The sequence below is a fragment of the Bos indicus genome, chromosome 14 (genome assembly GCF_029378745.1).
Source record: "Bos indicus isolate NIAB-ARS_2022 breed Sahiwal x Tharparkar chromosome 14, NIAB-ARS_B.indTharparkar_mat_pri_1.0, whole genome shotgun sequence".
Lineage (NCBI taxonomy): Eukaryota > Metazoa > Chordata > Mammalia > Artiodactyla > Bovidae > Bos > Bos indicus.
Genome location: NC_091773.1, coordinates 22,258,582 through 22,384,623, shown reverse-complemented (window position 1 = coordinate 22,384,623; position 126,042 = coordinate 22,258,582). Strand labels below are relative to the sequence as shown.

General features: G+C 44.7%; 4 protein-coding genes across 11 annotated transcripts; 2 read left to right on the top strand and 2 right to left on the bottom strand.

The window, feature by feature from the left end:
- Nucleotides 1-13,777: 13,777 nt before the first annotated feature.
- On the bottom strand, nt 13,778-19,342 carry MRPL15 (mitochondrial ribosomal protein L15). The gene is made up of 5 exons (XM_019973947.2): nt 19,164-19,342; nt 18,469-18,623; nt 17,776-17,941; nt 15,486-15,609; nt 13,778-15,052 (listed from the first exon to the last, which is right to left on the bottom strand). The coding sequence occupies exons 1-5, from the start codon at nt 19,272-19,274 to the stop codon at nt 14,715-14,717; spliced, it is 894 nt and encodes a 297-aa protein (XP_019829506.1). The 5' UTR covers nt 19,275-19,342; the 3' UTR covers nt 13,778-14,714.
- A 6,434-nt stretch (nt 19,343-25,776) lies between these two features.
- LYPLA1 (lysophospholipase 1) lies at nt 25,777-43,455 on the top strand. Of its 3 annotated transcripts, XM_070802535.1 has the most exons (10): nt 25,777-25,953; nt 26,949-26,980; nt 32,036-32,101; nt 33,619-33,666; nt 35,419-35,489; nt 36,459-36,532; nt 38,442-38,543; nt 38,935-38,991; nt 39,647-39,823; nt 41,696-43,455. In XM_070802535.1, exons 1-10 carry the CDS (start codon nt 25,885-25,887, stop codon nt 41,747-41,749), a joined length of 750 nt encoding a protein of 249 aa, XP_070658636.1. In that variant the 5' UTR covers nt 25,777-25,884; the 3' UTR covers nt 41,750-43,455. The 3 variants fall into 3 exon arrangements, with proteins under 3 accessions (XP_070658636.1, XP_070658638.1, XP_070658637.1); XM_070802536.1 differs by lacking the exon at nt 38,935-38,991 and having other exon boundaries at nt 25,782-25,953; XM_070802537.1 differs by lacking the exons at nt 38,442-38,543; nt 38,935-38,991 and having other exon boundaries at nt 25,778-25,953.
- Nucleotides 43,456-46,869: 3,414 nt separating this feature from the next.
- On the top strand, nt 46,870-75,826 carry TCEA1 (transcription elongation factor A1). 4 transcript variants are annotated; one of them, XM_070802539.1, is made up of 10 exons: nt 46,870-47,106; nt 56,740-56,802; nt 58,273-58,378; nt 65,903-66,020; nt 66,910-67,052; nt 68,160-68,216; nt 69,189-69,343; nt 71,468-71,614; nt 72,641-72,712; nt 74,310-75,826. In XM_070802539.1, exons 1-10 carry the CDS (start codon nt 47,044-47,046, stop codon nt 74,316-74,318), a joined length of 933 nt encoding a protein of 310 aa, XP_070658640.1. In that variant the 5' UTR covers nt 46,870-47,043; the 3' UTR covers nt 74,319-75,826. The 4 variants fall into 4 exon arrangements, with proteins under 4 accessions (XP_070658640.1, XP_070658642.1, XP_070658639.1 ...); XM_070802541.1 differs by having other exon boundaries at nt 46,871-47,106; nt 65,933-66,020; XM_070802538.1 differs by having other exon boundaries at nt 46,871-47,106; nt 66,907-67,052.
- Nucleotides 75,827-81,362: 5,536 nt separating this feature from the next.
- Nucleotides 81,363-111,754, bottom strand: RGS20 (regulator of G protein signaling 20). 3 transcript variants are annotated; one of them, XM_070802542.1, is made up of 5 exons: nt 111,656-111,754; nt 87,314-87,462; nt 84,590-84,676; nt 83,121-83,355; nt 81,363-82,242 (listed from the first exon to the last, which is right to left on the bottom strand). In XM_070802542.1, the coding sequence occupies exons 2-5, from the start codon at nt 87,457-87,459 to the stop codon at nt 82,054-82,056; spliced, it is 657 nt and encodes a 218-aa protein (XP_070658643.1). In that variant the 5' UTR covers nt 87,460-87,462; nt 111,656-111,754; the 3' UTR covers nt 81,363-82,053. The 3 variants fall into 3 exon arrangements, with proteins under 3 accessions (XP_070658643.1, XP_019829692.2, XP_070658644.1); XM_019974133.2 differs by lacking the exon at nt 111,656-111,754 and adding an exon at nt 110,298-110,473; XM_070802543.1 differs by lacking the exon at nt 111,656-111,754 and adding an exon at nt 110,065-110,173.
- Between the last annotated feature and the right edge of the window lie 14,288 nt (nt 111,755-126,042).

The window sequence follows — 126,042 nt, the reverse complement described above, 5'->3', positions numbered from 1 at the left end:
CAGATGTCAGGTTTCAAGTGTTCCAACGCCGGTGATAGCTTAGGATGTGGCTTTGAGCCCAAAACATGAGTATTTGGCGTTTCAGTAAATACCACCCAGCTGTGCCCAGATGCAGTCCCCAGCACGGAGTCAGAGAGAGCCAGCTCCACACTTGCCCACAGCCCCCAGGTTCTTTGGTTTTTATTGCATCGTTGGTGAGTGCTGCAGGCGTCATGCAGTCATGAACAACTCTGAATTTCTCCTTTCTCTATCAGGTTGGGGGATAAGGCTTCATTTGTATCTTACCCCAGCAGCAAAGAGGTGAATATCTGCTCGGACTGAAAGAGGACCAGTTGCTGATTGAAATTGTTGTTCAGTCACTGATTGTGTCCAACTCTTTGCGACCCCATGGAGTGCAGCATGCCAGGCCTGCACTCAGGTTCATGTCCGTTGAGTCAGTGATGCTGATAGAAGAGAGCCTCTCAACTCTCCAGGGCAGTGGGGCCCACAGGGTTGGGAACCTCTCTCCAAGGAACCCGCTCCTGAAACCTTGAGGTGGAGAAGAAAAGTGCTCCCGGGAGCTCCCGGGAGCTCCCAGGGGGCCTAACTCTGCCCAGAGGGCTGGGCTCCCATCACAGGGTGGCCCAGGAGTGCAGGGCAAGCGGCTGCTCCACGCTTCCTCTCTGTCACTTAGCCCAGCCACAGAGTCCCCGGAGCTGGTAAGCCTGGAATCTCAATTTATAAATTTCTTTGTTTATTCTGAAGGAAAGAAGCGGGAAGTTCATTTTTACCGGTGACCTTGACTAGAAGTCTTTGATGAGGAGGTTCCACGGGTTAAAGGTTCATCGTGGTTTATTTATGTCTTGATAAAATGACGCCATCCTTCTTCTTACATTTTTTTTCACATTTCTCTGATGGATGTACTCCTTGAAATAAACTAGACACACACACACACACACACACACACACACACACACACACAGACACCTGTAGTTAAAAGCCGAAGTTCTTCAATTTACTATAACTATTTTTATTGTAGCACCATCCCAACATATCATACAAACAATGTCATGTCATTTTCAGATATTTGCCTGGGCTTTTAGAGCAAACATTGTGCCAGTCTTTCTAAAATGTTTTAGACTTTAAAATATTCCTTCTCCACAGTTATTCCTCAAATACAACTGTATATGTTGCACATAAAAGTTTTTGCTATTATATTTGTTTTCTCTTCATTTAAAGAGCAAAACGTTATTTCAGTAGAGGAAAAGAACATTATTACAAAAAAAAAAAAAAAAAAAAACCACGAAAGAAACGACTTACGCTATGGGTCTAAAGTCGCCCTTAAGTATAAAAAACTCGAGGAAATGGCTCCTCCTAGTGGTCCAGACGAGATACTGCAACATGCAAGCTCCATATCTGGTACCAGAGCGTCTCAAACTTGAAGGTGTACAGAAATTATCTGGGATCTTGTTAAAAGGAAGACTCTTACTCAGCTGAAAGGTGAGGATTGGATATTCTAAACTGCTAAAGAGCTCCATGGAGATTCCAATGCTGCTGGTTCATGGAATTTCCATGAATTTGATGATTAGACACTAGTAAAGTGATGCTCAAAATTCTCCAAGCCAGGCTTCAGCAATACGTGAACCGTGAACTTCCAGATGTTCAAGCTGGTTTTAGAAAAGGCAGAGGAACCAGAGATCAAATTGCCAACAACCACTGGATCATGGAAAAAGCAAGAGAGTTCCAGAAAAACATCTATTTCTGCTTTATTGACTATGCCAAACGCTTTGACTGTGTGGATCACAATAAACTGTGGGAAATTCTCAAAGAGATGGGAACACCAGACCACCTGACCTGCCTCTTGAGAAACCTATATGCAGGTCGGGAAGCAACAGTTAGAACTGGACGTGGAACAACGGACTGGTTCCAAATAGGAAAAGGAGTACGTCAAGGCTGTATATTGTCACCCTGCTTATTTAACTTATATGCAGAGTACATCATGAGAAACGCTGGGCTGGAAGAAGCACAAGCTGGAATCAAGATTGCCAGGAGAAATATCAATAACCTCAGACATGTAGATGGCACCACCCTTATGGCAGAGAGTGAAGAGGAACTAAAAAGCCTCTTAATGAAAGTGAAAGAGGAGAGTGAAAAAGTTGGCTTAAAGCTCAACATTCAGAAAACAAAGATCATGGCATCTGGTCCCATCTCTTCATGGGAAATAGATGGGGAAACAGTGGAAACAGTGTCAGACTATTTTTTTGGGCTCCAAAATCACTGCAGATGGTGATTGCGGCCATGAAATTAAAAGATGCTTACTCCTTGGAAGGAAAGTTATGACCAACCTAGATAGCATATTAAAAAGCAGAGACATTACTTTGCCAACAAAGGTCTGTCTAGTTAAGGCTATGGTTTTTCCAGTAGTCATGTATGGATGTGAGAGTTGGATTTTGAAGAAAGCTGAGCACCGAAGAATTGATGCTTTTGAACTGTGGTGTTGGAGAAGACTCTTGAGAGTCCCTTGGACTGCAAGGAGATCCAACCAGTCCTGGGTGTTCTACACCCAGGATTCTACAGGAGATCAGTCCTGGGTGTTCATTGGAAGGACTGATGCTAAAGCTGAAACTCCAGTACTTTGGCCACCTCATTCGAAGAGTTGACTGATTGGAAAAGACCCTGATGCTGGGAGGGATTGGGGGCAGGAGGAGAAGGGGACGACAGAGGATGAGATGGTTGGATGGCATCACTGACTGGATGGACATGAGTTTGAGTGAACTCCAGGAGTTGGTGATGGACAGGGAGGCCTGGCGTGCTGCGATTCATGGGGTTGCAAAGAGTCGGACACGACTGAGCAACTGAACTGAACTGAATTGAGTCATCTAAAAAGAATTAAAAGGTTGTAATTATATGTAAGGATTTCCCTGGTGGCTCAGACGGTAAAGAATTTGCCTGCAATGTGGGAGACACGGGTTCAATCCCTGGGTAGGGAAAGATCCCCTGTAGAAGGGAATGGCAACCCACTCCAGTATTCTTGCCTGGAGAATTCCATGGATAGATGAGCCTAGTGGGCAACAGTCCATGGGGTCACAAAGAGTCAGACATGACCAAGAGACTAACATTTCACAAAGACCTTTTCATGGTAAAAATTCTAAAAAAGCCACTCATTTCCTCCATTTTCTACAAAGGGCACTGTATAGTTGAACTGGTGATGTTGATTACTAACTGCAGAAAAGCTAATTGCCCTAAGTGAATTCCCATTAATGCTCAACCCTTATTTTGTTAATACCATATGTCCCCTACATACGAACAAGTTCTATTCTGAGAGGATATTCTTAAGTCCGACAATGTTAACCCAGTACAACCAGCACAATTGGCTATATAGTACTGTACTGTAACAGGTTTATAAGATTTTTCCACACAAATAATACTCAAAAACAAAAATAAAAAATAAACATTTCAAGGCCCTTTACAGTACAAAGGCCCTTGAAAAGTACAGTAGTACAGTACAACAGCTGGCACACAGGGGCACGTATGCATCCTTGAAAGTTTGAAACTTGAAGGTTCGTGTGCAGGGGACTTACTGTACAACATTTAGAATGTGTTCACTTGCTCCTGCGCCCACTGCCTAACTGTGAGCAGCTCTGAGAGCAATCTTCCTGTGTTCTATTTCACCTCCCTGGCAGGTGTCATCGGCTGAATTATAGCAGGTGCCCAGCCCACTGGTCTTGGGAGATGAATTTTCCAGATGAGGGAACTAAAACAGGTGGGCATACAATGAACCCCTTCTGGCAGGCGTGGACCCAGCGAGTGTGCACCCGAGGTTCTGCTGTGTCACTGGGTCCATCCTCCCTGGAGCTGTCCACCCGATGTCTTCTCAGGGATAACGAGCTCCCCTGCTTCCTGGACCTCTGCTCTGCCCACCACCTGCCAAGGACGCACATCCTCTCTTTCACCAGCACCACAGCCATCTGAGGAAGGGATCATGCTCTTGCTGTCTTGCAGGGGAGGCCGCTGAGGTTTGAGTTTTAAAGCCCCCTGGGGAAGCAGCCCCCATGGGACCACCTCATCCAAAACCTGTGGCTTTAAACCACTTTGCCACCACGTGTAACCCCAGCTCGTGAGCACACAATTCCTGGGACATCTCTTTTAGGTAGTCTGCAGCCAGCTTTCAAATGTGTGTGAGGATATACAGTCCCAGAAATTAAGAGTTTGTCTATTCCGTACCCTTAAAATGTTAGGAGGTGCTGTGAACATCAGTGTTGGAAATGGGCAACTGGACACCTCAAGCTTTACAGGATCTTAGGGAGAGCTGAGTGAGAATCAGAGTGGATCCTTTGCTGCTACTTTGGTTCCCCCTTCCCTTCTCCCTCCTCCTCCATCACCAACTGCAGCCAAGGAAGAACTTGGGTTTGCTGTGCCCACATGCCGGTCTCAATTCCTTTAAAACGGAGGATGAACCAGAGTGTTGGGAGCAGGCTACGTGCGGCACTTCGGGCTCTGTGATTTCATTACTCCTTCCCTTGGCTCCTCGTTCCCTTCTACTGGTCTGTGTAGGCCAGTCACTCCACCTTTCTCACTGTAGCAGCCCCCGTGCCTAGCACTGTGCCTGCTGTGCGAATGCTTCAGGTGTGCTGAATGTACAGAGCATGAGTACCTCCTAACTAAGGAGGACCACACCCCACTCCAGTGCTCTTGCCTGGAAAATCCATGGGCGGAGGAGCCTGGTGGGCTGCAGTCCATGGGGTCGCAAAGAGTCAGACACGACTGAGCAACTTCACTTTCACTTTTCACTTTCATGCATTGGAGAAAGAAATGGCAACCCACTCCAGTGTTCTTGCCTGGAGAATCCCAGGGACGGGGGAGCCTGGTGGGCTGCCATCTATGGGGTCTCACAGAGTCAGACATGACTGAAGCGACTTAGCAGCAGCAGCAGCAGCAAGGAGGACCAAGGTCACACCTGGAAATGCCTGCAGTCTCATATGTGGTCACTAGGTGGCAGCCTAGCTTCATTTCTGAAGGCTAAGATATGTGTGTGTCGGGGGGGGTGTATGTGTGGTGTGTGTGTGTATGTGTGGTGTGTGTGTGTTTGTGTGGTGTGTGTGTATATATGTGTGGTGTGTATGTGTGTGGTGCATGTGTGCATATAGGTGGGGGTGTATGTATGTGGGTGGTGTGTGTGTATTTGTATGGTATGTGTGGGACATGTGTGGTGTGTATGTGTGTGTGGTATGTTTGTGTGTGTGGTGTGTGTATGTGTGGTGTGTGTGTATATGTGGGGGGGTATGTATATGTGGGTGGTGGGTATATGTGAGGGGGGTGTATATGTGTGGTGTGTGTGTGTGGGGGGTATGTGTATGTGGTGTGTATTTGTGTGTGTGTGGTGTGTGGTGTGTGTGGTGTGTGTGGTGTGTGTGTATATGTAGGGGGGTATGTATATGTGGGGGTGTATATGTAGGGGGTATATATGTGTGTGGTACATGTGTGGTGTGTATGTGTATATGTGTGGTGTGTATGTGCGGGTGTATATGTGGTGTGTGTGGTGTGTGTGCGTGTATATGTGGGGGGGTATGTATATGTCGGGGGTGTGTATATGTGGGGGGGGTATGTGTATATGTGTGGGTGTATATGTGTGGTGTGTGTATGTGTGGTGTGTGTGTGTATATGTGGAGGGGTATGTATATGTGGAGGGGGTGTAGATGTATGTGGTACATGTGTGGTGTGTATATATGTGGTGTGTGTGTGTATATGTGTGGTATGTATGTGTGGGTGTATATGTGTGGTGTGTATGTGTATATGCATGGTGTGTGTGGGGTGTGTGTGTGTGTATGTGTGGTGTGTATGTGTATATGTGTGGTGTGGGTGTGTGGGTGTGTTTGTGTGTGTGGTATATATGTGTGCATGTGTATGTGTGGTGTGTGTGTATATGTGTGGTGTGTGTGTGGCGTGTGTGTATATATGTGGGGGAGTGTATATGTGTGGTGTGTGTGTGTGGTGTGTGTATATGTGGGGGGTGTATATTTGTGTGGTACATGTGTGGTGTGTATGTGTATATGTGTGGTGTGTATATGTGTGGGGTGTGTGTGTGTGTGTGGTGTGTGTGTGGTGTGTGTGTATATGTGGGGGGGTGTATATGTTGGGGGGTGTATATGTGTGGTGTGTATGTGTGGTGTGTGTATGTGTGGCATGTGTGTATATGTGGGGGGTATGTATATGTGGGAGGTGTATATGTGTGTGGTACATGTGTGGTGTGTATGTGTATATGTGATGTGTGTGTGTGTGGCATGTGTGTATATGTGGGGGGGTGTATATGTGTGTGGTACATGTGTGGTGTGCGTGGTATGTGTGTGAGGTCTGCAGTGACCTCTCCCAGGTCTGGACACGTACCCTGTCTTGGAGACCACAGCCACGGGTGCACACCAGGGGCCCACGTGGAAGTGAGGCAGGGGCTCTGACAACAGCTTCTCCAACTTCAAACAATACCCGGCAGCGCCTGGGCTTTCTCTGGAAATCTTCCCTCCATTACCGGAGATGCAAGCATTTCGGATGCGTTAGGACAGCTCCCTTTCTGATACTAGGGGGTGTGTTTAGTTCCAGTCAATGTGACTCCACAGAGGGACTGGGCTCAGGACCAGCATCCCCAGGGGGTTGGGCTGGGGCTCAATTCCTCATAGATTCTTAAAAAAAGACAAGGAGGAAATACTTTCAAATCATTCTATTTGCCCAGTATTATATTGATACCAAGCCAGACCAAGACATCACAAAAATCATGAACAAAATACTAGCAAACCAAATCCAAGAACAAAAAAAAAGCAAGTGGGGTTTATCAATGATCTGCAAGTCTTGTTCAATATATCTGAAAATCAATGTAATACCCCCAAAATAGAATAAAATACAAAAACCACATGATCATCTCGAAGACACAGAAAAAGAAATGGACAAAATTCAACATCAACTGATGATGAAAACACTCAAGAAAACAGCTGAGGTTTCTTTAATTAATTCCATAAGACCTATTACAAGAGTCAGAACTGAACAAGCTGGCCCTGCAAGTGCTGGTGAGAACGAGGCGTACATGGGATCTTGCTCAGGGGTGGGAGGGGGATAAAAAATGGTTAAATGACTTCAGACAACAGCCTGGTATGTGATTGTAGGCGTTTATCCATGAGCAAAGGAAGCACACACCCAGAGACTGGTACACAAATGTTTGTGGCAGCTTGATTTGTGATAGACAAAAACTATAAGCCAGGCAATTACCCTTCTCCAGGTGGATGAGTAAGCAGATTGTGTAATGGAACACGTGTGCTGCCGTGGCAAAGAACACACTACTTATACACACGTCAGCGTGCAGAGGTCTGAAGCTTATCATGATGTGGCAGGCTGTGGCAAAGCCACGAAATGGAGAGGCACTCAGCAATCAAAGGGCAGGAGCGGCACTCAGGAATCAAAGGGCAGAACCACCTGAAGAAACAGCGGCACGGCTAAGCCCTCCACAGGCCTTGTGCCAAGTGAAGAAAGCCACACTCAGGATGCTCCAAAGCCCAGGAGGGAAATTCTGGAAAAGGCAAAATCATGGGGACAGAAGTCAGATTGTTGCAGGAAGGTGGACCCCTTCCAGGGCCCGAAACTGGGCTCTTGTCTAACACTCGGAAATGAATTGTCCGAGGAGATGCATGCGCTGACAAAGCAAGAGATTTTTTTGGGAAAGGGCACCCAGGTGGAGAGTAGCAGGGTAAGGGAACCCAGGAGAACTGCTCTGCTGCGCGGCTCACAGTCTTGGGTTTTATGGTGATGGGATTAGTTTCCGGGTGGTCTTTGGCCAATCATTCTAATTCAGGGTCTTTCCTGGTGGTGCATGCATCGTTCAGCCAAGATGGATGCTAGTGAGAGGGATTCTGGGAAGTGGATGGACACACGGTGTCTCCTTTCAACCTTTCCTGAACTTGTCTGGTTGGTGGTGGGCTTATTAGTTTCCTATTCCTTATCAGAATCTCCTGTCACAAAACAACTCATGCAAATGGTTACCATGGTGCCTGGCCAGGGTGGGCGGTTTCAATCAGTGTGCTTCCCCTAACAAGATCACTGGGTGCCAGCTGTTAGGATATGAGGAAAGGAACTGACTAGAAATGGACAAGAGGTAACCATGGAGAGGGTAGTTGAGTGTATAAATGTGTCACAACTCAGTTGGACACCTGAACACCTTTCCTGGACATAACTCATGTCTCGATAAGCCGGAGTTCTTAGGGAAAGACTTCGGCAGTATTTATTGGAGAGACACAGGCATCAGCCAGGCCACAGAGGAGGAGGACTGAGTTGACTCTACAGTGGAAAGGGTCCCGTGGAAAGTTTTGCCAGCAAGTCCACAGCTGTGGACTTTGGCCACCTGATGCGAAGAGCCAACTCATTAGAAAAGACCCTGATGCTGAGAAAGATTGAAGGCAGGAGAAGGGGGCGACAGAGGACGAGATGGTTGGATGGCATCACCGACTCAATGGACATGAGTTTGAGCAAGCTCCGGGAGATGGTGAAGGACAGGGAAGTCTGGTGTGCTGCAGTCCATGGAGCCACAAACAGTTGGACACAACTGGGTGACTGAACAACCACAGCTGTGGGAAGAAGGCAGATGGTATACACAAAACTGTGAGGGCATCAAAGGAGAGACCTGAACACTGACACAACACACAAACCGCTCCCGACTGGCCTCTCCCACTGGAGACAAGAATTCCTTTGCTGCAGAGGGACTGTACCATGCTTTGAGCCTGGATTTACAAGGATTAGCAAGATCATGGCTACTTCTGTGATTGATTCAGAGCAGTGAGCGCTGCCAGGCTCTCTGACGAAAGCATGCATTGGGGCTTAGGCTTAGTGGATGACAGACGTCTTATCCCAACCCACTTAACCCACCAGGTTTTGCCTTTTGGTCTTTAAAGGATTTATTCTTTGAAAGATGCAAGTGTCTAGAGCTCACTAAAACAAACAGAAAAACTTCCTCTTTAAAAACCTTTTCATTTTACTTTCAATGTGAAAGTAATTATTTTAAAAATGCAACCTCTTAAAACCTAGACTAGTAGCATTCAAATTTATTTATGAGATAAGAGACCAGAAGGCAAAACCTAGTATTTCTTGATTTCTTCCAACAGTACCCAGGTTATTCTGTAATTCACAAGGAACTTAAATCCTGAGCCAGAAATGCTGACAACTGCTCTGCGCAGTAAATGTGTTTCTCATTTCACATCTGGGGAAACTCAAGTGTCAATACATCCTCTGTGGTGAACAGCACGGAGCAGCATTTGTTAGAAGGTCAAGTGCAGTCTGATCTCTGGCCTTTGGCCAAGTGAGCGGGTCAGGAAGATCCCCTGGAGAAGTGAATGACTAAGTAATATATTTATATGAAAGAAATTAAAATTACTTTGATGATTATAAAACTATAAGATAGATATACACAGGGCTTCCCCGGAAGCTCAGAGGTAAAGAATCCATCTGCAATTCAGGAGATGAAGGTTCGTTCCCTGGGTCAGGAAGATCCCCTGGAGAAGGAAATGGCAACCCACTCCAGTATTCTTGCCTGGAAAATCCCACGGACAGAGGAGCCTCGTGGGCTACAGTACAAGGCATCGCAAAAGAGTTGGACCTGACTGAGTGACTGAACAATAAACAATCACATAAGAGGTGGGCCACGTAAGATGCTTAATTCATGAGCGCTTAGAGGCACTTCTGTGCCAGGCGCAGTGGTAAGTGCTTCACACACTGATTTCTCTCAGTCCCCATCATCACCGGATATGTTAGGATCTGTCATTATCCAGCATTTCTCAGATGGTCAAGTGGAGGCTCAGAGAGGTTAAGCAGCGGTCACATAACTAGTACTAGATTCTGAGCCCAGGGAAATTCTCCTGACCAGTCTGCACACTGGCCTCCACGCCTGGAGCCTCTGCCCAGGTAACCGGGTGAGTCTCCTGCCCAGGTAACCCAGTGAGTCCCTAGCCACAGAAGGAGACAGAAGGAGTGGGTGTTGCAGTTAGACGATGCGCCCCGGGTAAGCCGGCTTCCGTGAAAGCCTAGATCATCACCGAGGTTTACAGATGCAAGGCTATGCCATGCACGCCATAGCCAATCCTCCTGACACAGCACAGGGTCTACACTCACTGACGCCAGGGAGTGTGCTTTGTTCTGACACATGCTCAGCAGACCTGCTGCTGCTGTCGGACACTAGCTCTGCCACTGCAGAGTCTACCCGCAACCCAAAGAACAAAGGGACATTAAAAGAGGAAAAGAGGGGAAATCCCTGAGGGTCCAATGGTTAGGACTCCATGCTCTCACTGCCAAGGGGTGTGGGTTTGATCTCTGGTCGGGGAACTAAGAACCCCCATGCCAAGAGGCACGGCCAAAGAAAAGGAAAATAAGCCAAAGCAATCCACAGTAATTACTTTCAGGCACTAAAAGATCTTTTCTAACCCATATCAACTGAAGACTTCTCTGCAGACACGCACAGGCCATGTCCGGTGAGAACAGGCTTAAGTCACACCAGGCAGGACTGGGATGTAGATGGAGGGCGTGTGGCTTTCCTACTTAGACCTGCTGTCTTGGAAATGACCTGGCACAGGGCACTGTTATATAACGCGGCTCCAGTCTCTCTGCTGACCCCGATGAGAGCCGAGTGGACAGACTATGTGGAACGTGCCTGCGCTGAGAATGAGCTGCAGGACTACGAGATTAAGGCCAGGATACAGCTGTTTGTGACTAAGCCCCGAGCCCCGAGCAAGTGCTCCCTGGCGTGACGCATCACCAGGCACCTGTTTCCTGTTTTCATTCTTCCCTTTATCGTTCTCTCCTGACTTCCCCTCCACCTGGAGGGCCCGAGACCACCAACTTCAGCAAGTCTGGTGTCTGCCCGCCTCCTTCTCCACTCTCACTGCGGCTCCGGGTAGCTGAGTCATTTACTGGGCGCGGGGGACACTCCTAAGGGCCTCTTGAGTACTTTCTGGGGCTGGAAGCTGAGGTCCCATCATCCACTTGCCCGTGATTACCTCCCCCCTTCACGTCTCCTGAAGAACTGCCTGTCGGGGCCCCCCAACACGGCTGTGAACTGAATCACGAGACGAGCTCCAGCAGCACAGCCGGGGGGTGGGGGTGGGCGGTGGTAGTAGCCCACCCACAGCGAGGCCCACACTCTGCAGAGACAAGTGGTCCACTCCAGATGGACACAGGACAGGATGTGCTTAAATGTAAGGAAGTTCATTTCTGCACAAAAGGTTGAGGTCATAGAAGCCTTCCTCAGCCCAAGACAACTCAATCATCACGGTATTTGAGCCTGTGCTACAAACAGTACCGGTCACCACGCTTCAGCCAGGAGGGTGAAGGGACTTATCTAACGGACCCTGTGTGAACGGCTTGCTAGTCACTCAGTCCTGTCCGACTCTGTGCGACCCCATGAACTGTAGCCAGCCAGGCTCCTCTGTCCATGGGATTCTCCAGGCAAGAGCACTGGAGCAGGTTGCCATTTCCTTCTCCAGATCTTCCTGACCCAGGGATCGAACCCAGGTCTCCACCTTACAGGTGAACTCTTCACCATCTGAGCCACCAGCGAGGCCTATGTGAATAGCTTAGTTAAGAATAAGAGTCGACATCATTTAGAAGTGGACATTTAATTTCCAAATACATGGGGTTTTATAAGTTTGATATTAATTTCTCATTTAAATGCTTTCTTCTCTGCAATCGCCCTGTGTTTTTTTCAGTCTAACTTCACTAAGGCTTTCAACGGCTAAGTATCTCTCTCAGTAAAGGTCACATTGCACTTGAAAATATGTGGGTTATTTTCAATTAACTTTTGATATTGATTTCTAACACAATTCCACAATGACGAGAACAGACTGTAACGTTTCAATACTTTTAGACTATGACACTTATGCACCTTCGTTTATGCCCCTGGATATGTTCCAGTGTCTCCTAGCTTATAGTCTATGGAAACTTCAAATTTGTATCCTACTGTTGCATGAAAACTGTACAAATCTTAATTATGTTGAATTAGTTCGTAGTGCTTTTCAGGTCTACTATACCCACTTTTCTGTATATCTCGTCTATTAATTTTTTTTTCTCTTCTATTAATTTTTGAGAGTTTGACATCAAAACTAAAAATCTACTAAAAAAAATAATCGTAATTATGTAGTGGAATTACAAGTAACTTTGGTCTGTATTTTCCAAGTCTCCCATAAATGTGTTATCATATTTTCATAATTTAAAAAAAAAAGGGAAAGAAAAAAGGTGCTGTTTACTCTAATGGAAAGCGTTTTTGAAACGGTATTAGATGTAACAAGGTAACTGCCTTTATTTGCCGTCTATGCCGTTTTGATTAAATAAAAAAAAAGGACTCCAAACCAACCAGTGGTTTTCTCACCTCTGGGAAGTAGGTCAGGAACCAGTTAACAGTAAGACAATATGGACTTTCACTTTTTAGACTTCAGTATTACATAATTTCAAAACAGGCATTGGCTACTTTCATGATAGAAAGTTTTTGAGGACCTTTCCCAGTGACTTTAAAAAATGAAAGTGTATTCTCTTAATGAACCACTGTAATCATCAAAAACATGTTTTCTGTGTACCTTGCTGTTTTTCTTTGCAATCTCTCTTCTTCCACATACAGTATTCCATATAACTTTCTAGAATCTAACACAGGCAGCCTAAGACAGCTTGATGGTCAAAATGTTTAGAAAAAGGAGGCACGGAAAAAAAGCAGATGGTGTCTGGTTCTTTATCATCCCTCTCCTTCAAAAACATCATTCTTACCCAGATTGATGAATTATTCACTTAGTTTTATAACTTACTGAACAGAACAGTGAACATACCATTAAGCACATGCTCAGTTGTGCCGACTCTCTTGTGACTTCACGGACTGCAGCCAACCAGGGTCCTGTGTCCATGGAATTCTCCAGGCAAGAATACTGGAATGGGTTGCCCTTTCTCCCTCCGAAGGATCTTCCTGACCCAGGACTCAAACCCACCTCCTTGCGTTAGCAGGTGGGTTCTTTACCACTGAGCCACCTCAGAAACCCCTACTATTAAGCACAGAAATAATGAATTCTGCACTTTTTTTTGATGTTTGTCTAATTTAAGTCAACTAACCTCAGGGTTGAAGTTTGGTCAATACCAAAGAGGCATCAACCCCCACTGCTGGTTGTCAACATTCCCACTCGTGATTCACCCATCAGGGTTTTTCAGCTGAGAACACAAGCTGCCAAAGAAAAGACTTCAGCCCCTTGTGTTAGAAAAGGGCTGTAGCCAAGCTTTGGCCAGTGGGATGGGTGTAGTGCACGTTTTGTGTGGCAGCTTCCAGACTCGTCTTGGGGAAAGCGGCTCTGTGTGGGTTGTATTTGGGTCCTAAAGATGCACCTCTCTCTAGGACTGGGGGAAGCCAGGGACTGAGAGACCAGTCGACCCTACAGTGATTGCTACACTCCACTTCAGAGAACGAGAAACCTGATCTCATTCAAGCCACTGAGACCCGGGGCTCCAATGAGTGGAGCCAAATCTAATCCCAGCACTGCCAACTCTTGTCACCGGGTGTCCTGGAAATAAAAGCGTGTTTTAAAATTGTTGCCTATCCTCTGAAATTCACAGGTGACTATCAGAAAAGGTAACCCTAGTATTGATTCTTATGAGTTCTGGATACTATGAAATGGCTTAATAACAAACCAAACTAAATAATCCTGCATAAACTGAAATATCCTCTTGGCACATAAATTACTTCATCAATTAAATATTATACCAGCAATATCTGAGGTAGATAAATTGACAAAATAATGCACTGTTTAGGTTTTTAAGAAAAATTTTAATAAAATAAACAGCAATCATTTTAATTCTACTGTAGAAGAATTACCAGGAATTATTCAAGATTTAATTACATCAGGATAAATTAAGCTTCCACGTGGTTTAGATACAACAGATCTTTGCAAAGCTAAAAAAGCTTACTGACTGCTAAACCTTTTACATTAACAGTTTAATTTTCACGTTACCAACTGTTCTTATAGCTTATATAACCACTGACCATTTTCTTCAAAAGCATTTAAAACGACTGCAAAACAAAGGTTTCCAAAGTCTAGGAAATAAATAAAATTATATCAATTGGAATATTTACCTTCTTCAAAGAAAAAAAATGTTAATGGTTTGATTATTTTCGACAGCTTTGCCAGAGTTGAGAAAAATGAATTCACTTGGAATTTTCATTTCAATCTTGCCAGAAAACACTGCAATACTTAGAAACTATTCACCAGCCTTACACTCCCATCCAACATCTTCATCAGTCTGGGTTAAAGGCTTGCTGTCTTGACTCTGGGTAAGAGGATCCTCAGGGCTAACCAAGAGGCACACCAGCTCATCAGCAGCCCTCGGACCCCCACCGAGAGGACAACAAAGCAAGCCCAGCCCATCTGCATTCATTCTGATTTGCAACAATAAGACAAGACCTGAATGGGAAGATGATGGAAAACTCAAGGGGAAATGGTCTAAGAGCTGCCTACTCCCTCGGGCAGCGTGCCAGCGAGCTCATGTTGCTGAGACACACACAGATCCACATCTTCCACGCAGTCATTGCTTACTGTATTTTTAATTTTGATTAAAAAAAAAAAAAAAGGTGTGATTACACAGAAAACATCATCCTCTGCAGAAACACAAACTGAGCCAATGCAGTGGGAAACATGTGTCAGCACCCCTTCCAGTGCCCTACCACTGGCTCCCCTGGACGGAGCTCAGGAGCTGTAGTACTCAAGCAGCTTCTCATCCGTAGGTTTCAGAATCTTCTTGTCTGCCATGTTCACCACCCATCCGGGAGCCAGACCAAAGAAAATCTGCCGTGGATCCTTCCGAGAACTGAGCATTTTGAAGAGTTCGTCTTTAGTGATGTCAGGTAAAATATAGCCATACTTCTTGGCGAGCTCCAGTCTTGCTTCGGGAAATCTGGCAGGATCTGCCAGATAGCCTCGATTTCTCGCGTCAGTGTAGTAGGGGACTAGGGCCTCGGGGGGGAGCATCCGCTTGGGAATGGGTTGTCCACGGAGAAAGAATGGGATGGGTTTGCACAGAATTTCTAAAAAACATTTTTAATAAAAAGAGAGATGCAAATACTGGTGATATATATACTGGTTTTCTCTTTATGATATTCTTTTAATTTATTAAAGTATTTCCAAGATGAGAGCTTAATTCCAAAAACTTTTTATTTTTTTCTTAACTTAGTAGACTTAAGTAAACAAATGGAAACACTTGATCTTCAAAAGTTTGCATCTTGAAGGTCAAAGTCACTCCTGGGTTACCAACAATTAGTGAATTTCTAAACATAGGGTATTTAAGCTCCAGATTTTTTTTTTCTAAAAAATTTTATGACATACTAGCTGAGGTGTATCAGAAGACGGAGCCCCACCAGCCACACCACTAGCAGAAACTCCCAAAACAGGAACCGAGGTGTCTGAATAAGTCAAGCCCTGGTGAGGCAGTTGACTCAAGCCCCGAGAGGACAAGCTTACCCAGGCTTCGCGGGTCGTAGAAGGCGGTCGTGACGACACCCCCGTTCTTCTCGATGGCGGCGATGGCCAGCTCAGAAGCCAGCTGAACTTCGATGTTAACTTTTGCCTTAAAGGTGTCAGCGCCCTGTCATCCATCAAAACAAAGTGTGTGAGGAGATGGCTGGGCTGCCAGCAAACTAATCACGAGGGCCTCCTCCCTGCCCTGTTTTCTCCTCCGGAGTGCCTCCAGCCCAGCAGCTGCTCCTACTTTAACACCTCTGCTTAGAGGTCCTATCAAACACCACCAAATCGTTCCTCATTTCTTTAGGCCACTCTATTTTCTTAGTTTTCATTCCCTAAGAGCAGGGATAATAAGACTTCCATTTTACATATTCAGCAGGCACCATCATAAGCACCCATTCCCAACACCTCCTTAACAGGAGATTGTTTAGCCCTCAAAACAACTCTAAACCAATAGAATTACTGCGACACCAATGCCATAGATGGTGGCACAGAGAGCCTGGGCAACTTGCCCAAGAACATAAAGCAAGGGAGCCTAGTCCCAGTGGCTGTGTTCCTAACCACAACATTATGTCATGTGATACAGACAGAAGCTTACCTTCCTGACCCACAAGTAAGCAAGAGGCCAAGAGATGGTTAAACAGGGGAACAAGCATGCTGGAGCCAACGGAAGAACAAAATAGCTGAGGTCTGGAGGGGACCAGCCCTCTTGAGCGAAAGAGGCAGAGACCACAGAAGTAAAAATAATTCTGAACTTTTTCAAGTCCTGTCTTTGGTCACTTTCATTAGGCCTGATTTCAAAACAGATTCTGACAAAAATAAAAAGATGGTGGCACTACCATTCTTTTTGCAGTGGTAAAATTTTTTCTGCTATTTTCGTGTGGTTGAAACAAGGTGGTTCCCAGTTTCAAAATATTCCATCAATTCTAAGACACATTTCTCCCTTCCCTGATACTGGTAGGCATTTTTACAATCAATGAGACCTTTGACTCAATAAAACAAGGTCTTGCCATGTTACCTGACATTTCTCATTACTATTCCATAGACTGCTTAACCATTTCCCTGTCTCTGGGCACTAGTGTTACTTCCAGCATTTTCAGTGCTGTAAGATGCCTATTTAGTATTTCTTTATATCAATTAAGTTTCTTTTATCTTGTTTTACCTTAGGACACATGTTCCTAAATTGGTCATTTTATGCTGAAAAGATCAAAACCATCTTATTACCCAATATTGACTGCAAATCTGAAATCCAGAAAAGGGCAACTGGTTTACAAAGCTGTAAATGATGAATAACTGTACATACTCAACCAATAGATTTCAGAATGATTTCTGCTAGTTTAATAGACATATGTCCACAACTGTTAGGATGTGCAGTTTAAGGTCTCATGAGGTCATGGGTTTTTCCGTATGTTACTTTATAACCATGTTCCTTGATATGCCTAAAGTAGAATACCGAGGCTTAATCCTGTATTTGGTATTCTCTCTTCAAATCATTTATTTGGAAAACTTTTATCGCCAAGTTTACTTTTTCAAAGATCTGAAAGGTTTTCCCATAAACTATGCTTCCCTCTAGTGGACGCTAAGTTAGTCACTTACACAGCGATCAACTGTATTACTGACACAGAAGAAAAAGGGGGTGGGGGGGCATTAATTGATTAGCAGTGTACAAGTTCATTTGCCTATAAAACTCCTGGCCAACTCCTCTAAATAGAAAACCTCTTCCCTACAATCAGAACTGGATTTCATTCATCCCTTTCTTCCATAAATACTGAGTGACTATCACAAGCCAGTTGAAAATACAGCAATGAGTCAAAGCACCTGTACTCAAAAAAAACTGACATTACAGTGAGGAAGACAATGAAAAATGCCTGCACTGCTTGGTAATAAATATCAGGTGTTCATATATTCAAAGAAAAACCCTTTTGGGCACAATAAGGCAGACCGTCAGATACGAGAGTGTTCCTTTATAAAGAACATCTCCACAATAAAAATAATTTAAGCCTCAAATAATTTGGAAGGAAAAAAAAAAGTTAAAAAGATCCTCCTACTAGGATGACATCTGAACAGAGAACCAAACAGAGTGAGGCAGCAAGCTGAATGGATACACAGGAACAAAACCCAGGACAAGGGAACAGTGGCTTTCTAAAACCACAACTGAATATAACACAATCAACCACTACATAATGGTTACAAATAAAAAGAGATAAAAATAAAGGAGGCATAGTGTTGATTATATGGAAATCAGAAACAGTCATCTACAAACTCCCCAAAAAATTTAATTCAGACTTACCTCCTCTACCAACTGGACTCCATAGTCCCTTTTAGATGGCTGGATGGTAACACCTCGCCCGTTGACCAGCTGGGTTAAGTCAATAGGTTGTGTGGGATCGACACGGCCCAGGTCAATCAGGTACTGCAGCCTGTTGAGACTCAAAGGCTGATACTGGCGTCTGAAGCTACAAAAAAACCAACAACAGATGGAAAACTCAGCCAGACTTATCCTCCTATAAGACCTCCAGATGAACGCAGAGCTCTGTCCTGTGCTCTCCTGTATCAATTTAGTTGGTTTAAAATAAAACTCCTACATTTACTTCGCTCATTTATACAAATAAATATGTGAAAAATTTAACATACTATCTGAATTATGCATTACTGGATCTCAAAGTAAGAGCAGTTACCATTTGCTGGGTGATGACAGTGGGCCAGAGTTCTAAACATAAAATCATTCTAAACCTCCAGAGCATGCATCATTACCTCCATTCTGCAGGTCTGAGTGTAACCTCTGGCTTTTTTCCTCTACTAAGTCAGGCTAAACTTCATTACCAAAAATGGTTCAAAGGAAGGGTAGCAAAAGTTTGCTAATTTAAAGAAGTGGATTTAAATTTCTACCAAGCTATCATTTGGTGATTCTCAGAATTACAAATTTTTACACTAAGAAGCAAAGCAAAGCAAAAAAATAAAACCACAAACAAAGCAAACTTACCTGTGTCCTTCATTAAAGCCATATTTTGGGATTCGAAGGTAAAATGGAGTCTGGCCTCCTTCAAAGCCCAGCCGGGGCCGGGTTCCTCTCTGCCGTTCTCCTTTGTGGCCCCTGCCACACTTCCTACCTCTTCTCTGACCTCTTCGTCGTCTTTCCTGGAAGGAGGGAAGACTGTTTTATGAGCTGCAGATGCACTTTTTAAAGTATATTTCACCTCTGCGCTGTCTGTTGGTAAGGCCCTCATTCATCCTTCCAGCCAGCAAAGGGCCAAACCCACTACGTGCCAGGCACTATTCGAACTGCTCTGAGGTCAACACACCAAATTATAAAGAAAACTTTTTTCTTACTTGGCGAAAGCAACGAGTTGATTTTTAAGGTGACAGTATACCCATAACAGCTTTTCTAGCTGTGTTCAGTGACTTGCAGAACGTAAAATATCTTTCCCCTTAAGATACAGGTATAATGGAAAAGCACTTCATGCTAACCCAATATTGAATGAAACAATCATCTGCACCTCCTGCGACCTCGCTCCCCGCCCAGGTTAACCCGATTACTCCTCTAAACCCGAACCTGAGAGCTGGGACTACCGGGGCAGGCTTCCCGCATCACTCAAGTGCAGGGGCTCAAAGGCCCCTCGTTCCCACAGCGTCTCTAGACCCGCGACCCCAGGACTCCCGCGCCATCCCCAGCCTTACCGGTTTCCTGGAGCCCGGGTTCGGCCTCAGGTTAGCCAGGCTCACACGAGGCAGGGCCCGAAGCAAGTCCAAGGCCCAAGGCCCTGCTGCGCCCCGCACCGGGCCGGCCATGACCCGCTTGCATGAGACGCAGCAAGGGCGCCTGGCATCCACACCCACGTGATCTCGGGCGCTGCTTTACGGCCGCGGCCCCGCCCCCGTCGTGCAGCAGGCGCGCAGCGCCGCAGGCCTCGGGGCACGCCGGGAGCCGGTCTTCATCCAGGCAGCGGCGGGTACGCTAGGCTACCTTCTCCGAGCTGAGCTGGCTTTGTGTTTAGTTCACTGGAGATGGGACCGTATTTTGAGAGATCGTGCCTTGCTCTTGGCTTGGAATGTGCTGCGTTTTCTTTCGCCGCACAAACACGCGTTGAAACGCTGCGCGTTGTAGGACTTGGTGTCACTGTGTGTTCTGAGCTGTCTCACAGTCTGGTGCTTAGAGAGGCAGGGTCTTCTCCGAGCGCCACGTGGAGCCCCGAATAGCATACTCGGAGCTGAAGTTCCGGTTTGGAGCTGGGAGCTGGGCTGATTATACGCCCTGTCAACTGAAAAATTGCACAACACAGAGCTGTGAGTTATTTGGGGCAAAATGAGAGCTATAGCCTAGAAGACAGCCACTGAGCTCTGGGAAACAGTTCCGAAGAGGTAGGGGGGAAGGTCGGCTTATATATTATTTTAGTGGAGTCAAGAGTCACTGGAAAAGACCCTGATGCTGGGGAAGATTGACGGCAGGACAAGGGGACGACAGAGGATGAGATGGTTGGATGGCATCACCGACTGGATGGACATGAGTTTGAGCAAGCCCCAGGAGTTGGTGATGGACAGAGAAGCCTGGCGTGCAAAGTTGGACACGTCTGAGCAATTGAAATGAGTGGAGTCAAGCACATTTTGCAGAAGCTCCTGCTAGTAAGGAGGAGCAGGTGTCCCCTTTAATGATTTCACTGCTTTTCTAGACACAAGGAAAGTCAAGAATTTGGGCTTGTAAAGTCTGAAAATATCTGAATATATGAAGGCCTGTTCTGTCAGTTTTTCCCAGAACATAGATGCCTCACTCCTGATCTCAGACCTGAACTCTGAGGTGAGGGGGTTGTTGAAAGACAGGGGCTGCAGTGGCTCCTGACTTCATCCTTGTAGAGGCAGATAGTGAGTGCCTTTCAGTTGGCAACCCTGAGATACAAGAATAATACCCAGAGTCGAGCTATTACCAATGGCTGGCTGGTACCAACCTGTGCTTGCTGACTTCACTTGCTGTTAATGAAGGAGCCACCCTGGCTTGATTCACTAACTAAACAACCCCTTGTTGGTTAGATGTTATTTCCTTTGACAGACTTGGCAAGGCTGGTAGCTTAACCAAATTCTAATAAGCTACCAGCCTAACCAAATTCTAATAGTAAGCAGCCAGGATTCATACACTGCCTCTTATACTATGTAAGTAGTATTTTTTTAATAGTATAAAGTTGAATATCTGCAGTCCAAAGTACATTATTTTCACTCAGAAATATCAGCTTCCTTATTTTTGTCTTAAGTGAGTGTGATACAGACCATGCCCTGTTCCTGTACTGTTTCTTTTATGTTTCACCGTCTTGCTGGGGATTTGTTCCTACTGGTGATCACAAGTAGTGAAGGTGGAAATAAAATTTTGGAGGGCAGCTATTTCTATGTTTAGCTAAACCTTTTTGAAGTTATTTTAAATCAAGTGTAAAAAACAAAAGCGGATCCCCTGGTAGTTCAGTGGTTAAGATTCTGAGCTTTCACTGCTGGGCCTGGGGTTCCAGCTTTGGTCAGGGAACTCGGATCCCACAAGTTGCTTGTGTCGGGGTGAAAAAGAAAAAAACTACAGAAAACATTGCATTCATTCCTTTATTTGAGCAATATTTGAGCAAGCTACTGAACTTGTTACAAAAATATGGACGAAGTCAAAGTTTTGTTCCCATATTATTTGAAGGTAAGGTAAGGGAGATCTTCCAAAAATGAGTACTTTTGAAAAGTTAAAAAAAAAGCCTTTTGTAAAGCTAATAGCACAAATACTTTCAAGAGGGAGCTGCTGCTGCTGCTAAGTCGCTTCAGTCGTGTCGGACTCTGTGCAACCCCATAGATGGCAGACCACCAGGCTCCCCAGTCCCTGGGATTCTCCAGGCAAGAACACTGGAGTGGGTTGCCATTGCCTTCTCCAATGCATGAAAGTGAAAAGTGAAAGTGAAGTCGATCAGTGTCCGACTCTTAGCGACCTCATGGACTGCAGCCCACCAGGTTCCTCTGTCCATGGGATTTTCCAGGCAAGAGTACTGGAGTGAGGTGCCATTGCCTTCTCCGTCAAGAGGGAGCGGACATATGTATACCTGTAGCTGATTCATGTTGATATGTGGCAGAAGAAAACAAAATTCTGTAAAGCAATTATCCTTCAATTGAAAAAAAAAATACAAATATGTGAGTTCCGTAAAACAGTGTGACGATACAAGACCAGACTCTATTTAGAAATATAGAAAGAAATACAGTGAAAAAATAAAAGCTAGTTTCTGACCTTAAGGCTTCTCAGTTCAATATATTTCATCATCTTTCTGTTATAAATTTCATAATTCTGGGAAGAAAATTGCAAAATATGTTGCAAAATATGTCCTAATCTTCAGAAAGAAACACAATTTTCCCCCTTATCTAGAAAAATCATAGTTTTCACTAAGTTACGAGCTTCTGGGTGAGTGTTCATTCCAATATTGTTTTTTATCATCAAAAAAATTTCTATTGAATAAATGAGACACAGGAAACATAAAACAGTGTGCTGCACTTCTGGGAAGTAGATGCTTTTTGTTGTATAGGCTATGTAATGTTATTGGTGGACATCGGTTAATAATAGTACAAGTAATAATTGTTTGTGGTTAGCTGTAGACTCCAATTTATCCCATAGCAACATGTTGACCAAGCATATAAAAGTGAAAATTTGATGAGTCTCACCTATGTTTTAAGAATGTAAAATTAAGGGTGTGTGGTGAATAAGTCATTAAGTCATTGATCTTTATGTCTATAGAAGTTTTACATCATCATCATCATTGCAGGATAATGTTTATTAACCACCCACATGCTTGGGGTGTTGTGCTAGCCCCTGTTTAAATCACATTAAGGAGACCCTGTAATAAGAAAACACCTCAGCAACTATTTAAGTTCATCCTGACTCCAGCCCTGGTTAATAGTGACCACTGAGTCATATAAAAGAATGAAGTGGGACTTCCCTGACAGTCTGGTGGTTAAGACTCCATGCTCCCACTTCAGGGAGTACAGGTTTAATTCATGGTGGGAGAAATAACATCCCACATGACGATCATTAAAAATTAAAACAGCATTAAATATGGATTTGGGGGGGATAAATTTGACAAAATATTAGGCCAATGGGGCTTCCCTGGTAGCTCAGTTGGTAAAGAATCTGTCTGCAATGCAGGATACCCCAGTTTGATTCCTGGGTCAGGATGATCCCCTGGAGAAGGCAGTAGGCTACACACTCCAGTACTCTTCTGCTTTCATTGTGGCTCAGCTGGTAAAGAATCCACCTGCAATGCGGGAGACCTAGGGTTCGATCCTAGGTCTAGGGTTGGGAAGATCCCCTAGAGAAGGAAATGGCTGCCCACTCCAGTATTCTGGCCTGGAGAATTCCATGGACTGTATAGTCTATGGGGTCGCAAAGAGTTGGACACAACTGAGCAACTTTCACGCTATTCAGGTCTATGTGATGAAAAGTATAAAACGTTACTGACAGAAATCCAACATTACCAAAATTAATATCTATCAGTTCTTAGAAGTTTCAGTTGTCAGATTTCCTCAAATTGGTCTGTAGATTCATGAGCCTCTCAATGAAAATCCCCAAAGCCACACCCCCCCCTTTTTTTTAATCAGCATCAATTTAAGGGTTTTGAGAACCCACAAAATTTTCAGCACTCAGATTCAGGACAAGAATGATTGAAAAAACAACAACAAAAAAAACATGTATAAGACCTTCAACTTTCAGCATTCTGGCTATCATGTGAGTAATGTGAAGTTTTTTGTTTTTTGTTTTTTTTTTAAAGATCTTTGCTCACTATCTTCTTTACCCTGGACTCCCTAAGGACTGTTAAAAACAAAACTGGGGCTCCGTAACAACCTAGAAGGCTGGGATGTGGGGGGAAGGTGGGAGGGATGTTCAAGTGGGAAGGGACATGGGTAAACCTATGGTTGATTCATGTTGATCTTTGGTAGAAACCAATGCAATACTGTAAAGCAATTGTCCTTCAGTTTAAAAAAAAAAAACAACAACATAACTTCAACTGAGTAAATTAAAAACTAATGGCTTTATGCAACCATTCATGAATTGGGCAGCATCCCATATGGCAAGCAGAAAGGTCTGAGGAGCTGCACAGACAGAGGACTTTTAGAGGTAGAAAGAAGATGAGAACAAGAGTTCAGTTCAGTCGCTCAGTCGTGTCCTACTCTTTGTGACCCCATGGACTGCAGCATGCCAGGCTTCCCTGTCCATCACCAACTCCCAGAGGTTGCTCAAAGTCATGTCCATCCAGTCAGTGCTTCCTCCAACCATCTCATTCTCTATCGTCCCCTTCTCCTGCCTTCAATCTTGCCCAGCATCAGGGTCTTTTCCAATGAGTCGGCCCTTCGCATCAGATGGCCAAAGTATTGGAGTTTCAGCTTCACCATCAGTCCTTCCAATGAATATTCAGGACGGATTTCCTTTAGCATTGCCTGGTTGGATCTCCTTGCAGTTCAAGGGACTCTTAAGAGTCTTCTCCAACACCACAGTTCAAAAGCATCAGTTCTTCAGCGCTCAGCTTTCACATCCATACATGACTATTGGAAAAACCATAGCTTTGACTAGACAGACCTTTGTCAGCAAAGTAATGTCTCTGCTTTTTAATATGCTATCTAGGTTGGTCATAGTTTTTCTTCCAAGGAGCAAGTGTCTTTTAATTTCATGGCTGCAGTTACCATCTGCTGTGATTTTTGGAGCCCCCCAAAATAAAGTCTGCCACTGTTTCCGTTGTTTCCCCATCTATTTGCCATGGAGTGATGGGACTGGATGCCATATTAGTATTTTGAATGTTGTTTTAAGCCAGCCTTTTCACTCTCCTCTTTCACTTTCATCAAGAGGGAGCAGATTAACTCATTTTGGGGGGGAGATGGAAGGGATCCTATCAGGCTCTCTAACACCCTCATACCCACCAGGAAATTCCAGACTGATTCTGACATCTTTCCAGAGACTGAAACAGACAAGTTCAGGTAGTGAGTTTCAGTTTGGTGATGATGCAGACTTGGCACAAAGGGCTTGGCTCCATTTGGGGCTGGTTGTTACTCTTTTGACAGGTTGTATATATCCTTTAGGGCTTCCCAGATGGCTCCGTTAAAGAATCTGCCTGCAATGCAGGACACACGACTTCGCTCTCTGGGTCAGGAAGACCCAGACCTCCTTAGAGAAGGAAACGAGCAACCCACTCCAGTATTCTTCCCTGGAGAATCCCACCGACAGAGGTGCCCGGCGGGCCTCTGTCCATGGGGCCAACTTAGCATCTAGGCAACAACAATATAGCTTTAAATCTCTCCACTAGATTAAGACAATGTCATTTGCCGTCTGGTTCTACAAGAATGAAGTCAACAGTCCCTGACCTTCAATACCCCCTGAAAGGAGTTCAGGGTGGAGATCAAGAATGAGGCATCCAGGGACTTACCTGGTGGCTCAGACAGTAAAGAAGGAGGCATCTGTGTTCCAGGAGAAAACTCGAAGAATAGGCCTTCAGATAGTAGATACTTCCAGGTGAAAATTTTTATGAACCCAAACTGGTATCTTCCCACCTTCAGAAAAGCACCAAAACCGTATTTTCTCCTGACTACCAGCAACCTACAGAAATGCTGCTTGACCATCTGAACACTTGGACCAAAATCATACAGATGCTGACCTCGCCCACGCCCCCCATTCCAGAGATGCTCCTCAGCGTTCAGAGGCTGTGTCCCAGGGTACAGTCCTCAGTGAGCTCCCAAACAAAACGAGACCATAGCTCACAAGTTGTGGCTTTTCACCAGTGGTCAGTCGTAACCTTCCGAAGGTCAGGGCATTCTAACTTTTAAGTGTGACCATCTCTGCTCCTCCCAGACCCCACCAACTAGTACATAGGCATTGGGCCCCCTCCCGTGGTCGGGTGCCTAAATCAGTATTAACTCCACATCCGCCCACCGGTGAACCGTGGAAACCCAGTGACAACCGTTTCCCTCTCCAGCTGCAGTTTAGAGGAGGAGGGGAGCGGACCCCCGAAGTAAACAGTGGAGCGGCCCCTAAAAGAAACGCCGCCAAAGCTGCCCCAAGTCCCCACCTTCGCAGGGCAGAGACCGAATGCCCGGGGTCGTCAGTGACCGCGCGCCCCGGCCCGCCAGCCCTCCGCCCGCAAGGAGCATGCGCGGCCCGCACGCGGAGGTCAGCTCAGGCAGCCCTCGGCCGCAGCCAACCGGGCGCCACTCGGCGGGACATTGTGACGCGCGGGCAGCGGCGCGGAGGGCGGCAGGGACGCGCGGGGCCGGAGGGCGGCGCGGGGACGGAGGGCGCGCACGCGCCGGAGCGCGCGCCCGTGGGCGGGCCCGACTCGCCGCTCGCACGCCCTTGGGCCCGGCCGGGCGCCCGCTCCGCCTTCCGCTTCCGACGCGCGGCCGCGGGAGCCGGTGTATGTGCGGCAATAACATGTCGGCTCCGCTGCCCGCCATCGTGCCTGCCGCCCGTAAGGCCACCGCCGCGGTGAGTGCGGGCGCGGGCGCGCGCCGGGGCGCCCGCGGGCCGGGGGGAGGGGGCGGGACGCCCGGCCGGTGGGTCGGGTGCGGTCGGGCGGGGGTGATAGGCGCCGCCTGGCCCGGCTATGTGCGGAGGGCGCGGGGTCACGGCGAACTGGAGGCTGTTTTCCCACCCTCGAGCTCCCATCCCCTTCCTGAGCCTCCGGCCCCGTGTACCCATTCTGAGCTCCTAGCCCAGATCCCCGTGTCCCCATCCTGAGCCCGTGCCCCGATCCCCTTGTACCCAATCCTGAGTCCCTAGTCCCGATCCACTTGTCCCCATCCTGAACCTCCAGCCCGAACCCCCATCCCATCCTGAGTCCCCCGCCCACATCCAGAGTCCCCTACCCGCGCCCCGGCCCCGGGACCTCCCTCCCCGCCCCCTCCCCGCCAGGCACCCCACTCCTAGGCCCCTATGTGAGCCGACGGCGCCCCAGCCCCAGGCAGCTCTGGAGCAGGTTTCTGCCTGTCTGTGGATGGGAAAGGCCTTAGCCCCCAGGAACAGGACTTTATATTCGCACCTCACACCCCTCATCTCAGAGTTTGAAGGTTTAGTGTCGTTTTCGGTCAGGGGTGCTACTCCTTAGGAAACTTGTGCGTGAGGATCTCAAACTTTTACCCCGGGAAGCTCCTTTTTTGTGATGGAAAAATTCTACCGTGTAGGTGAGACTCTCATGGTCTGACCTGAAAGAGACAACTGTGTTCTGTAGAATGTGATCGTTTACCCAGAAGCATGTCTAACTGGAACCTCAAGAAGTGCTAAAACCCCACGTAAGTTATCTGAGGAGCTGCAAAGAGAGAAGTTAAGTATTTTTGCCGCTTCAGCGAGGTCTGTGGAGATAATTAACTTGCTGAAGGCGGTGTTCTGTGACTCCTGGTATCCAGCTTAACCAGAGCCCGGGGCTGTGACATTCTGGTGGTTTCTTGGGGGTATTAATCAGTCATTGCTCTCTTCTCTTCTAGGTGATCTTCCTTCATGGATTGGGAGACACAGGGTAGGTACCATCCTTAGTACCCTGATGAACGAGGTCATGCACCCCTACACAAGCAAGAATTCACTGTTGAAGAACTCTAGGATTGTATAAAAAAGACTGCTAGTCATATTTCTTACACTTGGGTCATGAGATAGAATCCTTTCTTTTTTGATTCCCAGCCCCACCCCCTGCAGTTTCCCCCATCCTCTTAATTTGTCATGCATCAACTCGTGTTTCTGGAACATATTAAAACTGCAAACTCCTCCTTGAGTTGCCATGGGTACTGGATGCCAGAGTTGGGAGGTATGTTTGTAGAGCCTGCACTTGAGAACTTTGCAGAGGTGAAATTTCAGGGCAGCTTGAGAAGAACTGGTGGATTTTGTTTAGTGAGATACTAGCAATGTGAGTGTTCTGAGTGAAATCTTAGATGTTCTGTTCAAAAATCAGTTGAAGGGCAGAGGATGCAGTTTAAAGATTTGTTTGGAGGCTTATCAGACACGTGGCTTTAGCCCTGTGGTTTATCTGTCACTCAGCTTTTCTCTGTATTGAGAGCTTTTCGGGGGGGAAGCCGGGGAGCTATGCCAGATCTTAGTTGCGGCGACCCGGGATCTTTGTTGCAGTGTGCAAGATCTTCCTTGCTGCATGAGGATCTAATTCCCTGAGCAGGGCTCGAACCCAGGCCCCCTGCATTAAGAGCTCAAAGTCAACCCCTGGACCACCAGAGAAGTCCTGAGGGGTTTTTAAAATTTAAATCCATGATTATCTGTTTGAAATGTCAGTCAAATTGTTGTTATAAAATTTTTGTTAAAAAATTACAAAATTGGAGGGAAAGTGAAACAAATAAATTTTGATAAAGGAGCCAAGACACTATTGAGTCTTTACAAGGAGGCACTGGGCTAGAATTAGATTAAGTCTTAAATCCTTTTAGGCCCCCCAAGTGGAGGTCCATGCCTTACATGGAGTTATGTATGGGAAGGGTTATAGGACTTTATGGTCAACACGTAGTTCTATGAAAAAGAAAGACTTGTTTTCCTATTTATTTATCCGTCTATCTATCTAATCCAGAGGTTTTTAGAGAAGCCCTGTTTTATTACCTGACAGACAGAGAGCATCTTGGTCCCTTGCAACTTTCCCAATAAAGAGCTTTGAGGCCTGAAGAATCAGGGCAAGAGAAAAAATCTTCATTTGGAGGAAGGTTCTGTGTGGACCCCAGTGTAGCCAGATACTTTAGACAGAAGTTAAGAGTGAGATGGTGACGAAAATGACCACCGTGAGATTATAAAGGCTGAGAGCAGCTGTGACATCTTGACTAAGAGTGAAGTTTATATAAAAAAATTAGAGGTCTCAGTGGTGGGGTGGCACCAAAGAAAGCTGACATTTAACTGGTTGCATTAACACATGAGAAAATTCAGCAGCAGCCTATCTGACAAATGGTAATTCAGTGTTTAAGATAGTTTTTGGAGAACTGAGGTTCTTTTGTCAGGTTGACTTCAGGGTGAAGAGGATTAAGCAATTCAGTTTGTTGCTATAAAAATGGGCAGCTTTCTTTTTTTTTTTGGCTAAGGTTCTTTTTTGCAGGGCCAGCCAAGGTGTGCTGTCTTAACTTGGATCTAGCAGTCTATATCCTGTAGATTCCTCATGAAAAGCGTTTGGTGGTCAAATGAGATTGGGAGACCCTGTGTAATTCCATATTTTCTCAATTCCCATATGTCATTTTCCCCACATTTTATGTTTCTGAGATTGGTATTCATCTTTTTTTTTTTTTTTTTTGGTATTCATCTTACATGTGTTTATTGTGGTGGTGATTTTTTTTTTTTATAAAAAGATTTTTTTCAGTGGTGCCACTTAGATTATATCTTAGTGTCAAGGGAATATGATATGGCTTATTCTCCCTTTGAAGCTTTACTGTGTGGGCACTAGCGTGTTTAAAGCTCTGAAAAGTTCTGCAAGAAACACATCTGACCACATGTTCCTCTGCATAACTTGTATAATAAAATGTGTTCGTCCACACTATATTGCCTGAGATCAGTTTTCCTTCCAAAATAAAGATAGCTTTTGTTATGATTATGGAAGTGTTACATTTGTCTTGTAAAAAAAAATTCAGATTCAAATATATTTGAGAAGAGACTGAAACCAGTTGAAATCCTACAACCCAAAAGATAAATACTTTTGAGAGTATTAAAAAAATTTTTTTTAAATACTTTTAAAGGTATAGAAGAGTTGCAAGAATAAAGGGGCTTCCCAGGTGACTCAGTGGTAACTGAGTGACTCAGTGGTGACTCAGTCAGGAGTCAGTGATTCCTGACTCCACCTACCAGGAGAGGAGACTGGTTCTGTCCCTGGTCTGAAAGATCCCCTGCAGGAGGAAATGGCTATCCACTCTAGTATGCTTGCTGGGATAATCCCATGGACAGAGAGGAGCCTTGTGGACTCCAGTCCATAGGGATGCAAAGAGTTGGACACGACTGAGTGAGCATATGCTAGAGTAAAACAGATTCCTCGATTCCTTCTACTCAGATTCACTGAGCTCTATCTAACATGTTACTGTGTTTGCCTAAACTTGGAAAAGTTGCCAGTACCATGATTCTTTACTTCCCAACTTTAGCACTTACCTCCTAAGCACGAGCAGAGTCTCCTGTATAACCACAGAACAGTATCTGATTCAGGAAGTTTAGCACTTCTTTAATGTTCTTATCGGTCTACCCTGTTACCTAACAGACCTTGGCAGCTGCCCCAGTAATGTCCTTTGTAGTAATCCTCTCCCCTTGCCCTTCGGTCCCTGCCGCACTGCCCTGAGCAGCTGCAACGCTCAAGTCTCTTTTAATCTGGGACAGTCCCTCTGCTCCTCTCTGGTGTTCTGGATGTTTACCTTTCTGCATGGATGGGACTGGTCCCCCGTTTAGGTTTGTGTGGCACTTCCTCACATGGCAGTTCAGCCCCGTTCATTGCTTCATGCTGGAAGTCAGGTGGGGTCCTCTGTCCCGTTACTCATGCTGCCCCAGGCCACTCGGTGAAGGTGGTCTCTTCCATTGGGGCTTTGCCGCCGCTGTGTTTTCCCTGTGTGGTAAGCGCAAGTCATGGGGAGGTGCTTTTAGATGATGCAAATCGTACAGCGGACTTTGACCCAGGGCTTTTTCCACGGGTGATTGTCACTGGAGGCAGGTGTTACTGTGATGTGGTTCTCTAACTGCCACTCCCCTTGCATTTTTGGCTTGACCCTTCTCACTTCTGTCATGTGGACTCATAGAATCACTTAACAGATTACGTTCCATCGTTATCTTTGTGTAAAATTTTAGCTGCTTCTATTAAAATAACTTCACATTTACATAAAAGTTACAGAAGTAGCATCCAGAGGTCCTTTTGCCCTTCACTCAGATTGCCCAGTTGTTAACATTTCTCATACATTCAAGAATAAAGTTGCAGGCTTGTTGCCTCATTACTCCACAGAGCTGCAGTGTGTTTTGCAAGCAGAAGGCACAACCGTGTGACTACAGTATACCCATCGGTCAGGCTGTTCGTGTTGACCCGAAGCTCCCGTCAAACCCACCGTCCACAGTCACATCCCCCTGCTTTGACCAGCAGTGTCCTTTGTGGGTCCAGATCACAAGTGAGCTGGTCAGGTTGAGCTGTCAAATCTCCTGAGGCTCCTTCAATCTGGATCGGTCCATCTTCTTAGCTTTGGTGACCTGGACCCTTCTCCCTGACGGACCACTTCCTGGGTGGGGTGGCCCTCAGTCTGGTTTATGTGACTTCTCACTGGGTTGATTTTTGTGCCTCTGATGCTGATTTTATGTTTCACTACCTGGTTAAGATAGTGTCTACAAGTGTCTCCAGAATAAATTAGTATAATTGCACTTAAAAAGTATTTGGTGGGTAGATGCTATGATTTCATAAAAATGTCCATTTTTCACCTCTGGATTTAGCATCCATTAATGATTGCTGTCTGCATCTGTTATTGTGATGGCTGCCAAATAGTGATCTTCTAAAACATTCCTTCATTCTGTGTGTATTCACTGACAGTCTACAGTATCGGTTTCAGCCCTCTCTGTGTTTGCCTTTTCAGTGAGGTTTCTGTGTCCTTAACACTTTTGGGGAAGGTGGATTAAAATAGAGAAGTAGTTAACAGAAAAGCAGTTAACATTTATTTCAAAACCATTTTATCCAAAAAAGGCTTACGTTACTTTTATTTTACCCTTTAGTAGAGGTAATGGGGCTTCCCTGGTGGCTCAGTGGTAAAGAATCTGCCTGCAGTGCAGGAGCCACAGGAGATGTGGGTTCGATCCCTGGGTCTGGAAGATCCCCTGGAGGAGGGCATGGCAACCCACTCGAGTATTCTTGCCTGGAGAATCCCATGGACAGAGGAGCCTGGCAGGCCACAGTCCATAGGGTCATAAAGAGCTGGACACAACCTAAGCAACTGAGCACACAGAGGTAACATGTAGAAAGTACCAGGTGTAATGTCAAGTGTGTAAGTAAGTAGGGAGCTGTGTGTTTGTAGTGTGATCCCACTCTTGTTAAATCTGTGTTTACCTCTCCAGTGATAGCATGCAGAACTTGGAAAAAATATGTAAAAAGATTAACTTTATTTCTGGCTGGAAGGATTTTGATGACGTTTATATTTTTCTAGTTTTTCTCTTACTCCATTTTGAACATGTGTCCACATTTGCACAAAGAGCGAATGTTAGAGTTGTTTTATTTTTGATTGGTGTAGTAGCAAAAGAGAGATAGCAGACAGTTGCTTTACCCCTGTGAGAGTTTTTTCTTCATATAAAATGAATTATATCATCTGTCTTGGGTATTTTGGTAGGCATATGGTTGGGAGATTATAGAGCTTAAAAAAATACACTTTGTAGATTTGAAAGCCCAATGAAGTATATGAAAGAGAAAACACTGTTCTCTAGGAACCATTAGAGAGTTTCTCACGGTAAAGCTGAAATCATACGCTTTGGGTTATTTCTAGGTTGGCAATGATTTTTTAAGGGGTTAAAATTTACCCTTACAAATGTAAGTAACTATTTATTCTGTTACTAACTAACGGGACTAAAACAGTATCTAATGGCGTTACTTCTCCACCAGGCATGGATGGGCAGAAGCCTTTGCCGGAATCAGAAGCGCCCACATCAAATACATCTGCCCGCATGCGTAAGTGTTTCCAGTTTTCAGGCTTTCAATTTGGAATCCAGAGAAGAAGAAGCATGATAGCTTTACTTTTCCAGAAATGCGTTTGTATATGTTCAGCTTCAAACTAAAGATTAGTAAGTTCTTTAAAACATAAATGTGACCTGGTTACCTTGAATTTTTCTTCCTTTTTTTTTTTAATTGAGAAATTTAAAATAATGCTACTTTGAAGATCAATTGAACTCACAGCAGCCAGAAAAATTCCTGTAGATACACAGATACCTGTTAAGCTCTGAGGATATCCATGAGCTGTCTCTGAAGGGGATTTACCTGTCAGGTTTGTGACTACCTTGAAAACCCTTTCAAATTCCATCAATTAGAGACAGTATGATGCAGCACAAAGAGAACACATACTTTGGAGTCTGTTAGATTTGGCTTTGAATCCTGAAAATATTTGTAGGTGTCCAAAAGATACTAGTAAGTTTTGAGCAAATTCAGAAAGTCCCTGAGATGAGCAGGTCTTAGATCAGAGGGTGCTGAGGAGTGGTAGCCGTGGAGAAGCCGGTGGGATGAGACGAGTGCTGACGGGTCAGTAGTTCAGCCTCGGAAGTGGTCATAGCAGCAGAGTCGATAAATACGAAAGAGGAAGAGTATCTGAGACTAGGTAAGAAAAGGTTCCCTCCTCTTCTTATCCTGTAGCACAGGCTTCATCTTCTTCATCTTAACCGTTGTCAGCGACAGCCACATACTGTGGCCGGGGTTGCCGTATGCTTCTTAATGACTCAGGCCAGAGGCAGAATTCTTGATGCTGTTGGAATTCCTGCTCTATTGTTACTGGCCCCCAGACTGAATTTGGTGTAAACCTATCTTTGAACCTAGGGAAGCAAGTTTATGTCCTCAAGGAAATTTGCTAAGATTTTGTGACATCTCAGGTGGACTTGTTTCTCAAGTAAGGAGCATGGTGGTGAGATGCAGTTAGAGTGTGTCTGTTCTTCTCTCCTTTGGTACCTGGCTGCAGGCGGGTGGTCCGACATTGTCAGCACAGAACTGAGTTGGGTATAATGGACACTCAGGCAAAGCTTATGTTTCCCTTACTTATTTAGAGGTCTTGTAAGCAGGTAAGAACTAGAAAATCAGCACACATGTCATTGAGCCTATGGGAATTGACATCACCTTTTCTGTGCAGTAAATTGCTTGCATCCCTTGCCCCCTGCTTAGCCAGTCTCAGACATTTCCAGCCATGTTGGCCACTGTTTTCTTTCTCACGTCTGGTCTGAAAGCATCAAGTAAAGGTGTTGATAAAGAAAGATATTTGTTTGCCAACTTTAGTCCATCCCAGTGGCCGCTTTTGTCTCAAGAACCATTTGGAGAGTGTGGAGCACAGAGTTATACAGGTGTGCGTGCAGCTAAGCAGATCATCTGTTTAAAATTGCACACTGGATGTTGTGTGAGCCTCAAGTAATTATCTGCAACAGATGGTGTTGACTAGGTTCTGTGCTTTGGTGTATTATTCTTGTTTTTCTTTTTTCTTCCCCATGTAGGCCGGTTATGCCTGTAACATTAAATATGAACATGGCCATGCCATCATGGTAAGTAAGACTTCACTAATTTACTAACAACTTTTTACTTGTATTTAGGGGGTTTTTTGGTAAGTTTTTCTTTTTTTTGTTTTTGTTTAATCAAAATTGCTTTTGCATACATCAATTTTTAATGAACTATCTTTAAGTTGCAAAGTTCTAAAGTGAAATGGTTCTCATGACTTAGGTTCAGGGGTAAACTGAAGGAGCTGCGACAGCAGGTAGAGAAAGAGGAGTGAGTGGGTGGGTAGAAATGCTGCAGAGTGTCCCTCACCACTTGACACGCCTCTGCTGACTGCCGTGACCAGATGGGGCGTCCACCTCCCACCTCGGCTTGGCAAGCTGGCGGGTGTGTGGGGAGACCACTTCCTGATGAGCCCTCTGGAGGTCTACAGGGTGCCAGGCGTTCCCTGTGTGCTTCACAGTCGCTCCTTTGTTCTCTGAGCCACGTCCAGGCCACGCGTTCCTCCTGCTGCTCTGAGAGCCCTGCCCTCAGGTCTGCTCAGAAATGACAACTCCGACCCCCGGGTCCTGTTTTCCTTTTTCCTCCGGCTCCTGCTGACGTCTTACCTTTCCGGTGACTTGGGGATCCAATGTCCGTGGCCCGTTCACAGCCTTGAGTGGCTGTTGCTTCCAGGACTCTTCTCTTCCCGCTGACCTTTTCCTCTCTCAGCCTCAGGCACCCACATCTCCCCTGGGCTCTGCCACCTGGAGCTGCCCCATCTCTGAAGGCACTTAGCTCAGACCTAACCAGCAGGCATACTTGTTCCTACTTGTTTGCTCCCCTGTCTCCACACTCCTGTCAGGACATTGTGGGGACTCCAGTGTGTTGCCACCTTATCCTCTGCTTGTCCCCACCCCTTCTAACCCACCTGAACGTTCATCTGTGTCTATGGGAGATTCCTTGGCGACTCTCACAGGTTCCTGCCCACGGTGGCCTCTGATTCTTCTCTCTTCCTTCTCTGACAGAATCCCTGTCTGACACCAAGACTTCCACCTCACATAGCTCCTGACCGTAGTCTGAACACATAGTGGACAGCGGGGCAGACCCAGATTCAGGGTCGAGTGATGACAGGCTCTGCAGACCTTGGTGGAGGCGGCCCGAGGGCCTTGTGTAGCAGGCGTAGGCCTTGCGTGTGAGGTGCCACGCTGGTGCAGGGGTCTCCAGCCAGTAGACTTAGGATGACTAGGAGGGAAGTGAGGAGATGGCTTCTATTCAGGTGTCTCAAGGGCTGAAGATTCCTCCCCATGTGTCAGGTTAGACTAGGTCATTCTGCAGGTGTTTCTAACTTTAAATTATGTGACAGTGACTTTCTAATAGCATCTGCGTCTACTTAGTGCAAAAGGAACTCACAGGATGTCATATTCACACATTTAAGTTGACTGTTTGGCCTGCAGAGACAGTTGTTGTTATTTAGTCATTAAGTTGTATCTGACTCTTTGCAATTCCATAGACTGTAGCCCACCAGGGTCTCCTGTCCTTGGAATTCTCCAGGCAAGAATGCTGGAGTGGGGTACCATGCCCTTCTTCAGGGGATCTTCCTGATCCAGGGATCAAACCCACGTGTCCTGTGTCTCCTGCATTGGCATGTGGATTCTTTACCATCTGAGCTATCTGGGAGGCCCAGAAGCAGTTTAGTTTGAATTTAATGTTCTAGAGAATATTTCTGGTTAGCCTTTTTTCTCTGAAGTTATCATCTTCTTATCAAAGGTAGATATTCTTAGAATCAAACAATTCTTTTAGGACTTTGCTTTGTTTTCCAGGTTTGACATTATTGGGCTTTCGCCAGATTCACTGGAGGATGAAACTGGAATTAAACAGGCAGCAGAAAATGGTAAGTAAAGAAAGTTTTATAGTAGATTCGGTTGTTGTATTGCTGTTGATGAAAACTATGCAGCTGTCTAAACTCAGGTGGTGGCACTATGCCACTCTTTTCTGATCACTCTTACCTTGTTGGACTGTTAATTATGGTCCATGAAGATGAGGTGGATGGGGAAGAATGGCGTTTTATCAAACTTAAATGCTGTCAGATGCATCATTTTGCTTTCATTGATGTAGGCAAACAAAGTCACAGAATATCTCATACTTGTGGCCAGTTAAATTTGGAAATTTTCATCTTACAAAGGTGAAACTCTTACATATATATGTCAAAAGTGAAAGGAGATAAATTTGTAAAAAGGAGCAGTTATTCTCATAGTATTATAAAGAAAAATGGAATTATAGGGAGTTACCGAGTAATTTAGTTAGTGATATGTGTTGAAATATTTTGCGGAAACAAAAGAATTCATCTGTTTCCCCCCCCTCCCACATTATTTACTGGCTATAGGGATAATTAATACTGTGTTTGGGGTTTTTAAATAATAAGGTAAATTATTCAAGCACTGTAAATCACAACCCACGTAAAGTACTTAACTATCTACAATTTTAAAGTAACAGCTTTTAGGTACAAATGCCTGGGGTTCATTGGAGAGAAAGAACTATAGAATGTATATGAGCAGAATGGACCGTGGATAAAGGAATATTCATATCCCTCCACACTGATGAGAGAAAAAACTGCTTTATAGATCATGTGACAAATAACTGAACAGTTTAAGCAGTGCCTACAAAATTGAGTTCTTAAAAATACATCCTAATTTTGTATTTTAAAAGAGTGCTTCAAGTTTTTCACTTGTTTTGACCTTTAATACACTGATACAATTTAAATAGGAAAAAATTAATAATGGAAAAGCACATCAGTGGACTTATCTTTGAAAGTATTGGTAATTTAATTTTTGGTGATTTTATTTTTTTATGTTATTTTTAGTTAAAGCTTTGATAGATCAAGAGGTGAAGAACGGCATTCCTTCTAACAGAATTATTTTGGGAGGATTTTCTCAGGTAAGATAAAAGTTTGGGTGGTGTGTCATCGGTGTATTTGTCTAGAAGTCCTGATCCTTTTTTTATGGGAGTCCTGTTTTTAGAAGATGTTACAGAATATGATGTACTCCTTACCTTTAATGCTGAATTAAGTTTGATTGGACTGGGAAGTTCTTCTTTTCTAGTTTTCTCTCTCAGTGATAGGCTTCACTCTATAGATTACGACTTGAAAGTCAGTTTATTTAAGGAAATCAATTGGAGCCTGGAATGTGTTTTTCTTGAGTAACCACAGCGCACAAGTAGCTGTATCTGTTAATAGTGTGTGCACCTCTAGATAAAACTGCTGAAACACGGGTATGCGGCCCTGTCCCAGGAGGAGATGACTGATGGGAAATAAGGTCAAAGAGAAAAATCCCTTCCTTCTTTTTCTCACAAATTCCCAGCGGTCGAGCCCCACGAACCCCCTGGAATCCAAGTCGGGTGGGATCAGAGTAGGGGCCCCGACAAAGGGGACCTAGCTGGGGGGCTGCTGCAGCCACTTGCTGACCACTCCTGATCTGTGCTGGTCCCAAGGTCGGGGGTGCTTCAGCCGCACCCTGTTTGAGGATCCCTCTGTGGTTTCCATTCTGGAGTAGATGGTTCTGGTGAGGGGAGCTAAGTCAGTCTTGGTGATGTCATTCTGTCCTCTTTTTTCTTGTCATGCAGAAAAGGTTTTAGATAAAAGTGTATGGTGTTTACTTTTGGCATCTTTCTTCTCTTCCTGTACTTTTTCTCCCACCTGCGGTGCTTTTTCTACAGTTACAACATACTGGCATTTACATCTTCATTTCAGCTCATCACCTGTTTGCCATGTCACCCCCCACCCCCCAAACTGCCCTCACTGCCAATCTGTAAATTCTCCAAGGCAACAGTTTAGCGTCCAGACGACCTGAATTAGGGCAGTATCGGAATTATGGAATCATTTAGAAGTTAGAATTCGATGGAAACATAAGTTGTTGATATGATACAGTAAAAAGACGTGCTGTTGATGTGATATTTGTTGGAAGTCACGGGTAATGTACATTGTAGTGCACACACTGTGACATACATGTGGTTATAGGAATGAACACTTGGTTCAGACAGGAGTCTGCCAATGAGATTCGTTGATTAGAGCAGGCAGAAACTAAATCCTAACACCTTAGGCAAGAAAGAGTAAGTTACGAGTCTGGGGTCACATCCCAGAAGCCAGCGATGAGAATGAAGCCAGGCTCCCGGAGGCAGCTCGGCCTCAGGTGCTCTCCCCCTGCATCTGCCTGTCGGCCTCACTTGCCTCGCCATCTGTGGTTGGCCTCTGCTTCCTCTCGCTTTTCCCATTCTTGAGCTTACGTGTTACAGTTCCAGCCACACAGAGCTTGACAGTCACCGAATTTCTCAGATGAGAAAGGCTCTCATATCCTTGTGTGGCCCTGGAAGCTGTGGGCCAGAGTGAATGCAGGCTCCAGGCCTGGGCGGGGGGGTTGTGAGCTGCCGGCCAGTGCTCCCAAGGTGTCCCTCCAGACAGTCTTTATCATCCTGAATTCTTGTTTTGGAAAGTAATACCAGTTTAAGACCAGATTTGATTTTCTACCCAAGACTTTGCAAAGAGGATAGTGACTATAAATTGGACTAACCCTCAAGCATTGTCAGGGCAGCCATGAACTCTGCTGTTCAAACTGCATCTTGGCTGGTTGGGGCGTCACTGGAGTCTCATGACTGCCTTCAAGGTGGAGAGTCAAGTCCTGGAGGACGTGCTGCTGGGGGGTGCGTGTGTTTCTACCAGTTTGCCTAATTTCATTAGATGTCAGCCATCCAGTGTGACTTTTTTTCTAACAGATGGTATTGATAACAAGAATCACCCCCACTGCTCTTGGCAGCAGATCCGCCCCACTGACTCTGCCTGTTGTCTCTCCAGGGAGGAGCTTTATCTCTGTACACGGCTCTGACCACACAGCAGAAGCTGGCCGGGGTCACCGCTCTCAGCTGCTGGCTGCCACTGCGGGCTTCGTTTCCACAGGTGCCTGACGCATGCGTGCAGCAGGGCATCGCTGAGCTCTGAGGTGGCAGATATTGTTGAGAACAGCCTCATATTAGCTTATTAGGACTTCCCTGGTGGCTCAGACGGTAAAGCGTCTGTCTACAATGCGGGAGACCTGGGTTCGATCCCTGGGTTGGGAAGATCCCCTGGAGAAGGAAATGGCAATCCACTCCAATACTATTGCCTGGGAAATTCCATGGACAGAGGAGCCTGGTAGGCTACAGTCCATGGGGTCACAAAGAGTCGGACACGACTGAGCGACAGGGCTATTGTAGTAATAAACTTAAATTTTTAGGGCGGTTTTAGGGTCACAACAAATTGAGCTGAAAATACAGAAAGTATCTGTTTGCTTTGTGATGTATTTATTTAGACTTTATCTGCACACTACACTGCCTTTACTGTGGATTGCAGAAAATGGAAGAAATGCGTGAGTCCTTAAAACAAGAAAGAAAGAAGTCCCTGCTGGCATGAATTCTATATTTGATGTCTTTGGTACACTGTAAGACTTATATCAAAAATTAGGGCTATTTTTAATACATAGAAATAATGTTTTTGGAATGCTCAGTATGCTCACTGCTTAATAGCAGAATTTTGCCAGAGAATGTAGTTTTTAAATACTCAACATGTAAAGCAGTACATAGTACACATGAAGGATAAGGATATTTTCAAATTCATCTTTAAATCTAGTGTTTTCTTTTTTCCTTGTCACTATATAGTAACTCTTTGGTGTCTCACACATAGTGTTGTTTATTAACCTTCTTATTTAAATCAAGTAAGAGCTGAGAAGAACATGATTCAGCTAAAACATACTGAGTCCAGACACTGGACATATGACTAGGATACAATGTGCTTTGAGGAACTGATTCATTAGGAGAACATTTAATACAAGCAGGGTGATCCTATGTCCTTTAAATGAAGAGGTGGAGGGCACAGGGATGGAGGGAGTTTCATTTCTGTGGCCAGATGTCACCTGTGATGTAAGAACATGCTGTATGATACGTGCCTGTTCTCTGGTTGTACGCGCCTGACACAGTGCGCCACCCCTTTGAGTGAATAACACAGTTCTGTCGTGTTGTCTGCAGGGCCCTATCGGTGGCGTGAATAGAGACATTTCTATTCTTCAGTGCCATGGGGACCTGGATCCTCTAGTCCCCCTGATGTTCGGTTCTCTCACTGCTGAGAAGCTGAAGACATTGGTGAATCCAGCCAATGTGACCTTCAGAACCTACGCAGGCATGATGCACAGTTCATGTCAACAGGTAAACGACAGGAAGCAGCAATGACAGGCATACCTCTGCAACTTTTTGCATGTGATATTTTTAGGATAAATAACATTTGATGGCTTGGGGGTTTAAAAGAAGTTAATGAATGAATTCACATTGAACCATAGGTTAGTAGGACTTAGATCAAAGTTTATTGCATTTAATTCAACATTCATTCATCAACTTCCCACTTGCAAACATTGTATGTAATTCAAGGACAAAAAACATTCCTTTATTAAAATCTAAAGTGCTGCTGCTGCTAAGTTGCTTCAGTCGTGTCCGACTCTGTGCGACCCCATAGACGGCAGCCCACCAGGCTCCCCCGTCCCTGGGATTCTCCAGGCAAGAACATTGGAGTGGGTTGCCATTTCCTTCTCCAATGCATGAAAGTGAAAAGTGAAAGTGAAGTCGCTTAGTTGTGTCCAACTCCTAGTGACCCCATGGACTGCAGCCCACCAGGCTCCTCCATCCATTGGATTTTCCAGGCAAGAGTACTGGAGTGGGTTGCCATTGCCTTCTCCGAAAATCTAAAGTAGATTAACTCAAACGAGAATTTTTAATAGGGGAGAAGGGTATATATCCAAGTGACTATATAGCGAGCAGACTGTGATGTATGTTACGTTAGAAGTTTTTTAAAAGTTCTCTGAAAACCTGAGAAGGGTGATTGCTTGTTAAGAATGAAGGACGTCAGGATAGGTTCAGAGGCTCTAAAAACTAAAAACTGACTGCTCAGCACCAAGGCAGTCCAAGTTAACATTGTTTGCACCTGTCAGCCTGGCTAAATCATGTGCTTTAAAGGCAGAGAAGGCAAGTAGTAAGATTTATCCAGAAGGATGGGGGACGTAGGACTCTAGGTGTGACTGAGAAGGCAGTTGAACCCCTGATGACGTATCAGATTTGGCAAGGCCGGCAGCCAGATCCCAGGAGGGAGGGGCTACAGGTCCAAACCAGTGGTCCTCACAGCAGGCATCCCGTCACAGGTGCCCCAAGGTTAGCACACACACACCCAAGCCAGGACCGCAAACGCAGTACCTCTGGGTCAGCACACTGAAGACTCGGGGGTGCACCTGGGCACCAGTGTTTGTGTGGAGGGGACCTGTGCACCAAATGGGAGGACAGTGGATGGACAGTTTGGGGCACAAAGTGCGAGGCGGTGGGCTGGAGGAGGGGGCATCGCAGGGACCTTTGGGACCACAGAGGATGTACAATAGGCTGGAGGTGATACTGGTGAAGGGTCTCTGCGTGCTGGGGTGTGGACCTGTGAGGTCAGACACCAGGGGTAACAGCAGGGAGCCTGTTCTGGGGCAGTGATAAGGTGGAGCTACAGGCAGGAGGCATGGAGCCATGTCCTCGGGGATGGGCTCGCTTCCACGGCTCTCCAGGCCTGTTTTGGGCACCTGCCCTCCCTCCTTCAGGTGGCTGGTTGTGTGTGATTCCTCATGAAGGCACAGCGTGTTTGGTGCTGCTGGTATAGCGTCATTGTTTTAGTGGGGGTGTGTTAGAAGCTGGGCACTGACGCTTAGTTGACAATAGTTGTGTGTGTGTACCATGTCTTCTCCAGGTGGTTATTGTCACTTCTCAACCGCCCTTCCCCCTGACCCCCAGTGGAACAAAGTGCATACCATTTTCCTGGGACTTCATAACACCAGAGCAGTCATTGAATGTATTAATACAATCATCACTATCATCGTAGGAAGTATTCCCAGATTTCTGTTGGTGCTTCATTTCTCTGTCACCACTTTTATGTAATTGTAGTAAAACTGTGGTTTCACCTTATCTGTGCACACCATGGATTTAGTTAGCGGAATTTAGTGGGGATTTCATTTCTGATTTGTGTAACTGCTTATCAGACCTCTTTATTCCAAACAGGAAATGATGGACATCAAGCAGTTCATTGATAAGCTCCTACCTCCTGTTGACTGACGCCACCAAGAGGCCTTGTGTAGAAGTGCACACCAGCATCGTCCAGTGGAGCACACACTTCTTCCTGTGCCCGACCTTGAAACCTCTAATGTTTGCAGTGTTAAAACGTTTTGCAAATATACACCAATGAAACAGACTAAATAAATCTCCTCGTGGGAAATGTATGATCTTTGACATTTCTCTATATGTATTTGTATGATATGATCCAGGATATACTAGTATTAAAATAGATGAAGCAGCTAGCTTCTTTCTCCCAAATGTAATTCAGCAAAATCATAAAATACTGCAACCGGACTTTTTTTTACTACATCACTTGAAAATTACTAGTATGCTTAATGAAACCTTGTTCAGGTGTAAATGAGCAGTTAAGACATAAAGGGTTTATACGTGCTGTGACTTAGGACTATGGACACATCCCTAAATTACATAGTCACCATTGCAGTATCCGTATTTTTATATGTGTTCTTATATACTTAATGATTATAATATTAAGAATGAGGTGTTATTACAATATTCCTTATAAGAGGGATAATGCTTCTAAGTGTCCATAAAGAGTAATATTGCTCTCTAGAATTAATGGCCCTTTTATTTTGGGGACCAGGTTTTTCTTTGCTGAATATAATTTCTGTTCTATTTAATATTCTTTTCTCCTCTCTAGAAATATGTTCTTTCTTCTTTTTATCCTTCATAAAAGACCAAATATTGCCTCCTTGCCATGGACACCCACAGTCAATATATGCTGTAATTTGACATTCTGAATCACAGACTTGGTGGAGTAAAAATGTATTGATACTTATAGAAAGAAACCTGACATCCCTTCAGAGTTTGTACACTACTTCCTAAACTGGAGTTTAGTCCACATTTTGGACCTGCAGAGTTATAGAATCTTCAGTGCAGGTAATGAAAATAATTCTGTGGTTGTATTTTCCTGTAATTAACTGAAAAGAATAGTTCATATTCTAGTATGTTCTGGAATATTTAAAACAGATCTTAAAAACTGTAATCTCAAAGATGATTTGCTCTGAGGTGATTCTCCTCATAGCATAGAATTTACTTATTCTGCACATATGTTTGAAACCGACTGCTGTAGGAAATGAACAATCCTTTCAAAAATTTTGCTTTACTCTTCTCTGCCAACAGACTCATTTAAAATTTTCACTGTAGTCAAATGATCTTTTTAAGTTAGCTTTTGTGCAAATGTAAAAATAGCAATTATTTGATTTTAAATAATCAGATTTTTCAAATTATTGGTTAAAATTACTTGAAAATAAATTTATGGGTAACAAAAGTTAGTTAGAACTCAATACATGTGGTGTAGTTACCACACAGTTTAATACATACCAAAAATGTACACTTGATATTTCTGAACTGGTCATTTTTCTGCTGTATTCCAGCTGACTAGGACAGTGTTAGGATGGCATCTTCATAAATGGGTGCTATTTGATGATGGAAATGACTTGGTATGGACTACACAGAGCATGTGAATAATGAAGCCATATGTTTATGTCTGGATTCACAGTTTTTAAACAATCATTTACTAAGTCATTTTGCTTTACCTTAAGAATATAAACTGTTGTTTCACTGACACAAATCAGCAAGATCTAACTTATGGCAAGAAATATCCCATTGAAATGCTGTGCTGTAACGTGGGAAAATGTAAATCTTTTTCACGGTTTCTATCAATGTGAAATAAAATTGAATTCTGACTTTGCTGTGACTGGCTCTTTGGAATATCTTTGACTTTTGAATTTGCCTTGGAATGGCTGTACGGAAAAGGAGGAAGACAATGATGCAGTCACAGGAATATAGGTGGAGAGAGCAGATTGATGGTGGAGTGGAGTCAAGTGGGAGCCAGTGTTAATGCGCTAAAAAAATCTCCAGTTTGATCTTAAGGGTTCCTGGCTTACTGAAGTTTTCTGTGGTGTCTCCTTCTGTCTTCTCCTTTCAAATAGTTTAACGGGATTTTAAAATTAGTGTCATAATCAGTTATCCAAGTGGTTTTTTTCTCCTTTTATTTCACTGCTGATTTCTTTCTTTTTCCCTGTAAAGGAATCCTGTCTGCCTTTTAAACAGTCCTTTGGCTTTTGATTTTGAATCAAGTGACCAGCTCACCTTTTTGTGAGGCTGCTTGTTCCATTTGAGGTTGGCCTTCCTGCTTTAGAGAGTTCTGTGCTGAAATCTTGTCTCCAGCTTTAGCTCTTTCTTAGATTTATCCTCCACAGCAGCGGCTTAATTCATGTGATAACCTTTGATTTCACCATCCTTTTGAAACTCTTGGTTCAAAAATAGATGTGGTCCAAGCATGGTTTTAAGTCTATCTACAGATAACAACAGTGTCTTACTAAAACTTAAGTACTTAATCCATTCCAGGCAGGCACTGTACTAGGCATTTTATATCCTTTACTCATATAGTCCTCACATCAACCTTATCTTCATTTTCCAGAAGAGGAAATATACTTGGAGAGATGAAGTGTTTGCCCATGGTCCCAGAGTTGATATATGTAGAAGCCAGGGTTCAAAATGATGTGTTTTTCTTACCCTGTAGTCCCCTGACATGTTCTGTGCCCCAGGGACGTAATTTAAATGCTTCTAAACATTAAAAATGCAAACTTGCAGAAGCACAACATAAACACTTAAGTGAGAAATCTTCATGGAGAAGGATTATTTATGATGGTATTTATGATGGGGTAAAATACCTGAAACAACCGCATGTGGAATAAAAGTGGCCCAGCTAAATAAATTACTCTTCACCTGTACAATGGATTGTTACACAGCTGTTAAAACAAAAAGAATTAATTCGGGAAAGATTCAGAATACATTACTGATGAAGAAATGTGAAACACAAAGGGGTGGAGAAAATAACACCCATATATTTCACTTGGCTATGATTTGCATGAAAAAAAAGAAACCCATATGTGAGAAGGATGTGAAGAATCTGATAAAACAGGTTACACAGCATGACTGGGGCAGGGATGAAGCCGGTAAGGACAGGAGGGGGAGCAGGCCAGGCTTGGATATACTTTATTCTTCAGATTTTTTTTATTGTGGTTAAATATAACAAAATTTACCATTTAAACCACTTTCAAAGTATACAGTTCAGTAGCGTGTGCAACCATCACCACCGTGCTTCCCAAACTGAAACCCCACACTCTTTGAGTTTGAATTGTAATAATATGACCTACAAAAAATACTCAAATAGATGAGTTAAAATGCATATTAAACACAGAAGACTTGTATGCATGAAACTGTGTATGAAAGAAACTCATTAGAAGAAATTCGAGGGACCAAAAGGAAGGGTGAGAGACTAGAAAAGCAAAATGAAGAGGTCCAACCTAAAGTTTCATGGAAGTTGCGGAGCACAGAATGGCAGAGAAGCAACACTTGAAGATAAAATGACTTGACATTTTTCCAGACTTCAGGAAAGGTAAGAAATCTTAGATTCAGGAAGCAACATGAGTTACTAACAGAAGAAACAAAACTAAGGCTCTAGGGTCTTCCCTTGTGGTCCGGTGGTTAAGAATCCACCTTTCAATGCAGGGGATGTGGGTTCCATCCCTGGGCAGGGAGCTGAGATCCCACATGACACGCGGCCTGACTGTGTGCCACAACCAAGACCCAATGGAGCCAAAAAAGAAAAAAAATGAATTAAAAAAAACCCAAAGTCTCTAAAGAGACATTTCATGGTGAGGAGCAAAACTGAATACCATAGAAAAAGGTTCCTTTTTTTTTTTAGAAAAAGATCTTAACAGCAAACAGAGCCTACTTGAAGAGTTGCACATCACACTTAACAAAAACACCACCAGAGGTCAGAGGATAAAGGAATAACGTAAAAGTGGAAGAGAAAGAATAACTGATAAACTTAGAGGTGAACTCATTTTGAAGTGAGGGCAAAAGAAAACCACTTTGATACAGAAAGTTTATGAGAAAAAAGAACACTGAAAGAACCATGTTCTTTCAGAAGAAAAAAATGAATTAGAGGAAAGGAGAGATGCAAAGAATGGGCAGAGTGATAAACATCTGGGTAACTCAACAAGCAATGGCTGCATGAATCTAACTAACTTGGGAGCTGAAACAGTTAAAAATGACCTATAAGTCAAGGAACGAGCAAGGAACATGTGAAAACCAAAATTAAAAATACAATACTATTTACCATTGCCCCAAAGAAGAAAGAATACCTAGGTGTATACCTAAGTAGGAATCAATGATGAAAAGATAATTTTAAAACTAAAATGAAATAAAGAGAAAGGGGCATGGTTCAAATTACTCTTTCGCCCAAAAACCTGAGCTAGAACAATACCTGACATCCTAGTATAGAGGAAACTTTTATGTGGTGAGTTTTGATTAGTGATGGTTAAATTGGGTGTGGGCTATGTCTGCAAACTGCACGAGATGGTAGTCCAGGGTATTAACTGCACAAAGATCTACGGAAGGAGCCTACACTCTTCTCCAGTATTGATTATTTCGATTTTCTACCTCGGTTTTGGGTTGTTAGTCATAACTTTTTACATTTCAACTTCCTCACTTATCTTCAGAGCAGGTGAGACGCCTTCATCAATTTCCTTGATGAGAACGTTACTGTCAACGATTATTCTACTATATTCAAGGTACAACGTCCAACATTCTGAGTCAGGAAACAAACAAGATTGGGTCCCCGTCCTCACGGCGTTTACAAACGACTTCAAAGAGTAAACTCTTACAACGGCCACATCCTTATGATACAACGATCTATTGAGGGGGATGGAGAATCCAATTTCCAGGCAGCGGTCGACGGCGGGGAAAATGCTGGGGTTCTCACCACGTTCCATCCTCCAAAGCCGCCGGGGCTGGGGGACCCCGGGCGGGGTGGGGGGGTCTCTGCGGGCGCCACGGCTAGTGGACGGGAGACCAGCAGACCTTGCGTGCCAGGCACCAGGGGACCGCGGTGGGAAGGGATGGGGCGGGGCCGCAGGGCGCGCGCGCGAAGCCTGGCGGCGCAGCCCGCCCACTTTCACGACAGCCGGCGAAGACTTGCAGCCTGGCGGGCCTGTAGCCCAGCTGGTCTCTGTCGATTGGTGACGCCTGCTCGGCGCGCGCCACTCGATTGGCTCTGCCTGCGGGGGAGGAGCGCCACCGCCTCTGCCCACCACCGCCGCCGCCGCCGCCGCCGCCGCAGCCGCCGCGGGCTCGGTCGGTGAGGAAGCGCCTGGGCACGGCCTGCTGAGGCGCCTAGCAGACGCCTGGGCTGGCCCGCCGCCCGCCAGCTTCGCGCACTTCCCGTCCCACACGGCCGGGAGCGGGGCAGGCCCGCCGGAGCCATGGAGGACGAGGTGATCCGCATTGCCAAGAAGATGGACAAGATGGTGCAGAAGAAGAACGCGGTGAGCGCGGCGGGCGGCGCGGGCCGGAGCGAGGCCGGGCGGCGGGCGGGGACCGGACGCGGGAGCCCGGCGGCCTGGTGGGGCTCGCGGCCCGCGCCGCCCGCCCTCCCTGTGCGACGCCGGCGAGGCCTCGTCCTGGGGCGGGAACCCTCAAGGGAGTCCTGGCCCGCGTCCTGGGGAGAAAGTCCCGGGGGAGGGGTCCTGTCCCGCGTCCTTGGTAGGGGAGGCCTGGGGGGCGAGTTCTGTTCCACGTCGCGGGGAGGGGGTCCCGGGGCGGGAGTCCTAACCTGCGTCCTTGGGAAGGGGTCTTGGGAGCGGTGTCGTGTCCCGCATCACGGAGAGGGGGATCCTGGGGAGGTGTCTTGTCCCGCATCCTGGGGAGGGGTTCCGCGGCGGGAGTCCTATCCCACGTTCTTGGGGGAGGGTTCTGGTGGAGTGGGGTTTTCCGGTCTTACATCTTGGGGAGGGGGTCACGGGACGGGAGGCCTATCCCGCGTCCTTGAGAGGGGTCTTGGGAGGGGTGTCCTGTCCCGCATCGCGGGGAAGGGGCCCTGGGTGGGGTCCTGGGGGGTGTCCTGTCCCACGTCCCGGGGAGGGGGTCCCGGGGCAGGAGTCCTATCCCGTGTTCTTGGCAGAGGGTTCTGGTAGCGGAGGGTGCCCTGTCCCACATCCCGGGCACAGGATTTCGGGGGTGGGGGGCTCCATCCCGCGGCCGAGGGCCCGCTCTGAGCGCCGAGGCCCCTGGGGCCGGTGCAGCCGGTTGAACTTCATCGAGGCGTTTTCACTATAAACTTGACCGTGGCCGAGCCTCGCTGGCTTAGCCCAAGAGTACAGACAACCCTCGCCGTTTGAAAAAATCCGTTCTCGTTTTCCGGGCTCGTTGGCTAAAAACGAAAAAACTTAGAACAGCGGTTTGTCATCTGTTTTAGACACAAAGCTGATAAAGCAAAACGTGAAATTCCCGAATCATTTTTTTTTTTTTGAAAAGGGCTAAACATGCCCTGGATTATCTCAACTGTCCTCCATGTTTGTTTAGCAATTAAAAAGGTAAACGATGCCAGTGTGTTTGGCAAGCTGCTAAACTTTTTTTTAAGTGGATCTTCTTAGGCAGTAGAGTGCAGAAGGGCTGTGTCTAAGGCACACACCCTGACGAGAGTGTGCTGCTTGGCGGGTTTGCACAAGTGTCGTGGCTGGGCCTCTCTGGGCGCTTTACTGTTGATGCCAGCAGCGTTTTCTGTCACTGATAACATGCTTATGTGGATGTGTTCTCTTGTGGTTTGTATGAGATGTCCCAGTTTCTGCATTTCTGTCCAACCTGCCTCTGCCACGTTCAGTCCCTTGCTTCAGAGCTGTCTGTTGTTCAGTCGCTCAGTCGTGTCTGCTCTTTGCAATCCCATGGACTTCAGCATGCCAGGCTTCCCTGTCCTTCACTGCAAAGCCGTCTTTTTTTCAGCTAAACTGAATTCTCAAACTAACTGGAGAGAGGAAAGGGGTGCTCTGGTTTGTATCGCACTTTAGAGAAAGCACTTTACAAAGCATCTGTGCAGCGGCATTTTGGGACTCCAGACACTGCTGTGCTGCATCCATTTTACAGAGTAAGAAACCAAGTCAGGTCAAGTAGTTCCCCAGCTTCCATGAAGTGTCCACCGGATTAAGCCAGGAGCTGAGTGTTCTGCTGGTCTGCATGCCAAAGCAGGAAGCAACCTTAAACACGGAATTCTTCAGGCTTCAAACTTAGTCTCTTCCTCTTTTCCTTTCACAGGTGCATTGCCTAGCATGTGATTTCATAGCCTGTTAATCTGCATTTGCAATTTTGGACTTTTAAAGTATTTCCTGTTTGTTTTCTGTTCTAGACAGTTGCTTTTGCTATTTGTTTTTTCTGTTGATACAGGCCATTCATTGCCTGATGCAAGTGATGAATTCTGGATATTTCATTGGCTGAACATTTCTGTTATTTTGCTTAAATTGGCAAGTTTTTTTCTCTGTCTAGGGAACCCTCAGTTCAGTTCAGTTGCTCAGTCATGCCCGACTCTTTGCAACCCCATGAATCGCAGCACGCCAGGCCTCCCTGTCCGTCACCAACTCCCAGAGTTCACTCAGACTCACATCCATCGAGTCGGTGATGCCATCCAGCCATCTCATCCTCTGTCGTCCCCTTCTCCTCCTGCCCCCAATCCCTCCCAGCATCAGGGTCTTTTCCAATGAGTCAGCTCTTCGCATCAGGTGGCCAAAGTATGGGACTTTCAGCTTCAGCATCAGTCCTTCAAATAGGGAACGCTAGACTCCCACAATAGAAGCGTAACCTAGGGGAAAAGGCTGTTAGTTAGATAATTTTTTTCTCTAACTTGGGCTATAATGTATCCTTTAATCATCTAGTGATGCTTGTGTTTGTTTCCTTGTAATAAATGTTTCCTAAAAATGAGGAATTTCGTAGTGAGCAAGTATTGAGAAGACGAGTTTATGCTTATCTGCAGTTCTCAAATTATAAAGACATAATGCGTCAACAGGAGAATGAGAAGTACCACAAATAAGCCTCAAGTCTCATTTTTCTTCTCAAATCTTCTATTTTTCTAGTAGTACAAAACTTATAAAAGCTTGCTTCCCCCGCCTCCCCCAGCTCCCCGCCAAAGAAAGGTAAAATTGACTGGCTCTTTTACTTTTTTCCTTCTCTCTTTTCCTGTCTGTGTTACAGAAATTCAGATAGGCAGATGAAATAGAGAAAGGGAAACGGTATAAATGACTCTCCCTCCCGGCCCACCAGCAGCCCATGAAAGCTTTTTAAGTTGTTCAGTAATTTAACAGAAGCTGTTCTGGGGAATTGTAGGATTATGATAGATTTGTTTCTCTTTTTCGTGTGTGTGGCTTCCAGATTTTCTCTACAAGCTATTTTTTATATTGTTTTTATACTATGAAAAAGTGAACTTTGCTGAAAAAATAATAGTTGTCCTCTGAGTTGAAGTTTAAGTGCCATTGTTAGATAGTGCTTTACTGTCATAAGTACAAATCATAGGTGTCACTTTTAAGTAATAATAAAAACAGCTTCCATTTATTGAGCTATTACTCTGAGCTAGGAATTCTTCTCAGTACCTACCTTATCTGATTTATTCCTTAGACAGTTTATTAGGCTAAGCCTTAATCTCTAGTCTAAAAATGAGGAAATTGGGCTTCCCTGTCGGTTCAGTGGCTAAGACTCCATGAGTTTGATCCCTTTGAGGGATCTAAGATCCTACATGCCATGCAGTGCAGCCAAAAAATAAATAAATAAAAATATATTTAAAAAAAATAAAAATGAGGAAATATTTAGGCTCTTGAGTGAATTCTCAAGTCTAATAGCTACCGAGTGGCCAAATGAAGATATGAATCTGAATCTGTTTTTCGTCAAAGCCAGTACCACTATGTTCAAGCATCTACCCCTCCAAGCATCTCTCTAGAAGATCTGGGTCTTGAACCTTGTCTGGGTACATTGGGCAACCAGGGTGTTGCTGTTGTGGGGCAGACAGGTTTCTCTAAATATACCCACAATATCCTGACCCTGGTGCTGCCCAGAATGTTGCCCTGTCTGTGCACTTGATCTTAAACAGGGCGCACTTGGAGGCCATGATGAATCACGTGAATTAGTTCTAAATTTTCAGATATTAGCAGTTTTTTACATAGATTTTCTTTTTCTTGCCATTTTTACTAAATGTCAGTAAGCAAGTCTGTCTCCTAATCTTGGTTCAAATTCTGACTCTTCTGAACTTTAGCTGTTAGGGTCTGAAATGTTTTTTTGGTAGTAAATTGGATACAATTTAGTAAAGATTAGATGAATATAAAACTCTTGGCAGTGCCTAGAATATGAAGGACTGATGCTGAAACTAAAACTGGAATACTTTGGCCACCTGATGCGAAGAGCTGACTCATTGGAAAAGACCCTGATGCTGGGAAAAATTGAAGGTTGGAGAAGAAGGGACAACAGGATGAGATGGTTGGATGGCATCACTGACTCAATGGACATGGGTTTGGGTAGACTCTGGGAGTTGGTGATGGACAGGGAGGCCCAGCATGCTGCAGTCCACAGGGTCTCAAAGAGTAGGACACGACTGAGCAACTGAACTGAACTGAAAAAAATCCTTTTATCTTTGTAAAGGATTTGTAACATTAGACTTAGAGGAATCAAGTGAGAACTTAGAATTTTCAAGTTTGTGGACACATTTAATGAGTGATGTTGAGATTTGTTTATTTTTTTTCTTCACTGAAGGCTCAGGGCTGAGTAGAATTAAATTGCAAAGAGAGAAATTGAAATTAGATGTTAGAATCTCCTAGGTGCAGGGATACCTGAAATATGTACATTTCTAAGTCTTAATCTTACCTGGGTTGGGGAAAAAAAAAACTGTGGTTTCCATATCAGGGTTAGATTAATTAGCATAAATCCAAATTTAGAATGACTACACAATCTTTGTGCTGCGATTCATGGGGTCGAAAAGAGTCGGACACGACTGAGCGACTGAACTGAACACAATCTTTTATAACAGCTTTATATAGCTGTACAATACAGTTCACCCTTTAAAGTATACAGTTCAGTGGTTTTTAATATATTCTCAGATTTGTACAACTATCACCACTATCTAATTTTAGAACATTTTCATCACTCCGGATGGAAACTATCCATTAAATAGCCCCTTACATAGTCACCATATCTCCCCCCAACCACTAATCTACGTTCTTTCTCTCTTGATTTGCTTATTCTGAACTTTTCGTGTAAATGGAATCATACAATAAGTGGCCTTTTATTTCTTTCGCTTGGTGTTTTCCAAGTTCGTCTGTGTAACAGCATGTCAATACTATGTTCCTTTGTATTGAATAGCATCCCTTTATTTTGTTTATTTACTCATCGTTTGATGGACATTTGGGCATTTTCCACTTTTTTACTGTCATGAATAATCTAAGAACATTCTTGATCAAGTCTTGGTGTGGACATATATTTTCATTTCTGTCGGGTATGTGCATTTCTGTAGGAGTAGAACTGCCAGATCATCGGATAACTGTGTCTATGTAGCCTTTGGAGGAACTGCCAGATGGTTTTCCAAAGTTGAACTATTATTCTACATTCTCACCAGTAGCATGAGGGTTCAAATTTCACCACATCTTCATCAGTACTTGTTATTATGGCTTTTTGATTATAGCCTTTGTAGTGAGTATAAAGTGGTATCTCATTGTGGTGATTTGCATTTTTCTGATGACTACTGATGAACATTTTTCAGTACTTGGTGCACTGCATATTGGAGAAATGTCTGTTCAGATCCTTTACCCATTTTTTTGATTGAATACTTGTATTACTAAGTTGTGAGAGTTCTTTATATTCTGAATGCTGCTGCTGCTGCTAAGTCACTTCAGTCGTGTGTGACTCTGTGTGACCCCATAGATGGCAGCCCACGAGGCTCCCCTGTCCCTGGGATTCTCCAGGCAAGAACACTGGAGTAGGTTGCCATTTCTTTCTCCAATGCATGAAAGTGGAAAGTGAAAGTGAAGTCTCTCAGTCATGTCTGACTCTTCTCAACCCCATGGACTGCAGCCCACCAGGCTCCTCCGCCCATGGGATTTTCCAGGCAAGAGTACTGGAGTGGGGTGCCACTGCCTTCTCCATTATATTCTGAATACTAGACCCTTATCAGAGATAGGATTTGCATATATTGTCTCTCATTTTGTGGGCTGTTGTTTCACTCTCTTAATAGTGTCTTCTGAAAGATAAAACCTTTTGTTTTTCTGCCTACACTGTGTGACTTGCAGGATCTTAATTACCCAACCAAGGACTGAACCCAGGCCACTCCATGAAAGCACTGAATCTTAACCATTGAACCACCAGGGAATCCCCCAAAGCTTTTAATTTTTATAAAGTTGAATTTATGTATAAATTTTGTATCTTACCAACCATCTCTTATATGTCAGGCACTGTAATTTGATACTTCTTAGGTGTTCTATTACCTCATTTGATCATCCTAACTAAAGTTTAGTGTAATATGCTCATCTACACATGAAGAAGCTGAAGCTTGAAAAAGCAAAGTAACATGCCCAAGATCTGACAATTAAGAATTGACAGAGCCTGGATTTTAATCTAGATCTACCATATACATGTGTGCTCTTTGTGTTCTGTGTTGCTTCTTCCCTCTTCCTTGAACAGAAGGCCGTTTGGATCCTGTACAGTCTTGAATGTACTGGGTTCTCATCATACCATATTTTATAAAGCACTTCTCTCTGATGACAGGTAGTAGTACCAGGGCTGTAATAAAGTAGTCTGTAGCTGTTTATCTTTTAGCCAGTACTGTGAACTAAATTTGACTCTTGAAGTTGAGGCAGACTCTTTCTTTCTCTTGCATCATTGTCTGTAGGAGATGCTGCAATCAAATAGACTTGACCTTTAGAGGCAGGTGATGATTAGGGACTGTTTAGTAGTGCTGTTTGCTGGAGCTCACACAGAGCAGAACTGCCCCAAGGGTGGGGCTATAGAATGGACAGAGCAGTGACGTAGGCCAGGAAAGTGGGCTCTTGTCCCTTTTCAGTACCCATCAGTATCGCCTCGGGCAAATTACTTACCTTCTCTGAATTCAGGGTTTTGTTTTTTTTTCTTGTTTAATTGAAGGTTTGAAGTGGAGGCTCAAAGATTTCTGCTTATTTTTGGATTTCCTGAGGTCAAAAAGGGTTTCTGTTTTGCCCATTGCTGTGTCCTCAGCACAGCAGAGAGCTTGGCATGTGGTGTAGAAGGGTGTTTGTTAAGGGTGAGCATGTCATTTGACAGAACGGGGTAAATCTCACTTTTTCTGGTTAGTAAATCATGTGACCTTGTGCAAGTTTCTTAACTTTTCTGGGCTTTAATTTCCTCATCTGTAAAATGGGGATAATAGGATTCCTGCTTCCATAGGGTTCCTTGTAAAGAAGAAATGAGATACTGTATGCAGCGCTTGGCACATGGTAACCCTCAAAAAAGTTTTTGTCACTGAATTAACATATGATCGTCTCTTTTTTGCCCTTTTCATCCATCCAGATCATCATATTAATAGTTGTTTATTTCCTAAAGAACCTTGATTGAAATACACATCTTATTTCATTAGAACACACTGTAATTCTGAGAAAGGTCTTACTTTTATCCGATAAGTGTTATTTAACTTTTCCTTCCTTCCATAGCCTATATCTCTAACCCCAGTCTCACCAAAGAGATCCGAGTGAAAAAGGAGAGTGTGATGAAATTAATGCAAATCTTTTGCTTCCTTCTGCTTGAAAAACAGCTTAGACCTTAAGCCACATTGCTGATGTGTTAGAAGAGTCAACTTTATATGCAGCCCAGCTTTATGTAAGAGACCCTGCTTTTTAAGGGACTCTTAGAATTGTGATTATCTTCACTTTTAATTGATCTTAGGTCAGAAATTGTTCAAAAAGACCACAGAGATGTGAGTAGAAGAAAAATATCTCCGGTAGATAAGGATACAGGCAAACAGTCTTGTAATCAAAACCTTCAGAGTCTTTAACATATTTGAGAATTCCAAATTTTCCAGGTTTATAAAGATATTGGTATAGTACAAACATCACATATTTCATAGTATCTTCAGTGGGAGCTGGGCAGTTCCCGGTAATCAGACATAGGCATTTCTATAGTGAAATGTAACATTCACACATTAAGTAGGATAAATAGAACTAAATAGCTGTGTACATTTGTTGAGATTAGATGTTACTGCCAAATGAGTTTATTGAAAATCTATGGGAAATCTTTTGGTTTTTAAAGGATTTTGGTTTGGGGATTTGCAGATACAGGATTGAAGACACTTGCTCACAAAAATGGCATGCATGTAAAAATTCTTGATTAACAATAAATTTAAAGTCAGTGTTTTATTTTTTAACAACTCTAATGTTTTACTATTTTTAGTTGCCTCTAAATAAAAATAAATTATAGAATTTATGATCAGGAGGAATCTCTTAAGAGGTGGATCCTTAAAATCCTTTATAATGACCTATTTCATAATTTCTATTGAACTTGTTTTTAGCTAGGAGGTTCTGGGTTAAATTAAAAGGATGCATCTGTTGCCAGAAGAAAATTTAATACTGTTTTATTGTTCAGGGCCACATCTGTCAACTTTAAATGTAAGAATTATCTGGCTAGAAACCTTTGCTTGATTTTAAACTTAAAAAATACAGTGATACCATGAGGTTCCATGCTTGTTCCATGCTCTGGGCTTTCTGTTTTCCTAGGGTGTGGTGTGTTTCACTGGTTCATGGAGTGCCTAGTTTTGATATTTTAACATTTCAGAAAGCAGAATGAGTTACACATGTTGCTGGCCAGATGGATGTTGAGATGTACTTTCACAGACAGAACATCCAGCCCAGCATCAACATTGTGGAGCAGGTGTCAATGACTTGGAAGGAAATCTGAGAGTAGTGGGGTGCTCTTGGCCCCGCAAGAAACCAGTGGGAGAAGAGCAGTGGGGTAAAGGCAGCAGGCTTACACACCCAGAGCCCACCCTGGTGCCTGCAGAGAGCTGATGGCTCAGAGCTCAGAGCTCTTTTATAGATTGTTTTGTGAAATGTTGTGTTACTAGTGTTTTGACACAGCTTTTTGTGGGCTAAAATCAGATATTATGGAATCTGAGTCAATAGGCAATTCATAAGTGTTAGACTCTGAAAAATAGTTTTAGAACCACCACTTTAGCCAGTTTTGATTACACTTTTCTATATGTAAAAGGTAATATGACAAAAATTCCAAGTCTAAAGGAACTGCAAAAGTAAAAAGAAGTGATAAGAAAAGTTTATGATAGTTTAATAGTTTTTTAATTAGTGGTGTGTAGAATAATAATCTGTCCAAATATAGTACATTAGGTCACTGTTAGACTAAATGATATATGATTAATTAAGTTAAATGTATTAAGATGAACTGAACAGAACTGAACTGAAATGTGGTCAGTTGAATGAGTATCATGTTGGAACGTTGGCCACAAGCTGTAGGTGGCACTGTTGCTTCTCATGTAATCCCAGCCCCCTTAGCTGCAGTGCTAAGTCTCATCGTCATCAGCTGCATGGAAGCCTTTGATTCTAGATGGGAATCAGAGCCTTGGCAGAAGATGGGCCTGCGAGCTTAACAGAGACCTCACTTCTGGATTTCCTTTCAGAGTTTGCTTCTTACCATGCAAGAACCAGGTAGACAGCAGTGTCCTTGAGTCTGAGCTGTGAGGTGCAGAGGCATGGTGAGAATTCTAGAGAAGCGGTGCCCCCACCACCAGCACTCTCCCACTCCTGCTTCCATAGCTAATTGCCCTGCATGGAAGTCTGGGGGTATTGTACCACCACAGTGAGAAACATTGCACATTTCAAGTTGGGACACACAAACAAATACTACTGAAAGTAAACTTTCACACGACAACACGTAGGTGCTGGTTATAACCCAATAAATGGATTTTATGATCCTCTAGTGAGTTGCAGCCTGTTTGGAAAACTGTTTGCTCTTTCTTTTTTTCCTCTTTCATCTATGTATCTGTATCTCTATATACCATTCTCCTCACATGAATAAATGACTCTCAGTGAACTGTGGATAGGAAAATATACATTTAAATCTCTGGTTACTCTTTGCTTTACTCTCTGGAGAATTTAGTTTGAAATTATTTTATTTTATAGGCTGGAGCATTGGATTTACTGAAGGAGCTTAAGAATATTCCCATGACCCTGGAACTATTACAGGTATGTGCTAACATATGTCATAATTTTTGAATAGGTAATTGTCATAAAATACTGAAACATCTTCAATACCAATATAAGTTTTTTGTATTTTCCTTTTGTAGTGTAAAACATTATTAACTTGTTTTTGTTTTTTTTAAAGATGGTAACATAAATTATTAATCTACTGAGTTACCATCATAGAAAAATGTTGCCTGCTTTTGAAAGGTTTTCTGCATTCAAGTGCATGCCCCACCGGCTGAGAAGGCAGTGCTTTAGACAAGTTCTAAAGCATTCTAAAGTTCTAACAGTTTTTCTTCACTGAGAAAAGTTCTTAGAACATACTATCTTCTACAAGAAAGAAACCACTTTCTGTGGGAAAAACGTCCCCCACATGCTGATCTTAAACCACCTTGGGGTTTTAGAGTGGTGAGTCCCCTGTGTGTGTCTGCTGTGGAAACTTCCTCTGCTGTGCTCCACTCTCCGAGAGAGAACACAGGGCAGTCCAGTCAGATACATATTCTAGATTCTTCAACAGATGCCCCAAATCTCTTTGTTGAGTACATTGAATAATTTAAAAGGAAATCTTAAGGATCCGTTTATTTCTCAGCTTTAAAGTTTATAGCAGGGCTCCCTTTTGTATCTCACTAACAATTCCTTTTATTTCTTCCATAACCATATTTAGAGAGATTGTCTACTGACAACCTAAATTTACATTAAGTCACCATTTTTTATCTATCATCCATAATTGGCCATCAGAGCCTTTATGTTCTCTGAGCAGTTTGAAGACAGTTGATGTGTGGGAAAAGAGCATGGATTTTGGAGGCAACAGACCTGGATTAAAATCCCAGTTTTGCCATTTAGTAATGGTGTGATGCTGGCCAGGTTATTTATTGACACTTCCAGTCTCTTTATCTTTAAAAATAGGGATGATGATCTCGATTTTAAAGGATCTTGGGACAGTTGATGAATATGGGCGCTCCCAGCACGCCCCTGAGCACGTATGTCCACAAGTTAAGTTGTCTGTATTCTGTGAAGTCCATTTTTAGTATCTGTGATCATGTGCTGGTGTTTAACCTTGTGTGGACGGTAGTATTTGTTTAGGTGTCCTCATAAGGTGCAGCACGTGATGTACATAGTAATCTGTGCAGGAGAATGTGAAGAAGCAAAGTGGGTGTGTGTGTGAGCCCGTGGTTGCATCTGCCTGCCTTGTGTACACACACACTCTTTGTTCTGTTCTCTTGTGAAAGAGACTGACTTCATCTTACTAGTTGACCAGCCTCACTTCAGTAGCGAGTTAACATGCCTGCAGATCTCGGTGGTGAGACCCTTGATGTGTGTGTCTTAAATCTACAGTCTACTGCTAAAAGAATTCATACAGTTGATGTTTTTTCTGTTCTAAAATGAAGAGGCATCTGGAAAACAAGAAAATCAAACAACGAATTGCCTGAAATAAAATTGCTTGTATACATTTTTTTTGTCATTGCCTTGCAGTCCACAAGAATTGGAATGTCAGTGAATGCTATTCGCAAGCAGAGCACAGATGAAGAAGTTACATCTTTAGCAAAGTCCCTCATCAAATCCTGGAAAAAGTTATTAGGTATCTTCCCTTATATATGTTTATGATCTGGTTTATTCAAACATTGAGTTGTTGAATTTTTTTTTTCTTTTAATGAATATAGGTGTTTTGAAATCAGTACTTTATAATCTGGAAGGGGGCTTTAGTCTGACCTTGAGGGTTCTGCTTTTTAAGCTAGTCAGATTTTTTAATACTTATAACTGGATTGCCTCTTTTTCTTTTTTTGCCACTTTATTTTTTAATTGAAGGATAATTGCTTTACAGAGTTTTTTTAATTTCTGTCATACATCAATAAGAATCAGCCATCAGTAGACCCATGTCCCCTCCCTCCCCATCCCACCCTTGTAGATTGTCACAGAGCCCCTGTTTGAGTTCCCCAAGTCATACAGCAAATTCCCATTGGCTATCTATTTTACATATGGTGTTGTAAGTTTCCACATTACTCTCCATACATCTCACCTCCCTCCTCCCCTGGATTGCCTCTTTAAGAAGAAAATTTTTCCCGGAGGGGAAGGTGTCCCACTTTTTGAAAAAAAACTGTTTCTAACTTAGAGAAATTTTTCAAAAATAATAAAAATAATTCACGTGTCATTTTTCTAGGGCATTCATCTTTAATATTTGCCATGTTTCTTTTGTCATAGTCTCTCTTCTCTTTTTATCTTTATGTATATCCTGATGCATACACTTTATTTTTTCCAAACTATTTGAGAATAGGTGGATCTCTCGTCTTTATTTACTCTTTAAAACTTAAGTGTATGTTTTCTTAGAACAAGTTTATTTTCTTATGTAATCCTAATACAGGAAATTCAGGAAATTTAACATTGGTTCAGTTCAGTCGCTCAGTCGTGTCCGACTCTTTGCGACCCCATGAATCGCAGCACAGCAGGCCTCCCTGTCCATCACCAACTCCCGGAGTTCACCCAGACTCATGTCTGTCGAGTCAGTGATGCCATCCAGCCATCTCATCCTCTGTCGTCCCCTTCTCCTCCTGCCCCCAATCCCTCCCAGCATCAGAGTCTTTTCCAATGAGTCAACTCTTCGCATGAGGTGGCCAAAGTACTGGAGTTTCAGCTTTAGCGTCATTCCTTCCAAAGAAAACCCAGGGCTGATCTCCTTCAGAATGGACTGGTTGGATCTCCTTGCAGTCCAAGGGACTCTCAAGAGTCTTCTCCAACACCACAGTTCAAAAGCATCAGTTCTTCAGCACTCAGCCTTCTTCACAGTCCAACTCTCACATCCATACATGACCACAGGAAAAACCATAGCCTTGACTAGACGAACCTTTGTTGACAAAGTAATGTCTCTGCTTTTCAATATGCTGTCTAGGTTGGTCATAACTTTCCTTCCAAGGAGTAAGCGTCTTTAAATTTCATGGCTGCAGTCACCATCTGCAGTGATTTTGGAGCCCCCCCAAAAAAAGTCTGACACTGTTTCCACTGTTTCCCCATCTATTTCCCATGAAGTGATGGGACCAAATGCCATGATCTTCGTTTTCTGAATGTTGAGCTTTAAGCCAACTTTTTCACTCTCCTCTTTCGCTTTCATCAAGAGGTTTTTTAGTTCCTCTTCACTTTCTGCCATAAGAGTGGTGTCATCTGCATATCTGAGGTGATTGATATTCCTCCCGGCAATCTTGATTCCAGCTTGTGCTTCTTCCAGCCCAGCGTTTCTCATGATGCACTCTGCATATAAGTTAAATAAGCAGGGTGACAATGTACAGCCTTGACATACTCCTTTTCCTATTTGGAACCAGTCTGTTGTTGCATGTCCAGTTCTAACTGTTGCTTCCTGACCTGCATACAAATTTCTCAAGAGGCAGATCAGGTGGTCTGCTATTCCCATCTCTTTCAGAATTTTCCACAGTTTATTGTGATCCACACAGTCAAAGGCTTTGGCATAGTCAATAAAGCAGAAATAGATGTTTTTCTGGAACTCTCTTGCTTTTTCCATGGTCCAGTGGTTGTTGGCAATTTGATCTCTGGTTCCTCTGCCTTTTCTAAAACCAGCTTGTACATCAGGAAGTTCACGGTTCACACATTGCTGAAGCCTGGCTTAGAGAATTTTGAGTATTACTTTACTAGCGTGTGAGATGAGTGCAATTGTGCGGTAGTTTGAGCATTCTTTGGCATTGCTTTTCTGTGGGATTGGAATGAAAACTGACCTTTTCCAGTCCTGTGGCCACTGCTGAGTTTTCCAAATTTGCTGGCATATTGAGTGCAGCACTTTCACAGCATCATCTTTCAGGATTTGAAATAGCTCAACTGGAATTCCATCACCTCCACTAGCTTTGTTCATAGTGATGCTTTCTAAGGCCCACTTGACTTCACATTCCAGGATGTCTGGCTGTAGGTCAGTGATCACACCATCATGATTATCTGGGTCGTGAAGATCTTTTTGTACAGTTCTTCTGTGTATTCTTGCCATCTCTTCTTAATATTTTCTGCTTCTGTTAGGTCCATACCATTTCTGTCCTTTATCGAGCCCATCTTTGCATGAAATGTTCCCTTGGTATCTCTAATTTTCTTGAAGAGATCTCTAGATCTCAAGAGATCCCATTCTGTTGTTTTCCTCTATTTCTTTGCATTGATCGCTGAGGAAGGGTTTCTTATCTCTTCTTGCTATTCTTTGGAACTCTGCATTCAGATGCTTATATCTTTCCTTTTCTCCTTTGCTTTTCGCTTCTCTTCTTTTCACAGCTATTTGTAAGGCCTCCCCAGACAGCCATTTTGCTTTTTTGCATTTCTTTTCCATGGGGATGGTCTTGATCCCTGTCTCCTGTACAATGTCACAAACCTCAGTCCATAGTTCATCAGGCACTCTGTCTATCAGATCTAGGCCCTTAAATCTATTTCTCACTTCCACTGTATAATCATAAGGGATTTGATTTAGGTCATACCTGAATGGTCTAGTGGTTTTCCCTACTTTCTTCAATTTCAGTCTGAATTTGGCAATAAGGAGTTCATGGTCTGAGCCACAGTCAGCTCCTGGTCTTGTTTTTGCTGACTGTATAGAGCTTCTCCATCTTTGGCTGCAAAGAATATAATCAATCTGATTTCGGTGTTGACCATCTGGTGATGTCCATGTATAGAGTCTTCTCTTGTGTTGTTGGAAGAGGGTGTTTGTTATGACCAGTGCATTTTCTTGGCAAAACTCTGTTAGTCTTTGCCCTGCTTCATTCCATATTCCAAGGTCAAATTTGCCTGTTACTCCAGGTGTTTCTTGACTTTCTACTTTTGCATTCCAGTCCCCTATAATGAAAAGGACATCTTTTTTGGGTGTTAGTTCTAAAAGATCTTGTAGGTCTTCATAGAACCGTTCAACTTCAGCTTCTGCAGTGTTACTGGTTGGGGCATAGACTTGGATTACTGTGATTTTGAATGGTTTGCCTTGGAAACGAACAGAGATCATTCTGTCGTTTTTGAGATTGCATCCAAGTACTGCATTTCAGACTCTTTTGTTGACCATGATGGCTACTCCATTTCTTCTGAGGGATTCCTGCCCGCAGTGGTAGATATAATGGTCATCTGAGTTAAATTCACCCATTCCAGTCCATTTTAGTTCGCTGCTTCCTAGAATGTCGACATTCACTCTTGCCATCTCTTGTTTGACCACTTCCAATTTGCCTTGATTCATGGACCTGACATTCCAGGTTCCTATGCAATATTGCTCTTTACAGCATCAGACCTTGCTTCTATCACCAGTCACATCCACAGCTGGGTATTCTTTTTGCTTTGGCTCCATCCCTTCATTCTTTCTGGAGTTATTTCTCCACTGATCTCCAGTAGCATATTGGGCACCTACTGACCTGGGGAGTTCCTCTTTCAGTATCCTATCATTTTGCCTTTTCATACTTTTCATGGGGTTCTCAAGGCAAGAATACTGACATGGTTTGCCATTCCCGTCTCCAGTGGACCACATTCTGTCAGATCTCTCCACCATGACCCGCCCATCTTTGGTTGCCCCACGGGCATGGCTTAGTTTCATTGAATTAGACAAGGCTGTGGTTCTAGTGTGATTAGATTGACTAGTTTTCTGTGAGTATGGTTCCAGTGTGTCTGCCCTCTTTCAACACCTACCCTCTTACTTGGGTTTCTCTTACCTTGGGTATGGGATATCTCTTCACGGCTGCTCCAGCAAAGCGCAGCCACTGCTCCTTACCTTGGACAAGGGGTATCTCCTCACCACCGCCCCTCCTGACCTTCAATGTGGTATAGCTCCTCTAGGCCCTCCTGTGCCCGCGCAGCCACAGTTACCTTAATCTGCAGTGCACTGTTCGTTCCAGTTTTGTCAGTTGTCCCAGTAGTTACTTTTCCAGCTTTTTTCCTCATCCTTAAGATTTTTTTATGTCTTTTCAGTTCAGTCGCTCAATTGTGTCCAAATCTTTGCGACCCCATGAATTTCAGCACGCCGGGCCTCCCTGTCCATCACCAGCTCCCAGAGTTCACTCAAACTCATGTCCATCGAGTCGGTGATGCCATCCAGCCATCTCATCCTCTGTCGTCCCCTTCTCCTCCTGCCCCCAATCCCTCCCAGCATCAGAGTCTTTTCCAATGAGTCAACTCTTCGCGTGAGGTGGCCAAAGTATTGGAGTTTCAGCTTTAGCACCATTCCTTCCAAAAAAAATCCCAGGGCTGATCTCCTTCAGAATGGACTGGTTGGATCTCCTTGCAGTCCAAGGGACTCTCAAGAGTCTTCTCCAACACCACAGTTCAAAAGCATCAATTCTTCGGCACTCGGCCTTCTTCACAGTCCAACTCTCACATCCATACATGACCACTGGAAAAACCGTAGCCTTGACTAGACGGATCTTTGTTGGCAAAGTAATGTCTCTGCTTTTCAATATGCTATCTAGGTTGGTCATAACTTTTCTTCCAAGGAGTAAGCGTCTCTTAGGACATGGACTTTTGAAGAACACATGGCCCCTCCTCCCCTCCCTCTGTTGTTGTGTGTGGGGGGCGTTGTCTGTTTTTGGCCTGCGCAGTGCATGTTGCAGGCTCTTAGTTCCCCAACCAGAGACTGGATCTGGGCCCACTGCAGTGAATGCGCTAAGTCCTAACCACTGGACCGCCATGTTCCCTGTTTGGGCTTCATCTGGCATTTTCTCACGACTAGATCCGGTTTTGCGTCCATAGTTGGGGTATTGCGCATGTGTGTTGTGTCCTTCCGGGGTGTGGTGTACAGAGATAGGACGGTATTATTTCTGAGACCGATCCAAGGTGTACAATGAGTCACTGATGATTTTTCCTTGTGTCTGATAGTTCTGTGGGAATCACTTTAAGACCCTGAAACTATGGTGCTCCCTGTCAGACCTTCCCCCACCCCCATTTGGTATCCCCTGATTACTGCCCAAACCATTCTTTCTGGTAACAGTTGAAAAATTAAGATTTTCTAGTTTTTCTACTTTTTCAGTTTTCATACATCATCATTCTGTAAGAAGAACCCTCTTCTTGCCTCTCAGTTCTTGTTCTGTTGTGAGTGTGGACGCATAGGTTCCTGTTCTGTATAATGGATTATAATCCATTCCTGCTCATATTTTGATATTTATATTGTCCCAGGTTTGACCAGTGGGCACCCCTGCAAACTGGCTTCTGTGTCTCTTTGACAAGCTCCTTGCTTTTTTTTGTTGTTGTTTTTAACCTCTTTCCTGCATTCTGGCACCACGCAACATGCTGGACTTATCTGTCCCAGCCCTGGAACCAGCCATTTCCTGAGCAGTTACCAGCCTCATGTGGAGGAGAAAAGAAAAAAAGTGAAGCTTTTAATACTTCATAGATAGCAGCAGTAATAATAAAAGACCTATTACATGTAAGAGCTTGGAAACTAGGAACCAAAAATTGTAAAGCCTGTGAAATTTAGAAAGTTCAGCCTTAAGAAAACTAACGAAAAAGAGGATCCTGTATTAGATTCCAAACCAGAAAACATTGCCGTTTAGGTGGTTAGCTAGATTTCTGGGAGATTTCCTCTGCTTCTGGTTAGCACAGTTCTGACACTTAAGACACACCGTGTGTGGGCCTGTATTAATGCACTTAGTCCTCCGGGCTGTCCCGCGTGCTCAGGGCTGCTGTAACCCCACTTTGTGCTGAGATAGTCGAGGGGCTGCTGTAACCCCCACTTTGTGCTGAGACAGTCGAGGGACTGAGAGATCAGGTGACTTGTTTGTGCGCAGTAGGAGCGGTGCTGAGCGGCTGAGCTAGGGTGTGGTCTGAGCCCTCTGTAGTCAGGCTCTGCTGCGTGGCTCACCACCCTCTGCTCAGGTTGGAGTGTTTTTACGACCGTTGCTGCCTCTTACTGCCCTGCCTTCTCAGAGGGCCACCGTAGCGCACACTGCACCATGGCAGCGTTACTGCTCCCTCACCAGCACTGGACCTTGTTAGACGGTACTGCCTGATTGTATTACCTGTCCCTGGTGGCTTAGATGGTGAAGAATCCACCTGCAGTGTGGGAGACCTGGGCTTGATCCCAGGGTCAGGAAGATCCCTTGGAGAAGGAAATGGCAACCCACTCCAGTATGCTTGCCTAGAGGATGCCGTGGACAGGGGAGCCTGGTAGACTGTACAGTCCATGGCGTTGCAGAGAGTCGGACACAATGCATCATGTGACCTTTCTGAAGCCTTCTACTCCCTGTTGCTGTGGGAACACTTCTTGGTCCTTGCTCTGTTCTGAAATGTCATCGCTGATCCGTGCTTTCTTCCTCACGATACCATAGCATCTTCAGGCCTTCCAGGGAATTATAGAGTAAAGGGGACAATACACTTGGTCTCTGAGAACTGACATGTGTCATGAGGACTGGATTCCCATGATAGTTCTGGAGTTGTGATTGGGACTGTCTTCTGTCAGTCCGTCCCGTCCAGAGTGGCATGTTAGCGTAGGAGCTTAGAGCTGCCTGGGCAGTCCTGCCTCAAGGGTAAATGTTCTTCCGTGTTCTGTACAGAGGGCAGTGGAGAACTGAGTTATTCATGCAGCTCTAGGACTCGGGTAGACCAAACTGGGGTAGTTCACGCAGTGGCTCCAAATATTTCTGAACCCAGCTTCAAAGCTGTTTTGGTTGATATAAACGTGAATGTTTCTTTCCAGTGCTAAACTGTTGCCTTCGTCCAACCTATTTTATGTACTTTTATTTTCCCGTGTCTGATGACTCACTTCTTTTAAGTCTTAAAGCTTATGCTTCATTAGTATTAATAACCTGTATTAGTTTTCAGATTATTTAAGATAGAGGAGATGCTGAGTAGGCCTAACTAATAATCCTGAAGTATATTCTATGAAAATCTTCTTTGTTTACTATCTCTGAAATATTTATTTGTATTTTGAGTACCACCTCAAATTTTTTTACTTCGTGAAAAATTATCAAAACAACATTGTTATATATACTTTGCACTTTAATTTTTTTTAATGTGCAGTGTTTCTTCCATGTACATTTGCTAACAGAATAGCTGCGTAAACTTCATTTACTTGTTAAAAGCTTAGGATTTTATTGTTTTTTTTTTTTTGCATGATAAATAGCTTGATAACATGTAGTAGTCCTGTTTTTTGTTTTGTTTTAACAAGTGCTGAAACAGGAATTTCATAAATTTTCAGATGGACCATCAACAGATAAAGACTCTGAAGAAAAGAAAAAAGATACTGCAGTTACGTCACAGAATAGCCCTGAAGCAAGAGAGGAAAGGTATTTCACTTCATGGGAGCTTGTGTGTTTTGGGAGACAGGGGTCATGGAGACTTCAGAAAACACAAGACTGACCTCAGAAGGCCTGCGGAGTGGCCGCCGGGCCCATGCAGGCTGTGTGTGGAGGCCGGCTGGGTTACCGGCAAGGGCAAGGGGCTGCCTGCCGGCAGGGAGTAGCAAGTGACGTCAGTGGAGTGAAAGGCAGAATTAGTTTGGCAGAACTAATTGGCGGAAATCTTTACTGTGGTAAAAGTTAACTGAAACCAGTCCGAAAATATTTCAGTAAGAATCTAACACAGCAAGTTAATCAGGAGTGGTTGAAGTGATTAGGTTGACTGGAAGAGTTATTAATTGTTGCAATGGTGTTGATATTTTTAGGGAGAAATTAAGAGATGTTTATATTTTCATGACTCCTCATCCCTGTGGTTTTTATCCTGAAGTGGTGTCTCACGTATAAGCCTCACTGGTTGTCTGATTGGAGCAGGGTTTGCCAGCTTTCTCTCTCTGGTTTTGGTCAAGAGCGATCATAGTCTTTGTGCCCTCCTCTACCCCCTCTGCTCATAACTGAGATCCCATCTTTTCATGTGCTGTATTGAGGTGTAATGTGTGTTTTCTGTATTAAAAATATTGTTTAACGTTTAAAAGGAGGATCAAGGTTAAAAAAATAAAAGACTTGTCTCATCTTTACTAAAAGTTTTAACTTCTTTTTAATCTATCTACAGGCAGGTTTTTTCTTTTTCCATTTAAGAGTCACTGGAATACTATTTGATTTATTTAGGCCCAGAATTACTGTTTTTAGAGAGTAATGGTAATGATACTCACTTTAAGAGAGTTTTCCTGACTTCTTTTTTTGTGTGTCTGTGTGTGTGTGTGTGTGTATATACCAGCAGCTCCAGTGGCAACATGAGCAGCAGAAAGGACGAGACCAATGCCCGGGACACGTACGTCTCATCTTTTCCTCGGGCGCCGAGCACTTCTGATTCTGTGCGGTTAAAGTGCAGGGAGATGCTCGCTGCTGCTCTCCGAACAGGAGGTAAATGTTGTTGCTCAGTCCCTTGACCAAGGCCACCGCTGCCCTGTCCACCTCATTTCATCCTCTGGGTGGGATCCCGATGGCTGCTGCCCCTCACCGCCCAGCCCAGGGAGAGGCTGTTGTGCTGGGCGTTACTGAGAGCAGAGAGGCGCAGGCATCCAGGCCTCTGCTTATTACGTGTGATTCTCAGAAACAATAGGTTCCTTCCTTCTGGTGAATGTTCCCCTGAGTCGTACTCATTTAAACTCTTTTTCACAATCCTTTTTCTCCTTATGTTTAATCTGCAAACTCAGTATCCCCCCCTCAGATTGAGAGTTAATGATACCATATTATTGTCCTGTTGTTAAATGTTACTATGACATACAATAAGTTTTATATTCATAATTTCATTTCCTACTTTTTTAAGTGAGAAAGAGATCTTGGTTTATATATGGGAGCTTTAATTTAATTTAGGGGTATTCATTCCTATGTAAAACTTTGGCTTTAAAGTTTCATATATAGGAATATGTATTTACTGTCTTCTAAAAATGCATCCTTTTCTATTATACTGAGCCCTAGTTAGTATGACCTATTTTTCTTCTTACTCTGCCTTTTCTTTACTCTGTTTCCTTTATTATCTCTTTATGTATATTTTCTTGTTTCTTTCTAGTTTTTTTTGTTCCTTCTGTTACTTTGAACGTTTGCTTAGAAGTCTTCTGAGTGTGTCCATATATGTGATTGGCCAATGAAATGAATGGTTTATTTGCATGGAAGCCTGAGGCAGGAAGGAGACAAGACAGTTCTTTGCATAAGTTTCTCTGCTGTCTGTGGGAACAGCCAGAATTTCTGGAGTTGTGAAATGAGGGGTTGCCTGCTGGATGCATGACTCCCCGACTCCTGAGGGATAAGACATCATCCATGCAGGAGCCCTGTGGACACTAGCTGAATCCAGAGGAGGAGCCGAGGAAGTCACAAAGAAGACCAGATTCTAAGGAAACTATACTGAAAGGATTCTTTGTACAGGGCAAGTGGGGTTGAAGAAATAGGAATACAGTTTAATTGGCTCTGTACTGAAATTTTCTTTTAATATGTTGTAATCATTCATTCATGACACTTCTCTGTGTTTAGATGACTATATCGCCATTGGAGCTGACGAGGAAGAATTGGGATCTCAGATTGAGGAAGATATCCTTTGCGTGTATATTCATATTGGTGTCAAGAACCCAGTAGATTATTTTTTCTTCCTGTAAATAGAAAATCTTATTCTACAGTTTCTGTCTTGATTGTTTTGGTGGGAAAGGGGAAGGCTGTCTGCGACATGTTGTTCTTGTTGTCCTGTTATGCAAAAGTAAGATACATAATGGTGACAGTGCTTTTATTTTTCTGCCTTGCACATTGAGACCGTAACGTCTCACGGACACGTGCTAGCGAGTGTAAAGTGGGGTCTCACCTTGTGGGGGTGGGGGGGGCCTCAGCAAAGCATAGAAATCCCCTGAGCTCGTCGTCCTGTGCGTTCACACTGGGTGCCTCAGAAAGAGCTCTGGTGGGGGAGAGCGAGTCTTGCACATGGGTCCAGGGAGCAGGACTATCTGGTGACAGATGACAGTGTACCGCAGGCCTGTCCTGGCAGAGGGGTGGCTGCTCTAGGGCTGGGCCCCTGCTGGAGCCCGTCCTATTGAGAAAAACCGACTGCTAACCTGGCTTCTTGCTGAGCCGGAAGGAGATGAACCTCCAGGCCACTGCAAACTGTCTTCCGAACCTTCTTCTATCAGAAGGCCCTCAAGGGAGCTCTGTGGTCTTTTTGAGGCTTTTAGGATCCTTGGCGGAATGCAGATTTGGGCCAGGGAAAGCATGTATAAATTCAGGCTCTTTTTCTAAAGTTTTCTCACTCAGATTGAATACCTGAGTTACATTTTAAACCCTTTTAATCTGTGTCACTTGGCATTAAACATTGAGAAAGTATTGCTCATTCATAGCATAAAATCACTATTTTTTGCCAGGTACTGATCAGGAAATCAGGCAGAAACAGTGCCTTATTAATTTAATCTGAATTGGAAATACTGCTTAGAAATTTCAGGAATTCTTATCATGGCAGAATAGGAAAAAAATGATCTTAGGACCTTTATAATTTAATCTTTTTCCTTAATGGCCTAGTACCTATCTATCAAGAAATAAGGAACACAGACATGAAATACAAAAATAGAGTACGAAGTAGGATATCAAATCTTAAGGATGCCAAAAATCCAAATTTAAGGAAAAACGTGCTGTGTGGGAACATTCCTCCTGACTTGTTTGCTAGAATGACAGCAGAGGTGAGTGTATTTGAATAGAACATTTCTGTGATGGTATTCCATGATGTCAAGTGTAAAGTCTGTTTAAATCATGAAGTACTGAATAAATACTACATCTGTAATAACTATCCTAATACATTTTTATACACACTATATACAGTATACTAGATAAGAACGTAAGGTGATTGTTAGCATCAGTACTTTGTCCCTTTCATAACTGTACCATGATCTTTGAGTGGTTGCCTTATTAAATTATTGTCAAAAAATAAAAATGTTATTTATTGTAGATTCATGTAGAATCAGAATTAAATTTCTAATTGCAAACAGACTTTGTAACCTCTAAGCTCTTTTCTTGGTTAAATACTATAAGATTGGCTACATCTTATTGACCATCCTTATATTTATTTAGAAAGTGATGGAGAAAATGAAATTCATTGTTTGCTTTTTTTAGATGTAGCTATTCATAGATATAAGCTGAAGTGTGTCTACAGTCTCACTGTCTTACTGAGCATCCAAGTGAATTTGTCTTTCTATATAACTAATGAAAACTGTTATATTTTTAAGATTCATTTTTTAAAACCTCATTAGGATAATTTTAAACTTTCACGAAGTACAGAGCATAGTATAATGAAGTCCCATCTACCCATCACCTAAGCTTCAAGTATATTAAGTAATTTGTCACTTGTTTATTATCTATCCCTTCCTTGTTTTCTTTCTTTTCCCCTGAATTATTTTCAAGCAAATTCCAGACATTATATCTTTCCACCTCTCTATCCTTGAGAGAAATCTGTAAAAATCTGACATTCTTATGTAACTACACTGTCATCACTGCATCCAGCAAGTCTAATGATGATTCCTTGGTGTATCTGATATCTGGTTTATAGTCATTGTATGTTCCTGGTTGTACATTTACTTTGTATCAGGATCCGAAGTCTAGATGTCACCCTAAGCTTGGTCTCTTAAGACTGTGTATGAACATAGTTAAGTCTCCTTTTCCAGCCCCCTTTTCTTCCATGACATTGACCTATTGAAGAAACTGGTTTATCTCTTGTGTATCTCACACTGAATTGCCCGTTTCTTCCTCATTACACTAATTTTTCTGTCTCCATTCTTTTCTGTGAACTGGAAGCTAGTTTTGTAGGCTTAGATTATATGCAGGTTTAACTTTCCCTGCACAAATGCTTCATCAGTGGTCCTTCTTACTTCATACTACATCACCTCAGGAGACATGTATCTTGTTCTCTTTGGTGTGGAAATTTATCAGGGATTTGTGTACGGACAGTCTCATCCCTTCTCTGTGAGGTTCTCCACTGGCCTTTTACCTGCGTATTCACCCACTGATGATCCTTGCCTGAACTGGTGATGTCATTAGGAGTTGCAAAACAGATTTCTAGAATTGGGAAAGTCCTTTCACCTTTCTTAGCTAGACTTCTTTGATAAAGGAGCACTTGCCCTGAGTTTAAGGCCATTGGTTAGGATAGGAAAGGCAGATGAGTGTGTAATTCTTCCCTTTGGTTAACAGTTGTCAGAAGGAGTGGTTTATGCCCCACTAACCACCAATGGGGGCCTTTGTTGCCATTTTTGCACGTGTTTGTGCTCTACTTTTTTAAGTGTCGTTACGGACTTGTGACTTTATTTATCCAGTGGGTTGGTCTTTTCAGTGATTTATCATGATGGCTGAAGAAATTATCTTCTGTCTGGTCAATGGAGCTCTGTCACATAGCCCCTCTGTCCAGTGATGAGCTCACAGTGGTCAGGCAGCTCCCATGCTTCCTGGCACAAGAAGATACTCTGCCTGTCTTGTGCATTTCTTGACTCAAAACTGGAACCAGACATTCCTCTGAGGCCCCTGGTTCCTTTTCTGGCAGAGGAGGTGGGTGCAGTAGTAGAGACCATGGTCTGGATACGCTCATCACTATCGGATTGCATTAGATGCAGTTTTCACATACAGACTTCTGAGTGTTTGGGGAAAATGTAAGAGTAAACAAACTGATGAGTCCTTTGAGGAAAAATACGATATTTCACTTTCAAAACTTTAAACGTTGATTTTGATCCTGTTGTTGTTTAACTATTGGAGCATAAACAGCATTCTGCATGTGTATAGAAGGTGCCTGTAACTGGGTGGTATTGCTGTCCTTGTGATAGGAGATGGCTAGTGATGAGCTCAAAGAGATGCGGAAAAACTTGACCAAAGAAGCCATCAGAGAGCATCAGATGGCCAAGACAGGCGGAACCCAGACGGACTTGTTCACATGCGGCAAATGTAAAAAGAAGAACTGCACTTACACACAGGTTTGTGACTGTTAAGACTCACTTTCATACTAAGAGGCTTACAACTCCCGTTTCAAGACAAATATCAACTTATTTTCAGTTAGCTGGATTTGTTAGTATTAAGAATGTATCCTTATACTTGAGATCTCTCTCAAAACATATCAAAATAACTTTGTGTTTCTAGTTACAGTCTTATATTAGAGCACATGTCAAGTTCCTCAGTCACAGAGGATGGGTAAAGGCTCTTGTTGCTGTCTGACTTTTAGAAAGGTTTTGGCAGTTTTTGTCAGAATGAAGTATTTGTAATTTTTATGTTTTTACGAATTTGTAAGAAAACTGGGAGGTCTTTTAATTAGTATTTCTGTGCTTCTTAGTTAATGATGAAAATTTTTCATATTTGTTAGCCATTTATCAGTAGTATATATTAGATTCACCTGGCTTAGACAGTAAAGCATCTGCCTACACTGTGGGAGACCTGGGTTTGATTGCTGGGTCGGAAGATCCCCTGGAGAAGGAAATGGCAACCTACTCCAGTATTCTAGCCTGGAAAACCCCACGGACTGAGGAGCCTGGTAGGCTACAGTCCATGGGGTCGCAAAGAGTTGGACACGACTGAGTGACTTCACTTCACTTCTGTTGGTAGTATAATGTGCAAGTTTGGATGATTTTCCCACTTATCTGGGATAAAGATGAGAAGACAAGGACTTTTGTTTGGAAATGTGTGTTCTTTCCTTATTATTTTGCTAATTTGTTAATAGCTTGTTTTGGACTGTTACATATTTTATTGTGTTACCATTGTAGTTTATGTAGGATATTCTAATTTAGGTTGGATTTTCTGTGTAGTCGCTCAGTTGTGTCCGACTCTTTGCAACCCCATAGACTGTAGCCTACCAGGCCCCTCTGTCCATGGGATTTTCCAGGCAATAGTACTAGAGTGGATTGCCATTTCCTTCTCTAGGGGATCTTCCCAACCCAGGGCGCAAACCCGGGTCTTCCGCATTCTAGATAGATGCTTTAAGCAGTGTTTTTCACCCAACTTTGCCATAGGTACAAACACGGAGTGCTGATGAACCCATGACAACGTTTGTCGTCTGCAACGAGTGTGGAAACCGGTGGAAGGTAGGGAGCCTGGGGGTGTCCCGTTTCACCCGGCTCTGTGGGGTGGTTTCTCCCTGGGGTGCTTACACCGGCTCTTCTCTGGGGGCTGTCCCGTGTGTCCCATGCTCACCCTGCCCCATGCTGGGGAGGCCAAGGCTGGCGTCTGTCGTGGATCACACTGTTTGGTACTCTGCTAGAACTAGACGGTGACTTCGGACACTGCCCTCTGCGTGGTCTTGGTGCAGGAGTCACAAGGCCGGATCTTAGAGGTGTAGCTCCTGTGTCGCCATCCTGTGCGCACGCTGTCCTTTCAGGTGCTCCCATGCTTGTTCTTCCGGAACACGTACACGGGTGTATGGTTGCATAAATGTTTATTCTGGAAAAACTACTGTACCTCTTTGAAATCCAGCCCACTGGTTTCAGTGTTTATTCTAGGAAATCCGGATGAGCACTGCCATGATCTGATAGGCTTCTCACGAAGCCTTCTTTTGTGTTGCCTGTGTTCTCCTAAATTAGCCCCACACAGGCAAATAATGTTACATGAATGATTCATTCTTCAGTGATTTCTGTGAGCCACAGAAACATCACACCTAAAACAGAGGTGGGGACACTAGGAGTGTGTGGCTGGGGGCTCCCACAGGAGGAAGGTGGGCTTTGGAGCCAGACATGCTTTGGGCTCCTTTGCCCCTTACTGTTGCTGAACTGTGATATTCTCACAGACAAATATAAATAAGGCCCACAGTACAGGTCATGCTGAGTAGTAGAAATGATAGATTTAAAAGTGCCTGGTCATTGTTGATGCTCCAAAAATGCTTTCTATTTGTGATTAGTTTTGTGTGTGTGTGTGAAAATTCTACAAGCTTCTTTTCAAGTTATTCTTACCTTAGACGTTTCCTTATTTTAAAACAGTCACAGAGGTTAAAGCATTTCCTGAAATCAGAAGTGAACAAAAAAGACAGTGGGAGGAGGGCTCTAGCAGTGTTCCAGGGGTGAGGCCAGCGCCCGTTTCGTTACACACAGCGATTCTGTTCTTGGGCCTGGAGGTTATGGTGCTGACAATGTCTTCATGGCTTGAAGCAGCGTCTCCTGTCTGGAGCTGGCAGTTTCTTTAACTGGTCTACGGGATAGATGTTCATGCTGTTCAATCCTGTTGGGCAAACTTGTTTTTTCCAGTGCTCTCCTGGATTTGTTTAGCATCATGAGGAGGAGGAAGACTGGGCGTATCATAGTTTGTATTGAATACAGGCAGTTTGCTGCAAAGTGCTGACATAGTTCCTGTTGGATTTAAGAAAAGTCAATGTAATGTAGAAAGCTGATGCCTGTGGTGGCTTACTCTGGAAGTTCAAATTTGGAATTAATTTTTTTAACCTAAGAATTAAGGAGAGAAGTGCTTAATAAGAAAATATTTTATATTATTTCTTTATGTATGCTTAGCGGTTCTAAATTGGAGGAGTCAAACACAATATAGGTGACTGTTCACGTCTGGAAAATACAGCATTTTTTAAAAATGCCTCTTTCTTTAGCAGTGTCATGTGTATGCTGTGTTGAACAGGGGAAGGAGGTACACCCCATTGTCTGTATTTAAAGGTCTCACAAAATATTTTTTCTTTTTTGACAGTTCTGTTGAGTTGGAAGCATTGGCAAAACATCTGGACCATTAAGAAGATGGATTTTGTAATTAGCTTTAAGACTAGGTCAACTAGCTAGTTTTCCTGCAAATCAGATTTTTAAAGTAACTTGCCTCCCTTGGGTTAGTCTCTGGTTTTGACATAGTGTCCCTTCCTTAAATGCCTTGTGTAGTTTCAGGTCAGTAGGGAGACCACATAATGGAATCTGTTTCAAAACTTTTTTTTTTTTTTAATAAACTTTTGGCAGTTAATTTTTACCTTTTTTTTTCTTCTTAAAAGAAAATGTAACAACTTTTTTACAATATAAAACATACACAGTAGAATGTTACTCTTCTCAGTTAACACACAAGTGGAAATTACATTTTTTTCCCCTATATTGGCATGTACCTGCAAATATTAAAAAAGGATGAGGCAGTGTAATTATAAGTTTATCAGACATGGTGTGTATTCAAGTAATACTTGACCAGCTTATCTAAATTGTATATAATATTTGAACTAGCATATGAAATTGATTTTAATTATTCTGTTCACAAGTCTGGGATAATTAGATATTATTTTGCATTTGTAACTAACTGTGATCCTCATTTCTTGTAATTTCTTGTACATGTGTATTACTTGTTCTTAATAGATTTGGCTTTTGGAAATATGACTTGACTTTGTTGAAATCAGTTTGGTTTGTTGTTTATTTACCTGTTTGACTTTGTAGTATATTTTAGTTTTGCAGAACACTGTCATAATTTGGTATGCTTTTCATAAATCCCAGACAGGCAAAGAGTGGAAAGTTTGGACCATTTTTTCCTTTTGTAGGAAGACACACTGGGAGGAAGATGTTAGCATTTTAGAATAGTGTGGTTCCTGTGAACAGTTCCTGACTTGATTTTGATTTGGAAATCTGTCCTGACTGAGGACTTTAAGGCTTATATAGATCATTAAGCTGTGGTCTTTCCATATGGAGACTGATGGAGCACATTTCTGTCCTAACTGACTTGCTGCCTCTGTTACACAGGAGGTAAGGCTGAGGGACAGAGGAGTGTGTGGGCTATAACACGGCCCACGTTTATGGGACGGACCTTGCAGTTAAGTGTGTGTCATCTGCTTGGTTGAGAATAAGGAAGAATGATCTCACGCTGGCTGTAGCACATCTTGAATCCCCAGTTACGAGGAACACATCTCATCCTGCTCCATCTCCACTCTCCGACCCCTAAGGAAAGACTTCAGCACCAGCTTATACGCCCCGCGCCCCCCACCCTTCCTCACTGCTCACCGCAGGTCAGTTTGATGCAGTAGAGAAAACATCCAGAAGTCCACAAGAAGACCCCACATGTAAGAATTGGCCACTGGTGCCATCCCACCTCCACTTTGTCAGGTCACAGAGTAACCTTTTATCACTTGGAAAATAACATGAATTTTTGAAAGAATGAGTGTAAGAAGATTAAAATAGTCCCACTTTTAAGTGAGCCATTTTTAAATTTGTAATTCAATAAAGTTTCTTGTTATTAAACATGTATCACATTTTGTCATTTTATTTTGATATCTGTACTTGCTTTATTTTTTATTTAAAAAGTTCTGATTTAAAAAAAAAAGTTCTCCTTTCCCAACTATTAAGGTGTTTTTAAAGTGCAGTTTTAACTAATGGTTGCCTGGTTGTAGGTATGAAGGGACTGGTGCAGAGCACATTTGTTGTCTCCTCCCTGGACCCCGGAGAGGGATGCAGGCTGGTTCAGAGCAGAGTGCATGTGTGCATCCTGTGTGTGCACTCAGTGTGATGTGAAAAGCCAAACAGGGAGTCTTAGACTGGAGAACGCCAGCCAGTTATAAAGTAACCGGAAGTAAACAGTTCTCAAGGGTAATATCTTATAATGTCTATTTCTAGGACAAAGCAACTGTGTTAAATTAACATGGAGATGTTGCTCAGTCGCTAAGTTGTGTCTGACTCTTTGTGACCCCATAGACTGCAGCACACCAGACTTCCCTGTCCTTCACCATCTCCCAGAGTTTGCACAAATTTACGTTCATTGAGTCAGTGATACAATCCAACCATTTCATCCTCTGTCACCGCCTTCTGCCTTCAATCTTTCCCAGCATCAGGGTCTTTTCCAATGAGTTGGCTGTTCGTATCAGGCAGCCAAAGTACTGCCGCTTCAATGTCAGTTCTTCTAATGAATATTCAGGGTTGATTTCCTTTAGATTGACTGGGTTTGATCTCCTTGTTGTTTAAGGGACTCTCAAGAGTCCTCTCCAGCACCACAGTTCGAAAGCATCAGTTCTTTGGAGCTCAGCCTTCTTCATGGTCCAACTCTCACAGGAAAGCTATGACAAACCTAGACAGCATATTATTGAAAGCTGAGATATCACTTTTCTGGCAAAAGTCCCATATAGTCAAAGCTATGTTTTTTCCAGTAGTCATGTACAGATAGGAGAGTTGGATCATAAAGTTAGATGTGACAGTTAATGAAGAACCATCCCCGGAAGGCAGAAAATCACCACCTTGGTTTTCCAGCTCCCCTGAGAATAATGAGTGTTCATGTAAGTGTTGGGAAGCCATGGCAGGAGTTCTGACACACACACAAACACAAACACACGTTCTACATGCCTCACAGATGGAACAAAGTTTGAAGTATTAACACTAGACTTCCACAATGATTGCCTCTAGTTCAAAGTATAATTTGGGGATTTGAGGTATCAAAAATAACAAAGTGGTGAGATTTAAGGAGTTTTAATCAACAGTTACACTTTGCTGCCCACTGCAGCCCTCCACCTCCACCCCATTTAGCTGTATGTAGAAAATTAGCCATTCAAGAAGAATTGAGGGACTTCCCTGGTGGTCCAGTGGTGAAGACTCTTACCTTCCACTGCAGGAGATGCAGGTTTGGTCCCTGGTAAGAAAATTAAGATCTCATATGCTGTAGGATACAGCCAAAAAGTGAAACAAGAATGTCCCGCCAGGAAATGTAAGGTGAATAGTCACTGATGTAAAAATCCACGTGTTTCTCCAAGTTTCAGAAATAAGCAAAGTGCCCACATTGAAGATCCTACTTCATAGTGAGTAGGACAGAGGTACTGCCTGACGAGTTCCTAGGTCAAACTGGTTGTGGGGGCTCCCCTCACCCCCTACGTAGTTCCTAGGATGAATGACAAGTGAAACCAGTCCAGTGCAACAGCTGTGATGAGTAGCTGTAAGTTGGGGAAGGTGGAGCCCATGCGGTTTTATGAGAACAAGTTTTATGAGAAACTTGTTCAGTGCTGTGTTCAACACCTCGGAGAATGGGTGCACCCAGTGGGGGCTCATGGAATAGTTTTCTTGCTTCTGTTTGTGTTCTATCTTGACTGGGGGAGCTGAGCCATGAAGGCTGTCCCACGTCTGTGGACCTGGGGGAGGGCAGGTAGCCAGTGCCGGCAATGTTGTGGACTCAGTTCCAGGAAGATGTAACAAGCTCCAGCCTTGGGAGGTCTCTTCTGGTACTCTGGTTCTGCAAAGTGATGCAACAGGTTTATTATTAATTAAAATTTTTATTCAAATCAACCTGTGTGTTCTGGTGCTTGTTTATCTAAGTGGTGGATGGAAGATGAGAGCACAGATGACTGCCTCCAATGACTTGTTCTGATTTGTCTCCCCAGTGCTATAAAAAGGCAGCTAATTATTTTTTTTTCTTAATGGCCCCAACTGCAGAGAGAAACATTTCATATATGATGTGCCATAGAGTCTGATTAAATTATCCCAGGTGTTTCCATAATTGGAAGACTGAGCTGCTTTGACACGAAAGGGCTTTTCCACTCTTATATGTGGCTGACAGTGTGTATCCAAGTTACCTTTGTAATAATGCTGTTAGAAAGTGTAGCTGGTAAAAAGCAGAATTGTGAGAGCCCTGGGAAGGGAGGGCATTGCTGTGTCTCTTGTCTCTCTGGCGCTAGTTCCCAAACATCTGATTCATTTAAGGGATACCTCATCCCCATGTGACCCTGCTGGGTCTGTCAGTGTTCCGTCCCACCTCACCTGTGCTCCTCCCTGGGGTTACTGTATGAAAGGTGGGATGATAGATAAGTGCTTCCACTGGACAAGCTGAGCCAGGAGGAGCTGTCCCCGGGCTCCCTGTACTTTCTACCCACTGTGTGCAGAGACCCTCTGTGTGTGATGAGCCAAGGGAAGTTGAGATGGGGAAGGGAGATCAGGTAGTTGCAGGCATTGCAACTACCCTGGACTTCTGCTAATGGAAGCTGGTCCATTTACTTTATGCTAGTTTAAGATAGATTTCTATAACAAGCAACTGAAAAAAGATTTTTCATATTAAATGGTTTAGGATGAATACTTGAGTTCAAAGTAAATGCATGATTCTAAGTAAAAGTGAGATAATACAACATCAAAACCTGTGCGAACACTGCTAAGATTTCCAGTTAAACTACAGAAGTGTTTTTGATCCAGAAGAAGCATTGATGTCCCAGGTGAATAGCAGGCTGATTTATCTCAGGATCGTTTCATGTACACAGATGGCCCTACAGATTCATCCACTGGATTTGTTCATGGTGGACTTCCCTGTTGATGCAGACGGTAAAGAATCTGCTTGCAATACAGGAAATGGGCATTCAATCCTTGGGTCTGCAAGATCCCCTGGAGGAGGGCATGGCAACCCACTGCAGTATTCTTGCCTGGAGAACCCCATGGACAGGGGAACCTGGTGGGCTACAGTCCATGGGGTTGCAAAGAGTCAGACACAACTGACACTTCTGGGAGAAATGGAAGGGGCGCTCAAGTGAACCCAGGGAAGAGCTTGGGGGGCGGCACACGGATCGTGAGGGCCAGGTGGGTGGGCTCAGAGCAGGAAGGTAGCACTTGGATGTGAGGCTGCTCCCCTGGGGATTCTTGGGCGCTGTCAGCCAGTACCAGGTTCCCAGGTGAGAAGGGGTGGACCAGAGCCTGGCGGGAGCTCGGGTCATCTTCACAAGCTCCCTATGGCCTAAAAGGCTTCCAAAGCTCAGCTCCTCTCTGGACCAGTACTCATGGCTGCTGTTGTCTCTGCCCCACACATCTGTCGTCCTTACTCGGGTGTAAGCAGCTGCAGGGCAGTGTCGATACCTCAGTCCCTAAGACATCCTCTCTGTCCAAGGAAAAAAATGAGACCCTAGGAGACGGAGTCAGAATCCAGATGCAAACTATCATTATATAGGAAGGATAAGCAACGAGATCCCATTGTAGAGCACAGGGAACTCTATATTCAATACACTGGGATAAACCATTTGTTGTTCAGTTGCTAAGTCCTGTCCAACTGTGACAGTTGTGACCTCGCTTATGCCAGGCTTCCCTGTCCTTCACCATCTCCCAGAGTTGGCTCAAACTCCTGTCCACTGAGTCGGTGATGCCATCCAACCATCTCATCCTCTGCCGCCCCCTTTTGCCCTCAATCCTTCCCAGCATCAGGTCTTTTCCAGTGAGTCAGCTCTTCACATAAGTGGCCAAATACTGAAGCTGAAGCTTCAGCATAGCATCAGTGTTTCCAATGAATATTCAGGGTTGATTTCCTTTATGATTGACTGGTTTGACCTCCTTGCTATCCAAGGGACTCTCAAGAGTCTTCTCCAGCACCAGTTTGAAAGCATCAATTCTTTGGTGCTCAGCCTTCTCTCTGGTCCAACTCTCACATCCAGATAAACCATAGTGAAAAAAAATATACATAGGTACAACTGAATCACTTTGCTGTGCAGCAGAAATCAATTAACACTGTAAATCAACTGTAACAACAACAAAAAAGGACACGAGAGGTTTAACGTCTTGGAAAGGGGGAAAGAGCACCTTCACTGGGGCTGGGCTCAGGAGAGGGCATGGATGCTGGTCCACGTGGATGTATAGGTCGTCAGGACGATGGAGGCTTAGGGGTGCCATGGTCACAGTAAAGGAGGAGGGGAGGTGTTTGCTGAGAATGAGGACCAGGGGCTTGAAAAGAATAATGAAGAAATCTTCAGACTGAAGGGCCAGGGAGGGGGTGACCAAGAGGAAGGCCATCCTGTGAAGGCTGAGGCGCAAGTGTGGTTCAGTCGCTAAGTTGTGTCCGACCCTTTGTGACCTCAGGCTTCTCTGTCCGCCGGATTCTCCAGGCAAGAAGAATACTGGAGGGGGTTGTCATTTCCTTCCCCAGGGAATCCTCCTGACCCAGGGGTTGAACGTGGGTCTCCTGCATTGCATGCGGGTTCTTTACTGACTGAGCTTCATGCAAATTACTTTCTGGATGCATTTCTTCCCCACTCATTATAGTGATGGTTTAGATCTGTAAGGCTGTATATTCACCTTGAGCTATGAATTTATTCTGTTCACCTGTGATTAAAAACAGTGGGCTCTAAAGATGAAATCCTGGTCTGGGAACTAAAAGAGAATCTTGAGTGTGTCTGTACTTACTTAATCTTCAGTTCAGTTCAGCTCAGTTCAGACGCTCAGTCATGTCTGACTCTTTGCGACCCCATGAATTGCAGCACGCCAGGCCTCCCTGTCCATCACCAACTCCCGGAGTTCACTCAGACTCACATCCATTGAGTCGGTGATGCCATCCAGCCATCTCATCCTCTGTCGTCCCCTTCTCCTCCTGCCCCCAATCCCTCCCAGCATCAGGGTCTTTTCCAATGAGTCAACTCTTCGCATGAAGTGGCCAAAGTACTGGAGTTTCAGCTTTAGCATCAGTCCTTCCAAAGAACACCCAGGACTGATCTCCTTTAGAATGGACTGGTTGGATCTCCTTGCAGTCCAAGGACTCTCCCAACACCAGAGTTCAAAAGCATCAATTCTTCGGCACTCAGCTTTCTTCACAGTCCAACTCTCACAACCATACATGACTACTGGAAAAACCATAGCCTTGACTAGTCGGATCTTTGTTGGCAAAGTAATGTCTCTGCTTTTTAATGTGCTATCTAGGTTGGTCATAACCCTCCTTCCAAGGAGTAAGCGTCTTTTATTTTCATGGCTGCAGTCACCATCTGCAGTGATTTTGGAGCCCAAAAAAATAAAGTCTGACACTGTTTCCCCATCTATTTCTCAAATAGTTACATGTACAAAAAAAGGCTGAGATAAAACTCTTGTGCTTTATTTTTTTAGAGTGAAAATGCCCATGTTTCTTTCAGTACTAAAAAAGGAAATATGCTTATTTGAATGTTTGTGATGAATGCCACTAAGTTGAAAATTCATTCTTTAGGTTGGCAGGCTCTGGTAATAAAAAATAAAGGTAACTTGTCAACAAAAGGATTTTCTAAACACTGCTCCTCTTACCAGACTTTTGAGGCTGATCCAGTTAAGAGCACAGCGCTTTACATCAATCATGTAAGTTACACATTAACATATATGCATTTAGCAATACATACATGTATCCTAAGATACAGCAGGGTACCAGTTTTACAGGTAGCGATCACATTTTTATAAAATGGGAATCTGGGTCCTGTCTGTTCCCATGATGTACCCTTTGAAGGCAACGTGGTGTCTTCTTGTGTATCCTTTGTCCCTTGAGAACACACTACTGCCACCATAAATGTAACTACACAACCTTTCTACACAGCCATGCCCCAGTCTTTCCAAAAGGATTAGAAAAGGTGGCTGCAGTTTTCTTGGTGAATGTATCAGTTTTCTGTAGAAGAAAGCGTCTGTTATTCAAACAGCCCAAGCACGACCAGCAGAAGACACTACCGCCTCTAAAGTCCCTGTCCTAGACGGAGCCCACGAGTTCTTGGATTATTTTATTAATAATAAATATCTTTGATATCCTAGGCTTCCACTGCTTTCTCAGATAAGGAGCGGAGCAGGTCTTTGTAGAGAGCGGAGTTCAAGAAGCGGGGGTATGAGTCCCTGTGCATCAGCGTGTAGATCTGCAGCTGGGCATCGTCGAAGATGTTCCGGGAGGGCTCAGCCATGCTCCTGTTGATGGTCTCCCGCACGCGTGAGTCCAGGCTGACCTGGCAGACGTGGGGGAAACACCAGGCTCATCAGACATGGTCGTCTCTGGACATCCACCCCCGACTCCCACAGCTTGTTTGGCTTTTTAAAAATCCCAACCAAGCAAGGTCGTCCCCAGTGCTAAGCTGCCAAAGGAGGAACTGAACCTATAGAACAGGGGTCCCAAACTTCAGAGGCGTTGGAAGCCCCTGGTGGGTTGGTTAAACTGGGTGGGGCCTCTGCAGAGCTTCTGGCTCAGTGGGTCTGGGTGCGGGTGAGAATCTGCATCTCCCATGAGTTTTCGGCGATGCTGGAAAAGTGATGCTTATGGAGGTTGTATTTCTTTTTTTAAAAAATTTATTTATTTTTAATTGAAGGATAATTGCTTTGTGGTATTGTGTTGGTTTCTGCCAAACATCAACATGAATCAGCCACAGGTATACCTATGTCGCCTTCCTCTTGAACCTCCTCCCCATCTCCCTCCCCATCCCACCCCTCTAGGTGGTCACAGAGCACTGGGTTGAGCTCCCTGTGTCACACAGCAAATTCCCACTGGCTATCTATTACATATGGTAATATATATATGTTTCCATGCTACTCTCTCGATTTGTCCCACCCTCTCCTTCCCCCTATAGCAGTGTTTACAGCCAGACACGAAAAGACACCTCCTTCTGGAGAATCTGATGAAAGTTACGCACACTTTCCCCAGGAAAATGCTCATGATCTTTCACAGATTTTCAAGAGCACTTGGCACCCATTGGTTGGGACCACTGCCCAAGTCTATGATGAGTGGGAGGCAGGGGGGTTCCATATTTTGGAGCAGCGGTAACCGGGCCGGGTGACCAGACACTGAAGGGGTCCTTTGTGCCCATGGCCTCGACCTCTGGCAGGCACCTACCTCCTTAGGAGAGAGAATAGAAATGTAGTCTTCGTATATGATCCTCGCTTTCTCTTCAATCGTGGCTTTATTCGCTTCTTTCTTCAGTTCCTCGCACGCCATCCAGAAGAGCATGTTCTCCTCGCTGAACTCGGTCCGCAGAAACTCCCGGAAGGCGTTCCTGCCCGCGGGCGTGAGCATGAGCTTGTCAAAGGACTGAGCCCAGGCGCTGGCCTCCTCCAGGGTGGGACCCGGGCTGCAGGTGGGAGAAATGGGTGTGGGGAGTTGAGGGATCAAGAGCTGATGGGAATTCAGCCCTGGACAGATGTCTTTTTCCCTCTGAGAATGAAAATGTGCACGCAGGCCCTTTCAGGCTGAGAAAGACTTGTCCTCATTCCTAAAGCCTTCAGCAAAAATACGAGCATGGATTGAATTCTGTTTCCTAAAAAAGAGATGCATGGATTGAATTGTGTCTCCTAAAAAAGAGATGCTGAAGTCCTGACCCTGGACCTTGTGTTAGAAGTAGGATCTCTGCAGATTTAACCAAGTTAAGATGCGGTCATTAGGGAGGGTCCTCATTCAGTATAACTGGTATTCTTATGAAAAGGGGGATTTGGATACATATAAACACATGCAGAAAAGGTATGAGTCGATAAGTGAAAATAAATCCATTGATAATACAGGAAGAAAAAAGACACTTTTAAATTCGGCATTATGAAAAGTAATTTATATGTTTTTTCCAACTTTTTTTTAAAAAAACACTTCAAAAAATAATATATTAGCTAAAGTATAAAAGAAGAGTTAAGAAAAAATAGACCTTTAAAATTTTCCTGAACCTCAACATAATGTGTATTTCATTATGTTCTTTTATTTAAAAAGGTGAATCACACAAAAATAAAATATATCACATGTTTTGCCAAGAAGCATCAATTTATATTTGTGATTAACAGGCATTAGATTAATAATGGAACTGACTTTTCTCCCTGTCACACAATAAATTGAAAGGAATCTGCTGGGATTTCCCTGGTGGTCCAGTGGTTAAGACTCCAAACTCCCAATGCAGGGAGCACAGGTACGGGTTCAATCCCTGGTCAGGGGACTAAGATCCCACATGCAATGTGGTCAAAACATTTTTTTTAATTAAAAAAAATAATTAAAAGGAATTGTGCCGAGTGGAAATGTGACACAACATTATGATTTGATACTAAACTGCAGTTAGAGAAACTATTCTAGTGACACATATAAGGCAAAACATCAAAAAATTCCAGCTGGGAGTCCATGGGATGATGGATGTTCACTAAACTTACTGTGATCATCATTTCACGACGTATGCAAGTTAAACATTTACGTTGTATACCATAGGATTATACAGTCCTGGATGTCAACTGTATCTCAAGAAAAAATTGGAAGAAAAGAAAAAATAATAAGGAATTAAAAATAGTAAGGCTGGCATTTCTGTCAATTCAGCGAGCTAAACGCTGACGTTTTACCTTTCTTCACAGGTGGGAAGGTCTTCTGTTCTGGCTTCATAGGAAGTCCTTCTAAGTCTTTGTTCCTCCTGGTTTCTCACAGTGAGACTGCACGAAAGGAGACGCACACATGAGGGCTGAGCTCATTCTGTATCAAGTAACAAGTGACACAAATGACTCTGCTTTGTTTTCTTAAGAAAACCAAAAGTACGACAGGCAAGTATTAGCAAAATAAATTCTCTATATAATACTCTGGTCTACACGAATGAGGGACAGTTTACATTTAGAATAATAATGCTTTTAGTAAAACAAATGAACAGTTAGGTTGTATGCACTTTGGGGCTATTTGTAGTCATTGTGTGTGGATGTCTGTTTTTATTTCTCTTGAGCAGACACTCAGGAGTGGAAATACTGTCACATGATGACTCTATTTTTAACATTTTGAGGAAGTCCCACACTGTTCTCCTCCAAAGCAGCTGCACCATGTCACGTTCCCTCCAGCGATGCTGGCGGGCTCCAGTTCCTCCACACCCAGACCAGCCCTTACCGTTGTCTGTCTTTCTAATTCTAGCCATGTAGGTGGGTACGAAGGGTATCATGCTCTGTGTCTGATTTGCATTTTGCTAATGACCCATGACATTGAGCATCTTTTCAAGTATTTACCAGCTCTTTGTCCATCTTCTTTGGAGACATCTTCCTGAGTTATAGTTTGACTAAATTTTCTGTTACTTTGCTCCCATACTTTGAAGACATTGCTCTCATCTTTCACAGACACACATACCACATGATACTTGGTTTCTGGCTGTCATGATGATGTCCAGGCATAGATTTATATTTTATTCACCATAGTTGTTACTAGTAGGAGGAGCCTGCTTTGGGGCCCTCCACCACCTGCCCCCCCCCGCCACACCATCAGTCCCAGACTTTATTCAGGCCACGATCCTGCCTCCTATGCCTCCCAAGGCAGCAGATGGGGGACTGGGTAGATAGGATAAATGCCAGCATCACTCCATATTCATGGGGACATCTCTGAGCATCTTTTAGGTACCATCTCACTGAGCCTGATGAGCAGAGTGAAAAGTGCAGAAAAAGGGGCTTAAACGTGGTCTCTTCTCCATTGGGGGATCTCCTTCCCACTACGGGGTCCTAGACACGCGCGGTGTAGGGGCTGCTAACACATCCTTTCCTCTGGTCCCCTGCTGGGTCCTCGAGACTCCTACTCAGGGCTGAAGGCTTGCTTTGAATGCCAGGCCGCTCAGCCCTGTATTCCCCCCAGAGTCTGGGGTTCTGTCCCGAATGGACAGACCTCCCAGCATTGGGTCCCATCTATCCTTGGAGGCTCGCACTTCTAGGCTCACCCACCGGAGTGGAGCTTCTTGGAAATTAATGCCAGCCCGAGGCAAGCAGGAACAAATCAAACAAACTGTCCTGGACTTTTCATTTTCAACCTTCAGCTCCCCTCATCACCTTGTGTGATTCTGTCACTGATCGATCTCAGGGTTTCTTCTTCTGCACAGTGTGGGTCGAACTTGCAGTCAAGCCCAAGTACATTACAATGGTTTCATTGACTAAAGCTACACGCACATTTGGTTGGCATGAGGTATGTTTCATATACAAGATTTCAGAGATGCAATCTAATGCCCATGTGATTTCTGAGTGTAAATCATACCCCTTTCTCCAGATCTTCAGCAGTGACTCAAACAGTCAAGTTGTATCTCTTTTTTAAGCAATGACAGTGTATCTTCCTCTCCCAGTAAGTTAGCCTATATTTTTAGCTTTTCCTCTCTCTGTCCAGCATAAATTTTAATAATTTTCTTTATTGAAAACAATATTAATAGAACAGAAGCAGCAGAATATAAAATACAGGCTCATGCTCTTTCATAACCCTAATCTTTAAGACCCAGATTAAATTGTAACTCCTCCAAAAACTCTTTATCTCCAAGTAGAGGGCCTTGAGTTCACTCCTTTTTGACAATCTAGGCACCATTTTTGCCCAGATATTAATATTCAACCATCAGCTAGCTTAGATTGTTCTTCAGACATTTGATATACATTAGTTAGCCTGATTTCAGGGACTTGACTATGTTCCTTCAGAGCTAGGATGCAGCCTTGTCTTTTTTTTTTTTTTTTTTTAATATTTATTTATTTTAAAAAATTTAGCAGTGCTGAGTCTTCGTTGCTTTGCTGGCTTTTTCTCAAGTTGCAGTGGGTGTGGGCTTCTCACTGTGGTGGCTTCTCTCGCTGTGGAGCACGGACTCTGGGTGCACGGGCTTCAGTAGTTGAGGCACACAGGCTCAGCAGTTACCTTATTGGGGACCCTAGAGTCCATGGGCCTCAGTAATTGTGGGCTCAGCTGCCCCATGGTGTGTGGGATCTTCCCGGACCAGGAAACAAACCCGTGTCCCCAGCACTGGCAGGCAGATTCATAACCACTGGACCACCAGGGAAGACCTTGTGTTTTTATTCACTTGGCTGACCCCAGTCTTAGCTGTAGGAAGCGGGATCTTTCAGCTGAGACATATGGGATCTAGTTCCCAGACCAGGGATCGAACCCTGGCCCTCAGGGAAGCCCTCATCTTGGTTTTTTGTTTGTTTTGTTGTTTTTGTGGTCCTTTACAAAACCCACATCAGTGTCAGCCATACAGCAGTTGCTTACAAAGCACTTACTGAATCATCATAAGCTGGCACTGTTCAAGGTACCGTTTTCTTATCAGAAGCATGGTCATAACAAAGCCACCAGCTTACCAGGAACAGCTGCAGCAGCAGCACCAGCAGAAGCAGCAAGCGTTGGATCCCTGGTTCTCTACTCCGGGCTGGCCGGGGGCGCAGGCTGTGGGCTCCTGGGCTGCACACACAGGCCGCTTCCGCATCTCCATCCATTCTGACCCCATTGGCTGCAACAGGAGAAGTGGGGTAGGGGGCGCAGAGTTAGTATCAGGTAAGCTGGAGATTCCACTGTTTGCGTCATTGTGAAGATGCAGTGTGACTCTATCCTGTCATCTCTGCTAATTCTGGTAAAAGTTGGTCCTTTGAACCTATTCATGCATGTGTGCTAAGTCACTCAGTCATGTCCAACTCTTTGTGACCCCATGGACTTAGCCCGCCAGACTCCTCTGTCCATGGGATTCTCCAGGCAAGAGTACTGGAGTGGGTTTCGATGCCCTCCTCCAGGGGAACTTCCCAACCCAGGGATCGAATCGTGCCTCCTATGTCTCCTGCATTGGCAGGTGGGTTCTTTACCACTAGCGCCACCTGGGAAACCCCTAGAATCCATTCATTTACCATTTATTCACTGTCTAGAATCTGCCATTTGCTGTGATAAATTCTAGTAGCGAAACAACGAATGGAGGTCCCTGCACTAAGTTGCTCACAGTTTGGTCAAGGAGGTGGATGCTGACAGGACATCCCTTGACATCACCGTGAGGACCTCCCACAGGTGCGCTTCCCAGTTTGAGTCCCTCCAACCCCACCCCTGCTAGACCAACATCGTGGGGCATGTGGGGGCAACTGCACTGACGATCACAGTGGCAAAGCTTTTGGAGCCACGCCTGTGTCCTGCTCAGTGATGCCCTGGGTGACCCAGGAGACAGTGACGCCCCCTCCACAAACGTGCTGCCACCTATAGAAACGATGCCCTGGCCTTCCCCCCAGACATGGTGCCACCGGAAACCCCTTCAACCCTCCCCTTTCCTGAGAACTACAGGAATAGCTAGAGGAGAGAACTATAAAAGCAGCATAAGAAAGAGAAATGTCTGAATCCATTTTTAACTTTTGATACAGTGGTTAAAAAAGTGTTGGCAGAGTAAAAGGAAAAAAAATGTTAAGTCCCGTTAAAGAACCTTAAATAGGTCTTTGGAATTAAATTCTGTATTTGTTATTCCATTCCATCTATTCTTACTATTACTTATCTTTTTATGTTATTGGACTTTGCTTTAATTATCATAGTTTCATTATGTGTTTTCATATTGAGTAGGCTAAATTCTCTTTATGAATTAAAACTCATTAACAACAGCTTTGGATTAGCCCTCTTCTTTTGATTACACGGGGATGTAAGTTCCAGGACCGAACGAGAGACCCATCAGAGGGTTGTACTGCCCCTCATCCACAGGCGCAACGCTCACAACACCTGTCCAGAGCACCAGCCTGGGCAGTCCATCCTTCCAGGTGGACCCAGTTCTCACCGCATCAGTGGCATTTCAGTGGAGCCAGAGACAGACAACGCTTTCACTTTATTTAGGACGTGGAGGGGCAAGGACAAGCCAGCACAATCTGCAGACTAATCAGCTTTGAACCACGGATGCTCTAGGTAACTGTTATTTTCTCAAAGGTACTGATGCAACTTGCCTCATTAAAAACAAAATCCCAGGGCTTCCCTGGTGGCTCACTGGTCAAGAATCCACCTGCCAATGCAGGAGACACAGGTTCAGTCCCTGGTCTGGGAAGATCCCACAGGCCACGGAGCAACTAAGCCAGTGCGCCACAACTACTGAGCCTGTCTGTGCTCCAGAGCCCAGGACCTGCCATTCTGAGCCCATGCGTTCTACAGCCCATGCTATGCAACAAGAGAAGCCACCAAAAGGAGAAACCTGAGCACTGCAACTAGGAAAAACCCTGAACAGCAACAAAGACCCTGCACCGCCAAAAATAAATAAATAATAATATTTTTTTTAAATCCCAGTTGTTTCTCAAAAAAAAAAAAAAAAAAAAAAGGACTGTGATGTAGTCATGTCAGCAGGCTTTAAGAGACTCCTGTTTCAATATCTTTGCAAGACTGGGTCTTAAAGTTTGATTTCTGTTCTCTTCATACTTTCTTCCTCTCTTTTGAGTCAGTATGGGTATTTTTCATTTCCTGAAAAATAAGCCATCCCTTTCATTCCATTTTCAAATTTACTGGAACTTATCATTATAGGTTATCTTAATTGTTTGATTGAGATGCTTTCAATTACTGCAGGCCTATTCAAAAGGCAAACATGTAGTAACTTATGGGAGAGTTGTGTGTCACTAAATATTTGTAGAGAATTAATTTTTCAAGTGTCATAGTTAATTAATATGAAAACTAATAACATATTAAATACCTACCTATATACAAGATTTTTAAAATATGCCATTGTCATATGTGTTAGTTCAGCTCATCCTTTCAGACACTGATATGTGGTCTGATTTGCCAGACGAGCTTTGTGCGTCTTTTTTTGGGCCTCCATCATATGTGTGGGAGAACTCTGAATACATTTCATTTCCATCTGCTCTAAGCAACACAGAATCAGTACTCCTTTGACACTGCCATTCTATTCCTCTTGTGGGCTATGTGTGGCGCAGACTACTGGCCATAATTTCAGTGTCTGTCGGCATGATCCAAGCATGAGGCCCCAGCAACTAGCCTTTGTTTGAGGGTCCAGAGGCTTAGAAGTTAGATGAATGTAAAACCAATGTCAGTGACCTCAGAAACTGTTTCTATAATTAATGGCAGCCTGAGAAAATGGTAAAAAACAGGTTGGCAGTTTATTAAATGTTCTGTAGTCCACTGGGCTCCTCTGTCCATGGGATTTTCCAGGCAAGAATACTGGAGTGGGTTGCCATTTCCTTCTCCAGGGGATCTTCCCAACCTAGTGATCGAGCCCACATCTCCTGCTTGGCAGGGAGATTCTTTACCACTGAGCCACCTGGGAAGCCCTATTAAATATTTAGATCTTAACTAAGAGATCATCCTACTCAAACATGGCTTTTCCATTCCCAGGAACCCATTTACGAGAACTCTTTTCAAGATCAAGTGTAAAAAAAAAAAGCAAATTCTTAATCTTGATCAAAATCTTTGGTAATTTGGAATTGAAAGGAGTAACTAGTTATAAAAAATTTAGCCTAACAGTGACTCTCTCAGAAAAGTTATTTTCTTATAAACTTAAACTTGGCAGTTGGATTCCATGAATAGCTATTTATTTTCATTATGGTTTCCAAATTCTGAAAATAGCCATTTTTCAATTACACATAGGGAATATGATGAAAGAACAAGCATTGCACGGGAAAAAAAAAATCTGTCTTAAAAGGGCCTGATTCTAAGCTGTAGAATCATAGACAAGGGCCTGATAAAGGAGAACCAAGAACCTTCAAGGACATAACATTAAAACCATCCCCAGCGATCTTTAGAAGGATGATCTTACCATCAGTAAGAAGTGATGGGCCCTGAAAGAGTCAAGCCAGAACATAAGGAAACTTGAGAGACAAACTCCCCCTCAAGTCGGGAGTGCTCTCTCTTTATAAGGACACCCTTTACAAGGACACCCTGGTCTTTATAAGGAGACTCTGGTCCAGTGTGGCCTCATCTGCACTTGATTACATCTGCAAAGGCCCTTTTCCCAAATAAGGCCACATTTACGAGTGTGAACAACATTCAAGGCTAATTAAGAGAACAATGCTTCATATTTTTATGGGGCTTCACAGATTACAGGAGACTTTCATATGTATTACCTCATTTGTATTTCTCCCCACATTTCCGTGAGCCAAGAAAGACAGTTATTAGTTCCTCTTCTCAGGTGGAGAAACCAAGGCTTAAAGAGGCTTACCTCATCCCTGAGGTGCCTCAGAAGGACCTGTAGCCAGGCTGGCCAAGCCCATTGTCTTTCTTCATGCCAGTCTGTCAATCCAAGGGCCTTCTTCAGAAATTTGACAGCTCAGCGTAGACACACGCATTTTTCTTTTTTTCAGACGCCTGCATTTTATAACACAGTAATGTGACAATATTTCTAGTTATGATGTTTACTTTGACCTGTACGTGATCTAATCTACTTAATTTTTAGGCCAAGGGAGGTAAGTGACTTTTCCATGGCCCCTTGGCTAGCTGACAGTGTGTAAGCGACTAGAATCTACAAACTGCTCACATACATGCACACACACGTGACTCATGTTCTTTCCGAGTCACGTGTGTGTGCATATATTATGCTTCTTCCCTTGAGACTGTAAATATTTTACATTAAAAAAAAAAACTTTAACCGCTTTTTAAATTGAAGTATAGTTGATTTACAATGTTGTGTTGGTGCCCAACAGTGATTCGGTTACTTTGAATAATCTTTTCCAGATTCTTTTCCATTGTAGGTTACTATAAGATATTGAATATTGTTCTCTGTGCTATACAGTAGGTCCTTTTTTCCTATTTTATATACAGATTCTTTACCATCTGAGCCACCAGGGGAGCCTATTTTATATACAGTACTGTGTATATTTTAATCCCAAACTCGTAATTTATCCCTCTCCCCGATGCCTCTGGTTACCATAAGTTTATTTCCTACATCTGTGACTCTATTTCTGTTTGTAAATAAGTTCATTTGTATCATTTTTTAAGATTCTGCATGTAAGTGATATCATATGATATTTGTCTTTCTCTGTCTGACTTAATATATTTTTATAAACATTAATATATACTTAGGTATTTAGATATTCCAATCAGTTTTTCATTTCTTTTGGCCCCAAATGCAGAAACTATTTGCAAATGTAATTGCAGATATAAGATTTCATCAAAGACAAAACTTTAAATCCGAACTTGAAAACAAAACTTTTTTTTTTGGCCTTGCTGAGCGGTATGTGGGATCTTAGTTCTGCAACCAGGGATCCAGCCCACACCCGCTGCAGTGGACACGTGGAGTCTCAACCACTGGATCACCAGGGAAATTCCAATAAAACTAATTTAAAAAAAAAAGAAAATCCCCAATAAAAAAAGGAATACATGCTGATGAACCCTCAACCAGGCTTCCATGCTGAACACAGAGGCACACAGAGAAATCACAGCTCTGCTGAACTCTTTAATCCTTCTCCCAGCCCCAGAAATAACCATTGTTAAGATTTTGATGTGATTCTTTCCAAAACCATCTCTTTATCTCTTTTTTTGGTTATGCCACGAAGCATCTGGGATCTTAATTTCCAAACCAGGGATCGAACCCTCAGCCCCTGCATTGGAAGTGAGGAATCTTAACCACTGGACTGCCAGGGAAGTCCCTCCAGAACCATTGCTATGATGATAAGAACATGTAATTAACTTTAGTTTAAAACACAGTCTTAGTAATGCTTATCTAAACAGCCTCAGATGCTATGTAGACTCTGTGCCTTATGTTTTTTGCTTTAAAAATATATCAGAAATCTTACTGAACAGGACATGTAGCTCTGACTCCTTCATTTAATAGGTGACTAGGCTCTCATACTTTAGATGCTTTGACATAGCATGACACAATTACTCTTTCCCCTAGAGACCGTAAAAGATTGGCAGATTTGACTATATAAAAATTCTAAACTTGGGAGCCATGAGCTAATATAAACAAGGCTGCCCCTGCCAAGTGTGGGAAAGTTTAAGTATCAGAAAGAAAATACTAACTGCAATGAAAAATAATCAGATGTGTGTGAATCTGTGATTTCACAGTGATGCAAAAACACTCACTGTTACTTTTAGAAAATGTTAGGAAACCAACTGATTTTGAAAACTGGTAAATACTGACAGAGAATCAAGGTTTTATCCTGTCTTTTCCAACACAAACGTGACTCCAGGGTAACCTAAGTGTTGATAAGGAGAAATTTCTCTTTACACAAGTTTGCTTGTTGTTTAGTTGCTCAGTCGTGTCCAAATCTTTGTGACCCCGTAGACTGTGGCCTGCCAGGTTCCTCTGTCCATGAGATTTCCCAGGCAAGAATACTGGAGTGAGCTGCCATTTCCTTCTCCAGGAGATCTTCCCGACCCAGGAATAGAACCCAAGTCTCCTGCATTAGCAGGCAGAGTCTTTACCATTGAGCCACCAAAGCAGTCCCTTACAAAAGTTTACTAGCTAATAAATGGAGATGCTCCCGCCTAGACCATAGTATCTGACCACCTCTCACACACATTATGGGGCTTTGCTGGTAGCTAAGTGGTAAAATTTGAGAAATTTGTATGCAGGTCAGGAAGCAACAGTTAGAACTGGACATGGAACAACAGACTGGTTCCAAATAGGAAAAGGAGTTCGTCAAGGCTGTGTATTGTCACCCTGTTTATTTAACTTATATGCAGAGTACATCATGAGAAACGCTGGACTGGAAGAAACACAAGCTGGAATCAAGATTTCTAGGAGAAATATCAATAATCTCAGATATGCAGATGACACCACCCTTATGGCAGAAAGTGAAGAGGAACTCAAAAGCCTCTTAATGAAAGTGAAAGTGGAGAGTGAAAAAGTTGGCTTAAAGCTCAACATTCAGAAAACGAAGATCATGGCATCCGGTCCCACCACTTCATGGGAAATAGATGGGGAAACAGTGGAAACAGTGTCAGACTTTATTTTTCTGGGCTCCGAAATCACTACAGATGGTGACTGCAGCCATGAAATTAAAAGACGCTTACTCCTTGGAAGGAAAGTTATGAGCAACCTAGATAGCATATTCAAAAGCAGAGACATTACTTTGCCAACAAAGGTTCGTCTAGTCAAGGCTATGGTTTTTCCTGTGGTCATGTATGGATGTGAGAGTTGGACTGTGAAGAAGGCTGAGTGCCGAAGAACTGATGCTTTTGAACTGTGGTGTTGGAGAAGACTCTTGAGAGTCCCTTGGACTGCAAGGAGATCCAACCAGTCCATTCTGAAGGAGATCAGCCCTGGGATTTCTTTGGAAGGAATGATGCTAAAGCTGAAACTCCAGTACTTTGGCCACCTCATGCGAAGAGTTGACTCATTGGAAAAGACTCTGATGCTGGGAGGGATTGGGGTCAGGAGGAGAAGGGGACAATAGAGGATGAGATGGCTGGATGGCATCACTGACTCGATGGACATGAGTCTGAGTGAACTCCAGGAGTTGGTGATGGACAGGGAGGCCTGGCGTGCTGCGATTCATGGGGTCGCAAAGAGTCGGACATGACTGAGCGACTGATCTGATCTGATCTAAAGTGGTAAAGAATCTGCCTCCCAATGTAGGAGACATAAGAGACATGGGTTCAATACCTGGGTAGGGAAGATCTCTTTGACGAGGGCATGGCAACCCACTCCAGTATTCTTGCCTGGGAAATCCCATGGACAGAGGAGCCTGATGGGCTACAGTCCATGCATGAGTTGAAAAAGAGGCGGACACGACTGAGTGACTGAGCAGCGGCAGCACACACTTTATGCTAGGACATTAATTTGACTGGATTTCCTGTCTCACCCTCAAAGAGCTCTCCTAGTATTTTATGTGATGCTGGGAAAGATTGAAGGCAGGAGAAGGGGGTGACAGAGGATGAGATGGTTGGATGGCATCATCGATTCAATGGACATGAGTTTGATCAAACTCTGGGAGATTGTTAAGGACAAGGAAGCCTGGTATGCTGGAATCTATGGGATCTCAAAGAATCAGACATGACTGAGCGACTGAACAACAAATACTTTTTTAAAGATTTTTAAGTGGATAATTTTTGTAAGTCTTTATTGAATTTGTTACAGCACTGCTTCTGTTTTATGTTTTGGGTTTTTTGGCCCCGAGGTAGGGTGTGAGATCTTAGCTCCCCGACCACACTCCCTGCACTGCAAGAGGAGGTCTTAAGCACTGGACCACCAGGAAAGTCTCTCCCAGTATTTCTTGGAGCCTGTTCAAAGGATCAGGTTTTTGTTGCTTCTCTGAATTCAGAACAGAGCTCCTCTCCTCCATGGCCACACCTGTTCATTTCCCTTTGGCTGTTTCCTGAGCTCCCCTCAACGGGTACCAGCATCATCAAGAGAACAGTCTTCCAGGAACATTCTCTGCATCCTCCCGAGACACTCCTTCCCTTGTTCTCTGCAATAACATTTCTGAGGACTTAGCCCCATTTGCTCCTAATTTTAGCCTCCTTTCGGTCTTTCTGCCTTCTAAGTCTTCCCAGCCTGGGAAAACTCTTTCTATTAATAACATCCTTCCCCCAGATGTAGGATGATTTTTCGCAGATGTGTGTCAGTTCTAGGTTCTGCTCTGACCCCGCCTGCAGGGCGAGTGCATCCAGGGAGTGCTCAGTGGTGGTACCTGGTGGAGGGCGGGGTAGAGCTGCCACAGGTTCTCCTTGGGGTCTGGCACTCACCCCAGGGTGGGGTGGAAGAAGCTGTGATCCAGGACCCTCTCAGCCCGAGCCCCTCACTCCTGGTAGAACTGGAAGAAATCCATGGCACAGGCTGGGGAAAGGAACTGTTAGACATCCTTACTCGTGAGGGAGGAGAGAGTAGTCTGGTATGCCAGGCACGAAGGCTTCCAGAACCCAGAGGAGCTGTTTCTAAGGATGAGTGACTCTGAGGCTGATGAATCCGACAAGAAGTCTTTTCTGGCTTCTTGTTGTCTTTCACTGAAGAATCTACACAATGGGACCTTCCTCGTAGCTCAGAGGTTAAGAATCCGCCTACCAGTGCCGGGGACACGGGTTTGATCCCTGGGGCAGGAAGATTCCACGTGCCCTGGAGTAACGAAGCCGTGTGCCCCAACTGCTGAGCCTATACATCCTAGAGCTCCACAGCAAGAGAAGCCCCTGCAAAGAGCAGTCTGTGCACCACGAGTAGAGGGTAGCCCCTGCTCGCTGTAACTAGAGAAAACCCTCAAATAGCAATGAAGACTCAGGGAAGGAAGGAAGGAAGGAAGAAAGGAGAGAGGAGGGAAGGAGGAAGAAAGAATATACACAATGGATAACCAAGGTCCTACTGTGGAGCACAGGGAACTATCTTCAATATGCTGGGATAAACCATAATGGAAAAGAAATGCAAAAGAGTCACTTTGCTGTACAGTGTGAATTAACACAACATAGTAAATCAACTGAAAAAGAGAATTTACACAGTGGGGTTTGAAAAACAGACCAGCTGAAAGTAGAGGGTGGATGGATCATGCAGTGCAGAACTCTCCCTGGAGTTAGCTACCTCCTCTGAAAATAGCAGCAGGTGAACCTGGCTTTCTCTGAATCACAGACTCCAGGCATAAACACCAATCAGCTGGTGCCAATTAAGTCACAAACAGGCCCTCTGCCTGCCCAGGGCTCCCACCTGTTGTTATTATTAGCAGCTGAGAAATAAGATGAATCCTGTCAACAACGATGTTTCTACTGTTTTGTGGGATCTTGAAGTCAGCTGATTTTAAGTGTGAGAACCTTGTGGTCTAGTCATCACCAGAAAAAAGTCCAACTCACTCTAGCTCATGAAATATTAATGAAGAGCTAGAATTACTTGCATTGACTTCAGCACAGTTAATAGACCAAAAGGCAAATCCAATCTGGGTCTTCCACTTCACAGGACACAGAAAGCTATCAATGTTTAGTAACCTACCAGTTTTAGCCAGAGATCTTAATGTGTCCTCTAGTTTTCAAATTTTTCTCCCTTTTGGTTTTATTGCCTGAATAATTTCGGGTCTATTTTAAGGAAAAGCTGGTTCATTATTTTAGTAGGGGAAATCAACTGAGAGTTTAATAATAATAGACTTTTTTAGAATTATAATTACTTCCAGATGGATGATCACATCTGTCCTTACCTTCTAAAAGAACTACTTAAGTGACCATCTGTTTTTCAGTAACTTTGAATGGAAATCTTTACTATTTTGTTTATCTGGTTGTCACCAAGTTTGTAACTCGAACCACACTGAGGGTTTTTATGATAGTGATGTGCTTTTCTCCTGTCATTATTAAATGAACATATTGTATAACTCAACTTTTGCAACTGCCTTTGGGAAATTAAAGTAGATCAGAAGGAAATAAATGAATTATACATGCTTTTACTTGGTCTTTCTTAATACCAATCAACAGTTACAGTGTATTTTGCAAGTACTGATTGAAATGTTGACTGTGGGCATTCCTTACCCCATGAGGCCATGGGACTTTCTCAAGGAGACTGTAGATGACTGCTTAGCCCAGGGCACCTCTGAAAGAATTCAGCATTTACTAAATCTCTGTCTCTAGGGCTGTTTCAGGCAATCTTGAAACTGGTAAAGAATGTGCCAGGTTTGGATAAGAATCCCTACCAACTTTTACTGCTTCCTTTCAAAGCAAGGAACACATGCTGGGTTGCATCCCACTCTTTGCGGCCCTGTGGACTGTAGCCCGGCAGGCTCCTCTGTCCATGGGAGTTCCCAGGCAAGAATACTGGAGTGGGTTGCCAATTCATCCTCCAGGGGATCTTCCTGACCCAGGGATCAAACCCGAATCTCATGCATCTCCTACATTTACAGGTGGATTCTTTACCACTGAGCCACCTGACTCTCTAAGAATTTCTGAGCAATCATTGCAAATTACAGAACAAACAGGAAGAAATATTTTCAACACAGACAAATGAATGTTTAAAATCGAACGGGGTTGCCAAAGAAAGGGACTTGGTGGGTGGACAGCTGACAGAGGTGGCTTTCTTCTTGAAATGATGCAAATGTGAAAATGTTCTCAAGTGGATAACAGCGATAGTTACCCACTCTGAATCTACTAACAGTCCTTAAACTGCGCATGTCTAATGGGTGTCATCTGACATAAGTCACTTGCCTGCATTGTGCTTCTGGTGGCTGTCATTCCTGCTTCCTGTTTCATCAAGTTCACTTGACTCAGGTATAGTAACCAACTGGGCTTCCCTGGTGCCTCAGTGGTGAAGAATCTACCTGCCAATGCAGGAGATGCGGGTTCGATCCCTAGTCTGGGAAGATCCCCTGGAGGAGGAAGTGGCAACCTACTCCAGTATTCTTGCCTGGGAAATGCCATGGACAAAGGAGCCTGGAGGGCTATAAACCATGGGGTCGCAAAGAGTCAGACACGACTTAGTGATTGAACAACAGCAACAACAACAATAGCTAAGTGGACAGTGTTCATTTGGTTGGAAATGATAAAGCCATCCCATGACTGAAAGTTGAGACACATCAGAAAAGGAAAGAAAAATATCCAAGGGGGGACTTCTCTGATGGTCTAATGGCTAAGACTATCTGCCCAATGCAGGGGGCCCAGGTTCGTTCCCTGGTCAGAGAACTAGATCCCACACGCCACAACTAAGACCTGGCACAATCAAACAAATAAATAAATATTAAAAAAAAAAAAGAAAAATATCCAAGGACGGAGGGAGAGAGAAGATGGTCGGACTAGTGCCTGTGCTGTGCTGCTGCGGTGGGGGGTAGTGGTGATGCCAAGAACAAAGGTGATGCTGGGGAGACAGGAATGGGGCATCCCACGGCACTGGAGCATGGTCCCTGTGGGGACCAGAGCCTGGCTCCAGAGGGAAATGCTACATGACAGTCCAGAACCATGGTATTTATCACGAATCTTTAAGTGTGTATTTGGGGGGAAAGTGCCATGGAAATCCTTTCCCTGCATGCCATGTTACAGTAGGGCATCCAGATGAACATGCTGGGCCAGGGAGATAGCATCCCTATGCTCTCCTTTATCCACACAGCTTAGCACCAAGGTCAGGAATGCAAGCTCTTTCTCGGTTAAAAGCACTCGAGTGCTCTTTGGCCCAGAGAATTTCGATATTTATAGCCTTTCCTACAATCAACAGGGAAGAAGTGGGTTCCCAAAGTGCACCCTGAGAAACAGAAATGAACAGAATGTAACTAATTACAATTCAGATTTTACTTAATAGGGAAGACAATGGGTAAGTGCAATGAATGCCATATAAGTCCCGATTCTGTTCAGTCTCATACATATTTCATCTCTACCTTTGGCTTTAAAATCTAAATAAAACTAGAGCCTGGAGGGTATCATGGATTACATGGGCTTCAGTGAAACCCTGAGAATGTGAATATAAATTTAACGTGAATGTAAAGCCTCTACAAGTCCACACTTCTATGAAAGTGCCTGAAATGCTGATGAAAGCAGAAGAGCATTAAGAGAGAAACCAGTTTCATCAAGAAGACAAGAGACAATAGACGTTGCCAAGGTGGTGAAAAAGGAAACGTGAGGCATCGTTAGTGGGAATGCAAATGGTGTGGCCACTATGGAGAACCATATGTAAGTTCCTCAAAAAACTAAAAATAGAACTACCAGATGATCCAGCAATTCGACTCCGGTAGATACCCAAAGGACATGAAGACAAGATTTAGATATCTTATCTGCACACCCATGTTTACTGCAGCATTATTCACAGTAGCCAAGATGTTGAAACGACCCAAGTGCCCGTTGAGGATGAGTGGATAAAAAAGAGGAGGTGGTATATATACAGGACTGAATATTATTCAGCCACAAGAAAGATATTCTCCCATTTGGGAAAACATGGATGGACCTTGAGAATACAGTGTTAAGTGAGGTAAGTCAGACAGAAAGAAAAGTACTAGATTGTATCGCTTACATGTGGAATCTAAAACAAGCTCAATCTGTACAAACAGAGACAAATGGTGGTTACCAGGGTAACCCAGAGGGTCCTCCCGAAGCTCCCTTGCAGTCTTGTAGTCTGGTCCAGTCTGCGGGCTCTGTGTTCACAAACCTCATACACATCAGGCCTGGAGGAATATTTACTGGTCGAAGAACTTCTTTTCCACCAGTTACAGCAGATGGGTTATGAAATGTATTAATGTACATGCAAACCAAGGATAATCAAAAGTTACAAAAAGGTGTGTTCGTAAGTCACTAAACCAGGCTTTTCTATTTTCAGGTCTGTCTGGGCAAATTTTTTATCTCTTTTTTTCCCCCCACAAATTCTACTTGTTGCCACAGGAAATTCTCCATGATCTGTGACTGGATGGTAGGATTGGCTAGTCAGACTTGGCCTCTTGTACATTATCAGTTAGAATTTTCATCTGTGATGATAATCCTATTATAAATGATATGAAATATTCAGCTCCCGTCCTGTTAAAGCTTTTAGGCTGTAATCTGAATCCCTAAGAGCCTTCACAGTCTAAGCGCCCATCCACAAAATCTTTGTGTGGATCATTTCCCTCTCCTTTCTTCATTACAACTTTTAAAAAATATTTTATATCAAATTTAATAAAATATTTGTACTTAATTATTTCCTGCCTCCAGTGTCATTTTTTTCTGCATCAATTTTAAAAATTATTTATTTATTTAGGGCGAATAGTTTACAATGTGGTGTCAGTTTCTGCTGTACAACAAAGTGACTCAGCTGTACGTATTCATAAGTCCACACTCCTTTTTTGGATTTCCTTCCCATTTAGGTCACTGCGTTAGTACTTTTGGGACTTGCTAACTGTCATTAAGTTTTTCCATTCGTATGAAAATGCTGAATGTTGAAATGGTGGATATCACAAGGAAACTTAAATTAGATCCTTTGATTTTATCTTCTATAGGAGATTGTCTTTCACTGGATTCGTGATCTGTCCTTCTGATTTTTTTTTTTTTTCCTTGAGAGTGCCTTAAAACTCTAAGAAATGTCATTGTTATTGGTTGAACTTACTTTTTTAGAGGCCGTTTCCTACAAGATCCTGGTAGTGGTACTCCACACTGACATTTAGATTATGGATCAGAAGTAACACTTTGTCTGTAAAGGACTAGAGAGTAAGTCTGGTGGCCGGTGGGCAGTCCATCTCCAGTTCTCTCCCCCACAGATTTTAGGGGCAGTGACAGAGTTGAGTAGTTGCAATGGAGACCACATGGCCCTCAAAGCCCAAAATATTTACTCTTTTTATCTAGAATCCAGTCTTGGTTAGTCCCCCTCCTGTGGCCATTGATGGTAATCCTTGACACCAGAATAAAATCTTAACTATTTATCAGGGCCTGCTTTCTCTCCATAATTTCCAACCTATGTGCAGTTTCCCCTTTGAATGAGCAGATGGAGTAGTAAGCACACCTTACTTCTGTTTACTCCGTGGGGCAGTCTCCACACTGACTCAGATCTACACCATCTACCCACAGAGCCTGGCTCTTCACCCCACAGCTGTACACGGGCCACCTTTAGACAGACTGGGATTGCTTTTTGATGCCCATCCGTGGATGACTCCGGAGTCCTTTTCCAGCAAGTGTGCTGCTGATGAGAATGGGCTAACAGGCATACCAGCGCACCTTCACCTGGGTTTCACACTGCCTTCCTGCTCCCAAGACAGTTCTCCAGGGGCTGAGCTGTTGGGATGTTTTTGTCTGCTGTTCCTAGGACGTGTGTGACAGAATCTCTGTTTTGGTTTTCTACAATTTGCACCAAAATATGTCCCGAATTTTAGGTTCCCCACCACCTCATGCCCTGCTGGCATTAAGTATTAGATGGCTAGATAGAGAAGGCAATGGCACCCCACTCCAGTACTCTTGCCTGGAAAATCCCATGAACGGAGGAGCCTGGTGGGCTGCAGTCCATGGGGTCTCGAGGAGTCGGACACAACTGAGCGACTTCACTTTCACTTTTCACTTTCATGCACTGGAGAAGGAAATGGCAACCCACTCCAGTGTTCTTGCCTGGAGAATCCCAGGGACGGTGGAGCCTGGTGGGCTGCTGTCTATGGGGTCGCACAGAGTCAGACACGACTGAAGCGACTTAGCAGCAGCAGCAGCAGCAGATATGCTGAACAAGCAGATCCAAAACTGAAAAAATTCTCAGTGAATTGGAATGCTTAATGCTTATGCGTTTTAGACTGTTTGTAGGGAACCATAGCCATTCATCTCTTTTTGTGTGACCACATAAAGCAGTCAGACATAGGGAACTAGGAATAAAACCCCATCCTAAAGGATGCATAAAAGGCTCATAAAGGAACAATTTCCATGAAAAAATATTCTCTGTGCAGTCTCCTCATTCTCAGGCTACATTTGATATATTTTAACAGATAAGTGCTCTATCACAATTAGAACTTATAGCTTAATACCCTCAGGATTTTGAATACATCATTAGAAGATAACAGAAGAGATATCTTTTGGAGGTTAGTTTATGATGTGTTTAACCTGAACAGGCAAGTTGTTCATGTTATTAGATTTTGCGAATGTTTTTCATAACTCTTGTACCATTTTCTTCACCCTTGTTTAACCCATATTTATTCCACCTGGTCTGGTATGCTGTTCAGATATTTTTGTTCATAACCAAGTACTTCATTTTATCACAAATACAGTACAGAACTTCCAGGTCATTTAAAGGTCTAGAAATGCCTTATTTGCTGCAGCAGAGACTTAGCTCTAATGAGAATTTGATAAATTCTAGGTTGTGCAGATGACACCACCCTTATGGCAGAAAGTGAAGAGGAACTCAAAAGCCTCTTGATGAAAGTGAAAGAGGAGAGTGAAAAAGTTGGCTTAAAGCTCAACATTCAGAAAACAAAGATCATGGCATCTGGTCCCATCACTTCATGGGAAACTGATAAGGGAAACAGTGGAAACAGTGTCAGACTTTATTTTTGGGGGCTCCAAAATCACTGCAGATGGTGACTGCAGCCATGAAATTAAAAGACGCTTACTCCTTGGAAGGAAAGTTATGACCAACCTAGATAGCATGCTGAAAAGCAGAGATATTACTTTGCCAACAAAGGTCCGTTTAGTCAAGGCTATGGTTTTTCCAGTGGTCATGTATGGATGTGAGAGTTGGACTGTGAAGGAAGCTGAGTGCTGAAGAATTGATGCTTTTGAACTACGGTGTTGGAGAAGACTCTTGAGAGTCCCTTGGACTGCAAGGAGATCCAACCAGTCCATTCTGAAGGAGATCAGCCCTGGGATTTCTTTGGAAGGAATGATGCTAAAGCTGAAACTCCAGTACTTTGGCCACCTCATGCGAAGAGTTGACTCATTGGAAAAGACTCTGATGCTGGGAGGGATTGGGGGCAGGAGGAGAAGGGGACGACAGAGGATGAGACGGCTGGATGGCATCACTGACTTGATGGACGTGAGTTTGAATGAACTCCGGGAGTTGGTGATGGACAGGGAGGCCTGGCATGCTGTGATTCATGGGGTTGCAAAGAGTCAGATACGACTGAGTGACTGAACTGAACTGAACTGAGGTTGTTGTAAAACTAGATCCTGTAATTCTTTTTTTTTTTTGGCCGCACTGCACAGCATGTGGATCTTGGTTTTCCGACCAATGATCAAAACTGTGCCCTCTGCAGTGGAAGGCCAAGGCTTGACCCTGGACCACCAAGGAAGTCCTGAGACCCCACAGTTCTCATGCATTTACTGCTGTAAGAAGGGCAGACCTCTCGGAGTCTGGAGGCTAGACCAGCAAAACTGGCTCCAATGGCCCCCACCATGCTGAGCAACCGAACTCTGAGCAGGGTCTTTGGCCTCAGGAATGTAGGCCCACAGCGCTGTCCCCCTGGCCAGGGGCTGAAGAGGCCAGCAACTCTGGAACTGCCCAACCACCCCCCAGGACTACTTTTCCATCTTAAGCTCAGTCACTCAGTCATGCCTGACTCTTTTCAACCCCATGAACTGTAGCCCACCAGGCTCCTCTGTTCATGGGATTCTCCAGGAAAGAATACTGGAGTGGGTTGCCATTTCCTCCTCCAGGGGATCTTTCTGACCCAGGGATTGAACCGGTATCTCCTGTGTCTCATGCATCAGCAAGCAGATTCTTTACCACTGAGTCAACTGGGAAGCCCTAACAGGAAACTTAATGTAAAAATTATTTGTATTTTGGGACTTCCTGGTGGTCGTGGTTAAGAATCTGCCTTGCCCTGCAGGGGATATGGGTTTGATCCCTGGTCAGGGAACTAAGATCCCACGTGCTGCAGAGCAACTAAGCCCAAGGGCTGCAACTACTGAGGCTAGGTGCCACAACTAAAGAATCTGTAGGTGGGAAGGAAGGTTCCCTCATGATGCAATGAATATTCCATGTGCCACAACTAAGATGGGACACAGCCAAATAAATACAAAACCTTAAATCTCATTATCAACCTCCTCCCCCCAGACATGAAAGTCATCTACAAGGGCTGGGTAGGGTGGGGGTTGAACAATTCTTTCCACCAGTTTGCATCAGAACAGCTATACAGGCTTGCATGGATCTAGTCAAACAGCCCCAGAAGGCTTGGGAGCGCTGCATGTATTGCTGCCTTAGAAGGATGGATGGGTACCGCAAACTTGTGTCCTGGCTCTGGAGCAAACAGCATCTAGTTAGCATCAGATGTGACAGGCGCACAAACAGAGAAAAACCAAGAAAACAAGGTGTTTTCCTCCACTTCACTGTGGGACTGAGGTGCACACAGTCAACCCAAGACATTAGGAAGTCCAATTGCAAGGTGACTTTGCATGAGATGCCATTGTCTAAAATCCAAACACTGATACATACTTGAGAAGGATTTTATAGGGTAAAGTTGATTAATAACTGGAAATTGAGCATTCCCAAAACAGCAAGATCAATCAGCTGTAATAATCATTGAAATAACTCCAGTGAAATATCACTGCCGGGTAATGGAGCATATTGCTCGCTTTTCACAAATGACTCCCCACACAAATAGCTAGAATGAAATCAGCTGGGTTCTATGAATTTGTAACTTCGGAACACTACCTTGAGCACTCAGTCACATCAGACTTGGCTGTGAACAGCTGCTGCAGAAGCCCATTCAGTCGTACTGTGAACTCACTCACGCCGTGCAGTGCTGTCTCTTAAAGTGGCTGCTCAAGTTAACATTCAGGGACCATCTCAGCAGTGCTGGGGAGTCAGTGACTCACATGTAATGTACTGAATGCTAGGCTCTGACTCGACTGACCCCTATTAGCTGCTGCTGACACTATACGAATCTGAATAGAAGCTCATCCTGTGAGTCACCTGGTGCTGTAGGAAACCAATCTGCTGTATTCCCAGTTGGACCATGATTCACATGATAATCATAAGGGGATCTGACTTGATACATGTGATTTCAAAACTCAGTTCTGCTGAACTGACTTAGGAGCCTGCTAGAAAGTCACTCCTTGCTTAATGCCCTGGATTTCCATCTATGAACAAGTGTACAGAAATGCAAAACTGAGCGTAAGATATCCAGTTCACAACTGGAGAGAACCATGGTCTCCTTCTTCAAGGACGCAGATGCAATTCCTAGAAGGACTTTCCGTGGTAGATACATCATTCCTGTGAATCACTTTGCAAGACCACTCACTTGAAAGGCTGTGCCACGTCATTTTAAACCACTTATGTGAAGTCTGGGGGCTTCTCAGGTGGCACTAGTGGTAAAGAAGCCACCTGCCAATGCAGGTAGACTTAAGAGACAAGGGTTCGATCCCTGGGTTGAGAAGATTCCCCAGAGGAGAGCACAGCAACCCACTCTAGTATTCTTGTCTAGAGAATCCCATGGACAGAGGAGCCTGGCAGGCTACAGTTCATGAAGTCACAAAGAGTCAGACATGACTGAAGTGACTTAGCATGTATACACATCATGTCATTTCTAAACCACTTATGTGAAGTCTGGACCTTTAAGCTGCATCTGTTAGTGAAAGGTGAATGTCATGAGCCGGCTCCATGCAGAAATGAAAGAACACCAGGACTTTTGGAACTGATGTTCAAGTGTCTGAAATGAAACCAGCCACCTGGGCCACTGCATTAAAATAAGAAAACTTCTTTACTTCTCTCACTCTTGCTTGTCTACATAATCTAGAATAAGAAAATCTCCTTGTATGTAATCTAAGTTGTGTATGACTCTTTTGCAACCCCATGGACTATAGCCAGCCAAACTCCTCTGGATCCATGAGATTGCCCAGGCAAGAATACTAGAGTGGGTTGCCACTTCCTTCTCCAGAGGATCTTCCCAATCCAGGGATCGAACCCATGTCTCCTGCATTGGCAGGTGGGTTCTTTACCACTGAGCCACCTGGGCAGCCCAATCTTGGAAGACTTTCCAAAAAGCTCTCTTACAAGCTAAAGACCTTCAAAGCCAGAAGAAAGAGGATTAAAAATCTAAGAAAAGGTCAAAAATGTTTTCTAATGTAAAACTGCTACAAGGGATTAATCAATCAAATGTGTTGAGTCCTGCCCGGAAGGCCACAGGGGCAAGGCTTCGCACCAAGGCCACAGAAGCGAAGCCCAGAATCAAGGTCACCTCTTAAGCTGACCGAGCCACTCTGTAACCTTGCCAAAAGCCCCCTGATCATCACTGACAAGCTTTCTGACTCCCAATTAGGCAAAGATGTCCACTCCAGTAGACACCCTATAGCACCCCAACCAATCACCTAATGCCAACCTTCCAGCAGGAATTTTGTCTGAGGCTGTAAAAATTTACTATTAACCCACAAACACTGCTGGCTTTCCCTGGTCTATTAGGTGGTCAGACTGCTGTGCTCACAGTGCCCACTTTATCTCTGCCCTTTGTCCTTAATAAACTTCTCCCTTCTGAAATGCTGTGTCTGGAAATTCTTTTTCAACCCATGCTCGGACTGCCTCAGCAAAATGTGGGATATGAAATTCTAATGCTGTCTCTGCTTTAATCTGACACCTTTCCATACCTCGAACAAGTCATGTGGTCATATCTCCTGGTGTGAAGGGACCACGATTAAGGGGTCTGACAGTAGTAACAACATTACTGCCTGGCCTTTCTTATGTTGAAGATAACGCATGCTTGTATATTTCTTCCTTCTGGTTTCCTATTTGTTAGAGGTTCATCAATCTGCAAGGGTTTCCCAGGTGGCTCAGTGGTAAAGAATCCGCCTGCCAATACAGAAGACTCAGATTTGAACCCTGAGTTGGGAAGATCCCTTGGAGAAGGGAATGGCAACCCAGTCCAGTACTTTCCTGGGGAATCCCATGAACAGAGGAGCCTGGCAGTCCTGGGGTCTGTGTGCAAGAGGGACTGAACACATGCATACATTAATCTGCAGTCAACAGAAAATCACCTGTATGGTGTGTAAGAGCCCTGGACATTGAGTCAGATCTAATTCTAATCCCATTTTGGCCTCTGTTTAGCTGGAGATGTCTGACAAGGCCCTTAACCTCTCTGAATGTTTCCACACCTGTAAAGTGAAGGAGGTAAGTGAGTAATCTGACTTTTATCATTCTGTACTTTTGATATCGGGCTTCCCTGGTAGCTCAGCTAGTAAAGCATCCACCTGCAATGCAGGAGACCTGAGTTCAGTCCCTGGGTTGGGAAGATTCCCTGGAGAAGGGAAAGGCTACTCTCTCCAGTATTCTGGCCTGGAGAATTCCATGGACTGTATAGTTCATAGGGTCGAAAACAGTCAGACATGACTGAGCGACTGTGATTGGATTTTAGGAAAGTTAGCATTTCTAGCTCCCAAGTTTCCACATTCTCTTAATTAAAATGGACTCAGTGTAGTATTTTAATGCACACATTGGATTTTCCAAATATAGCATGACCTAAAACATAGTTTTAATGCATATTTGTTTTACAAAGTGAAATACTTTGAAGTTTAGAGATAATCTTTTCTTCTTTTTAAAAATAATTTTATTTATTTGGCTGCACTGGATCTTAGTTGAGCCATTGGAACTCTTGGCTGTGGTATGTGGGATCTAGTTCCCTAACTAGGAATTGAACCAAGGCACCCTGCATTGGGAGCACAGAGTCTTAGACACTGGACCACCAGGGAGGTCCTGAGACAATATTCTTAAAATGCTATTTGAAGTTTATAAATAAATATAATAATTATTTGAAATAAAAGGGTCCATATAATGTAGAAATGTATTGTTTTTACATTTAGATACTGACAGAAAACTTTTTCCATTTTCCTAATTTTGATGGACATCTTCTATTTCATTGGAAGGACTGATCCTGAGGCTGAAACTCCAATACTTTGGCCACCTCATGCGAAGAGTTGACTCATTGGAAAAGACCCTGATGCTGGGAGGGGTTGGGGGCAAGAGGAGAAGGGGACGACAGAGGATGAGATGGCTGGATGGCATCACTGACTCGATGGACGTGAGTCTGAGTGAACTCCGGGAGTTGGTGATGGACAGGGAGGCCTGGCGGCAAGAGGAGAAGGGGACGACAGAGGATGAGATGGCTGGATGGCATCACTGACTCGATGGACGTGAGTCTGAGTGAACTCCGGGAGTTGGTGATGGACAGGGAGGCCTGGCGGGCTGTGATTCATGGGGTCGCAAAGAGTCGGACACGACTGAACTGAACTGAACTGAATTGAACAGGGTTCTACTGCATTAATTTACTGGATGTGTGCTAAGTCGCTTCAGTTGTGTGGGACTCTTTGCGACCCCAGGGACTGTGGCCTGCCAGGCTCTTCTGTCCATGGCATTTTCCAGGCAAGAATACTGGAGTGGGTTGCCATTTGCTTTTCCAGGGAATTTACTGAATGTTGGCAGTCAACCCATGGCATACCTACTTTTCTTATCTCTATTTTACAGACGATAAAAACTATGGCACAGGGAGGTTGAGTAACTTGCCTGAGGTCACACAGCTAAACGGAGATCTGAATCTAGACAGTTCCTGAGTTCAAGACTTCTAGCTATTACGAAATATTGTGCCTCCTACGCAATACTGATACGTGATACAAAAGATGCCACTAAACGTACAGGACGAGGCCCAGTAGAAAATCAGGTCGTGAGCAAAAGAGAGAAAAAAAAAAAAAAAAAGCTAATACTTTACAGACAGACCCTTTTCATTACAAATTTCCTTTGCCAAGTCTGGGGAATAAGTCACACCCATTTCGTCAACTCGCACCTTTGTTTGGTCAACTTCGCGATCTGGAACCACCAGAAGGGAACTGAAGCCCAGCCACGCAGGGGCCCTGCGCTCCAGAAGAGGGGAGCTGACGCCGGAGGGTGACGAGAAGGTGCCCCCGCCTCCGGGGACAGCGCGAGCCCCACGGGCGAATGACTGCTTCGGCTCGCTGGTGGCCGAGGGGCGTTCCGCCGGCGCCGCAGGCATCCGCTGCGGTCGGGACACAAGGCGCCCTCTGGCCAATCGGCTCGGCGGGGGCAGACAAAGAGCGCTCGGCCTCGGCCGGATTCTCGTGAAGAAGGGAAGTCGGGGTGAGTTCCCCCTGGAGCGCCCTCCTCCTCATGGACTGAAGCTGGGCCTCGGCGCCCACTCCTGCAGCCGGTCAACCGCGGGGGGCGCAGGGACAGAGCTACACTCCCGGCCTCGCCCCCTGCCCGCCGCCCAGGCTTTTCCCGATCGCTGGCCAATCCCGGGGGCTCGCAAGCCACTCGGGTCCCCAGGCCCTACCCCAGTCGGCTCCCGCAGCACCGAGACCACCCCCCACACCCGCTGCCCACTCCTTCCAGCCCGCTGCCCCCACCGCTGTAGGGCCCTGGGCGCACAATCAGTCCCGCCGGCGCCCCGCCTCCTCCGCGACCCCTCCCTTGCCCACTCCCCCACAATCCGAGGAGGGGAGTCGCGGCGCCCACCGACCCCCGAAAGCCCACTCCCTGTCTCGCGCCGCCGCCCCAGAGGTCCACTCCAGCCCCGGGCCCGCTCAGATCTCCGCAACCGGGGCGCCAGACTCGTTCCAACTTCCGAGCGCAGCCCGAAGAGCGCGGGCTACTAACCGCGCGGTTCCTGCAAGTAAAACACCCTCCGCGCCGCCTCCACCTCCTCCGCGCGGGCGAAGGGTGCCGACAGTTCTGTCCATTAGGTTTCAAGAGCTTCAGGGCCAACACAGCGTTAGACCCCCGGGGCTCCGTGGCGGGCGCCCGCCGGAGTGGAAGTCTCCACTTCCTCTCCCCTTGGGCGCACTGCCCGCCTCCGGCGCCCGAAGTTTCCCAAATCCGCTTCGGGTGTCAGTAGCCTACCCACTCACTGACGCCGGGCCACCGGGGTCGAATCCTGCGGACTCCCCGGCGGAGACCCTGGAAACGCGGTCACAGTCCACGCCCGGCACCCGCTGCGCACTGACTCAGGCCTGCTCCCGCCACCGCCGTCCTGGCCCCGGTGCGCTCCCCGCCCGGCCCCCACCGCCCCGGGATCCGAGGTCTGAGCGCGAGTCCGGAAGGGAGAAGGAGCCGCTAAGCTAGCGGGTACTCACGGTTCCTCCGTCCACCGGGAGAGCCGGAGGGGTGGCTGGGGCCAGCTAGCCTCCGTCCTCTGTGCGCATGCGTCCCGCGAGTGCCTTATTTTTATTATAATTCCAAGTGCAGCCCTAGTTAAGCCCGCGATCGCCCTCCCTGGCTTTCCTCTGCCTTTGGCTCTCGGCCTTTCCAGTCGCCCTCTTCTCTCGCTCTTTCCCTCCCTCGGCTCTGCCTCTCCCCGCCCCTCTCTCCCCCTCCCTGGCTCCACGATCCCAGGGCTCGCCTCCGGCGGCGCGCTCCTCTGCGGCGACAGCTGGGGGTTCCCATCCACGCCCGGACCGTGGTCCCTTTCTCCAGCCCCTGATTAGGAAGTACGGAGAGTGGGAGCCGAAGAACCCCCTCGGCTATTCCTTACGCTGGGGTTCGCGGGGACTGGGTGGGACTCCGGCGTGCGGGAGGAGCGTGGGACCTTATGAATGGAGCTGTGGGAAGGAGGAGCCAGTGTGCGCGCAGGGGTGGGCCGCGCGCACAGGTGCTGCTACCCGGAGAGTCCGGCCGCGGACTGTCCGCCTCAGGAGGGCAGTCCCCACCGTCTCCTTTCCCCCGAGTGCTTCTCCCAGCTCGCCCCCCACCTCCTCAGGCTGCAGCCTCAGCCTCCAACGGCCCGATACTGAAAAGGAGTTCCTCACCCCCTCCCCACCCGCCCGAGTGAGTCGAAGGCCCCACCTGGCTGGATGGCGGGGGGGTGGGGGGCGGGCGGGGACGAGCGGGGGAAAACTAACTCATGACTAGAATCCGAGGAAGGAGGAGACCTGGAGGGTGGGGGGAATCCGCCGCCCAGCTCTGCGGGCGCGGAGGCCTTAAGACCCCCGCGCTCCCTCGGGATCGAGACGCAGTCTGACTGCTGGGGCCGTGCTAAACCCCGAAGCTGAAAGCAGACCTGACCCTAAAATAACATCACGTCATTTCCTCCCTGGCCACCCGAGCCCGCTGTAGCCGGGGGCTGGGGAGTGGGAGCGCGAGGAGGGGGCTGAAGCTTGTCCCGGGTAGGCTTGGAGTAGCCGGAGGAGAGGGACGCGTAAAGATGGAGAGTTTGAGAAGCCGCCTCGCGGAGGGCGAGGACCCCTCCCTCTTCCATAGACTCTGGAAGAAAGTGGTCCCGGAAAAGTAGCCTCGAGGGTCTCCTGGGGGGAGGGGTGTGAGGCGGGCAGCCGGCGTCTTTTCCTTGAACCTCCGCTGCCGGGTGTGACCTTCCCGCTTGCCCTCCCGCTCTCCCCTTGCTGGTCCCACATGGAGTGGGTCAGTCCGAGTTAGAGAGGAACCCGGGATGCGGGCGTCTCGGTGAGGTCACGGACTGTGAGACCACAGTACTCACGGGTATGGACGAGCTCTGCCCGGCGCTGGCGTCCACTTCCCGAGGCAGACGTCCCCCTGGGGGTCGGCCAGGCAGTGCCAGAGCTGCCCTGAGCAGGAGCGAGAGGCAGCCCGGCCGCTCCTCGTGCCCCGGCGAGAGCACGGCGGCTGGCAGGGCGGGGATCAGGGCGGAGAAGTCCCGGCGCCGCAGGGGAGCCTCGGGAGGGGGTCGCCGAAGGAGGAGAGCGAAGAAGCGCGCGAAGCCGGAGAGCGTGCCGGAGAGGAGGCTGAGCAGCGTCGGGGCAGCGGGCGAACCTAGGAGCTGTGCGGGGCCGGCGGGCAGGGCGAGGCGGGGGAGGAGAGAGACAAAAACCACACAAGGTCACTGTGGGGTCCGGCTGCAGACTGAAGAGGAAGTGCAGAGTGCCAGTCTGCGGCATTTTGAGGCGTTACTTTGGGGGTGCAAGAGAAGTCGGTGAGAGCAAGAGGAAAAGGACTCTGCTTAGTTTCTCCCACCTCTCATTCCTCCCCTCTCTTCCCTCTCCGCCCCACCGCCTTCTCCTCCCACCCCCTTCTAACTGAGGGCTACTTAAGGTGTGGTCCTTGGACCGGCAGCTTGGATAATACTTGGGAGCTTGTTGGAAAACCAGAATCTCAGACCCTATCCTGACCCACCGCATCAGAATGGGAATGTTAACATTCCCAGGGTCTCCCATGAGACCCGTTCCCTGTGAGGTGCAGTGCACAGCAGTGTCTGTGTTCACCTCTCTTGGTTCTTTCGAATTTGGTTGAAAATCTACTTCACTTTCGGAACTCTCACTCTGCCTCATCTTCTCATCCTGCCTCTTTCCCTCTGTCTTGGTCCACCTTCCAAAGTGCCCAGAGCTCTACTAGAGACAGATGAGGTCACCAGGGCCTGTGAGAAGTGTCCAGGGGAGGCCTGGTTACAGGCAGGAGATTGAAGGGCCTTCAGGCTGGAGGAAAATGCACTGGCGATTTGATTTCGGTTGTGCTGGGTACTGGGGTCAGGAGAGACCAGAACTTAGCACCATCTGCAGCCCCCTTTCCACACGCCCTGTGTCCATCTTATTCCTCCAGCACATCCTGGAGGCAGGCCTCCAGCTGAGAGGCAGGCCTCTCACCTTCCACTTGTTGCATGGGAGATCTAAGAAGCTAAGGTAAAGATAAACTATTATTTTCTTGGTATGTATAGGTAAACGTTAATTTAGAACTCAGGGGCTCAGGACTCTACCTTGCTACCAACGCGACGGCTAACCTTCGGAAATTCTTATTCTTTGAGTTCATCTAATTCATTTACGAAGTAAAGGGATTGAACTTTGGCGCTTTCAGGTCACCCACCTTGTTCAGGTTTTTGGAGCTCTCAGAGCTTCTTGGTCCACTAACATTTAGTGAAGTTACAAACCGGAACCTAACTCAGCCAATCCAAACAGCCCCCGCAAGCAAAGTGAAAAGACAATTTAATGTGTGTGAAAAGCAAGTGCTAGTGGTTGCCAAGAAAAATAAAGGTGAAGGCGAGAAGCAGCGAATACGGGCGACCCGGGGGCGTGGCGCGCGTCCTCGGGGCGCGGCGGCCGCTCTCCAGGGTCCTGAAGGAGGGAGCGGCCGCGTGGGCTTGGCGCGCGTCCCCGCTCGGCAGTGGCAGGGCCAGGCCTGCTTCCTTTCCTCTGGTGGAAAGCGGGTGTCAGGAGGGAGCGAGGAAACCTAGCAACCCATTCTCATTCATGAGGCCCTTTCTGGGACGCTGCCGGGCGCTCCGGCTGATTCGTCCTTCGGTCGTTGGTATGCTCCCGGCGAGAGAGGAGCTGGGTTTGCATTTCCGAGCAAGTTCACTGTTGAGCTTCCCTCATTACCTTTTCCTAGAGAACGGGGTCGTTCTCATAGTGTTTTCATTCTCCGCGTGCGGACGCTTCTCTCCCCTCCCCCACTTTCTGGACCTCCGCAGCGTTTATTTTAGGGGTTGGACCCGGAAATCCCCGAGCCTTCTGGATGCGCGCCAACGGCTCACTCGAGGAGGGAAGTGAAAGATGCGGAAAGAACCCAGAGCTGGCCTTGGCGCCCAGGGTCTGTCTCTCGGGGAGGGACGCAGGCGACCAGCCCCTGGGCGAAGGCTGGGAGGAGAGCTCGGCCGCGGCTGCGCCCCTGGATCCCGGCGGGATGCCGCTAGCACCGGACGCACCCGGAGACCGTGGGCCATCGGCCTTGGCAGCTCCAGAGCGGTGCCCGTGGCCGCAGGCCTATGCCACTATGCTAAGCAAGTCAAGAGAAAACAGGCCTGGTTCCCGGCGACCCGGAATTGGCAAGCCCACCCCGCGGCCTTCCCAACAGGCTTCGGGCAAGCGCTGAAACAGAGCGGAGAGCGTAGAACCAGAGCCGCAGGCGCACCTCTGCAGAGCGCGCCCGGCTGCCGGGGCCCCGAAGGTCGCTCCACAGGCGTTTCGTGGGTCCCGGATTTTGAGTCTCTAGATCAGGTTTTCGAGTGGTTTTTCGAGAACATGGAACCTGTAACCTGACTCTTCTCCCGCCCCAGCCCTTCTTCCGGAGTTGCTGGACGCCCCTTCCTCTGCACGCTTCATTAGGCATTGCGCTGCGGTCCTGTGAGCCCAGACAGAGACGCTTGTGAGGGAAACCGCAGACATGTGCAGGCAGAATATAAAAGCCCGGCTTCTTTGGGCCTCTGGAGAAGTTCACCTCTTCCTCTTCTCTAGAGTGGTGTTTTCCCTCGGGTCAGCAGTCCGCTCCCCCCAGTTCTGGCTCCTGTCTTGCGAAGGGCCGCCGGCTTCTCCAACTAGCGGGGGTGTGAAGGCTGGAGGCATCGGGTGCTGAAACCCAGCCACTTCCTTTGCTCGTTTTGGCAAGATCAGAGCACGGAGTATTAAAGCAGCCACAAAATTCGATCCGAGAAGTTATCCGAGGAGACACCTTCAGCCGCAGGCGGTGCCGATCTCTCCGAAAAGCCCGGTCTTCCTTTTAGGCCAGATTCTGTATGACAGTCCAAGAGTTTAAGAAACAATTCCAAATGGAATCATCTTGGAATCTGTATTCCTAAAAGGACTGCTCCCAGGGACTCCAGAAGTTTTAGGGAATCCCTGATTTTGATGGGGAATCCGCTTTCCTAACTGTTCATGTTGCTTACTGAACTGCAGAGTCAATATGAACAGAGTCTCACCCCCTTCAAAAGGAAAATTCAGAAATGTCATTCACCCCTAAATAGTACATTTCATAAAGGAAACATCCATGGTGGAATTAAACTACTTCTTTACCAAAAATTTATGCAAGTCTTTAAAATGAAAATCACAGAGTGGAATTTTAAATTAGATTTAATTTTTTGAGCTGACCTATTTTTCCTGAACTTTATTTTTTTTAATTTTATTTTGCTGTGGTTTAGCCATACTGTATATTTTAATTTTCTGTCATTGTAAAAAGTCATTTTTCCATGACCACAACAATCGTATTAGTTCACAACTGCAGGGTTGCATGGTTCTAATTTTGAATGTTTTAGTTAAAAATGTAAATGAACTAAAGCATTTGTAAATAATAAGAAAAAAGGATCCATGTACCACAGTCCTAAGACTTCAAAATCTTCTTCCCCATCTTTCTTATTTGTTAGCTCATTTAAGAGGATGAAAAAGAAAAGAAACGAAAATAAAAGTAAACTAAAGCCTGCACTCTGTCTTCTGTAATATTCCATATCTCCAGAGATCAGGAAGGGAATTTTTTATTACATATCAGAAAATTAAAAAGAAAAATTCAAAACTCATTTTTGAAGCTTTAGTGATTTTTTTTGGGAGTCTCTAACTCTATAAAAATTACATTTGTCTACACTAGTAGAGTTTTAAATTATGGATGATTACAACTTAAAAATTATATATATTATATAATTTTTTTTCATGTGATTCACTTTATTATAGTGGTCTGTAATCGAACCCATAATATCTATAAAAAGAAGGAATAACAAAGATTAGAGCAGAAAAAAATGAAATTGAGACTAAATTAGAAAAATACCAATGACAGTAATAACTAGCTCTTTGAAAAGATAAACAAAATTGGCAAACCTTAGAATAATTATATATAATATAATTCTATATAATATTTTATAATATAAAATTTAATATGTAAAAATATATATACACCAAACAAAATATTCCTTAGAAGGAATAGGCAGTCCCCTAACAAAATTCCCACTATATTTTGCACACTTACTTTTATCGTAAAAAAGATTGAATTCTTTTTACCCTGAGGTATGAGCATTTTCAAAACATTCTCATGTATGTTACTTAACTAACCACCACTCCCCTGCCCCCACCCCCCTTCTATTTAATGAGGAAACTGCAGAGCAGTGAGGTTAGATGATGTTTGTTAGGACAAGTAAAACCATAATTCAAAAAAACACATGTACCGCAGTGTTCACTGCAGCACTGTTTACAATAGCCAGGACATGGAAGCAACTTAAATAGCCATTGACAGATAAGAAGATGCAGTATGTATATACAATGGAATATTACTCGGCCGTAAAAAGGAATGATATTGGGTCATTTGTAGAGATGTGGGTGGACCATGAGTCTGTCATATAGAATGAAGTAAGTCAGATAGAGAAAAACAAAAACATATATAAACACGTATGTCTGGCATCCAGATAGAGGTGCAGACATAGAGAACATGAATTGGGAGGTTAGGATTGACATATATACACTTAGTCAGTTCAGTCGCTCAGTCATGTCCTACTCTTTGAGACCCCATGAACTGCAGCACACCAGGCCTCCCTGTCCATCACCAACTCCCAGAGTCCACCCAAACCCATGTCCATCGAGTCTGTGATGCCATCCAGCCATCTCATCCTCTGTCCTTCCCTTCTTCTTCTGCTCTCAATCTTTCCCAGCATCAGGGTCTTTTCAAATGAGTCAGCTCTTTGCATCAGGTGGCCAAAGTATTAGAGTTTCAGCTTCAACATCAGTCCATCCAGTGAACACCCAGGACTGATCTCCTTTAGGATGGACTGGTATGATCTCCTTGCTGTCCAAGGGACTCTCAAGAGTCTTCTCCAACACCACAGTTCAAAAGCATCAATTCTTCAGTGCTCAGCTTTCTTTACAGCCCAACTCTCACATCCATACATGACCACTGGAAAAACCATAGCCTTGACTAGATGGACCTTTGTTGACAAAGTAATGTCTCTGCTTTTTAATATGCTGTCTAGGTTGGTCATAACTTTCCTTCCAAGGAGTAATCGTGTTTTAATTTCATGGCTGCAGTCACCATCTGCAGTGATTTTGGAGCCCAGAAAAATAAAGTCAGCCACTGTTTCTGCTGTTTCCCCATCTATTTGCCTAAAGTGATGGGACCGGATGCCATGATCCTCGTTTTCTGAATGTTGAGTTTTAACCCAACTTTTTCACTCTCCTCTTTCACTTTCATCAAGAGGCTTTTTAGTTTCTCTTCACTTTCTGCCATAAGGGTGGTGTTATCTGCATATCTGAGGTGATTGATATTTCTCCCGACAATCTTGATTCCAGCTTGTGCTTCTTCCAGCCCAGCATTTTTCATGATGTACTCTGCATCTAAGTTAAATAATCAAGGTGACAATATGCAGCCTTGATGTATTCCTTTTCCTATTTGGAACCAGTCTGTTGTTCCATGTCCAGTTCTAACTGTTGCTTCCTGACCTGCATATAGGTTTCTCAACAGGCAGGTCAGGTGGTCTAGGATTCCCATCTCATTGAGAATTTTCCACAGTTTGTTGTGATCCACACAGTCAAAGGCTTTGGCATAGTCAATAAAGCAGAAATAGATGTTTTTCTGGAACTCTCTTGCGTTATTGATGATCCAGCGGATGTTGGCAATTTGATCTCTGGTTCCTCTGCCTTTTCTAAAACCAGCTTGAACATCTGGAAGTTCATGGTTCACGGATGGCTGAAGCCTGGCTTGGAGAATTTTGAGCATTACTTTACTAGTGTGTGAGATGAGTACAATTGTGTGGTAGTTTGAGAATTCTTTGGCATTGCCTTTCTTTGGGATTGGAATGAAAACTGACCTTTTCCAGTCCTGTGGTGACTGCTGGGTTTCCAAATTTGCTGAGATATTGAGTGCAGCACTTTCACAGCATCATCTTTCAGGATTTGAAATAGCTCAACTGGAATTCCATCACCTCCACTAGCCTTGTTCGTAGTGATGCTTCACATTCCAAGATGTCTGGCTCTAGGTGAGTGTGAGTGATCACACCATCATGATTATCTGGGTCGGGAAGATCTTTTCTGTACAGTTCTCCTGTATATTCTTGCCACCTCTTCTTAATATCTTCTGCTTCTGTTAGGTCAATACCATTTCTGTCCTTTATCGAGCCCATCTTTGCATAAAATGTCCCCTTGGTATCTCTAGTTTTCTTGAAGAGATCTCTAGTCTTTCCCATTCTCTTGTTTTCCTCTATTTCTTTGCATTGATCACTGAAGAAGGCTTTCTTATCTCTCCTTGCTATTCTTTGGAACTCTGCATTCAGATGCTTATATCTTTCCTTTTCTCCTTTGCTTTTCATTTCTCTTCTTTTTACAGCTATTTGTAAGGCCTCCTCAGACAGCCATTTTGCTTTTTTGCATTTCTTTTTCTTGGGAATGGTCTTGATCCCTGTCTCCTGTACAATGTCACGAACCTCAGTCCATAGTTCATCAGGTACTCTATCAGATCTAGGCCGTTAAATCTATTTCTCACTTCCACTGTATAGTCATAAGGGATTTGATTTAGGTCATACCTGAATGGTCTAGTGATTTTCCCCACTTTCTTCAATTTAAGTCTGAATTTGGCAATAAGGAGTTCATGATCTGAGCCACAGTCAGCTCCCAGTCTTGTTTTTGCTGACTGTATAGAGCTTCTCCATCTTTGGCTGCAAAGAACATAATCAATCTGATTTTGGTGTTGACCATCTGGTGATGTTCATGTGTAGAGTCTTCTCTTGTGTTGTTGGACAAGGGTGTTTGCTATGACCAGTGAGTTCTCTTATACACTGCTGCTACTGCTGCTAAGTCGCTTCAGTCATGTCCAACTCTGTGCAACCCCATAGACGGCAGTTCACCAGGCTCCCCTGTCCCTGGGATTCTCCAGGCAAGAACACTGGAGTGGGTTGCCATTTCCTTCTCCAACGCATGAAAGTGAAAAGTGAAAGTGAAGTCACTCAGTTGTGTCCAACTCAACAACCCCATGGACTGCAGCCAACAGGCTCCTCCATCCATGGGATTTTCCAGGCAAGAGTACTGGAGTGGGGTGCCATTGCCCTCTCCCTCTTATACACGACCATGTGTAAAATAGATAGCTAGTAGGAAGCTGCTGTATAACACAGGGAGTTCAGCTCAGTGCTCTGTGATGACCTAGAGGGGTGGATGTGGGGAAGGTGGGGAGGAGGGTGGTCCAAGAGGGAGGGGATATGTATACATATATGATTGATTTACTTCATTGTACAGCAGAAACCAAATTGGCAATGTAAAGCAACCATACCCCACCCCACCCCCACCCCCTGCAAAGAAAAAGCAGAGCTGGGGCCCATCCTACAACTCCTGGGTATAATGCTCTGTGGCCCCACATCCAGGAAATGTGCTTATTATTTACCGACACCAATGACAGTAATCTATGACAGCGATGGTGTTGACTCCTAGTCTCCAGATGACTATGATAGTTTCCAGTTGTAATTAAGTACATCTGACCACACTGATTCTCTGTGATCAAAATTCCAATGTCTCATTCTTCTCATACTCAGTGAGTAGTGAAGATTCCAAGACTAGTTATGCTTCCAGACATGCAGATGAGATTGAATGACTGAGTTCAACTCTATAGGTACTAAGTCTATTCATCATCAATGGCTGTTAATTCTCTATTTCCCTACTAAATTGCTTAGTTCTCTATGGTCCTAAAAGAATAATAAAAATTCTATAATAGCCTGATTTACCTGAACCTAAGGAGTAGTATTTTGGGGCTTCCCAGGTGGCTCAGTAGTAAAGAGGCAGGGAATGCAAGAGATGCAAATTCAATCCCTGGGTCGGGGAAGAGCCCCTGGAGGAGAAAATGGCAACTCGCTCCAGTATCCTTGCCTGGGAAATCCCATGGAGAGAGGAGCCTGGTGGATTACAGTCCATGGGGTCGCAGAGTCAGATGTGACTGAGCACGACGCAAGGAATAGTACTTTAGGGCCTAACAGAGAAGCCTCTGATAATTTAGTTAGTAAGGGATTTACACCAAAGCTTTAGGAGAGTTGGCCTCATAAAAGTCAGACACCTTTGTTAAGCTAAATCCACGGAATGCAGAATATTGTTATTCTGAAATGAAATTCAATATAGTTGACTCTGTGTGATGTCCAAAGTTTCTATTTATTTATTTTTTGCAAGAAAGCTTTCAGTCTTAGTGCGACAAGGCTTCCAAAATGATTGACAGCCATAGTCTATTTGTAAATCATGCATTTCTTTTTCACTTCATATAAAGTTTCTCTTAAGAAGATAAAAGGAAAAAAAAAAAAGAAGATAAAAGGATCGGGTCAAGAAGGATTTATATAAAATTCTGTAAAGCAATTACCCTTCAATAAAAAAATAAATTAAAAAAAGGATTTATATTGTGATATTTAATTCCAAGACTTTTCAAGGTTTGATGTTAGTAACTTCAAGAAATGAAAAACTCTTTTGTTAAAACCCTAAGAGCTGGTGGAGACCAGTGCAAGCTTGACTGGTGCGGGTGACAGAGACGCTCACGATCAGCAGTATTCTCTTTCTTCACTGTGCTGTTGTTCTTTTAGTCTCCAAGTCATGTCCAGCTCTTTGTGACTGCATGGACTGCAACACCCCAAGCTTCCTGTCCTTCACTATTTTCTGGAGTTTTCTCAAACTCATGTCCATCGAGTCGGTGATGCCATCCAACCATCTCATCCTCTGTCGCCCCCTCCTCCTCCTGCTCTCAATCTTTCCCAGCATCAGGGTCTTTTCTAATGAGTTGACTCTTCGCATCAGGTGGCCAAAATATCAGACCAGTGTGTATGTGTATATTAAGTGTCCAATGCCATTGTCATTTGAATCCTAAACACACATAACACTAACCCCAGACCCAAACCTTGGCCCTGCCTTATAGTGGAGACCCAGGGACTTCTCTGGTGGTGCAAGGGTTAAGAGTGCAGGGGGTGAGAATTTGATCCCTGGTCTGGGAGAAAAGATCCCACATGGCTCTGAGCCAAAAAAACAAAACATAAAGCAGAAGAAATATTGTAACAAATTCAGTAATGATTTAAAAAATGGTGCACATCAAAATTTTTTTTTAAAGTGGAAATGCAGAGCAGACTCCACAGAGGAAGCTCTGGAGCTTGAGGGCCTCCCAACTGTGCACTTCAGCATTCCCCATGGGACTGCCCGGCTCATTAATTAAATTAAAGCTACCTCCTTCACAGGTCCCACCTTGACATCTACACTGAGCTTCTGTCCAGTCTAATCCACTCCCACCTTGCATGAGGGGTGATCTCTCTGCTGGCAAATGTGATCATGTTACTCTCTCCATCTAACCATTCAGTGGCTCCTGGTGTCTCTGCAGGACTCAGTGGGGCATAGAAGACCTTTCCTGATTTGTTGGTACTCTGCTGATTCACCCAAGTTTCTCACTGTTCTTTTATACTCAAAGTTCCAATCATTTTAAGATTCCTTCAGTTCCTAAAATCCCCTTGTTCATTCACATTCCTGTTCTTTGTATAGACTGTTGCCTCTACTGCAGTCCCACCCCTTTCCCCATGGAGGCCTCCTTTTCTCTCCAAGGGCCATCTCCCACTCACCTTAGATGCCATTTCCTTGGGATCTCGCCCAGGATGGGTGAGCGGCCTGTCTGCTTTCTCTGACCACAGCACTTCCTGCCCTGTGTTGTAACACTGACTGTTCATTTCCCCTGAGTCTCCAAGCCCAATGTATGTCAGAACTGTGCTTTACTCAGACCTGTGTCTCCAAAACCTAAAGCCATCCTGGGATGGAATGTGTATCCACATTTTTTCCCAAATGAATGAACTTGGGAATGACATGACTTGAGTTTGATGATTGTGGAGGCTGGGTAATGGGTTGCTGTTTAGTCGCTAAGTTGCTATAGTCGTGTCTGACTCTTTGTGACCCTATGGACTGTAGCCCGCCAGGCTTCTCTGTTCGTGGGAATCTCCTGGCAAGCATACTGGAGTGGGTTGCCATTTTCTCCTCCAGGGGATCTTCCCGACCCAGGGATCTAACCCATGTCCCCTGTACTGCCAGCAAATTCTATACCACTGAGCCATCTGGGAAGCTCATGGGGAATGGACACTTAGGGTTTTATCATGCTATTTTTCTCTGCTTTTAGGTACATTTGATGTTTTTTGTAACAAGAAGATCTTACAAAAGACATGGTGTTTAACTTATCAAGGATGTGTCTCAGTTCAGTTCAGTTCAGTCGCTCAGTTATGTCCGACTCTTTGTGGCCCCATGAATCGAAGCACACCAGGCCTCCCTGTCCATCACCATCTCCCAGAGTTCACTCAAACTCATGTCCATCGAGTCGGTGATGCCATCCAGCCATCTCATCGTCTGTCGTCCCCTTTTCCTCCTGCCCCCAATCCCTCCCAGCATCAGGGTCTTTTCCAATGAGTCAACTCTTCGCATGAGGTGGCCAAAGTACTGGAGTTTCTGCTTTAGCATTATTCCTTCCAAAGTACACCCAGGGCTGATCTCCTTTAGAGTGGACTGGTTGGATCTCCTTGCAGATGTGTCTCACGTCTTCTTAAATTGCAGAAGACCAGAAACAATAGTATAGAAGCAGTCCCAATTCCCTGCACACACCTCAAGGATATGAGTTTATGAAATGAGTGTTTGGAGAAGGCCTGATGCAGAAGGGAACACGAGCCAGAGCCTGCACTTCATTTGTCCCCATCAATCAGGCCGGATCCACCAGTGTCACAGCTGAGGACACGAAAGCCAACAAACAGGACGGCAAGAACAAAAGCAGCCATTGTTCCGTCCAAAGTGGACGGTCTGTGACGGCCGGGAAGACTGCTTGCGCTTGTGCTTCCCCACTGGTTCCTTGTGAACTGGGTTTTGTGTGAGCCTCACTCAGGCTGCACGGGCTCCCTCCCTCTCCGCCTGGCTGCCTGGCTGCCTGAGAACTTGTCAGCTGGCCCTGATTTCTTTCAGTTGGACTCACTGGATGGCTTTACCCAGCATTTTAAAAAGACTGTTTTTCTTGAGGAAGCTGGAGGTTGGCACCTATTTGAAATGATACATCTTGGGGCCAGTCAGGATTTGTAACTATCATTAATTTCCCTCGGGACATGAGACATTGGCTGAAGAAAGATTTTAACAGTGACCTCACCTGATGTGAAGAGCCGATTCATTGGAAAAGACTCGGATGCTGGGAAAGATTGAAGACAAGAGGAGAAAGAGGCGACAGAGGGCGAGATGGTTGGATGGCATTACCGACGAATCAAAGGACATGAGTTTGAGCAAACCCCAGGAGACAGTAAAGGACAGGGAAATCTGGTGTGCTGCAGTCCATGGGGTTACAGAGTTGGACACAACAGCAGCTGAACAACAAGTTAAAGAGGTCAAGAGAAAACATCTCTGATTAGGGTCTCAGGAAGCACAGCAATAATGCAATTCTATTTACTAATCCATCAGCCAATCAGTGTTGACTTACAATGTGCCCAGCAGGTGGAAGCCCATTTTGTAGGAGGAAATAACCAGGTTAACACCTGGTTATTGGAGACTGTGTGCCTGCGTGCTCAGTTGTGTCCAGCTCTTGGAGACCCCATAGACTGTAGTCTGCCGGGCTTCTCTGTCCATCAAATGGGCTACAAATCAAACACGTGGGTCTGGGGAGTTTACCAGGATGACAGGGCTAATAGGAAACCTAGATCCTTGGGTACAGGTTGTTTTTTTAAAATTCAAAGTATCTGATAAAAAAAGAACCAAATGAAATTCTATCTGGCAGGTATTACTGTCTTGATTTTATAGATGGTAAAACTCAGAGAATTAAAGCTAACTTGGGCCTGAATTCAAACCCCATTCCTGCCGTTCCAGAGACACTGCTTTAGGTCCTCACTCTGGTGGCAGCTTGGCCCTGGCTAGGATGCACAGAATGGGACACCTGCGGCTGGGATAAAGAGGTCTTCAATTTATCAGACTCCAATTAGTTATTAATACACTGGAGCCTCAAGTTTCACTAGCTTGAGATCCTGCAACCGCTTGAATTTCCGCCATTCACCGTTCCTCACTCCCTTCGGTCTTTTACAAAACAGAGCAGAGCCATCCTGCTGTTGGGATCCTCAGTGTGGTCACTGCATCTGTGCCTGCGATGGAGGGCTGGGTGCCAAGAGAGCAGCTGAGTGCTGAATCCTGACTCAGCAAGAAGGCATTTGAAAATGCAGTCAGCTTTCTGCTTCCATGATTACCTACAATCCAAAGGCACTCTATTTTTTCCCTTTTTTGATGTCACTTATGGAAAAAGAGGAAGAAGGCAATGGCATCCCACTCCAGTACTGTTGCCCGGAAAATCCCATGGATGGAGGAGCCTGGTAGGCTGCAGTCCATGGGGTCGCTGAGTCAGACACAACTGAGCGACTTCACTTTCACTTTCCACTTTCATGCATTGGAGAAGGAAATGGCAACCCACACCAGTGTTCTTGCCTGGAGAATCCCAGGGACAGAGAAGCCTGGTAGGCTGCAGTTCATGGGGTCGCACAGAGTCGGACACGACTGAAGCGACTTAGCAGCAGCAGCATGGAAAAAGAGAGCCTGTTTCTGACAGATGAGCCCAGCAGAGTTCTCCTGGCCTTTGGTCAAGACTGTGCAGAACACAGGAGGTTCTGAAGTGAAGGGATGATGCAGGGCGGCCGGCTTCTTTGTAACCAGAGGTAGAATCTGGTGCCTGATGGGTTTGGGGCTGGACCAGGCTGCAGCATGGCTTCGGGGGAGGCACCAGAAACAGCCACACACACCAGGTCTCTCTCATGCTCAGGTTTTATTTGCCCCAGATTATGCTATTGGGACTTCACACTTGTGGACCTAATATTAGCAGTCCATGCACATTTTGTGATGGGAACAATATATTAGTTCATTCATATCTAAGTAAACTTAGATGAGCAAACTCCAGGAGATCGTGAAGGACAGGGAGCCTGGCATGCTGCAGGCCATGGGGTCGCAAAGAGTTGGACACGACTTAGCAACTGAACAACAACAACACATCTAAGCACCAAATGAACTTGAACTTTATTTTCTTTCCTAATGGGAGAAGTCAGGCCAGAGTGAGAGGATGAGGTGCCCCAGGTGTGACTGGGGGTGTTGGGGAAGGTTTGAGGTGAGGGGTTGGCACAGGCTAATGGCCGTGGTGCCTGGGAGACCTTCTTAGCTTCCTTGCCTCATGTCCTCCCCTCCTCACCTGCCTCCTTCTGTGTTATCAGGATGCATGAGGGGTGAAGAGGGGCCCCCAAAGCCTGGGCTTTCCCAGGGGCCAAAACATGGTGGACAGGTCTGGGGCTGGAACCCTGGGAAAGGGGAGACCTTGATGACACTAGTGAGTTGTTAAAAACAGTTTGCAGCTATTTTTAGGAAAAGACAAAAACAGAAAAAAGGCAGTGTTAGGACATGGCTCTTAGTTCCTGATTAATATGCTTATAAATCCAGCAAACTTGTTCTGCATGTACTTAATTGCACGTATGTACTTAATTACGTGAAAGCGTCTACGTAATTAAGTACATATCCTCCTACGATGGCACGGGTGGCAACACTCTGAGCTTTCCACTGAAAACTTCAAAAAAAAAAAATCTCCTTCACACACACGGCTTTTCCGGCAAACGGTCACAGACAAAAGGCTTACATATACGCAGCTTGCAGAAGCAGAGAGAGTAGACTTACTACACAATTGGGAAAGGTGGTGTGAAATTGCTAATATCAGATGCTTGGACCATTTCTTTCTGTGGAAAATTCTGAAAGAGATGGGAATACCAGACCACCTGATCTGCCTCTTGAGAAATTTGTATGCAGGTCAGGAAGCAACAGTTAGAACTGGACATGAAACAACAGATTGGTTCCAAATAGGGAAAGGAGTTCGTCAAGGCTGTATATTGTCACCCTGTTTATTTAACTTATATGCAGAGTATATCATGAGAAACCCTGGACTGGAAGAAACACAAACTGGAATCAAGATTGCTGGGAGAAATATCAATCACCTCAGATATGCAGATGACACCACCCTTATGGCAGAAAGTGAAGAGGAACTCAAAAGCCTCTTGATGAAAGTGAAAGAGGAGAGTGAAAAAGTTGGCTTAAAGCTCAACATTCAGAAAACGAAGATCATGGCATCTGGTCTCATCACTTTATTGGAAATAGATGGGGAAACAGTGGAAACAGTGGCTGACTTTATTTTTCTGGG

What these genes read in the sequence shown, in the direction of transcription:
- MRPL15 (XM_019973947.2), bottom strand. Translation starts at nt 19,274, where the DNA reads ATGGCCGGCCCGGTGCGGGGCGCAGCAGGGCCTTGGGCCTTGGACTTG. An exon ending in GGCTTTAATGAAGGACACAG is followed by an intron (nt 17,942 to 18,468) that starts GTAAGTTTGCTT and finishes GTTTTTTTGTAG; the next exon opens with CTTCAGACGCCAGTATCAGC. An exon ending in CTACGACCCGCGAAGCCTGG is followed by an intron (nt 15,053 to 15,485) that starts GTAAGCTTGTCC and finishes AATGTTTTTTAG; the next exon opens with AAATTCTGTGCAAACCCATC.
- RGS20 (XM_070802542.1), bottom strand. Translation starts at nt 87,459, where the DNA reads ATGGGGTCAGAATGGATGGAGATGCGGAAGCGGCCTGTGTGTGCAGCC. An exon ending in TGCTGCTGCAGCTGTTCCTG is followed by an intron (nt 84,677 to 87,313) that starts GTAAGCTGGTGG and finishes CCTTTCGTGCAG; the next exon opens with TCTCACTGTGAGAAACCAGG. An exon ending in CTATTCTCTCTCCTAAGGAG is followed by an intron (nt 82,243 to 83,120) that starts GTAGGTGCCTGC and finishes CACGTCTGCCAG; the next exon opens with GTCAGCCTGGACTCACGCGT.
- TCEA1 (XM_070802538.1), top strand. Translation starts at nt 47,044, where the DNA reads ATGGAGGACGAGGTGATCCGCATTGCCAAGAAGATGGACAAGATGGTG. An exon ending in CCTGAAGCAAGAGAGGAAAG is followed by an intron (nt 66,021 to 66,906) that starts GTATTTCACTTC and finishes TGTATATACCAG; the next exon opens with CAGCTCCAGTGGCAACATGA. An exon ending in GGGATCTCAGATTGAGGAAG is followed by an intron (nt 68,217 to 69,188) that starts ATATCCTTTGCG and finishes ATGGCCTAGTAC; the next exon opens with CTATCTATCAAGAAATAAGG.
- LYPLA1 (XM_070802535.1), top strand. Translation starts at nt 25,885, where the DNA reads ATGTGCGGCAATAACATGTCGGCTCCGCTGCCCGCCATCGTGCCTGCC. An exon ending in AAATACATCTGCCCGCATGC is followed by an intron (nt 32,102 to 33,618) that starts GTAAGTGTTTCC and finishes TTCCCCATGTAG; the next exon opens with GCCGGTTATGCCTGTAACAT. An exon ending in AACATGGCCATGCCATCATG is followed by an intron (nt 33,667 to 35,418) that starts GTAAGTAAGACT and finishes TTTGTTTTCCAG; the next exon opens with GTTTGACATTATTGGGCTTT.